Source organism: Globicephala melas, chromosome 17 (genome assembly GCF_963455315.2).
Source record: "Globicephala melas chromosome 17, mGloMel1.2, whole genome shotgun sequence".
NCBI classification, from domain to species: Eukaryota; Metazoa; Chordata; class Mammalia; order Artiodactyla; family Delphinidae; genus Globicephala; species Globicephala melas.
The window spans coordinates 46,329,731-46,473,909 of NC_083330.1; the positions used below are offsets into that span (position 1 = coordinate 46,329,731).

Genomic DNA, 144,179 nt, shown 5'->3' on the forward strand with positions numbered 1-144,179 from the left:
GGAGGTTCCTTAAAAAACTAAAAATAGAACTACCATATGACCCAGCAATCCCACTACTGGGCATATACCCTGAGGAAACCATAATTCAAAAAGAGTCATGTACCACAATGTTCATTGCAGCACTATTTACAATAGCCAGGACATGGAAGCAACCGAAGCGTCCATCGACAGATGAATGGATAAAGAAGATGTGGCACATATATACAATGGAATATTACTCAGCCATAAAAAGAAACGAAACTGAGTTATTTGTAGTGAGGTGGATGGACCTAGAGTCGGTCATAAAGAGTGAATGAAGTAAGTTAGAAAGAGAAAAACGAATACCGTATGCTAACACATGTATATGGAATCTAAAAAACAAAAAGTGGTTCTGATGAACCTAGGGGCAGGACAGGAATAAAGACACAGATGTAGAGAATGAACTTGAGGATATGGGGAGGGGGAAGGGTAAGCTGGGACGAAGTGGGACTTATATATACTACCAAATGTAAAATAGCTAGTGGGAAGCAGCTGCATAGCCCAGGGAGATCAGCTCAGTGCTTTGTGACCACCTAGAGCGTGGGAAGGGGAGGGTGGGAGGGAGGCGCAAGAGGGAGGGGATATGAGGATATATGTATATGTATTGCTGATTCACTTCGTTATAAAGCAGAAACTAACACACCATTGTAAAGCAATTATACTCCAATAAAGATGTTAAAGGAAAAAGGAAAGAAAAAAACTTTCGTATATCACATACAGCAGTATTAATTGTTTGTCGTGTTGCACATCTGTAGTACTTCTTTATCTTATAATTGGAAGTTTGTACCTTAGGGGTTTTAGTTGTTGTTTGTTCTCTGAACTCCTATTTTATTTGCATTCTGGGTTTTTTTTTTTTTTTTTTGAGGTTGCAATATCCCTCTGATATCTGGAGGATATTAATAACTTGGGGGGGAGTTTTCTTCCTCTTGTATAGTCTCAGTTCTCTGCAAGTAGCTCTTTCATATTAAAGGTTCTCTTCAGATATTTTGTAATACTTGCTGTCTGCTTATACTTGACAGTGAGGACCAAATAGCTGATTTGAAGCTTTGTTCACATGAGTGGAGCTTACCAATTGTGAGCTTCATAGGAGGGCAGTCTGGCTAGGCTGTTTCCTTGGGTGACCCTGATGTAAGTATCTTTCCTCTGGACTGGTTCATTTCCCCAGAGAATCCTCCCTGTCTGTGTTCTGGAAGATGAGGAGGGGAAGATTCCTGAGGAGTCTTGGCACCAGTAATCTCACTGTCTCTCAGTCTTCCCGCTTGGAACCGCAGTCTAGGGACTCAGTGTTTCATCTTCCTAGAGAATAAACCCAGTCTTCTGCCAGGAGGGGAAAGAGCAGTTCAAAGACTGTTCAGGGTATGGTGGGGATCCTGCAGATGTACTTAACTTTTTAAACTGCTTTCAACCAATTCTCCTTGTTTTAATGCCAATTCCCAGCCCCCTTGCCTTACCTCCACGGTTAAAATTTCCTGGTGCCACCAATTACTGAGACTTTGAAGGTGTAAATTGTGCTGGTTTTACATTTCCTCACTGCTGACTTCAAATTCAGCTTTCTTCAGTCTGCTCGATCAGTTAAAACTAATCTAGTTGATTTCCAGCTCTCAAAATTTTGTGGTTTTGTCCTCTCCCCTTCTCACCATCCTTACAGGTTCATGTTAAATACAATTGCTTCATTGTTGTTTTTTGGGTTTCCAGGAGTAAAATGAGATGTCTGTGTTCTCTCTCTCATTAACCGTCTACTCTGGCTCTGACTCCACCCCTCCACTTGATGTCACTCGTACCAAGTTCACCAGGGACCTCTCCTTCTCAAATGTGGTGGGCTGTCTTTCACCCTCGACCTAGCCTCTCAGCAGCCTTAGTCAAAACTGAATACTTTCGGGCTTCCCTGGTGGTGCAGTGGTTGAGAGTCCGCCTGCTAATGCAGGGGACACGGGTTCGTGCCCCGGTGCGGGAAGATCCCACATGCTGCGGAGCGGCTGGGCCCGTGAGCCATGGCCACTGAGCCTGCGCGTCCGGAGCCTGTGCTCCGCAACGGGAGAGGCCTCAGCAGTGAGAGGCCCGCGTACCGCAAAAAACAAACAAACAAAAAACAACAAAAAACCCTGAATACTCTCTTACTTCCTGCACACGCAGACTGGAGTTAGCACACGGCACGACCCCAGGATACCCAGAGACTTCAACAGCGTGAACTGTGATGAACTTGGACCACTGCCACCCGGTTGGGAAGTCCAGAGTACAGTTTCCGGGAGAATATATCTTGTAGATCATGATAACCAAACAACTCAGTTTACAGAGCCACGGTTACACCGCATCATGAACCACCACTGCCAACTAAAGGAGCCCAGCCAGCTGCCGCCACTGCCCAGTGAGGGCTCCATGGAAGATGAGGCGCTTCCCGCCCAGAGAGATGAGAGAGATTTAGTCCAGAAACTGAAGGTCCTCAGACATGAACTTTCACTTCAGCAACCCCAAGCTGGTCATTGCCACATGGAGATATCCAGAGAAGAAATATTTGAGTATCACTTGCCGTGTGCTGCAGGTTCTCTTCTCTCGGCTTCTGGGACACCACACCTGTTTGGTTTCCCTCCCACTCTCTGCTCTCCTCTCCTCAACTTTCTTCTCAAGTTCCTTTTCCCCTACCCATCCTCTACAGAGTGGTTTCTTCAAGGTTTGATCCCAGGGCATCCTCTCTTCTCCCCTCTACACTCAGGGAATCTCTCACTTTTGTTCTTGGCTCCGACACCCACCTTCCTTTGACTTGCCATCTTCTCTATCCAGTTGCCTATTTATCTCCCAAGCATGTTTAAGTTCAAAGGAGCCAAAACGGAACTCTTTCACTGGGAGATTTTTGATTACTGATTCAATCTATTTACTAGTAATTGGTCTATTCAGATTTTCTATTTCTTCCTGACTCAGTCTTGGTAGGTTGTATAGTTCTAAGAATTTTTCCAATTCTTCTAGGTCATCCAGTTTGTTGATATATAGTTATTCATATGATCCTTTGTTTTTCTGTGATGTCAGTTGTCATGTCTCCTTTTATTTTTATTTATTTATTTTTAAATATTTATTTATTTGGCTGCTCGGGTCTTAGTTGCGGCATGCGGGATCTTTAGTTGCAGCATGTGGGATATTTTAGTTGCAGCATGTAGGATCTAGTTCCCCGACCAGGGATCGAACCCAGGTCCCCTGCATTGGGAGCATGGAGCCCTAACCACTGGACCACCAGGGAAGTCCCTAATGTCTCCTTTTACATTGATAATTTTGTTGATTTGCAAAGCAGAATTCCTGATATTTTTCTCTAAATTTATTCCTCATCAAGTCTTGTTACCAAGTTCAAGCTCATACTGCTCATTGCACGACAGGCCAATAAATTAAGAGATGAGCTGTTGGGGCAAGGAATAGCGACTTTATTTGGAAAGCCAGCAGACCAAAAAGATGGTAGACTAATATCCCAAAGAACCATCTTCCCCGAGTTAGAATTCAGGCTTCTTTCACACTAAAAGGGGAGGGAGTAAAGTCCTGGTTCCAGCCAAACTCCGGAGGGGATGTATTAATTTCTTCCTTCATGCAGCCATTCCTGGTAGGACTGGCCAGAGTGTTTCCTGTGAGCTAAACAAAGGTATTTTAGCTTAATGCTCATTATCTGGGAGGCAGGGTTCCTAGAGATGGGCTATTAAGTATAATTTAAGTTCATAGGCAACATCCCTTTAGCGATTAACTTGTAATAGAATACAAAGTTTCTTTCCTGTTATAGTCTCCCACATCTACCCAAATATGCAAGCAGAAATCAGAGTCGTTCTTGTTTTCTCCCTCTTCCTTACCCCAACATCCAAAGCATCAGCCAGCTTTCTTGACTCTTCCTCCGTCTCAAATTGATCCATTTTCTCCATCCTCATTGCTACCACGTTAGTCTATAAGCGACTGTCATCTCTTGCCTTGACTCTTGCAAAAATGTCCAAACTGGTCTCCCTACTTTTTCTCTTGGCTCTCTAAAATCTGTCCTCCACACAGGTGATCTTTTAAAAACCAAAGGTTATTCTCTCTTCTGATAAAAATACTTTGCATTGCTCTTAAAACAAAATCCAAACTTCTTACCATGGTCTACAGCAGACACCATGGTTTTTCTACTGGGCACCTGTTATTTCTCTGGGTGCATATACTTCTTCTGGGTACCAAGTCTCCTGCCAGGACATTGGAGCCCTAGAGGTGCCAAAGCACATATCTCTCTTATTTTTGTGTATGTTTCATCTGGTTGGTTGAGTGCAAGGGAGGGAACTCTATGCCCTAACAGCAAACATCTTTTGAGTGAAACTGTTGTCTAGTTTTGCTTACATCCTCCTCCTTTCTATAGGATTTGGACACAAGTTCACAGAGGAGGGGAGTTTGGGAGACCAGGGGCATGAGGAGGGCAAGAGGTGACTTTTAATAACAGGACTGGGACGCACTAGGAACCATCCCTCTTTCTGATAGCAAAGACCTTGCTCTTTGAGCTAGCTTGCTTTCCCCAAATCATCCTCCCAAGAGGCTTCTCAGCCTCTCAAGCAAATAGAGCCACCCAAGCCTATGTCTAGATAGATTTAGATATATTTGAACAATTTAGCTTTACACTGTTCCCCACCACAATCACCTGCTTTTCAAAAACTCTGTAATCACTCCAGGCCCTGCCTTTCGCCCCTAAAATATCTGCATACATGCTCGAGGGACCAAAAGAAATACACTGTTCTTTCTGTATGGGGCTTCTTAGTAAATGCACCTAAAAAAATCCTGAAGTTCTATTCTTATTTGAGAGGCTTTGTTGAGAGTGAAAACACCTGCTCTCTGGCCTGTGTGATAGCAGCAATTCTCTGAGATTCGGAAGTGAGTTGCTTGCTGGTTAGCTGAGAACCTGAAATTCACATCAATTCATTCAGCCTTATGAAAGAATCTAACAGGAGGTAAAATCAATTAATGCAGATAATTCAAACATTCTACCAGCCCACACGTAATGTTTTGCTAGCTCATTTCTCCCCAGCGCTGCCAGGATCACACCCTATGCAACACAGATAATAAACAAAATCAAATCATCGCTCTCATATTTGTGGCTTGTTCCTGGATTTGGTCTCATGGTTGTTTATGAGGGAGTTCTAAACTGTGGAAGGAGTATTTTTCACCCTATTTCCAGTAACTGTTCTATTTTTCTCAATCCTAGATAGGATTACTCACAGCATAGACGCTGCTTGGAACTGGTAAATTTCTCCCACGGCCTTTTTAATCTTCATTTTTCTCCTGTGAACAGTAGGAGAACACACATAGCTTTCCCGCAGTGGGGTTGCCCTTGGAGAAGACCTTGCAGGCTCTCCACCCTGGAGCCATGACATACGCAGCTACTTAGATGTTTGCAGGTCGCCAGCCCAGGTGAACAGCTCTCAAGTGGGAGATCAGCATTGTGATCAGTGAGTGCATGGACTTTGGTCATAAAGACCTGGGTTTAACTCTTGGCTTTGGTGTTATGGTTGACATTGGATAAGACACTTAGCCCCCCTAGGTCTCAGTGTTCTCATCATGACAATGGGGCTTTTAATGGCACCTACCTCTTAACGTTGCTGTGAAGAGTAAATGAGCTAATCCATGTTCAAAGTGCTTATTATACAGAGACTGGGACATATAAGTTCTCTGTAAGTGTTGGCTATCATTAGTCACAGGAGCTGTTCCCCCAAGTATACCCGTTCCAGCCTGGAAGCCATCCGTGTGCAGCCAAGGGCCATCTGATCCACCGTCTATCAGAAAGGTGTTCTTGCGGGGATGGACACCAGCCAGTAGGCCCGGTCAGTTTCCATGGTCACCTCTGGGTGCAAAAGGCAGCTGCCTCGGGGCAGAAACTTGTACCTGTCTATGAGCTCTCTGCCTGTCTGGCCAGAAGTGGAGACACCAAGAAAGGGAGAGGGGCCTCTGTACTTTCGGAGTCCCATTGGGGGTTAACTTAGCTTGTCCCCACTCTTTGTCTTGCTCTGAGGATGCCAGGGCTTTAAGGACACTGTGAGAGAGCAGGTCCAGGCAGCCCAGCAATGTCAAAAACTGGACAGAAAGAAGACCCGGCTGTCCCAGTCAGTCAAGGAACAACAGTGACAAGAATAAAACATTTTTAAGGATTAAAATCATAGCTGCCATCTCTTGAAGACTTGCTGTGTTAGGACTTGTGTTCAGAACTTTCCAAGCACCGTGCCCTCTTTCCAACAACACTGTAAGGCCGGTACCATGCTTATTTCCATGTCATAAATGAGACCAAGGCACAGAAACATGCTTGTGGTCTCACAGTTAGTAAGTGTCAGAGCCAAAATTTGAACACAGGTTTGTTTGAAGGGGAAAATGCACAGAACATTCTAAATCCTTGGTTTACCTACCCCCCAGCACAGGCAGAGTCGGGTGAACCTCCCTAATGGACAGTGCACCGGGAGCTTCAAGCATCTGGACAAATTCCGCCTTCAAAATGCCCCATGGGCTCTCTCGGCTTCTTTTCATCAGCTCCTGAGCTGCCAGCTCTCTGCCGAGGCAGCGCTTTCACTGGATTATTACAAATGAAAGACCTGATTGTCTGTCCTGCTCTTTTTTTCCCTTCCCCTATTTACTATAATCAGGAAGTCATGTTTTTCATTTAGGGTAAGGCAATTACTTTTCTGCTGACTGAAGACTAGCAGAAAGCAAACTGAGCCTCCTTTCTACATTAATTTTATGGGGACAGGATTGAGAGATGGCCTGACTTTCCAGGGTCTCACCCCCTCTCTTCTAGGTCTATTCCTTATCTGATGAAGGCATCAACCACAACAGCCACCACCGAAATGGCATTGACAGTGTAAATGACTGTGGTCCTTTTCCCCTCACCTGGGAAATGATGAATAAAAGTTGCCATCTGCTGCCCTGAGCTCTGCTGGGGTGTGATCTAACTTTATACTTAGGTCTAGTTAACGGTCTGCCTCGCCTGAAGGAGAAGTGTAATAAATATGAAAATCAATTTGTATTTTTTCACTTGCCTGGGACTCATTTTTATTTGCTCTGCCTGCAGAGGCAAGCAACTCTTTGCAAAGGGAAATGAACAAGACACACCGCCTCTCTTTAGTGATCAGAAGTCCAGGTTAACTGTGATATGATTAAGCAAACAGCAAACAAAAATGGTCTGAAAGTGCTTTCTTTTCTTTCAGAGAAAGAATCTCAATTATCTAGCCTACTCTGTGCTACGTGAACATTTCTGAGAACCTTCAAGAGCCCCAAGAAACAAGTTGCCTCCATTTTCCAGGCCACGGTCAGAGGTGAGGAGAACTTTCTGTTCCACATCTTTGAGCTTTGCCTCAGAAACGCAAGCCCCGGAAGTGCAGAGGATGATATTATTAATTCAGCCAGTACCATGTTAGAAGACATAGATCATGATGACTCTAAAGGCTCTTAAGAATATGTAATGCTATGTGGATATTTTATCAAGACCTTCTCTGGGTTTTCAGAATTCTCTTTGGAAGTAGTACTATGTGAGTATGCCTTTCTGGATCTATTCTCACCTCTAATTCAGTACCCCTCTTTTCCAACTATCACAATCTACAATTTGAAGTTGTTCTGACAATTAAAAAACTCACCCGTCCACCTCATCATCACCAGATTTTCCTCTCCAGGCCATTTCCAGTAGACTGTGGCTCATATTCCTTTGTGAGAGAACAAATTGGTTATTCCTTACATCTTACTAATGAGCAGTGCTACACAGGAAGGAAGCATAATGAAATCAGAAACTCGGAAATACCCGCAACTGCTTTGTCCCGGGTTTTTATTCGGGGTATGATAAAGTGCCACGGGACATTGATTCAGGCACTGAGACAGATTTTGAAGTTATTGAAAGAACTTGCTGAATTTCTTTAGAATTAACCCAACGGAGCAGACCTCTCTTCTCATGAGAATTATTTGGTTTAAAGATTAGTGGAGGGAGAATTTAGTGTTTCATTTCACATTTAAATTTCATTTCCTATATAAATGTTTTGTGGTATCATATTTAATTACTTTTATTTTCCAAAATTCCCTTTTTCACATTTTCTAACCTCCTCAACCAAGTCAAAAACCCATTTCCCCTTTTGCCATTTTAATAATGATATTTCAGTTTCCCTTTCTTGTTTCCACCGTGGTTGTCACGTTTACCCCATCTGTCTGCATCACCTGAAGTCCAGGTGCATCGTACATTTCCCCCAGGGCATGGAGTCATTCTTCAAAGGCGAGAGATGCATGAATGGGCCCACGTCAACTGGCACTGGCTGACTTTTTTTACCCAGATGCAGAGAATGGTATCAGATTTTGTCGTTTGGGGCGCTAACCTCAAGCTCTTCCTTCACGACAAAAATTACAGTTTGTAGAATAATGAGGACCTGTCAGCTAGCCAAGACTGGGGACTGGGAGGGGTGCTCAGTGGAAGCTGCTTTAATATCCTCCAGAGGGAGGGTAGGGGCTACAGTTCTGGTTTGCTCTGCTGAATCTGGAGCAGTGGAGTCCTTGCTGAGGGCTGGCATTCTGGCCTAAAGAGACTTACCTGGGGTCTGCCCTGGAGGCCAGAACTATTGCTGCTATTGCTCTTCCTCTGTATTACTTTTTTTCACTTGGAAAATTGAAACTTATAAGGCAGTGAATCTATCTTTACTCATTTTCAGATGACTGATCCTGATGGCAGGTTTGGGGTCCTGTGGAGCTTCTGTTCTGAACCCTGACCGCCTCACCCAAGGTCTCCTTTCCCTGGCTCACCAAAGTTTGGGCAGAGCCAAGCCCAGTGCTCCAGTTTCCATAGAAATGAGTCAGTGGTGGTGCCCACCACAAGGGGTGTTAAAGTCTCAGATATGTTATTTTGAGAATCCCATCACGTAACAAATACTACTCAGCAATAGTTTTTTTTTTTTTTTTAAGGTGTGTAAGCTTTATTTTGTACTGTCTCCTCCTTAAAAAAAAAAAAAAAAAAAAAAAAGCCTGTACGCCATACAATGTTTTTTGCCACATACTCAGGTATTTTTAAAATTTTAATATATTGACCATTATCTATCTGGCATATCGTGGCTAATACTTATTTTTAAAAAAACTTTCTGTATCACCTGGCATTAGTGAGTATTTCATAAAAGTATGTAGTCCAATATTATTTGTTTGTTAATCCAATCTGAAAAGCCTTCTCTTTAAATGAAGGACTTAAATACATTATTAATTATTATTATATATTTTTCCCATCTTCCTACTATAATCTAAGTCTACATTTATATTTTTAATATTAGCTTGTATCCCTGTTTTATTTTTTTTAACGTCTTTATTGGAGTATAATTGCTTTACAATGGTGTGTTAGTTTCTGCTTTATAACAAAGTGAATCAGTTATACATATACATATATCCCCATATCTCTTCCCTCTTGCGTCTCCCTCCCTCCCACCCTCCCTATCCCACCCTTCTAACTGGTCACAAAGCACCGAGCTGATCTCCCTGTGCTATGTGACAGCTTCCCACTAGCTATCTATTTTACATTTGGTAGTGTATATATGTCCACGCCACTCTCTCACTTCGTCCCAGCTTCCCCTTCCCCGTCCCTGTGTCCTCAAGTTCATTCTCTAGTAGGTCTGCGTCTTTATTCCTGTCCTGCCCCTAGGTTCTTCATGACAATTATTTTAGATTCCATATATATGTGTTAGCGTACGGTATTTGTTTTTCTCTTTCTGACTTACTTCACTCTGTATGACAGATTCTAGGTCCATCTACCTCACTACAAATAACTCAATTTCGTTTCTTTTTATGGCTGAGTAATATTCCATTGTATATATGTGCCACATCGTCTTTATCCATTCATCTGTCAATGGACACTTAGGTTGCTTCCAAGTCCTGGCTATTGTAAATAGAGCTGCAATGAACATTATGGTACATGACTCTTTTTGAATTATGGTTTTCTCAAGGTATATGCCCAGTAGTGGGATTGCTGGGTCGTATGGTAGTTCTACTTTTAGTTTTTTAAGGAACCTCCATACTGTTCTCCATAGTGGCTGTATCAATTTACATTCTCACCAACAGTGTATGAGGGTTCCCTTTTCTCCACACCCTCTCCAGCATTTATTGTTTGTAGATTTTTTGATGATGGCCATTCTGACAGATGTGAGATACTGCATTCAGCCATAGTTTTGAAAGGCATAATCGACTTCATTGCTCTGGATAACTTTGGCTAAGGCTTTCCAAAGTTGCAACCATCCCCACTTTAAAATAATTCATTCTTTTGTTTGTTTTTCAGCTTGATGGAAAAAGATGCCTAATCCATGCCAGTCGAGTTCTAGATTCTGAACAGACGGTTTAACACAATTTATTACACTTTATATATTACATTTAATTTATTACACTTATTCTGAAAGTTTTGGGAGAAAATTCAGTACCAGCTAGAGAGTCGTAATTAAAGGAGCACAGAGCCAAGCAGAGGCTCCAAGCCCCTATTGAAACTTCAGCTCTACCAGAGACAGCACCTTCTTCTGTGACTCTGGGTGATTCCACAAACCTCTCTGAGCTATGATTTCCTAGTTGGTAAAATCGAAGGACTGGATCAGCTGATCTCTAGGTTTTTCTGGGTTCAAAATTTCTCTGAATTTATGGCACTACATAATAGCCAGAAGAGATTCCATGAAAAAAATAGACTGTTCCTCTGCGATAATGATTTGGTAGGGATGGTGGTAAGAAATTTTGTTTTCAGGAAGGTTGATAGTAGTAACATCATAAAGGGAAGGAAGGAAAAGAAAAAAAGGCTACCATTTACCAAACTTTTGCTGTGTGCTAAGCGAATTCACAGACATTATCTCATGTGAAAACACATAATTTCGGAGATTTCCTCTGTAAGGGAGAGAGATGCCATTGTTTCTCCTTTCCCCCAAAGTGCAGTGATAGGTAACAATGATGAGTGCTTTCTATGTGCCAGGCACTCTTCCAAGCCTTTACACCTACTCACACAATTCATTATCCCCATTTACAGATGAGAAAACTGAGGCATGGGTGATAGTAACTTGTCCAAGGCTATCCACTTGGTAAGTGGCAGTGTCAAGCTCCACACTCAGACAGTTGGGCTCTAGAATCTATATTCTTAACCACATCCCCATACTGCCTCTTGTCATTCATTCATTAAGCAAATATTTGATGAGCATTGACTACATGAAGGCATTGAATTAATCTTTCTTAAGGATTCCAAGCTAAATGAGACAATATCCTTGTCCTTGAGAAGCTTAAAATATACATGGTAGATGTTCAGAAATGTGTGTGCAATCAGTGACCACACTTAATCCGAGAACTTTACAACTATCCCCTGTTTTCTGGAAGTGTTTGCAATTCCATTCACATAAGTGAACAGTACCTGGCAAGAGGGAGCCCTGCTCCAGGCCCCTGTTCTAGAGGCCCTACTCTGGTTTTCTCTAGGGGCCAGGAATCCAGGGGCCATGGGCTGCATCCACCTGGAGTCTGGGCCTCAGCTCCTTCTAACTTCCCTTCTGGGTATCCAGGACCTTGCAATTCCCTGCCCCAAAGGCCCTGACCCTACTTCCAGAGCCTGCATTGGAAGCAAGCCCCTTGAGGGCACATTGCATCCCCCAGCCACAGGCTCCTCAGCCAGCGGGGTGGCCAAAGGCAGCGACTTGTAGGAGGAGAGCGTAGATGGAACGTGGACTTGTGGGTTTACAGCGACGTGTGTCCACAAGGACTCTTGCAGAGCAGGACTGACTTGGGGGCAGGGAGAGGAGTCACAGACTGGGTCACCTTGGCCTGCTCTGCCATGTTCAGCGCAGAACTTCAAAGACTCCGAAAATTCTACTTTAGAACCTGGCCTTTCAGGTCGTTATGAAGATAACTTGTCGAGATAAGAGGATACAACATATTTTTCCTAAGTGTGCTAACTTGGTTTATAAACCTTTAAAAAGTAGGTATGTGGTATGAGGGTTTCCATTTATACTTTTACTCGGGCCCCTTAGCCTGTCCACAGGTTTTGAATGGGCAGTTGTCTGATCTCAGCACTTTTTAGGGGTCCTTCTACATGGGGTTTCAAAGTCCTGCTGCTGCTGTGTCTACCGTCAACCCCCTCTTCTCCCAACCGGCTACCTAAGGGCCCTACAGTAGAAGCTTCTTGGCCGCCGTGGAGCCTCACCTCGTCCTCCTCCCCCATCAGCTCCCTCCCACACAGTGGGTTCCACGTGCCACTATTTCAGTCACTTCCTGGTCCCTCTGTCCTTGCACATTACCTCTTCCCAGGCTTGGCTGAACCCTCACTCATCTGGAACTTGCCCCCGGGTAGCTGAACTCTGCTGAGGAATCTCCACAATCAGCAGCCTCAACTGGGCTGAGGACTGACCCCCAAAACTTACAGCTCAGTCTTCCAGTCTCTGTAATAATGATGAAATCCTTCTCTATTTTTCTCAGTCTCTGAAATCCTCCTCCACCCACTCTCAGTGGCTAACCTTGCTTCTTACTTCACAGAGAAGATAAACCCCATCCCTTTGGAGAACGCTCAACATCCTAGTTCCAAATTTGAAATCCTCCCAGCCCTCCTCCTGCACTCCTGTTACAATAGTGCAGATAGGGGTGCCCTCCTCCCACGGGGGCAATCCCATCACACTTCTGTGGCTCTCCCCCTCCTACCCCCAGGTTTCAGTATCCTCACCTCCTCCTCTAGCCCTAAACATGCTCTAGTTTCTTCAATTAAAAAAAGAATTCTAATGCGGACTTTCCCTCCAGCTGCTACATTGCTGTCTCGTCCCTCGCCACTCCTTTACTCTTGAAGCCACTTCAATTTGGCCTCCACTGCCAACATTCCACTGAACTTGACCTCCCTGATGTTAGATCCCACGGTCCGCTTCTCGGTCTCCGTGTGATGCAATCTGCCTTTTGTAGATGCACAGTCAGAACTCTCTCCTCTCTCAAGATCGTTGACGTGCCACGCTCCTCTACGATTTCCCCTCTATGGCCTTTGCTGGCTCTTTCCCTCCACTCACCCTCCAAATGTTGAACATCCTCCGTGCTCACTACCAGACTTCTCTTCCCATGCTACCTCCCTAGGATCTCACTGACTCCTATGGTCCCAGCCTGGACCTCTCTTCTGGACTCCAGCTTTGTATTTATCTAACTGCCAACTTGACATCTTCCTACACATGTCACCTGGGCAGCTCAAAGTCAACGAGATCACAATTTCACTGCACCTGCTCCCTAATCTGACTCTGATGATCCCCATTCCTGCCTCTTTTCACACTCACCACTCCAGCTTAGCCTCCTCCCAGAGCCTCAGAAAGCTGGGTTGGCAGAGTACCTTCCTGAGGTGTTAATCCACATGGGCACTGAAACATTGCTGGAATCGATCAGAAACATGATGCCGGTTCACGCAGTTTTCCATTCCTGTCTCCGGTCACTGGCAAAATGTCAATTGGCCCTATTCCCAATTGGTACCTATGTTAGATACCTTATTTAGAAGCTGAATATGTGACAAGAAAAAATGATTGTTATTTATGATCCTCCACTGCCTGGTAATGGAGGATCTTTCAAAGCTGAGTGTGGACAACATCTTCGTCCTTCAAGTCTTTGATACGCCTGAAGAAAGCGTTAAGCTGTGGTTGAAATATCAAACGAGGAGTCAGATGCTGGGACAGAGGTAAGTTGCTTCTCATAAGAAAGGGAGCAAGACGGGGGACAGGAGAGATTGAGCTGCAAGGGGTTGGGGGCGGGAGGCAGGGGCTGGGGAGGTTGAACACTAGAAAACAAGAACAGGGAAGGCCAAGCTATTTGGGGCGAGAGACATTTCTTCAGGTAGATTTCATATGCTGATGCCTCCTAAATTAATTTTCTAGCTGAGACCTCTCTCCTGAGTTCTAGACTTAGAGCCATGTGATAAGGAGAACTAGCGCTTATAAAGCCACTTGTACTATTCTGGCAACTGAGCTAAGTGCTTTACCTATGTGAACTCATGTCTCAGAGGCATTGCAAATTCAACCAAAACAGTATTCCTCATCTACCTGCCATTTCCAGACCTCTCCATGCAGATAACAATACTAGTTTGCCTCTAGGATTCCTCTTCTCAGTAACTGGCAATCCTATCCACCCAACTCCTCGCATCCTCCCACATCATCGTCTCTCCCTGCGAGCCTCCTAATGCTCTCCCAGGACCCAGTCTGGCCTCTCTGCCGCCCGTTCTCCACCCACCTCCAGAGTGGCAGTTCACTAAAGCAGATCTGATGCTGGCAGTGCGTGGCTTCAAGCTTACCAGTGTTTCCCATTGCTTTTAGGATGAAGTCTAAATCCCTTCCTATACTCCTTTCCATGCCTGGGCTGGCCCAGACTACTCCTGCAACTCCTCTCATGCTCATCTCATTTCCGTTGCTCACAATGCTCTGGCAGCTGAAACAAGGTGGAGAAGACCTGCTGGGGCGTCTTAAAAGGAGAAGCAAAGCCTGCAGAGGAATGGCCAGCCTGGGCCCTGGGGTTTGGCAGGCTCTGGGCTCAGCGTGAGGAGGAGGAGCCCCTGATCTTGGCTCAGTGAGTCTTTGCTCACTTCTGCATTATGGATCCTGATTAGTACCTGCCGGAGGGACGTCTAGCAGCTCTGTGCTAAACTAGATCTTCTTTAGTCCACATTACTCATTCCTACTATGTGCCAGGAATGCCCTGGACTTAGCCTACCTACTAGATGCTACATACTGAGTGCTATAGACCCTGTAACCTAGTCTACATTCTATCCATTATATAGGATATAATGAATACTATACCTATATTCTGTATACTTTATAAGATATAATAACAGTACACATTACAGTATATATACAATTGGTAATAAACAAAATGTATTAGATGGGTATTATATGTACTAGCAGTGTTTTGCCATAATAGGTATTTAGTAAATATATGTTGAATGAGGGAACATACCTCAACATAATAAAGGCCATATATGACAAACCCACAGCTAGTATCATACTCAGTGGTGAAAAGCTGAAAGCGTTTCCTCTAAGATCAGGAACAAGACAAGGATGCCCATTCTCACCACTTTTATTCAACACAGCAGTGGAAGTCCTAGCCACAGCAATCAGATAAGAAAAAGAAATAAAAGGAATCCAAATTGGAAAGGAAGAAGTAAAATTGTCACTGTTTGCAGATGGTATGATAATATATATAGAAAATCCTAAAGACCCCACCAAAAAACTATTAGAACTAATAAATGAATTCAGTAAAGTTGCAGGATACAAAATTAATATACAGAAATCTGTTGTACTTCTATTCACTAAAAATGAACTTTCAGAAAGAGAAATAAGGAAAATAATCCCATTTACAATTGTATCAAAAAGAACAAAATACTTAGGAATGATTCTAATCAAAGAGGTAAAAGACTTGGAAAACTAGACATTGATGAAAGAAATTGAAGATGACACAAATAAATGGAAAGATATACTGCACTCATGGTTTGGAAGAATTAATATTGTTAAAATGACCGTACTCTGCAAGGCAATCTACAGATTCAATGCAATCCCTATCAAAATACCAATGGCATTTTTCACAGAGCTAGAACAAATAATTCTAAAATTTGTATGGAAACACAAAAGACCCCAATAGCCAAAACAATCTTGAGAAAGAACAAAGCTGGAAGTATCATGCTCCCTGATTTCAAACTATACTACAAAGCTACAGTAATCAAAACCGTATGGTACTGACACAAAGCAGACCCATAGATCAGTGGAACAGACTAGAGAGCCCAGAAATAAACCCATGCTTATATGGTCAATTAATCTATGACAAAGAAGCCAGGAACAGAAAATGGGGAAAAGACAGTTTCTTCAATAAATAGTGTTGGGAAAACTGGACAGCTGGATGCAAAAGAATGAAACTGGACTACTTTCTCAAACCATATACAAAACTAAACTCGAAATGAATTAAAGACTTAAATGTAAGACCTGAAACCATAAAACTCCTAGAAGAAAACATAGGCAGTATGCTCTTTGACATTGGTCTTAGCAATATTTTTTTGGATCTGTCTCCTCAGCAAGGGAAAAAAAAGCAAAAATAAACAAATGGGACTACATAAAATTAAAAAGCTTTTGCACAGCAAAGGAAACTACCAACAAAATACAAAGGCAGTCTACTGAACAGGAGAAGATATTTGCAAACAATTCCAATATCCAAGATATGCAGACGACTCATACAACTTAACATCAAAAAAAATTGAAAAATTTAAAAATGGGCAGAGGATCTGAATAGACATTTTTCCAAAGAAGACAAATAGATGGCCAACAGGCATATGAAAAGATGCGCAATGTCACTAATCATCAGGGAAATGCAAATCAAACCCACAATGATACCACCTCATATCTGCCAGAATAGCTATCATCAGAAAGACAACAAAAAACAAGTGTTGGTGAGGATGTGGAGAAAAGGGAACCCTCAGGAACTGTTGGTGGGAATGTAAGTTGGTATAGCCACGATGGAAAACAGTATGGAGTTTCCTCAAAAAATTAAAAGTAGAACTACTATATAATCCAGCAATTTTACTTCTGGGTATTTACCAGAAGAAAACAAAACTACTCATTTGAAAAGATATATGCACCCCAGTGTTCATTGCAGCATTATTTACAATACCCAAGATATGGAAGCAACATAAGTGTCCATCAACAGATAAATGGATAAAGAAGATGTGGTATATAGACAATGGAATATTAGCCATTATAAAATAAATGAAACCTTGCCATTTGCAACAACCTGGATGGATCTAGAGAGTATTGTGGTAAGTGAAATAAGTCAGACAGAGAAAGACAAATACTGTATGATATCACTTACATGTGGAATCTAAAAACCAAACCAAACAAACAAAACAAGCTGAAAACAGACTCATAGGTACAGAGAACAAAAGAATGGTTGCCAGAGGGGAGGAAGGTGGGAAGGTGGGTGAGATAGGTGAAGGGGATTAAGAGGTACAAACTTTCAGTTATATAATAAATAAGCCACGAGGATGTAATATACAGAATAAGGAATATGTTCAATAATATTGTAATAACTTTACAGGGACAGATGTTACTAGAATTATCATGGTGATCATTTCATAATGGATACTAATGTCAAATACTATGTAGTACACCTGAAACTAACACAGTATTGTACATCAAATATATTTCAATTAAAAGTGTATATATAGTCTTGAATGAATGAAAACAATACTTACTCAACACTATGGCATTCTGACAGAGCCTCGTCATTGAGGATTTATTCTTTCAACCCTTCTTTCTTAGCTGTCTCTTTAAGGCAGTTTCCTTCTTTTACCACATGTCCTGGCTCCTTTGGGACAGGCAAATTCTTTGGCTTACCCAAGTCTGAGCTCTAAGTGTGCGCACATGGAGCACGCAGAGCTGAGTGTGCACCTGGAATATCAAGGCCCTCAGTGGGTTTGGAGGGAAGCCTGCCACACCTCCCAGCCCCATCCAGAGAGAGTGTTCCGGCTGCCCTGCGATTCCTGAGAACAAAGTTCGAAGTCACAGAACTGGAAAGGGTGTTAGTGACAGAGAGTCCAGCCCAGCTCTCTCAGAAATTATAGGCCCTACTCTCTGCTCCTCAGACCAACTAGGACAGGCAGGGGGTCTGACTGCTCCTTAATTCTTCGTAGCAATAGTTTCTCCCCTGTTTCTGGGCTGTCATCAGCTCCACTGGTTTTGAACAAGTGGCCAGAAAGCTTGGGGTACCTTCCAAAGCCCCCAGGATGGATGAATGGAACGAAGGTGGAAGGAAGAAAGGAAGGAAGGGAGGGAGGGAGGTTGGGAGAGACGGATAAATAAAGGGGTAACCCTAGCCGGCGAGGCTGAACCCCTCGCGGAATCCACCCACTCCCATACCGCCCTCCTCCTATTCTCAGGCCGCCGCTCTTGCGTCCCACGTCCGGCTGGGGCGCACCGAGGGAGCATGCGGGGAAGCGTTTGACTTGGCACGGGGTTGGGGGTAGGGCAGCAAGGGCGAGGGGAGGTGGGGGAGGAGAGGTGGGGAAGGGGAGGGCCTGGGAGGAGGAGGAGAGGAGGGGCGCGCTGGGAGCCGGCGCGGCGGAGGGGGCGGCTGGCGCCGCGGGAGCTGGGCGCCTGGCTGCGGCGCGGGCGGGCAGGCGGGTCGAGGGACGCGATGCCGCCGCCGCCGCCGCCTCCTCGCCGGCCCGGGCTGCGCCGCCGGGGCTGAGCCGCCCTAGAACCGCGAACCGAGCGGCCGCTGGGCGCGCCAGCAGCGCAGGAGGATGGGCTGCGGCGGGAGCCGGGCGGATGCCATCGAGCCCCGCTACTACGAGAGCTGGACTCGCGAGACGGAGTCCACATGGCTCACCTACACCGACTCGGACGCGTCGCCCAGCAACGCCACCCCGGAAAGCGGCCCCGAGGCGGGCGGCCTGCACGCAGGTGAGTGCGCCTGGCTCCCGCAGACCCCCAGCGCTGGGAGGCTGGGCACGGGAGGGGGAAGCGGGAGGGACGCGGGGCGCCGGGGCAGCCCAGTCCCCCAGAGAATTCTGTGCGGAATGGTGTTGGTGGTGTTGGGGCCGGGGGAGGAGCGGGGAGGCGGGAAACAGACAGCACCTGTCTGCTGACAGACTGACCGACCCAGGCCCAGGGAGCAGGGCCAACCAGAGACCCCTACAAAAGGCTGAGCTAATCCCCTGGGCCTCGCGGAAACCCCGCACCTCTTGGCCTCCGCCCGTGCCTGCTCATTGGCCGGGGCCGGGTCGGGTGGGAGGACAGCCCGCGCGGCTCGCACACCTGTCCCGCCGCCCACCCAGGCTTCTCGCCCGCTTGGACTCGCCTCCGCTGGATTTTGGCCCGTTTCCTCCTCTGGCCGCCTGGACACTCTCTCCCTTGATTTATAGACTGGTCCAGATTACCTGGGTGGTTTCTTCCTCGTGGCTTCCGCCTTTTCTCCCGTGTCTCGGGTTTTGAAAACCAGAATCCTAGTTCAGGGCAAAATAAACAACGGCCTCCCCATCACTAGTTCTGCACTTCAGCTTACTTTTCAGGCAGTTGTTTCATAGCAAGGACTTCCTCTCTACCCCACGGTGCCTCGATGCTTTATACGAGGCAGGGCATGAAAGCGGATTACGACTATAAATTAAATACTCTTACCATTCTGGCAGAAATCTGATAGAAGGATATGCAAAGAACTTTCTGGACCTGTCGCAAATCACATTTTGTTTTTTCTTTTAAAGCAGACAGTAATAATTGTAACGTAGAGATGAAAACAGACTGTTGCCACAGACTGACCTTTAATCATAAACTTGTTAGTGACGTTAAACGGAAAAAACCTCACTGCTTATTACATGGATGTTGTCAGAAGCCAGATCAATATTTGTATAAGGATGTTTTAACTATTTCCCTTTATGTTGCTGGCATTTTTTAATATTGAAATCTAAGATAGAAAATGAGGTTAATTTGAAGAATAGCATATATTATAAGGAGGAGGAGAGAAATGTCAACTACTCCGAACACATCAGTAGCCCTAAATTCCTGCCTCCTAAATAAGAGCTGTCACTTTAATCCTGAGACTCTGTCTCCATCTTTTAGGACCAAGCTGGGTCCTTTTTCACATGAACTTTGTGATTTTTTTTTTTTAAGCGAGAACCGTCAGTGAAAATTGTGCAAGGCGTAATACTTCATTTGTCTCTAATTTTTCTGACTCACAGTAGCAATCATAATGGTTATTTCGTATTGCTGACGCTTTCAGTGGGCTTTCAGATGGTGTTGGCTGAATTCAGTGTCAGAATGAGGATAAGACACGCGCCTTCAAAATAGACCTGGTAAATGTTAGATGTAACAACATTTCCTGAGGAGGTAAGGTACCTCTCAGGAGACACTCAAAAAGACCAGAGCTGCACTCCAAGGAAATAAGGTTAAAAACATCTAACGTGGAAAAGAACAAAGTACAGCTTCAGGGAATGGTTGCCTTGGTGACTGGAACTATATAGTGTGTGTGTGTACATGTGTATGAGTGTGAGAGAGTTATTATGGGATGACTAAATATGTACATATTTATTTGTTTCCAATGCTTATTCATTTATTACTCTGCCATCCTGAGTCATGTCCCATCGTGCATCATGAGATCTGGTTCCCGCAACAGGTGGGGTCCGGGACAAGCATGCTCATTCGTGGTACCCTACCAAACATGGGACAGCCCTGACAGGCAAGTGGTGCTGAAGACCTGAATCATTCACAGGAAGGGCTCGGCTCCAGTCTCAGAACAGCGCCCTGAAATTGGCAAGACACTTAGATGGGCAGGATCATTTCAATTCCCTAGAAATTTCCATCAGCCTCAGAGGAGAGGAACGTTTCTGAAGATCAAGATGGACTCAAGCTGTCCCTGGAAATCCACTGGCATTCCCTTTAGAACCTTTAGAAAAAATGCCTTCTTGATTCTTGTGGATTTTCCAGACTAGCAACTTGTCATCTTTGGTCAGAGTGGGTCATTGGAGAAAGCGACAGTTCTCCTGGCTTTCAGCCACCCTGCGAGATTAGCCAGCATCCTTTATTTTATTCTTCCCTCCTGCTCCCCCAGCCTCACCCACCTGCTGCCAGTGCACCACCTGTGAATTCAGTTCCAGCCTTCAGGGGGGCACCCACTGGCCCGCAGTGACTGTGTGGTGATGAGAAGCCAGAATGACACTTTTTCCTGTTTCCATCAACTCTTTTCTGCTGGGGGGACAAAAGGAAAAGCTGGATTTAGGGGAATTCAGGTTGTAAAGTCATCACTAAGGCCTTCATGACTAGAGCTCTAGAGCTGGAGAGGCTCTCTGAAGGTCATCTGTTGAAGGCAGATGGGATTCAGTTAAGTTGCCCCAGTCTGCACTGCACAGCCTCCCAGTCCTTTCGCAGTTCTTACCCCTAGCTCCCTCAGTCCTCAAGAGTCCTTTCTTTCTGGGCCCCTGGTCACTCTCCTTTAGTAGCAAATTGAAGCCCCTTTTCTTCTAGCCCTCCCAACCTCAGGAGCTCTGAGGGCAGGGAGTGGACTAATGCATCTTTCTATCTTGTGCTTAGCCAGTTACACTGTGGAGCCCCCAGCTGGGATTTTCTTGAATGCGTAGGCTCTCCGTTTAACCCTCCCCTCCCCTGTCAGCTCTTCCTAGATTCCCTCCCCCTTTGCTCTGCCTTGCATCCCTTGCTGCCGATGTTTTCCCACTTGAATGAGTTTAACCTAGATTCCTCCAAGTGTCTTTCTGAGCCCACAGCTTTTCTTTAACAAGTGCCCCCAGCTTTGCCCTACCCCATTGAAACCCCTGGCCCAGCTCAAAGATGCCATTTCTTCTGTAGCGCCACCACCCCTCAACCTCAACTCCACACCCATATCTACCAAAAGGCCCTATTTAAGCACATCTGCTTGTAAACCTCATTTCTATTTCTCTTAATCCAGTCCAGATTGAGGTCACATCACGTGACAGGTGTTCAGTATTTGTTGAATGAATTCTGCATTTCACCGCAGGAAGGAGGCATGTTTTTCTGCCAGTTCCACAAAGGAGAGAGTTTCTTTCCTTCTTCTCCTTACTTACAGGATCCTTACATGATCCTGAGCCTTTGATCTCTGTGTTTGGGGATCACCTCCACTTGCCAGCAGAATTCGATTTTTAGATTTAGCTATTATGTAGGCTGGAATTAAAGACCTAACTGAAGCCGCAGTATCTGATATCCATTGCTTCTCTGTGTCATCGAAGCCTGTCTCTCTGTCACAGGAGGAAATTAAATTGGTCTGGTGTGATTTAGTTCTCATAAAATCAGTTTACTGGATTGATTTTTACTTCTGTGGTCTGATGGAGGTCTCCTATGGAGAAAGGGGGTCTCTGAGGTTGCTCTGCCCCAGCCTAGCTCAGCCATTCCATACATGAATAACTTCCTAGCTTCACCTCAATTTAATCACGAGTCCCTTAAATTACATCCTTAAAGATCCCCTTTTCTTTCTTTTTTTTTTTAAACCTAGTATAGGACATAGACTATTTTAGATAGTCTATAGATTTTTTCTTTTTGGCTTCATTGGGTTGGGTCTTCGTTGATGCGCGCGGGCTTTCTCTAGTTGCAAGCGGGGGCTACTCTTCGTTGTGGTGCGTGGGCTTCTCCTTGCGGTGGCTTCTCTTGTTGTGGAGCACGGGCTCTAGGTGCGTGGGCTTCAGTAGTTGTGGCACGTGGGCTCAGTAGTTGTGGCGTACAGGCTTAGTTGCTCCACGGCATGTGGGATCTTCCCGGACCAGGGATCAAACCTGTGTCCCCTGCATTGGCAGGTCCCTCCCCTTTTCTACTGTTAGTATTTTTCTAATGTCTCTAGAGAATAAAACATTTCAAATTTCTCTAAAATGCTTCTACTTTATAGTTTTAAATTGTTATAATAAGTGCTTTAGTGAATGCAAGATGGAAGATTGCAGAATTAGACTCACAGCAAAATGATTTATCTAAATCAATTGAAATATGTCAGGTGAAATGAAGGGCACTTAATATTACCATTAGCTAACATTTATTGATATCTTACCAAGGGCCAGGCGCTATGCTTAGTGGCACTTTATGTAAATCATCTCTCTTAATCCTCACGAGGGGGGATGAGGTAGAACTATTGCTATCCTCCTTTTGCAAGTGAGGGAATGAGGCTTAGAGTGTGCAGTAGCTTTTCCCGATCCAAGACTCGAATCCAGCTTTTTCTGAATCCAAAGCCTGCACTCCTAAATCCTGCCCTCCTGATGAATGGGGGGATCAACTATAGAATTCTTGATTTGACAGTGGATGGAACTCAAAGTCTAGTGTGGTCTCTTGGCAGTCTAGTCTGGTCTCAGCACAGTTTTCTTCCGCAGCATCTCTGAGGAAGTGATATCTCTTCCCTAGGGATGGAGGTCTACCCATACCTTTGTGGAGCAGTTTCCCTTGCAAGAAACTCTTCCTGCTGCCTTGTAATTTCCACCTGGAAATTACATAGATCGATCTCACATAGATCGTTCCTTCAACATTTGAAGATTGCTGTTGTATTTTCTCTCACTGTTGGTCCGCCAGGCCAAACACATGCAATTCCTTCAGTCATTTCTCAGACTTCTGTGGGACTGACCATATTCCTACAAATGCACCGTTTGGTTTGTCAAAGTCCCTCTTGATACAAGGGACCTATGCTGCTGACGTCAGCTGAAGAGCCCAAGGAAATATGAGGTCTGTTATGATGTGGACACTGACCCTTTCCCGATGCAGGTAAAACCAGGTTAGGATTTGTTTGTTTTCCTGCTGTTGTTGTTGCCATATTACCTTGATGACTCACATGAAGCTTGCAATTAGTTAAAACCCTTAGATCTTTCTTTCTAGTCACATTTAAGTTCTGTGACATCAGTGACATTGTCTGGATTTCACTCTACATACCCAGCACCTGGAACAGTGTCTAGAATATAGGTGACACTCAATAAATGTTTGTGGAATGAGTGAATTTTTTTCCCTAATGAATCCTACATTTGTACTATTGATTTCCATATCCCAAATTTGGGATTTTTACATTTCTTCTTGTTAAAACTAATCTTGTTGGTTTCAGTTTCATGTTTAAACTTACTGACCTTGACTCATTTGGGTAGTGCCATGAAGACAGTAGTCTAGGTCTTTGTTGCCCTATGTTGGAAGTCTAAAGATAAAGGACATTTATTTGCTCGTTTGTTTATTCAATATACCGCTGGCACAAAGATGAGTGAGATATGTTCCTCGACCTGAAGAACTTAATAGTACAGGGGACACAGGTGGACACACTTCAGGTCAGCATGGTGCACACTGGAACAGCATGAAGGAAGGGTGCTGGGGGAGTGCAGAGGACTGAGTAGTTCATTTTGCCTGGGGAGGGGCTGGTGTGTACAGACCCCTGCAGGAGGCTTCCCTGCAGAAGGAAGCAGGACTGCTCCTGCAGACGTGCACAGCCGGTTACCCTGATTCCCTCCTTGAGTGAGGGCACCTGTGCAGAACCCTCCAGGGGCTTCCTGGTGGATAAGCCTCCCTGCTTCCCCCAGCTCTCTCTATATACATGTTACCACTTGGTTATATTTTCAAACAATTTTTTAAATTGAAGTATAGTTAATTTATTAATTTACAATGTTGTGTTAGTTTTACGTGTACAGCAAAGTGATTATATGTATATATATATATATAATTTTTCAGATTCTTTTCCATTATAGGTTATGACAAGATATTCAAACAATTACTGACTAAGGTCTTCCCCCGTGGGAATGACTTGCTCCGTTAGTTAGGTAAGGTGTCTTTCCACTGGCCATTGTAGTCCTGTGCCTAACGCTGGGCCTGGCTATAGTAGGACCTCAAGCAATCTCTCTTCAATGAATACATCTCCTAAAACTTCTCTGTGTCCATTTCGTTCTTCCTGCAGTGCCCAGAGATAATGTTTTCTTTCCTCAAAAGTTCCATCTGCTCGTCCTTTTCAGGTTCTTGTCTACCTGATGGGTTGTATAGTAAGAAAACATCCCCACCTCTCTACACCCCCTTTGCCAAACACAAGCCCCTTTATTATAAGGGTGGTTTTGCAAAAATCACTTCAAGAAACAGGTGGCAGCAAACCCGGGCAGTTCATCAACATCTAGGAAGTCTCACCTCTCATGGCCCTGGTCTCTTGAGCAGTCACCCGTCCTGCCCCAGGCTCTCCAGGTGCTTTGTCCAGCCCAGTGAGAGCAGCGGTCACACTGCACTGCCGGGCTTGTTCCCGTCTGTGTCTCGGGGTAGCCTGTGAGCTCTGCCAGGTTGCAGACTGCATGATTGGCATTTGCATGCCTGACATCTACCACATCTGTGTTGAATGACTGTAAAAGTACCTAGGTGGATGAATGATCCAGCTAGGCAAGTGAGTTTTGTCTGTCTGTCTTGTACCCTCTTTCCTGAGTCCTATCTTAGATGATTTTGTCTTGGACATTAGTCCAGTGAACCGTGTCTTCATTGGACACTAGATAAAGCTATTCTGGCTCTGATCAGAAATGAATTTAAGGCTCCAGGCTTGGGCCCCAATGCGAGGAAGAGAGTCCCCTCTCAATCAGCAGGGAGTCTTTTCGTGCACTCAGCAATCCCCCAACCCCTGGAGGTCCTGCCTTCACCCTGGGATCTGTGCACCTGTGACCCTCAGCCCCTTCCCGCAGATAAGACCATTCTGTCCTTGAGTGAAGCTGGGAGTCTGAGCCTGTTGTTCCTTACCCATGGTGTCTGGGCTTTCATCCCAGGAGCCCTTCTGTGTCAGGCCCATGGCCTCTAGCCCCTCTCAGAAGACTATTTGACCCTGCCAGGACTCTTACAGAGGCTCTCTGGCTGGTCCCAATGCCACCTTTGCTTCCATCTGTAGAGGAGACTTGGTGGGTGAACCCTGAGCCACATTGTGGTCCAGCCCCTTCCAGCTCAGCCACCAGCAGAGTTCACGTCCTCACGTGCTCCCCTCCCACTCTGCCCCCCGCCCAACTGCCTCCTTCTCTCCGGAGATAAAGCTCTTTTACATTGTTGCTGTGGGCTGAACTGTGTCCCACCAAGTGTATATGTCGAAGTCCTAACCTCCAGAATGTGATATTTTTTGGTTTTTGTTTTTATTTTATTTTTGTTGAATTCAATTTACAATGTTGTATTAGTTTCTGGTATATAGCAAAGTGATTCAGTTATACATATATATGCATATTATTTTTCATATTCTTTTCCATTGTGGTTTATTACAGGATATTGAATATAGTTCCCTGTGCTATACAGTAGGACCTTGTTGTTTATTTTATATATAGTAGTTTGTATCTGCTAATTTCAAACTCCTAATTTATCCTTCTCCCACCCTCTTTCCCCTTTGGTAACCATAAGTTTCTTTTCTATGTCTATGAGTCTGTTTCAGTTTTGTAAATAAGTTCATTTGTGTAACATTTTAGATTCCACATATAAGTGATATCATATGGTATTCTCCTTTCTCCTTCTAACTTACTTCACTTGGTATGATAATCTCTAGGTTCATCCATGTTGCTGCAAGTGGCATTATTTCATTCTTTTTTACGGCTGAGTAGTATTCCACTGTATATATGTGCCACATTTTCTCTCTTTATTCATCTGTTGATGGACATTTAGGTTGTTTCCATGTCTTGGCTATTGTAAATAGTGCTGCTATGAACATGGGGGTGCATGTATCTTTTCAAATTAGAGTTTTCTTTGAATATATGCCCAGGAGTGAGATTGCTGGATCATATGGCGACTCTATTTTTAGTTTTTTAAGGAACCTCCATACTGTTCTCCATAGTGGCTGCACCAATTTACATTCCCACCAACAGTGCAAGAGGGTTCCCTTTTCTCCATAACCCCTCCAGCGTTTGTTCTTTGTAGACTTTTTAATGATGGCCGTTCTGACGGGTGTGTGGTGGTACCTCGCTGTGGTTTTGATTTGCATTTCTCTAATAATTAGCGATGATGAGCACCTTTTCACGTGTCTATTGGCCATCTGTATGTCTTCGTTGGAGAAATGTCTATTTAGGTCTTTTGCCCATTTTTTTTATTGGGTTGTTTGCTTTTTTGTTATTGAGTTGTATGAGCTCTTTGTATATTTTGGAAATTACGCCCTTGTCGGTCTCATTGTTTGCAAATATTTTTTCCCAGTCCATAGGTTGTTTTTTCATTTTGTTTATGCAAAACGTTTCATTTTATATAAGCAAAAGCTTATAAGTTTGATAAGGACCATTTGTTTATTTTTGTTTTTATTTCTATTGCCTTGGGAGACTGACCTAAGAAAGCACTGGTATGATTTATGTCAGAGAACATTTTGCCTATGTTCTTTTCTAGAATGTGACGTTTTTTGGAGATAGGGTACTTACAGAGGTAATCAAGTTAAAATGAGGTCATTACAGTGGGCTCTAATCTAGTGTGACTGGTGTCCATATGAAAAGGGAAATGTGAACACACAGACAGACACTCAGGGACAATGCCATGTGAAGGTGAACACAGAGATTGAACGGCCAAGGAAGGCCAAAGATGGCCAGCCAAGCAGCAGAAGCTACAGGAGAGACATGAAACAGATTCTCCCTCACAGCCCTCAAAAGGAACCAACCCCACCAGCACCTTGATCTCAGACTTCTAGCCTCCGGAACTGTGAGACGATACATTTCTGTTAAGCCAACTGGTTTGTGGTACTTTGTTACAGCAGCTACAGAAGACTAATAAACATTTATTTATGAGCACAGACACTGAACATTTGGAAATAATAAGAGAGAGGATTTCTGTGGTCACTACCTCACACTTCCTTCAGAGATTGGGTCTCTTTCCTTGTCATTTATATTCAAATAGCATTTATTGAGCATCTACTATAGGTGAGAATTTTTCTCTTGGGATGTTACCTTACATAACTCTCTAAAATAACCTCAGAAATCATTGCTATCACCATCTACCAGATGAGGAAACGAGGTTCAGTGAGATTAAGAGATTGAGCGGTTTAAACACAACACTGTAAATCAACGACGAAAAAATTTAAAAAATAACAGTACTAATAATAAAAGAGATTGAGCGGGGGTCACCCATCCAGGAAGTGGAAGCACCCAGCTCAGAATCCAGTTCTCTAGTTTCTAAATGCAGGGCAGTACTAACGACTAAGCACAAATTTAGGGCCCTCCTCCACCCCATCTGGTTTGGCTTTTTTGAAAATATGAGCCACTTGGAGTGGGAGCCTCCTGCCAGCGTTCTCAAGGATGAGGACAGGAGTCTTTGAAGAGACACGTGCAGCTCTGTGACACTAATGCCACCCCCTGCCTGTGCTGAGTGTCCCCAAGCAGGGCTGCCGGGGCTGCTCAGAAAATCACCTGCATCCCACTCACCTGATGGGCTCGTTAAAGATGGAATAGTCTTTGGGCAGAATAAGATTATTTTCTGGTTTCAATGAAATGGGTGCTCCTCAAGAAAATCTAGAAAGTGCAGAGAAGCACACAGAAGGAAATAACGCCTCTGTAACGTTTAGGTTTTGTCCTTAAGGTCCTGCATCTAGGTGTATATGATGCACGTTGTATCTTCTGTAGGGTTTATGTTTAGAGTTTGAGGGGGCATGGGAAAAATATCCCTCAAATTGCTTGGAAGCTCAAAGGCCAAGAAAAATAACTTTTTTGTTTCTTTGTGTTGAGGAAAATATTTAGAGGTCGTGGCAGCCAAAGTCTAGTTTGAATGGGGGAAGAGCAGGGGCCAAAGACCGTGGATCAGCGAAGGGATTTTTCTCCCTGTTTTCTTTCAGTACTAAGCAAACGTAGTTGAATTCAGGTAAGTTATATACCAGGCTAATGCGTAGTGTGAGTCCACTGTGTGTAACCCCTCCACCTCCCCCTTTCACCTCCCTTCCGTCCCCCACAGTTGGCTCGGGCTGAGGATGCTGTTTTATATTCTGCCTAGCTGTTTGCTGGGGTTTAGAGTTGCTTTATGGGTGTAGAAACATGCTGTGTGTGTGTGTGTGTGTGTACGTGTACCAGCTCTCTGTCTGAGTCACAAATACCCATGAGGTCGTGCAGGTTGGCTGCCCAGCGTTGGGGTTGCTACAGCCCCATACACTGCAGCTCTGGGTCTCTGTGTCAGAAAGAATAGATATGGAGTGTCTGCCTACATCTTGCCATGTGGCTTCTGTGTTATGAAGCAAAGCCAGAAGCCTGAGTAGATTTTCCTTAATCTAGCTCTATCTGCTTTACGAATAGTGCCAATTTTCCCCAGATTCCAGGATTAGGTTGTCCATTAGTCCTTACTTTGGGTAATGTTGTGAGTCTTGGTCTTTTTCTGTCTTCATAGGCATTTTAATGGGCATTTGGGCAAGGCTGAGTCAGAGGCTCCTAGCTAGATGCCCTTCAGCCTGGAAGTCCAACCCAGAGCTGCTAGACCTTTTCCTCCAAGCCACTGCACCCACAGCTGTCAAACAGCCACACCTACGGGAGGGACCACTCAGCCAGATCTGATCTCTCTGTTTACAATCTCCTTCTCATGTGACCATGTCCTAACTTTTCTCTTCATCATCATCATCATCATCATCAACTTCCTTGTTATTTTGCTTGGAGATAGTATAGTTCAGTGGTTAAGGAATTAGACTTTAACAACAGACATTTACCAGCTGTGTGACCTTGAGCAAGTTTCTTAGCTTCTCTGGGTTTCAGTTTCCACACTGTAAGATGGGAGTCATTGCAGAATTCATGTACTCACAAATATGAAGGGCATAGTGTTTCTTTCTTCTTTTTATACAAAAGGATTTATTAAAAAAACAGTGAGACCCTACTACATCATGACACTGTCACACTGGGCTTTTAACACAAGACTTGCTCTACAATACTGGGGAGGGCGGGGCATAAAACACAAATTGATTCTGAAGCATCGCAATTAAGAAATACAGCAATGAAAGCAAATTTCTTTCCATGAGAACTCAGAGTTAAACTCCAGAGGGACCCAACATCATACTTCCAGTTCGGGGACTTGATACAAAAAATTTAGTTTGAACTGCTATCAGCAGGTGGCAGGGGCCACCTTTAAGTGAATCTTCAATTTGGAAAATACTGCTTCTCCACCTGTTGGGGCTAAGTTGCAAATGGAATAATTTAGTATGGTTTGCAGCTGTTTTGATGACCACCTCACCTGGATACTTTCCCATAACCACTGTGCTGGTCCCCACCTCTTGCGCGAGCTCTTCCTGCAAATCCTCCTCTGGATCCCCACTGTTGCTGGCGCTGATGATGTTCCTTCGACATAGCTACTTATGTCTCACATTTACTAAGACCAGCATTGCGGTATTTCTTTTCCATTATCTTCTTCACTCGTTCCTCTTCCTTAAAGGTAATAAAGCAGAATAAGGGCATAGAGTTTCAGTGCTGCCCATCCTGGCACCTAGGATCCCCCGCCTCTTCAATCTCGCCCTGGACTCATCTCGCCAGTCGCAAACCCGGGGTCACCCCTCCTCTGTTTCTGAGTTGCTTGGCATTGCTGTTGAAAGTCATGAGTGTTGGCCATTGCATCCAGTAGTGATTCATGCCTAGAACCTCAGTGTCCTTACCAGTTCTTGGCAGTTCTGTTAGTTCCTTATTAATGTGCTGTTTTAGTCCCCATGTAATACTCCCAATGATATTATTCTGTTCTTGCCCTCTGAATGCCAAAAAAATGGAAGACTTTCTGTGAATTCTCCCATCTCTTCCTCCAATCGCCTATTGTATATCCTTCTTGCCACCTCAGCATTTTTAAACATCGTTAGCCATCCTCTCTCCTCAGATCTGCCTGTTTGGATTCTAGGCCCACTGATGAGGTTGTTCCTTGTTGTAACAATAGATGAGGCCATCACAGGTGGTTCCATATTTTTTCTGCACTTACCAAAGGTCTGGAGATTGGTAGCCACGCTGCTCAAGGCCGCTATCAAGGACCCAGGCTCTTTGAGCTTATTGTTTTGCCATCCTTGTTGTGTGGATTTCATCCTCATAGTTGCAAGTTGCTGTGGCATCTTATTTTAGATAGGAAGAAGGGGGAAGGGTAGAAAGAAGCATTCCACCTAAGTTTTCTTTTTAATCTGTAAAACAATAGCTTTCCCAGAATCCAGTAAACTTTGCTTGCATGTCACACTGGCCAGAACCGTGTTACATGGCTATCACAGGCCTCAAGAGCCTAGGAAATCAAGACTTTTAGCTGCGCTCATGACCCCCTAAAAGTAATGGGTCCTTTTGCAAAGAAAAAACGGGGAGAACAGATATTGCGTAGGCTGCAGGCAGGTGCATGTACCTTTCATCCGAAGACCATGTCAGAGGAGAGAAGAGTAGCAGGAGTCAGGGGAAAGGAGAAAAGGAAGTAGAGAGGGGAGAGGCGTAGGTCTGCCAGAAACCAAGACAACATAATTACTAGTATTAAGATTTTGCTGTAATAATAATATATAATAATAATAATTGTGTGTTTTTAGCTTTCCCATGTGTCAAGCGAATTCATAAAGGTGAATATTTGCTGAAAAAGTTACATGTGCCAATATTGAACTAATCTCAGAAATACTGCAGTAATAGCCCAAACTGAAATCTTTTAAAATGGTCTTTCGACATCAGACTCTGTGCTGTGTACACGCGACGCGTGGTGGACATTTCCTTGTTTTCCGCTTCATTTTCTTGCAAAGTTAATGCTAGCCAGAAACTGATGTGCCAGCTGATCCTCTGTGGTACCTATTTCCAATTAGTGGGAACATTTGTGCAGGTTCACTGTGCAGGGTCGCTCTGATGCCCGGGCTGGGGACTTCTGCTGGAGAAGCAGCAGACAGCCAATTGTCTAATTTAAAGAGTTACAGTATTTCCTGTGAAAGTTTTAAAAAAATCACCCTGCTATTGTCTTTAGGTCTGGTGGACTTTAGGGCACAGGGAAACCAAAAGGATTTGTAGAAAATAGCAAGGCTGTTTGGGAAACTGGTCGCCATAACAACAGGGCACAGCACAGCAGCAGTTACAAGGGAGGTGGCGATGGCCAGCGCCCTTCACAGGAGGGTCGATTCAGGTTTAAACACCTCCATAAACAACAGTTGTGTTTGACAACGAGGCGTCCACAAATTATTACGTCCAAGAGTCACTTTTCAAGGACTGTCCTCATAGCAGTCAGGTTCAGATTTGCTTGCTGGGGAGATAAGTGATGTGTGTGCCAACGCTAAGGAACATAGCCACTGCTTCGTGAGCGTGGCTTCTGTTAACTGAGTGCCCAGCACGTGCCAGGACTTGCGTATTCAGTATCTAATTCTGTTACCCCCATTTTACAGATTGGGGGAAGTCAGGGAGGTGAGGTACCTTGCCCATGGGCTGCACATCAGGTTCTCTTGGGGAACCTAAAATAAAGCCTGCATTCCAAACCTGGGACTTCAAATATGGTAGAGGGGTGGGGCCGGAACTCCTGCATCTTTAACAGCTTCTTTAGGTCAACACAGAGAGGCATTCCCTCTGTCTGTGGTGGAGCAAGATTCTGCATTTCTAACAAGCTCTCAAGTGATGCTTGGACCTCTCTTAGAGAAGGGAGGTCCTAGATCAGAGCCTGGCAAACCTTTTCTGTAAAGACCTGGATGGTAAATATTTCAGGCTACGTGGGCCACTGACCTCTGTTGCAACTACTCAACTTTGCTGTTTTTAGCACCAAAGCAGCCATAGGAAGAGATACATAAATGAGTGGCTGTTTGTTTTTTTGATATTGAGCTTCGTGAGTTGCTTGTATGTTTTGGAGATTAATCCTTTGTCAGTTGCTTCATTTGCAAATACTTTCTCCCATTCTGAGGGTTGTCTTTTCGTCTTGTTTATGGTTTCCTTTGCTGTGCAAAAGCTTTTAAGTTTCATTAGGTCCTATTTGTTTATTTTTGTTTTGATTTCCATTTCTCTAGGAGGTGGGTCAAAAAGGATCTTGCTGTGATTTATGTCATAGAGTGTTCTGCCTATGTTTTCCTCTAAGAGTTTGATGGTGTCTGGCCTTACGTTTAGGTCTTTAATCCATTTTGAGTTTATTTTTGTGTATGGTGTTAGGGAGTGTTCTAAGTTCATTCTTTTACATGTAGCTGTCCAGTTTTCCCAGCACCACTTATTGAAGAGGCTGTCCTTTCTCCACTGTATGTTCTTGCCTCCTTTATCAGAGATAAGGTGACCATATGTGTGTGGGTTTATCCCTGGGCTTTCTATCCTGTTCCATTGATCTATATTTCTGTTTTTGTGCCAATACCATACTGTCTTGATTACTGTAGCTTTGTAGTATAGTCTGAAGTCAGGGAGCCTGATTCCTCCAGCTCCGTTTTTTGTTCTCAAGATTGCTTTGGCTCTTCAGGGTCTTTTATGTTACCATACAAATTGTGAAATTTTTTGTTCTAGTTCTGTGAAAAATGCCAGTGGTAGTTTGATAGGGATTGCATTGAATCTGTAGATTGCTTTGGGTAGTAGAGTCATTTTCACAATGTAGATTCTTCCAATCCAAGAACATGGTATATCTCTCCATCTATTTGTATCATCTGTAATTTCTTTCATCAGTGTCTTATAATTTTCTGCATACAGGTCTTTTGTCTCCTTAGGTAGGTTTATTCCTAGATATTTTGTGCTTTTTGTTGCAGTGGTAAATGGGAGTGTTTTCTTAATTTCACTTCCAGAATTTTCATCATTAGTGTATACGAATACAAGAGATTTCTGTGCATTAATTTTGTATCCTGCTACTTTACCAAATTCATTGATTAGCTCTAGTAGTTTTCTGGTAGCATCTTTAGGATTCTCTATGTATAGTATCATGTCATCTGCAAACAGTGACAGCTTTACGTCTTCTTTTCCAATTTGGATTCCTTTTATTTCTATTCTTCTCTGATTGCTGTGGCTAAAACTTCCAAAACTATGTTGAATAAGAGTGGTAGGAGTGGGCAACCTTGTCTTCTTCCTGATCTTAGTGGAAATGCTTTCAGTTTTTCACCATTGAGGACAATGTTGGCTGTGGGTTTGTCATATATGGCCTTTATTATGTTGAGGGAAGTTCCCTCTATGCCTACTTTCTGCAGGGTTTTTATCAAAAATCGGTGTTGAATTTTGTCAAAAGCTTTCTCTGCATCTATTGAGGTGATCATATGGTTTTTCTCCTTCAATTTGTTAATATGGTGTATCACGTTGATTGATTTGCATATATTGAAGAATCCTTGCATTCCTGGGATAAACCCTACTTGATCATAGTGTATGATGCTTTTAATGTGCTGTTGGATTCTGTTTGCTAGTATTTTGTTGAGGATTTTTGCATCTATGTTCATCAGTGATATTGGCCTGTAGTTTTCTCTCTTTGTGACATCTTTGTCTGGTTTTGGTATCAGAGTGATGGTGGTCTCGTAGAATGAGTTTGGGAGTGTTCCTCCCTCTGCTATATTTTGGAAGAGTTTGAGAAGGCTAGGTGTTAGCTCTTCTCTAAATGTTTGATAGAATTCACCTGTGAAGCCATCTGGTCCTGGGCTTTTGTTTGTTGGAAGATTTTTTTTTTTTTTTTTTTGCAGTACGCAGGCCTCTCACTGCTGTGGCCTCTCCCGTTGCGGAGCAGAGGCTCTGGATGCGCAGGCTCAGTGGCCATGGCTCACGGGCCCAGCCACTCTGTGGCACGTGGGATCTTCCCGGACTGGGGCACAAACCCATGTCCCCTGCATTGGCAGGTGGACTCTCAACCACTGTGCCACCAGGGAAGCCCTGTTGGAAGATTTTTAATCACAGTTTCAATTTCAGTGCTTGTAATTGGTCTGTTTATATTTTCTATTTCTTCCGGGTTCAGTCTTGGAAGGTTGTGCTTTTCTAAGAATTTGTCCATTTCTTCCAGGTCGCCCATTTTATTGGCATATAGTTGCTTGTAGTAATCCCTCATGATTCTTTGTATTTCTCCAGTGTCACTTGTTACTTCTCCTTTTTCATTTCTAATTCTGTTGATTTGAGTCTTCTCCCTTTTTTTCTTGATGAGTCTGGCTAGTGGTTTATCAGTTTTTTACCTTCTCAAAGAACCAGCTTTTAGTTTTATTGATCTTTGCTATTGTCTTCTTCATTTCTTTTTCAGTTATTTCTGATCTGATCTTTATGATTTCTTTCCTTCTGCTAACTTTTGTGTATTTTTTTTTGTTCTTCCTTCTCTAATTGCTTTAGGTGTAAAGTTAGGTTGTTTATTTGAGATGTTTCTTGAGGTAGGATTGTATTGCTATAAACTTCCCTCTTAGAACTGCTTTTGCTGTGTCCCATAGGTTTTGGGCCATTGTGTTTTCATTGTCATTTGTCTCTAGGTATATTTTGATTTCCTCTTTGATTTCTTCAGTGATCTCTTGGTTATTTAATACTGTATTGTTTAGCCTCCATGTGTTTGTATTTTTTAGAGATTTTTTCCTGTAATTGATACCTAGTCTCATAGCATTGTGGTCGGAAAAGATACCTGATATGATTTAAAGTTTCTTAAATTTACCAGGGCTTGATTTGTGACCCAAGATATGATCTGTCCTGGAGAATGTTCCATGAGCACTTGAGAAGAAAGTGTATTCTGTTGTGTTTGGATGGGATGGCCTATAAATATCAATTAGTCCATCTTGTTTAATGTATCATTTAAAGCTTGTGTTTCCTTATTCATTTTCATTCTGGTTGATCTGTCCATTGGTGAAAGTGGGGTGTTAAAGTCCCCTACTATTATTGTGTTACTGTCGATTTCCCCTTTCATGGCTGTTAGCATTTGCCTTATGTTTTGAGGTGCTCCTATGTTGGGTGCATAAATATTTACAAGTGTTACATCTTCTTCTTGGATTGATCCCTTGAACATTATGCAGTGTCCTTCTTTGTCTCTTGTAACAGTCTTTATTTTAAAGCCTATTTTGTCTGATATGAGTATCGCTTCTCCAGCTTTCTTTTGGTTTCCATTTGCATGGAATATCTTTTTCCATCCCCTCACTTTCAGTCTGTATGTGTCCCTAGGTCTGAAGTGGGTCTCTTGTAGACAGCATATATATGGGTCTTCTTTTTGTATCCATTCAGCCAGTCTATGTCTTTTGGTTGGAGCATTTAATCCATTTACATTTAAGGTAATTATCTGTATATATCTTCCTATTACCATTTTCTTAATTGTTTTGGGTTTGTTTTTGTAGGTCCTTTCCTTCTCTTGTGTTTCCCACTTAGAGAAATTCCTTTAGCATTTGTTGTAAAGCTGGTTTGCTGGTGCTGAATTCTCTTAACTTTTGCTTGTCTGTAAAGGTTTTAATTTCTCTGTTGAATCTGAATGAGATCCTTACTGGGTAAAGTAATCTTGGTTGTAGGTTCTTCCCTTTCATCACTTTAAATATGTCGCGCCACTCCCTTCTGGCTTGTAGAGTTTCTGGTGAAAGATCAGCTGTTAACCCTTTGGGGATTCCTTTGTATGTTATTTGTTGCTTTTCCCTTGCTGCTTTTGATATTTTTTCTTTGTTTTTAATTTTTGATAGTTTGATTAATATGTGTCTTAATGTGTTTCTCCTTGGATTTATCCTGTATGGGACTCTGTGCGCTTCCTGGTCTTGATTGACTATTTCCTTTCCCGTGTTAGGGAAGTTTTCAACTATAATCTCTTCAAATATTTTCTCAGTCCCTTTCTTTTTCTCTTCTTCTTCTAGGACCCCTATAATTCGAATGTTGGTGCGTTTAGTGTTGTCCCAGAGGTCTCTGAGACTGTCCTCAATTCTTTTCATTCTTTTTTCTTTATTCTGCTCTGCAGTAGTTATTTCCACTATTTTACCTTCCAGGTCACTTACCCATTCTTCTGCCTCAGTTATTCTGCTATTGATTCCCACTAGAGAATTTTTAATTTCATTTATCGTGTTGTTCATCATTGTTTGCTCTTTAGTTCTTCTAGGTCCTTGTTAAACGTTTCTTGTATTTTTCTCCATTCTGTTTCCAAGATTTTGGATCATCTTTGCTATCATTACTCTGAATTCTTTCAGGTGGACTGCCTGTTTCCTCTTCATTTGTTTGGTCTGGTGGGTTTTTACCTTGCTCCTTCATCTGCTGCATATCTCTCTGTCTTCCCATTTTTCTTAATTTACTGTGTTTGGGGTCTCCTTTTCACAGGCTGCAGGTTTGTAGTTCCCTTTGTTTTTGGTGTCTGCTTGTGTAGGCTTCCTGGTGGAGGGGACTTGTGCCTGTGTTCTGGTGGGTGGGGCTGGATCTTGTCCTTCTAGTGGACAGGGCTGTGTCCGGTGGTGTGTTTTGGGGTGTCTGTGAACTTATTATGATTTTAGGCAGCCTCTCTGCTAACAGGTGGGGTTGTGTTCATGTCTTGCTAGTTGTTTGGCATGGAGCTTCCAGCACTGAAGCTTGGTGACTGTTGGGTGAAGCTGGGTCTTAGTGTTGAGACGGAGATCTCTGGAAGAGCTCTCGCTGATTGATGTTGCCTGGGGCCGGGAGGTCTCTGGTGGTCCAGTGTCCTGAACTCAGCTCTCCCACCTCAGAGGCTCAGGCCTGACACCAACCAGAGCACCAAGACCCTGTCAGTCACATGGCTCAGAAGAAAAGGGAGAAAAAAAATTTATAAAATAAAATAATTAAAATTAAAAAATTATTAAAATAAAAAATGTAAAAGAAAAAGAGAGCAACTAAACCAATAAACGAATCCACCAATGATAACAAGCACTAAAAACTATACTAAGATAAACATAAAAATCAGAAACAAGTCAGTCGCAGACAACAAACCCCAAGTTCACAGTTGCTCCCAAAGTCCACCGCCTCAATTTTGGGATGATTCGTTGTCTATTCAGGTATTCCACAGATGCAGCGTACATCAAGTTGATTGTGGGCATTTAATCCACTGTTCCTAATGCTGCACAGAGAGATTTCCCTTCCTCTTCTTTGTTCACACAGCTCCTGGGGCTCAGTTTTGGTTTTGGCCCCGCCTCTGCATGTAGGTTGCCCTCAGGCTTCTGTTCTCGCCCAGACAGGACAGGGTGAAAGCAGCGGCTGACTAGGGGGCTGTGGCTTATTTAGGCTGGGGGGAGGGAGGGGTATGGAATGTGGGGGGAGCCTGCGGTGGCAGAGGCCAGTGTGATGTGCAACAACCTTAGGTGTGCCGTGTGTTCTGTTGGGGGAGTTGTCCCTGGATCATGGGACCCTGGCAGTGGCGGGCTTCACAGGCTCCCAGGATGGGGGCAGGGGGAGCAGTGTGTGGATAAGTGACCTGTGCTTGCACACAGGATTCTTGGTGGCTGCAGCAGCAGTGTTAGCGTTTCATGCCCGTCTCTGGTGTCCGAGCTGATAGCCATGGCTCGCGCCCATCTCTGGAGCTCGTTTAGGCGGTGCTCTGCCTTCTGTGGGCAGACAGGGAAGGAATCCCCTCTCCTCGAGCACCCCGAAGTAATGGTCTCTTGCCTCTTAGGCAGGTCCAGAGCTTTTCCCGTACTCCCTCCTGGCTAGCTGTGGCGCACTAGTCCCCTTCAGGCTGTGTTCACGCAGCCAACCCCACTCCTCTCCCTGGGATCTGACCTCTGAAACCTGAGCCTCAGCTCCCAGCCCCCACCTGCCCTGGCAGGTGAGCAGACAAGCCTCTCAGACTGGTGAGTGCTGGTTGGCACCGATCCTCCGTGCGGGAATCTCTCCACTTTGCCCTCTGCACCCCTGTTGTTGTGCTCTCCTCTGTGGCTCCAAAGCTTCCCCACTCCCCCCCCCGCCAATCTCCGCCAGTAAAGGAGCTTCCTAGTGTGTGGAAACTTTTCCTCCTTTACAGCTCCCTCTCAGAGGTGCAGGTCCCGTCCCTATTCCTTTGTCTCTGTTTTTTCTTTTTCTTTTGCCCTACCCAGGTACGTGGGGATTTTCTTTCCTTTTGGATAGTCTGAGGTCTTCTGCCAGTGTTCAGTAGGTGTTCTGTAGGAGTTGTTCCACATGTAGATGTATTTTTGATGTATTTGTGGGGAGGAAGGTGATCTCCACGTCTTACTCCTCTGCCATCTTGAAGGTCTCCCCTCTATTTGATGAGTTTCAATTAGTTGCACTTATTATTATTTGTGTGTGCCTAAACTGTTCCATTTTTGACTAATGGGAGCCCCTTGGTTTGATTCCTTTTTACACAACTCCAGTAGTCTTTGATAGTCCTTGCTTTCTGGTATGATGTTTTTTCTAGACTTATATTGTATTTTTCCTGTGCTAGACTTGGAATTAACCATTTCTCTAAGGAGTCCTGATTCCTTTCATTGAAATATGATATTTAGAGACTACAGCCTGGGCACCTGGGGTGCTCATTGCTATTGGGTTGGTTGTTATTTATAGACCTTTTCAGAGGACAGAGCTAGGAGTTATTTTCTTTTTTAAAGAGATGATATATTTGTATTGATATAATCAATTCAAAATGTTCAATTGTAGGGCTTTTCTTATTTAATTATTATTTTTTGCGGTATGCGGGCCTCTCACTGCTGTGCCCCCTCCTGCCGCGGAGCACAGGCCCCGGACCACAGGCCCCGGACATGCAGGATCAGCAGCCATGGCTCACGGGCCCAGCTGCTCTGCAGCATGTGGGATCTTCCCGGACCGGGGCACGAACCCATGTCCCCTGCATCGGCAGGCGGATTCTCAACCACTGCACCACCAGGGAAGCCCTTTTCTTATTTTTTTTATTTTTGTATTTGTCCTTTTTTTTTAGGTGCTGAAAATCTTGGTTCCTAACAACATTAGAAGTACATATTTACTTTTTATATATCTAACAATATGTTACTGAAAATATTTTTAGATTTTTATGGGATTTTGTCCTTAAGGTGTAGTACAATAGAAATATACAGTTAGATTGCTATGTTTTACAGTTACTTGAAATAATTTCTTGCTGTATCGTTACGCTATCAACTTGCCATAGAGATAGGTTATTTGTTTCATTTTGTGGCCAAATTGTTGCTTTTTAAAACTTCAGTTTAATTTTGTTTTATATTTAGGTAAAAAATTTACATGGGTCCAATGACAAATCTACAAAACAAGCTACATTTAAGAAGTCTAACTTTTATTTCTGCCCCATCTACTCTGTTCCCTTTGTCCTCCTCTAGTTTTGGTTATCTTTTCATATATTTATACAATATATACATACACACGCACACACACACACACAACACACATACACATACATTCACATGCTCCCTTTTAAAGATAAAAAATAGCATACTATACCCTCTGTTTTTTCTGTATGTTGGCCTTTTCACTTAGTATATTCCAGAGATCACTTCAGAGCAGTATATAGATAAATTTCTCATTTCTTTTCATAACTACATATTGCTTAATTGTGTGGATATGTCATAGTTCATCGGGGTTGTTTCTAGACTTTTGTCCATGTGTTTTCTCACTTTTGCCAGTGTATCTTTAGGTAGATTCTTAAAAGCGGGATGACTAGGCCAAAGGCTGAATGCAGACAGGTACTGCCAAATTCCCCTCCACAGCACTTGTACTATGTTGCATTCCCATCAGCAGTGTCTGAGAGTGCCTGTTGTCCCATAGCCTTGCCAACAGAGTATACTGTCCAATTTAGGGGGTTTTTGTCACTTTAATGGGTAAGAAATTGTCACTTAGTTTTAATGTGCATCACTGTGAGTGAGGTCACTGTCTTTTCATATGATTATGGGCAAATTGCCTTTTTCCTAGGTGTATACAGTCTGTTTACATCTCTAGGCCTTTTCTTTTGACCATATTCAGTAGTTGGGAATCTTCATCCTTTGAGGATGACTGAGATATTTTGAAGAGCAAAAAGTCCCTAAAGTTATTTGGTGAATGAAATTGTTGGGTTTTTGCTCTCAGGCGGAGCAGCTGGGGCTGGCTGGGCATCTTTCCTTATGAGTACAGTCCCAGGGCTTCTCCATATGGTCTTTCTGCATGAGCTAGTTTAGGCTTCCTCACAGCATGGTGACCTCGGAGCAGTCAGACTGTTTACATAACTACTCCGAGCTCCAGCACATGTCCCAGCTGAAAAGGCAGAAGCTGTATTACCTCTCGTGACCTAGCCTTGGAAGTCACGCGGTGTCATTTCTCCTGCCTTCAGTTGCTTACAGGTGAGTCACAAACCTGCCCAGACACAAAGGGAGGGAATTAGACACCATCCCTTGATGAAAGAACAGCAGGGTTCTAGAAGAGCATGGCAGTGTTAAGAACTGTTAAGGGTCTGAGATTTTACCTGACAAGTTGGCCTGTGACAGTGTCTTGGAAGCTGGTAAGACATGAGACTCCTGGATCAGAAACAAAGGACTTGATCACTATGGCGCAGCAAGCCTCGTGTGAGTTAGCATTTTCATCAGTTCCCTTTTTCCCCAAGTCTCACAGGGGTGACGCAGATGGGCCCAGGTTCCTGCACCCACAGTAGATGGCGTTACAGGAGATTTCTGTGCCTACGAATCCACTGAAGCTCTTCTCCCAAAGAGCGATATTGTAAATGCAGAGTCAGCGCTCATTGCCCTTGGCCTCTCTGCAGCTTTCAGCACTGTCTTGGTCTGGCTAATCTCCTCTGCCCACACCCTCCTCCCCACTTTGGAAATCAACCTTCTCCCTGAGTTTTCCACCCCCGCCACTGGTGAGTTTCCCTTCTACCTCTGATTGCATCTTCTCTGCCTCATTCTCCTTTTTGGGCTCCTCTTTCCTGGTTTCCCCTCACCCCCCTCCCATAGGTATGTGGCTCTTCATGCCCTGTCCTGGCTCCCTTTCCTCATTCAGCATGCTCACTGCTGGGGAATCATCACATTTCCAACTGCTCGAGTGCCTTAGCTCAGGGCCTCCTTAATGCTCACCTTTGAACAGCCTCCCATCGACCTTCCTGCATGTGGGGCATCCTGATGGTGAGGCAGGCATCCCCCTCCTCTCTCGTTGCCCCATACTCGTCTCTCCCTTAACCACAGGCTCAGCTGAAGTTTTTAGATTTCTCAGCCAGTGAACAGCCTTCTTTTCTCCCTTCCTTCCTTCCTTTCCACGAATATTCTTCAGCACCCACTGTGGGCGGTAGGAGGCACTGTTTTAGATATTGTAGCAGTGAACGAGGCAGACAAGGCTCTGCTTTTGGAGCTTACATTCAGGTTGGGTGTAATGGTGATGGGCAGAGAAGTAAATCACCAAAGTAATTTCAGATATTTGTAAGCACCATGAAAAAAACCAAGGTAATGAAATAGATGGAGCTTGGGATAGGGTGAAGGCTAACAGATTGTGTGGTCGGGGTAGGCCTCTTTGAGGAAGTGGTATGTGAGTTTGAGGAAGTGGTATGTGAGTTAAACTGTGAGTGAAAAGCAGGGCTGGCCTTGTGAACATTAGGGGCCAGCGTGCTCCTGGACAGCCACCAGCAAGTGCAAAGGCCCTGAGGCTGGAATGAGCTTGATGTGATGGAGGCACAGAATGAGGCCACAGTGATTGGAGGGAACTGAGAGAGGGGGATAGTAGGAGAGGATATGTGTAGGGATGGAATATGTAGTAGCACCTTGTGGGTGACGGGCAGGAGTGTGGACTTCGTTCCCGGGGCAGTGGGAAGCAGGGCTGGGATTACCCCCATGGAGCGTCTGAGCCTCTTGTTTACTTCTGACCTTTCCTTTCTTCAGTCATTCCTCACACTCCTGCCAGGATCTTTCTGGAGCATGGATGTGATCCTGTCACTCAGACCCCCAAATGTTTCATGAACCCTGTTTCCCACTGGACAAATGATGAAAGTTTTCAGCATGGCCTTCTAGGCCCTTGGGCCTCTGGCTTGAACCTTCTATCCCTACCAGCTCCACACTCCTGACCCTCACTGCTTCCTAGACCTGCCCTTTCCTTTCTTTTTTATGTCTTTAGTCTAGCTTGCTCAGATGGAACATTTTACCGTCACATTTGCTCATCACACAAATCCAACTCCAAAGCTACACTCTCTGCAAAACCTCCTAACCGCCCTAGGTTCTCCCCAGGTAGAACCAATCTCTGTTTCCCTACTTCCCTATTTTTCTTCTAATCATTATTTCCACTGCTCTCTGGTCAGCCTTGGGTGCATGTACACAGGTCCATCCTTCTGCAGGAATGAGGGCTTCCTGGGGACAGAAATTTTGTCCTGCTCATTGTCTGAGATATAGGAGCTCCATTAATGTTTTCTGAGATTGACAAGATAGGCAAACACCAGTTTGTTATTCTCTCTTGCATTTGAAGAAGATGTTGGGCTGTTGCTTGGCTGTAACACAGTGGGGTTTCGGGCACAGCTCTACGGGCATTTAGCTGTGTGGTTGCACGGTCACATAACTGTGTGCTGCAGTGACCTCATGACTGCTTTGCTACATGACCACATAACTGCATGATCACATGGCTGTGCAGTTGTTTAGCTGCATGAGTATATGGAAGCATAGCTAGCCGGCCACAATTTGGACAGCTGCATGGCTGGCCAGCCACTTTGCCATATGGCTGTGTGGCTGCATGGCCATGTGGTTCCATTGCTTTGACAGAAAAACTTCCCTTTGCTTTTCTATGAATTGCATCAAGATTTCTACCAACATTCTGAGGTTGGTTGGGTTTTCCATAGGGAAGCCATCGGCATTTGGGGTGGGGCTGCTGCATGCAGTCATAACCATTAAGCATCCCTTGACCCTGCCACCAAATTGCAGTATGGTTCTCATCATCAAGACAACCCAAAACGTCCCCATGCCTTTCCATACTCCCCATCTCCGCACCTGTTAGGACCGCTAGATCATGAGGACAGGGGAGTAAGGTGAAGGAAAAGTTACAAAGAAATTGTACTCATCAGAAAAAGCTTAGAGCTGAAAGGATCCACATGATCGTTAAGCACAAGTCCTGAAGTCTTTATGAGATAATCAAGACCTGCGAGCTTAAGGGCCTTGCCTGAAGTCCCACAGCTTGTCAGCCACAGGACCCAAACTAGAAAGCATTTTTAAAATCTGTGATCTGTAAAATAGGGATTTACTTTTTTTTGTTTTGGCCGTGCTGTGCGGTTTGCGGGATCTTAGTTCCCCAACCAGGGATCGAACTCGGGCTCCCATCAGTGGACGCACAGAGTCCTAACCGCTGGTCTGCCAGGGAAGTCCCTGCTTGTTTTTATATAACAAATACTTGTGTATTTTACTTACTTTGGGCCAGATACTGTTCTAACCACATAACAAAACTCACTGAATATTTGTAGCAACCCTATGAGGTCAGATTACACCCACTTTGCAGATGAGGCCACACAGCACTTACTTTCTTTATGTCACTTTAAAAAAATAATACAACGCACCCCCAGAATGTCATGGGGAGGATCGAGTGGTGTAATATATGTCAAAGACTCAGCCCTCAGTAGTGCTCAGTAAACGCCAGCCATCGTTCATGACGGCTGTGACTTTGTCCCCCTGTGCTCCTCCCCGTGCCCTTGCGTCCTCTAGGTTATACAATTTCAACTTCGGAGGTGCTAGATCTAACTGTTGTCCGAGTAGGGCCGCCATTGTTTTTTCCCTGAAACGACACACGTTGTGGGTACAGGACACAGATATATCTTGGGAGAGGAGGTCATCTTTTCACAAGTGCCTTTAGGGACCCAGAATTTAAACTTCTGCCACTCCGTGTCATGCTTGGTTCTTAGAATCCACTTGCTTCTGTAATTACAGAAGCACTTGTTTCCACCAGTCTCTGCTCCTGAAACGCTCAGGGCTACCCCGTGGTTGTTTTTGTTCAGAGAGTGAGAGAACAAGAGGCGAGGGAGGCAGATAAAAAAGGAGGTAGAAACTACATATTCATCACTGAAGAGAGAGCCCTGCTTTCCCAGACTGCTTTTTTCAGGCCTCAGGAATACTTTCTTTGTTGCCAGGGACCTCCTTGAATCAGGGCTTGAAATGAAGATGTTGTCGCAGGGGAGCACCTGAAAACAGATTCCATGTTTTGGAATATGGGCAGGACACTGGCAAGCAGGTTCTCCCATAGCCAGCAGGTTGGGGAGAGGGAGCTAGTGATTTATTGTTATCCAGAAAGATCCAATTTTAGTTTTTAAATCTCCAGAGTGGTTTATTCAGATAAATATATTTGAATGTGTCTCTGGTTTGTTGAATTTGTTCAAACCCAATGAACACATTAACCATTAATGAGGTGCTTGGGCATCTTTGAAAGCCTGGTAATAATCCTCTTAAGAGAAAATCATACCTATTTAATCTCTTTCTCTGTGTGTAATGCTGAATACAGCATCTAAAGTGGATTTATACTCCACAATGCCCAAAGTGACTTAGCTTACTCCAGTCACAGATACATTAGGATGCTTACCTCCAAATGGACTCTGAAAATACATGTCTTACAGGTTAATTCGAATGGTTGGTTCATAAGACAAATTGAGAATCTAGTTCTGGATGAAATGTAATCCTTTTGCCCTTATGAATCCCTTGACTCCACAGTTATGCCTCAAATGATGTCATGAATATTTATTTATTTTGTTACCTAAGTTTTAATTTTCTTTGGTGCAGGTTTTGCTATTGGGATGATATAGAAATAGACATTACTGAAGGGCTTGAGACTAAGGCGAACCAAATATTGACATCCTCCTAGTCATCGAAGTGTCCCTACTTTTTACCCTAAAAAATGAATGAATTAATTTATTCAGCAGTTATTTAGGCAGCCCTGACAAAGTGCAAGACATGGTCCTAAGCACTCAGGATAGATCTATGAAGAGCCCTTGTGGAGTTTACAGTCAGAGCAACTCTGTCCAATAGAACTTCCTGTGATGATGGAAGGTTCTATGTCTGCATTGTCCAATACATTAGCGACAGCTATGGGTCTTTTGGAATGGGGCTAGTGCAGCTGAATTTTTTATATTCTTTAACGTCAATTTAAATTTACATAGCTCATTGTAGCTAGTGGCTGTTGTATTGGAAAACACAGGTAGAAGAAGAGGTAGATTAACTGATTCACACAGCTAATGAATTACAATCATTGTAAGTGCTACAGGAGAAGCCAGGTACTATGGGAAAATAAAACTCAGAAATGTAACCTAATCTAAGGGTCGGCTAAGACTCCTCTGAGATATCGATGTTTGTGTTAAAAACTGAAAAGGGGGCTTCCCTGGTGGGGCAGTGGTTGAGAGTCTGCCTGCTAGTGCAGGGGACACGGGTTCGAGCCCTGGTCTGGGAGAATGCCACATGCCGCGGAGCAACTGGGCCCGTGGGCCACAACTACTGAGCCTGCGCGTCTGGAGCCTGTGCTCTGCAACAAGAGAGGCCTCGATAGTGAGGGGCCCGCGCACCGCGATGAAGAGTGGCCCCCGCTTGCCACAACTGGAGAAAGCCCTCGCACAGAAACGAAGACCCAACACAGCAAAAATAAATAAATTAATTAATAAACTCCTACCCCCAACATCTTCTTTAAAAACAAAAACACATACGCCCTTTAAAAAAAAACAAAAACAAAAACTGAAGAGGGCTTGGGATTCACCAGGTTTGGGTTGACATGGGAACATTTTTAGCGAAAGGAACAGCACGTGCAAAGGCCTGGGGCAGGCCTCCAGCCAGTGCAGCGCAGTTGGAGCATCTTCAGAGCAGTGAGTGAGAGGAGTAGGCAGGGCTGGATCACACAGAACCCTGTCCGCTGTAATAAGGATCTGAGATGTCACCCGAACAGCAGTGAGAAGCCTTGGAATTGTTATGACCAGGAGAGTAACTTGATCCAATTACGTTTTAAAATTTAAAAAATATTTTTCAGTTATCCATGCGCATACTTTAGAGTCAATCATTTCTGTAAGGCTTGTTATGAAAATCAACAACCCCCTGTTACAACTTCCTAGTTTTTCAATTCCCAAGGGAACATTATTTTCACCTCTTTCAACTGATTCTCTTGGTATTTACTTGTCTCTAAATAATATGCAGATCTTGTCTTGATGTTTCAGTTTAAGGCCTGATCTGTTAATTATCCACATGGAAGGTGAGGATTTCTCTCTTTCACCCCCACCTGCACCACTCCCAATATAGTTGTACATAGTTTGGTTAGATCAGTGTTCACTGTTTCTACTGGTACATTTTGTTAACACTGTTTACAGCTGAACCATGTAATATACTGTGATTACTTTTCCTTTCACAGAATTTTTTTTTTTTTGCTGCACTAAGAATTTTTTTTTTTTTTAATTTGAACTCATCACTAATTCACATTAAACTGTCCTCCGGTTGTGCAAATCTCCTTTCAACATGTTCAAGCACATTAAGAATTCTTTCAGTTTTTTTCTTTTTGAAGAAATTGCCCTTGGAGCTTTCTGACCTGCTGCAGTCCTGGGCTAGCTGCTCTCCAGGTGAGTGGCACAGCTCTTGGTTCAGAATCTGCCTTCACCATTAATCTGAGGATCCCCTTGGCCTCTCTTTTGTGTTGAATTCCTGGATCCTGTGTCTTCTTTCTTGGTTGGTTCTTTTATTTTGGCCCAAAACATCTTCAAGTACCTTCCTATGTGAGAGGTAACTTTTTGTTTTTTAATTAATTGATTTATTTTTATTGAAGTATAGTTGATTTACAGGGAGGTAATGTTTTTTGAGACCTTGCATTTCAAACATCTCTTTATGCCTTCTCTATTTAATTGATAGCTTGGCTGGATATAAAAGTCTAGGATGGAAATCACATTCCTTAGGTTCCGAAGTTGCTGTTGAGAAATCTGATGTCATTCTGATTTGTGATCATTTGTATGAAATTTGGCGTCCTCCCCCATCCCTACGCTCCCCACCCTGCCCACATCCCCCTGCATACTCTTTCCTCCCTCCTGCAAGACTTTAAAAAAAATCTGGAACCTAAGAGCTTTCAATTATGGAAACATTTTCTCAAGTTATTTTTTCTCGTAGACTGGTCCTCTATTTTTCTTATCTTTTCATTCCTAGTTTACATCTCTTTGGGGTTTTTCTGTTTTGTTTTATTTTTCCATTGGGTTTTTAAAATTTCTTATACAATTTTTAAAGGATACAGTCATTTATACATTCATTTATATACATTTATATACATTATATACATTTATACATTCATTACAAAATATTGACTAAATTACCCATGTTGCACAATACATCCTTGCAGCCTATCTTACATCCAATAGTTTGTACCTCCCATTCCCCCAACCTGATATTCCACCCCCAGTGGTAACCACTAGTTTGTTCTCTATATCTGTGAGTCTGTTTCTTTTTTGTTATATTTACTAGCTAGTTGTAATTTTTAGATTCCACTTATAAGTGATATCATACAATATTTGTCTTTCTCTGTCTGACTTATTTCACTCAGCATGATGCCCTCCAAGTCTATTCCTGTTGCTGCAAATGGCAAAATTTCATTATTTTTTATGGCTGAGTAGCATTCCATTGTATATATATATATACCACAGCTTCTTTATCCATTCATCCGTCGATGGACACTTAGGTTGCTTCCATGTCTTAGCTATTGTAAATAGTGCTGCTATGAAAGTTGGGGTGTATGTATCTTTTTGAATTAGTGTTTTTGTTTTTTTCAGATATATACCCAGGAGTGGAATTGCTGGGTCATATGGTAGTTCTATTTTTAGTTTTTTGAGAAACCTCCATACAGTTTTCCACAGTGGCCGCACCAACTGACATTCCCACCAACAGTGTACGGTGGTTTCCTTTTCCCCAGATCGTTGCCAACATTTGTCATTTGTGTTATTTTTGATAATAGGCATTCTGACAGGTGTAGAAGAGATATCTCATTGTGGTTTTAATTTATATTTCCCTGATGATTAATGATGCTGAGAATCTTTTCATATGCCTGTTTGCCATCACATTTCCTCTTTGGAAAAATGTCCATTCAGGTCTTCTGCCCATTTTTAACCGGGTGTTTTTTATATTGAGCTGTATGAGCTGTTTGTATATTTTGGAAAGTAATCCCTCTCAGTCATATCATATGCAAAAATTTTCTCCCCTTTAGTAGGCTGTCTTTTCTTTTTGTCAGTGGTTTCCTTTGCTGTGCAAAAGCGTTTAAGTTTAATTAGGTCCCGTTTGTTTACTTTTGCTTTTATTTCCTTTACTTTAGGAGACGGACCCCAAAAAACATTGCTGCGATTTATGTCAAAGAATGTTCTGCCTATGTTTTTCTCTAGGAGTTTTATAATATCCGGTCTTACATTTAGGTCTTTAATCCATTTTGAGTCTATTTTGTTTATGGTGTTAGAGGACAAAAACAGATGCATAGATCAATGGAACCAGGATAGGAAGCCCAGAAATAAACCCACGCACTTATGGTCAATTAATTTATGACAAAGGAGGTAAGAATATACAGTGGAGAAAAGACAGTCTCTTCAATAAGTGGTGCTGGGAAAACTGGACAGCTACATGTAAAAGAATGAAATTATTATAGAACATTCCCTAACACCATATACAAAAACAGTCTCAAAATGGATTAAAGACCTAAATATAAGACCAGAAACCATAAAACTCCTAGAGAAAAACATAGGCAGAACACTGACATAAATCATAGCAATATTTTTCTGGATCTGTCTCCTAAAGCAAAGGAAATAAAAGCAAAATGAACAAATGGGACCTAGTTAACCTTAAAAGCTTTTGCAAAGCAAAGGAAATCATCGACAGAATGGAAAGACAACCTATTGAATGGGAGAAAATATTTGCAAATGATATGACCCATAAGGGGTTAATATCCAAAATATATAAACAGTTTACACAATTCAACATCAAAAAACCAAAATCCTCAACTGAAAAATTAGAAGATTCTCTTTGGTTTTTTCTCTACTTTTTGGGAGACTTCCTCAACGTTATTTTCCTACTTTTCTGTGGAATTTTCATTTTTCCTACCTTACTTTTAATTTCTAAAACCTCTCGGTTTTCTGAATGTTCCTGTTTTGTCGCATCCATTCTCATTTTTTACATGCAGTAGCTTTTTGGTGATGATTTTAATTAGGTTGTTTCCCCTACAGTCTTCGTTTCTTCCTGTTTATTTTTCCCTTGCTTGTTTCTCTGCCTGTTGTTCATTTGGAAGTTTTCAGCCCTTGGCTGTTTGCTCATATATAAGGAGAGACCACTAAGATTTTGGAAGCTCCATGCACGAAGTTGGGGCTTGAAGTCTGTCCTTTTCACTGTGGAGTATCTGGCTGGGTCATTCCACTGAGGAACTCTTGATGTTTGTATTTTTAGGCCTTTTTGAAAGGAGGGGATGATCAGATTCCACTGGGCAGATTCTCCCATTTTCCTGCATGGAGGGTATCTGCCTGTTTGAGTTGGGGAAGAAGTCTGGTGTCTCATGTGCCCTATTTTCAGTTTAATGGCCCTGACCACCATTGTTCTAAGTGATCCTCAGTCCAGAAATTTTCACCAGAAAATAACACTACAACCTCCTTCAGGGTGGAGGAGGGTCAGTCATTCAGATCTACTATGTTGGGGAGAGCACCTGGGATTCTAACTGCTTCTTAACCTGATTTCCCACAAATTCCTTCTCTCCCACTTCCAAAAGTCTCCATTGTCTCTAATTCATGTCTCTAATTGAAGGATATGAACCATGTTCATGCTTCTCAGCTTTCCCATCTTCTGCTTAGGATTCATCTTTCTTAGACGGCTAAGCCAGTAACCACATGCTCATGTCCTTTCCAGCTTCCAAAATTTTGTATTATGTCGTTCTCTCCTCTTCTCTTCGGCCTTGTGGGTTTATTCCATTAAAAAAATCCCTTACATTTGTTTTAGTGGGACTTGGGAGTAGAATAGAGCTAACTACAATTGCAATTATAAAATTTTCCATTTAAAAATTGGAGTTCAATGAGCCTGCTTAAAAAAAAAAAGAAAACCTTGGTTACAATAGAGAAAAGGGATTTGATGGTTCTGGCGGTTTTGTATCGGATGAGGTAGTGGATAGAATTGTGTCTCCCGGAAAGATATGTTCAAGTCCTAACCGCTGCCCGCCCCCCTCCCCGCCCAGTGACCCTAACCTCTGAATTTGATCTTATGTGGTAATAGAGTCTTTGCAGGTGTCGTCAAGTTAGGATGATGTTATACTGGATTAAGGTAAACCCTAATCCAATGACTAATGTCTTTATAAGAAGGATATTTGGACACAGACACAAAGAGAACACCATGTGAAGACAGAGGCAGAGGTTGGAGTGGTGCATTTATCAACCAAGGAACACCAAGGATTGCCAGCAGCCACCAGAAGCCGGAGAAGGGCATAGAACAGACTCTCTCTCAGCGCCTCCAGAAAGAACCAACTCTGCCAACATCTTCATTTCAGACTTCCAGCCTCCAGAACTGTGAGAAAATAAATTTCTGTTATTTTAAGCCACCCAGTTTGTGGTACTTTGTTAACGGCAGCCCCCAGAAACTAACACAGATGAATACTGTTATGTAACTTAGTGTTCTTAGAAATGAAATGTGCTTTGAGAAACGGAAGGTGATTTTCCCTGAAACAGGAATTTGTTCTCTACACCATTTGTTATCTGGAAGTTTCATTTAGTACATGTCTTAACTTTTTTTGAACGTTGTAAAATTGTCATTATGTAGCGCCCCAGTTTGGGCTCTGCCTCAACTTTGCTGCAGCTGCTTTATCTTGGAATTGTCACTCCAGGATTCGTTTAAGTGTGAACGACTAGGCTTTCCTTTAAATCCATTTTTGCTGCCCTTACTCTCTCTTTGGACTTCTGCTCTGCTTCTGCCCCTGTTCTAACCCCTGCCCCTGTCCTTGTCTGCTTCTGCATCTGCATGGGACAGTGTATAGCTCCAGCAGACTTTTCTAGACTGCCTTTAAAATAATTGTCTGGGGACTTCCCTGGGGGTGCTGTGGTTAAGAATCCGCCAGCCAATGCAGGGGACACAGGTTCGAGCCCTGGTCTGGGAAGATCCCACATGCCGCGGAGCAACTAAGCCCATGTGGCACAACCACTGAGCCTGTGCTCTAGAGCCCACGAGCCACAACTGTTGAGCCTGTGTGCCACAACTACTGAAGCCCGCACACCTAGAGCCCATGCTCTGCAACAAGAGAAGCCACCACAATGAGAAGCCCGTGCACCGCAACGAAGAGTAGCCCCTGCTCACCACAACTAGAGAAAGCCTGCGTGCAGCAACGAAGACCCAATGCGGCCAAAAATAATAAAAATAAATAAATAAAATTAATTAATTAATTTTTTAAAAATTGAGAAAAATTGCCCCCCCAATTGACAAAAAGCTATTATGAATTCAGTAATGCTTTTAAATGAATTTCCTTTTTTGAGTTCACCTACATTTGGAAAACAGTAGTTAACATGTGAGACATAGCATTTTTTCAGGCTATAGGCAATGCTTAATATGTACTTGAATTTTCAGACTTTACCATAACCCACCTGGGCAGTGGTTCCCAAATATGGCGTATGGACCAGTATCAGTCCTGACCAAGTTATCATTGGCTTGCAGCAAAACGAGAAACAGAGCCAGTTTAGTGAGATCTTCACGGTGTCACTGAAGTGTTAGCCCTACAAGGGTAGGGGCCATGTCTTCTTCATATGGTCACTGCTGTATCCTTAGCCCCTAGTACAGTGTCTGCCACAGAGTAAATGTTTACTGTTTATTGAGCGAATGAGAAAATTAGTCAATTGAAAAGACAGTTCTTTATCCTGATATTTCTTAGTGTGATGGTATATAGTAGTTTGATTTTTTCAAGCTTTATTTAGCAAAATAAAACCCTGTTTTGTTTCCTGTATCAATTAGGCTTAGGTTTAATTGTGAAGAAGAAACCTGAAAAGTAGTGATTTAAAACAAGATGAATGTTTATTTCCCTCCAGGGCCTGTATGGCAGCTCTTAAGTCCTCAGGAACCCAGGCTTCCTCTAGCTCACTGCTCTGCCATGAGCTTACTGCCTTGCCATGCTCAGGTGGCCTTTAAACTTACGGTCCAGGCATAACATTCACATTCCAGATATCAAGATAGGGGAAGAGAAAGGAGAAGGAACTGCCTCCTTCCTTTAAGGAAACTTCCTGGTAGTATCCTATATCACTTATATCTTATTGGCCAGAACTTAGTCACATGACCACATCTAGCTGCAAGGGAAGCTGGGAAAAGTCTTTTAGCTGAGTGGCAACATGCCAAGCTAAAAACCAAGATTCTGTTACTACGGCAAAAGCAAAGGATTAACATTAGATGGCAGCTAGCGGTCTGGCCATGATTCCCCCAGTTTTTTCAGATCATTTTAAAAATATGGGAACCACTGCTGAAGGAGGCTTCCCCACTTCCATCTCCATGCATGCAATTATACAGGACAGAGCCAGTCAGAATGTGGCAGACTGTTTTACCCTCTTCAGTTACTCATTTTTCTCATCGTGCAGCACACTGGGGGTCTCATCCCTGTGACCCAGCATTGGGAACCTCTGCCCTGTGTTGTCTCAGCTCCAAAGGAGTTGAGATGGGAGGGACTGGTGAGGATGGTTCAATCTCTACTTGTGATTGGTTTCCTTCCAGTCTTTTCCAACTGTGGACTTTCAATTCCTAGGCTATGAATTGGCTGGGGTTTTATCTTGCTTAAGTCATGATCCAGGAAGTTTTTCATTATGCCTCAGTGTAAATCAGTATTTCAAAGGAAGAATTGTGGATCAAAAACTTTTGTGTTTGAGGGTGGAGGCTCTGGGACCCTGTCCTCCCTTTCTACTGACTACTGACCCTTTGCTAGGCTTGAATGAGTTTGAGCTGATGAGTACTGGTTTCTTTTCCCCATGTGTTTCCAAGCCTTGTGTGGGAAGAAAGTTTAGACAAAATATTCTTTTACTCATTTTACAAAGGTTTTCCTTTGGGTTTCTGTTGTTCAGATGGATAGTCCTCAAACTCTAGAAATAAGATGGTGGGGATATTTGGATCTGAGAATTTCAGTTTCTTTTGATAGCCACCTATCCCATGCAAAATTCCCCACCTCCTCAACAACCTGTGTTCCTCTGGAACTTGAGTTTCTGGTTTTTACTCTGCGTACAGCTGCCTAATATCCCCACAAAGTGAGTAGGGCAAAGGTGACACTTGGAGTCATGGAGTCCAGAGTTCTAATCCTGACTTTGTCTCTTACTAGATTAAGACTCTGGGAAAGTTACTTGAACTTTCTGAGCCCTGGTTTTCTTATCTGTTGTCCTGGGATAATAAGAGCACTTACCTAGTAGGGTAGTTGTGGGTATTAAATGAGAGAACATACCGTAACTGAAATTTATTGGGAATTTATTATGTGCCACACAATATTCCAAGTGCTTTGTATGTATTAACTTGTTGAATTCTCCATGAACTTTTTGAAATAGGAGCTATTATTGTTCCCATTTTTCAGAAGAAGAAACTGAATCACAGAGAAGAGAAGTAGCTTTCTTATGGTCATTCTGTGTTTCTGGCACATAGAGTGATGGTTTTCATTAGTATACTCAATGGTGGAGAAATTAGGAACCATCTGGTCTACCACTGTCATCAGAGCTCAGCCTGGAGCTGCTACTTAGTAGGGTAATTTTGCAATGGCAAAGGAATATGTCAAAGTGTATTTCTCAAAATGTTAAAACCTTAGTTCTCATACAAGTAGTGAGCAGGTGTCACTCTTTAACTCATTAATAAGGGTCACAGCAGGATGATAAAGCCAGGTCAAAAGAGAATATGCAGGTGTGGTTATTAAAAGGGCAACAGGGATCCTTGTGGTGATGAAACTGTTCTGTATCTTGACTGTGGTGATGGCTACATGAACCTGCATATGTGTGAAACTGGATGGGACTAAATACAGATGCACAAATGAATACAAGCACAGCTGGGGAGATCTGAGTAAGATGGATGGATTGTACCCATGTCAGCACCCTGGATGGGATCTTGTGTATAGTTCTGTGTGAAACTGGTAAAGGACACACAGAGCTCTCTGCATTATTTCTTACAACTGTATGTGAATTTACACAAATAAAAAGTTTAATTTAAAAAAAAATATAGCTCAGAAAAAAATATGAGACACTTTTTTTTTTTGTCTTCTTTATGGTACGTGGGCCTCCCACTGTTGTGGCCTCTCCCGTTGTGGAGCACAGGCTCCAGACACGCAGGCTCAGCGGCCATGGCTCACGGGCCCAGCCGCTCTGCGGCACGTGGGATCCTCCCCAGACCGGGGCACAAACCCATGTCCCCTGCATTGGCAGGCGGATTCTCAACCACTGCGCCACCAGGGAAGCCCACTTTTTTTCTTTTTAATAGGCGGTGGAAAGAAGGACGCTGAAGTAAAGTTACTAAATTAAATATAAAACTCGTTATATCCTATAGGGCAAAAAAGAAAAGAAAAACATAGTCTTTGGGGTTATCCTCTCTAGCAAGTGAAAAGACACACATTATCAGTTCCCAGAATTATAAAATATTTGGGTCATGACCAAATGTGCGAACAAAGTTGCATATTCTAGAACAGGGTTTCTCAACCTCAACAATATTGACATCTTGGGCCTGGAAAATTCTTTCTCGTGGGAGGCTGTCCGGTGCATTGTAGGATGTTTAGCAGCATCCCTGACCTCTACCCACTAGATGCCAGTAGCTGCCCCCCAGTTGACAACCAAAACGTCTCCAGATGTCTTTAGCGGGTAACGTCATCTTGGCTAAGAACCACGGTATTAGACTCCCAGGGTCCATGGAGCCTGAAGACCTTTAGGTGAGCTTGTTAGGAAGTGTTCCTAGCAGAGATGACATTTATCATCTCTTCCAGCTTTTGGGTAATTGTTCTTCACAAATAAAACTACCAATTACAGGGTCACTGTGCTGGACAGAAGCACAATGAGCTCTACCAAGAGTCACAGACTTTTAGCAGAACAGGCACCTCAGACATTCCCTAGGTCTGGTCCAACCTCCTCATTTTCCAGCTGTGAGTGGAGATGGCTTCTCTAAAGGCAGACAGCTAGTTCCTGGCAGAGTGCATTCAGTTAAGCTCTCTCTTGTTCCAGAATGGATTTGAGCCAGTCACTGTGGAGTCATTACAACTCTGTGAGCATCAGTTATGGGCTGATGTGCTGGAAATGGTACTGAGGTGGGTGGGGGTAGTCGAGGGTCCTGGTGGCCTTAGGGTCTCAGGGCTTAGGGATGTGTAATGAGGACTAGAATTCACAGTTCCTGATCAAGGAGGGGTGGCTGTACCCACTGCTGGAGCCCTGAGTTGTTGCTCCCGGCCAGAGAGAACGCGAGGCCCAGGCCAGGTCCTGGGATTCCTGGCAGCCCAGGAGAGAATGATAAGAGAGGGGGATGTGGAATTGGGGAGCTGTGAAGAACAAGGGAGAGAAAGGAGCAGATTTATAGCTAAGAGATAAGGCAAAGGTAGGACAGAGTGGGCTAGTGGGAGGAACACAGTTCCAAGATGGAGAACAGAGGACAGTGGAGCCCAAGGCAGAGGAAGCAACCGCACCGTGTTCAGAACCCAGAAGTGCCAGTGGCTCGTTGTTACTAGTCGTCATCGGTCCTTAGGGAGCTGATTGCATGGGAACCTGAATCCGGGTCTTCCAGGCTGCCTGCACCAGGGCTCATGCGCTTGGCCACGGGGAAGATACGGCCTCTGGAACGGGGGTTTGAATGCTAACCTCCAAAAAATCTTGGCAGAATCCAGGCCTGGCTGGCACAGGGTCTGCTTCCAAGATATTTTAGATGCAGGGCGTCAACCTCACCACAGTAGCAGTTCAAGGAAGAGGCTACCAACGTCAGCATCCTTCAAGATCTTCTGTCCTTCCTCGTGACTCACTACAGGGTCCAGAGAGAAGTAAACTAGAAAATAGGGACCAGTGGGAGAGCCACCCTGCCGCAGGTGGCAGGAGGTCCCTGCAGTAGGTGGACCATTTAGGCTTCAGTACAGCTGCCACAGAATCACTAGCAGTGGTCAGTACTTTTCCAACACAGAGCTTGGGGTGAGTATTGCACCTACCAAGCCCCATCACCCCTGCTGCATACTGCCCCACTAACCTAGGTGTATAATTACTCAAGTTGGTCCCAGGCATAGAAGTCATGGTTGTGTCGTTGGAATACCTAAGTTTGCAGAGCACTGTTAGGCACTAACCGAATTCCAATGTGTGGTCCCTGCAAGCAGGAGGGGAAAACTTCCATGATGCCAGGTATATTAGTTTCCTGTTGCTGTTGTAACAAATTACCACAAATGTAGTGGCTTAACCAACACAATTTATTACCTTCCAGTCTGTAGGCTAGAAGCCTGATGCGGTCTCACTGGGCTAAGGTGTCAGCAGGGCTGCTTTCCTTTCTGGATGCTCTAGGGGAGAATTCATTTCCTTGCTCTGTCTGGCTTCTAGAGGCTGCTCACACTTCTTGGTTTATGGCGTCTTCCTCCACAAAGCCAACGAGTGAAATTGCATCTCTCCATGCCTTCCTTTTGTAGCCAGGTCACCCTTTGAGTCTTATTCTTCTGCCTCCCTCTTCTACTTTTAAGGACTCTTGTGATTACACTGGATAATCCAGGATAATCTATTTTAAAGTCAGCTTAAAATAGCAACCTTAATTGGAATTAGCAACCTTAATTACATCTGCAACCTTAATTCCCCTTTGCCATGTAACCTAATACAGTCACAGGTTCTGGGGGTTAGGAGCAGACATTTGTGCTGTGTGTGGAGGGGCATTATTTCTGCCTCCACACCATGTCCCCAGTCAGAGTTGTGCTCGAAACCTTGAGATCTGCCATTCATTGAGTGTCTTTTGTGTGTCAGACAGTAAAGTAGGTGCTTTATAAAGTATCTCATTTAACCTGTCAACATTCAAGCCCTAATTTACAAGTGAGAAAATGCTGGCTCACAGAGGTTTAGTCACGCAGCTGGTGACTGTGGAATTCAGTCTGTATGTCCTCCAGTCCATGCTGCCTTCTGCTACCCTTTGCTCCTCCCAAACAGGCCCAGAGACTTCAAAATGTAAGTATATGTGGGATTGATGGACAGAAACACAGTAAGAAGTCACCTCTGAACTTGAAGCCAAGGAGAATCAACTTAACGTAGATGAGAGGGGCAACCAGAAGCGGTGACTCATCCAAAGAGAATTGGTGACTATTCGACTGCAGACAACAGAAGGCCATGGCGGGGGCAGGCTCGGGAGACCTATCTGGACTAGAGCACAGAGGGCTGTCGTTTACTTTGCTGATTTATAACTTGCCTGACGTAGGGCTACCTTTGGAGTCTGATCAGAGCAGGATCTGTGTCATAAGAATGTCTCAGTTTTTTATCCAGCCCTCTGTAAAGGGAGGGCACAAGTGTCATGACAGAGAGTAGAGCAATCTTCCTGTCCTAGGCTTCACCACTCCAAAGCCTGGCTGGAATAGCCTCAAAAGCTTCTCATTCTTTGTGCTCTGTTCTGTACTCACCAAGCAACTTTCTGCCTGATTTGGTCTTTTATAGCTAATTGGCTGTCCTGCAAAACCGTGATTTTAATCCTCAGCCAGGCGCTGATTACTGCAAGTCGACCATTTGACTCAATCTAGATTGGCCTCGTCTCTCATTCCTTTCATTGACCCTCCAAACCTTCACCGCCCTGCAGACCCCCGTTCCCATCACTGGCCCCTTCCTCTCAGGGGAGCATAGTGCCTCCTACTTCTGCTGAGAAATGGACCAAGGAAATTCTTCAGATTTTCTTCTCCCAACTTTTCTATTTTTTTCCCTCTGTTTTCAGCTTCTGGATTGTTGTTGTTTTTCTCCTTTCTGATGTTTTCCGCCATTCTGGTTTGGGATTTTCTCAAGCTCTTTTCTATTCTAGTGGTTATCCTAAAATTGTAACATGTACACTTAATTTATCAAAATCTGAAGTTTATAAATACCTTTCCTTGTTCCTGTGTGAGCTTAATTCCTTCCTAGGGAAAAAAAAAAAAAAAAGACACTGGTGCTTGAGAGTAACACGTGGGGCTCTATCCTGGGCCTCAAAGTTAAATGATGAAACTTGTGACCAAAGACACCTCAGTGAGTGATCTGGGGAGTTTGTAAACTGGAGTCTGTTGATACCGTGTATCTTTCCTCCCCCAAGCAGGGCCATTCGAGAAAGGATTCAGTCACCTGTCACCAGCTCTGATTTCTGCTAGTCCTGTCTCTTTGATACTAAGTGTGTTAGTTTTCTAGGGCTGCTGCAACCACGTACCACAGGTGGGATGGCTTAAAACAACAGGAATGTATTCTCTCCCTATTCTGGGGGCTAGGAGTCCAAGATCACGGTGTCGGCAGGGTGGTTCCTTCTATGGGCTGCGAGGGGGAACCTGTTCCATGCCTCTCTCAGCTCCTGGTAGTTTGCTGGCAATCTTTAGGGTCCCTTGGCTTGTAGAAGCATCAGCTTCACTTCTACCTTTATATGGTTTCTCCCTATGTGTGTTTGTGTCCAAATTTCTCCTTTTTATAAGGACATCAGTTATCATGGATTAGGACAATTACCTCATCTTAACTAACTAAGTTAACTAATTACATCTACAACAACCTCCAAATAAGGTCACATACTGAGGTCCTGGGGATTAGGACTTGAATATATGAATTTTGGGGGGGAACACAATTCAACTCATTGTACTAATAGAGTAAGTATACTAATAAATGTAATAAGTTTAACTATAATAAGTATACTAATCCTTTCTAATGCATTTGTGAAAAAATCCATATCCGAAGGGTACTTTTGAACATAGGGGTTTAACCTCCATGGTACTAATGAAGCATACTTTATTTTTTTCCAGCTTTATTGAGATATAAGTGACATATAACATAAACTTTACATATAGCATGTAAGTTTAAGGTGTACAACATGCTGATTTTATATATGAATATTGCAAAGTGATTACCACAATAAGGTAAGTTAAAACATCCATCACCTCATATAGTTGCCTTTTTTTTGTGTGGTGAGAACGTTTATTGTCTGCTCTGTTAGCAATCTCAAGTATATAATCCAGTATTGTTAACTATAGTCATTAAGATGTGTCAATACATTAAATCCCCAGAACTTGCTCATCTTAAAACTGGAAGTTTGACCACATTCACTCCCCACGCCCACCCATGACAACCACCCATCTACTCTCTGTTTCTATGAGTTCAGTTTTTTTAAGATTCCACATGTAAATGAGATCATACAGTATTTGTCTTTCTCTGTCTGACTTATTTCCTTTAGCATAATGCCCTCAAGACTCATACATGTTGTCACAAATGGTAGGAATATTTTCTTTCTATGGCTGGATAATATTCCATTATGGATGTATATGTACGTACTATATTTTCTTTATCCGTTCATCCACCAATGGACATTTAGGCTGTTTCCATATCTTGGCTATTGTGAATAATGCTTCAATGAACAGGGGGTGCAGATATCTCTTCAAGATAGTGATATAATTTCCTTCAAATATACCCATAAGTGGAATTGTTAGATAATATGGAAGTTCTAGTTTTAATTTTTTTGAGGAACCTCCATACTGTTTTCCATAATGGCTGTACCAATTTATATTCCCACCAACAGTGCACATGTGTTCCCTTTTTCTCCATCCTCGCCAACACTTATTTCTCTCTTTTTCTTAAATAATGGCCGTTCTAACAGGTATGAGGTGATATCTCATTGTGGTTTTGATTTGCATTTCCCTGATAATTAGTGACGTTGAGCACCTTTTCATTTACCTGTTGGCCACTTGTATATCTTTTTTGGAAAAATGTCTATTTAGATCTTCTGCCCATTTTCAAATTGGGTTGTTTGTTTTTTCTATTGAGTTATGTGAATTCCTTACATATTTTAGATATTAACCCCTTGTCAGATACATGATTTGCAAATATCTTCTCTCATTCTGTAGGTTGCCTTTTCACTTTGCTGATGGTTTCCTTCACTGTGCAGAAGAATTTTAGCTTGATGTAGTCTCACTTCTTTATTTTTGCTTTGACCGCTTGTGCTTTTGCTGTCAAATGCAAAAAATCCTCACTAAGATGCGTGTCAGGGAGCTTTCCTTCTGTATTTTCTTCTAGGAGTTTTACAATTTTAGGTCTTACACTGAAGGCTTTAATCCATTTCGAATTTTTGTGAGTGGTATAAGACAGGGGTCCAGTTTCATTCTTTTGCATGTGGATATCCAGTTTTCCCAGCATCATTTACTTAAGAGACTATCTTTTCCCCCAATAAAGCATTATACTTTAGTTTATGCCAGGGCTTCTCGACCCAGCTGGCCTGCATTATTGCCTCATACATGGTCTGGGAAAACAGAAACCAGTGTCCCTTTTACCAAGAGCCAGGTGTGCATCCTTCCAGTGCGGGGACTCTGTTCTTGAAGGTCAGCTGCGTTTCCATGGAGCACATCTTAACCTCCAAGCAATAGCTTGGTATTGCAATTCCAAAGGTACCATATGTGCTTACCTAGAGGTCTATTTTATTAGGTGCACCTGGCTTAAATTTGTGTGTGTTTGTTTCTCCTTCCCAAATACACCTGTGGGAAACAATGTCTTTCTTAGAAATGGTTGAATGGTGGAGCATCTGAATCGCTGAATTTTGCGGGGCACTAGAACTGGAATGGAAACCCATCCCTCACCTCTGAAGGGAGGAGAGGAGATGGGAGCAGTTTACCGCTCCCTGCTTGCATTGTTCAGTTAGCTAGGAAACACCTTTCTGCAATTCTAAGAACTCTGCAGGTTGTGAGATCAGCTTAACAGCTTTTAAGAGGGGAAAACACTGAGAGGATAAAATATGGCATCAATTTAAAAATATACTCTAATATCAGAAACAAAAATGTGCTGTTTGGAATTCAAGATGTACACTATTTCCTTTTGGTTTTAATTGAAGTATAGTTGATGTACAATATTATATGTTCCAGGTATACAACGTAGTGATTCACAACTTTTAAAGGTTACACTCCATTTATAGTTATTATAAAATATTGGCTATATTCCCTGTATTGAACAATATGTCTTTGTAGCTTATTTTATATATAACAGTACCTCTTAATCCCCTATATTTATTACCTCTCCCCACTTTCTTCTCCCCACTGGTAACCGCTAGTTTGTTTTCTATATCTCTGTGTCTGTTTCTTTTTTGTTATATTTACTAGCTTGTTGTATTCTTTAGATTCCACATATAAGTGATATCATATGGTATTTGTCTTTCTCTCTCCTCTGATTTATTTCACTTAGCATGATGCCCTCCAAGTCCATTCATGTTGCTGCAAATGGCAAGATTTCATTCTTTTTTGTGGCTGAGTAGTATTCCACTGTGGATATATACCACATCTTTATCCATTCATCTGTTGATGGACACTTAGGTTGCTTTCATATCTTGGCAGTTGTAAATGCAGCTATGAACATTGGGGTGCATGTATTTTTTCAAATTAGTGTTTTTGTTTTTCTCAGATATATACCCAGGAGTGGAATTGCTGGGTCATATTGTAGTTCTATTTTTAATTTTTTTTTGGTGGTTTAAAAAAATTATTTATTTTATTTTTGGCTGCATTGGGTCGTTGTTGCTGCACGTGGGCTTTTCTCTAGTTGCCGTGAGCGGGGGCTGCTCTTCGTTGTGGTGTGCAGGCTTCTCATTGCGGTGGCTTCTCTTGTTGCAGAGCACGGGCTCTAGGCGTGCGGGCTCAGTAGTTGTGGCTCACGGGGTTCGTTCCTCCGTGGCACGTGGGATATTCCCAGACCAGGGCTTGAACTCGTGTTCCCTGCATTGGCAGGCGGATTCTTAACCACTGCGCCACCAGGGAAGTCCTATTTTTAGTTTTTTGAGAAACCTCCATACTGTTTTCTACAGTGGCTACACCAATTTACATTCCCACTAGCAGTGTACGATGGTTTCCTTTTCTCCACCTCCTTGCCAACATTTGTTATTTGTGTTCTTTTTGGTGATAGCCATTCTGACAAGTGTGAAGTGATACCTCTTTGTGGTTTGGATTTGCATTTCCCTGTCGATTAGTGATGTTGACCATCTTTTCATATGCCTGTTGACCATCTGCATTTCCTCTTTGGAAAAATGTTCAGGTCTTCTGTCCATTTTTCAGTTGAGGACGTTAGTTTTTTGATGTTGAATTGTATAAGCTGTTTATATATTTTGGATATTAACCCCTATGGGTCATATCATTTGCAAATATTTTCTCCCATTCAATAGGTTGTCTTTCCATTCTGTCGATGATTTCCTTTGCTTTGCAAAAGCTTTTAAGGTTAACTAGGTCCCATTTGTTCATTTTGCTTTTATTTCCTTTGCTTTAGGAGACAGATCCAGAAAAATATTGCTATGATTTATGTCAGTGTTCTGCCTATGTTTTTCTCTAGGAGTTTTATGGTTTCTGGTCTTATATTTAGGTCTTTAATCCATTTTGAGACTGTTTTTGTATATGGTGTTAGGGAATGTTCTATAATAATTTCATTCTTTTACATGTAGCTGTCCAGTTTTCCCAGCACCACTTATTGAAGAGGCTGTCTTTTCTCCATTGTATATTCTTGCCTCCTTTGTCAGAGATTAATTGACTGTAAGTGTGTGGGTTTATTTCTGGGCTCTCTATCCTGTTCCATTGATCTGTGTGACTGTTTTTGTGCCAGTACCATACTTCTTAAAAAAATTTTTATTGGACTATAGTTGATTTACAATGTTGTGTTAATTTCTGCTGTACAGCAAAGTGATTCAGTTTTTTATATATATATATATATATATATATATTCTTTTTCATAGTCTTTTCCATTATTTTTTGTCACAGGATATTGAATATAGTTCCCTGTGCTATACAGTAGGACCTTGTTGTTTATCCATCCTATACATATTAGTTTGCATCTATCTGCTAGTCCCAAACTCCCAGTTCTTCCCTTCCCCACCACCCCTCCCCCTTGGCAAGCACAAGTTTGTCCTCTATGTCTTTGAGTCTGTTTCTGTTTCATAGATATGTTCATTTGTGTTGTATTTTAGATTCCACATATAGGTGATATCATATGGTATTTGCCTTTCTCTTTCTGACTTACTTCACTAAGTATGATAATCTCTATGTCCATCCATATTACTGCAAATGGCATTATTTCATTTTTTATGGCGAATGTTCCATTGTGTGTGTGTGTGTGTGTGTGTGTGTGTATATATATATATATGCATGCCCCATCTTCTTCTTTTTTTTTTTCTGGCTGCACTATGTGGCTTGTGGGATCTTAGGTCCCTAACCAGGGATCGAACCTGTGTCCCCTGCAGTGGAAGCGTGGAGCCCTAACCACTGGACCTCCAGGGGATTACCATACTGCATCTTTTTTAGCCATTCATCTGTCAGTGAACATTTAGGTTGTTTCCATGTCTTGGCTATTGTAAATAGTGCTGCTATGAACATAGGGGTGAATGTATCTTTTCAAATTATAGTTTTGTCTGGGTATATGCCCAGGACCAGGATTGCTGGATCATCTGGCAACTCTATTTTTAATTTTTTGAGGAACCTCCATACTGTTTTCCATCATAGATGCACTAATTTACATTCCCACCAAAGTGTAAGAGGCTTCCCTTTTCTCCATACCCTCTCCAACATTTGTTATTTGTAGACTTTTTAATGATGGCCATTCTGACCTACGTGAGGTGGTACCTCATTGTAGTTTTGATTTGCATTTCTCTAATAATTACCAATGATGAGCATATTTTCATGTGCCAATTGGCCATCTTTATGTCTTCTTTGGAGAAATGTCTATTTAGGTCTTCTTCCCATTTTTCTTTTCTTTTTTTCCCCCGTTATTTATTTATTTATTTTTGGCTGCATTGGGTCTTTGTTGCTGCCCGTGGGCTTTCTCTAGTTGCAGTGAGCAGGGGCTACTCTTTGTTGCGGTGCGCAGGCTTCTCATTGTGGTGGCTTCTCTTGTTGTGGAGCACAGCCTCTAGGCGCATGGGCTCAGTAGTTGTGGCTCGCGGGCTCTAGAGTGCAGGCTCAGTAGTTTGGCACCTGGGCTTAGTTGCTCCGGGGCATGTGGGATCTTCCCGGACCAAGGGTCAAACCCGTGTCCCCTGCATTGGCAGGCGGATTCTTAACCACTGCACCATGAGGGAAGCCCCTCTGCCCATTTTTCGATTGGGTTATTTGGGTTCTTTTGTTATTGAGTTGTATGAATTGTTTGTATGTTTTGGAAATTAAGCCCTTGTTGGTCGCATTGTTTGCAAATATTTTCTCCCAGTCCATAGGTTGTCTTTTCCTTTTGTTTTTGGTTTCCTTTGCTGTGCAAAAGCTTATAAGTTTGATTAGGTCCCATTTGTTTTTTTTTTTTGCTTTTATTTCTATTGCTTTGGGAAACTGACCTAAGAAAACATTGGTATGATTTATGTCAAAGAATTTTTTTTTAATTTTTTTTAACATCTTTATTGGGGTATAATTGCTTTAAATGGTGTGTTAGTTTCTGCTTTATAACAAAGTGAATCAGTTATACATATACATATGTTCCCATATGTCTTCCCTCTTGCGTCTCCCTCCCTCCCACCCTATCCCACCCCTCCAGGCTGTCACAAAGCACCGAGCCAATATCCCTGTGCCATGCGGCTGCTTCCCACTAGCTATCTACCTTACTACGTTTGTTAGTGTGTATATGTCCATGACTCTCTCTCGCCCTGTCACAGCTCACCCTTCCCCCTCCCCATATCCTCAAGTCCATTCTCCAGTAGGTCTGCGTCTTTATTCCTGTCTTACCCCTAGGTTCTTCATGACATTTTTTTTCTTAAATTCCATATATATGTGTTAGCATACGGTATTTGTCTTTTTCTTTCTGACTTACTTCACTCTGTATGACAGACTCTAGGTCTATCCACCTCATTACAAATAGCTCAATTTCGTTTCTTTTTATGGCTGGGTAATATTCCATTGTATATATGTGCCACATCTTCTTTATCCATTCATCCGATGATGGGCACTTAGGTTGTTTCCATCTCCGGGCTATTGTAAATAGAGCTGCAATGAACATTTTGGTACATGACTCTTTTTGAATTTTGGTTTTCTCAGGGTATATGCCCAGTAGTGGGATTGCTGGGTCATATGGTAGTTCTATTTGTAGTTTTTTAAGGAACCTCCATACTGTTCTCCATAGTGGCTGAACCAATTCACATTCCCACCAGCAGTGCAAGAGTGTTCCCTTTTCTCCACACCCTCTCCAGCATTCATTGTTTCTAGATTTTTTGATGATGGCCATTCTGACTGGTGTGAGATGATATCTCATTGTAGTTTTGATTTGCATTTCTCTAATGATTAATGATGTTGAGCATTCTTTCATGTGTTTGTTGGCAGTCTGTATATCTTCTTTGGAGAAATGTCTATTTAGGTCTTCTGCCCATTTTTGGATTGGGTTGTTTGTTTTTTTGTTATTGAGCTGCTTGAGCTGCTTGTAAATTTTGGAGATTAATCCTTTGTCAGTTGCTTCATTTGCAAATATTTTCTCCCATTCTGAGGGTTGTATTTTGGTCTTGTTTATGGTTTCCTTTGCTGTGCAAAAGCTTTGAAGTTTCATTAGGTCCCATTTGTTTATTTTTGTTTTTATTTCCATTACTCTAGGAGGTGGGTCAGAAAGGATCTTGCTGTGATTTATGTCATAGAGTGTTCTGCCTATGTTTTCCTCTAAGAGTTTGATAGTTTCTGGCCTTACATTTACGTCTTTAATCCATTTTGAGCTTATTTTTGTGTATGGTGTTAGGGAGTGATCTAATCTCATACTTTTACATGTACCTGTCCAGTTTTCCCAGCACCACTTATTGAAGAGGCTGTCCTTTCTCCGCTGTACATTCCTGCCACCTTTATCAAAGATAAGGTGTCCATATGTGCGTGGGTTTATCTCTGGGCTTTCTATCCTGTTCTATTGAGCTATCTTTCTGTTTTTGTGCCAATACCATACGGTCTTGATTACTGTAGCTTTGTAGTATAGTCTGAAGTCAGGGAGCCTGATTCCTCCAGCTCCTTTTTTTCATTCTCAAGATTGCTTTGGCTATTTGGGGTCTTTTGTGTTTCCATACAAATTGCGAAATTTTTTGTTCTGGTTCTGTGAAAAATGCCAGTGGTAGTTTGATAGGGATTGCATTGAATCTATAGATTGCTTTGGGTAGTAGAGTCATTTTCACAATGTTGATTCTTCCAATCCAAGAACATGGTATATCTCTCCATCTATTTGTATCATCTGTAATTTCTTTCATCAGTGTCTTATAATTTTCTGCAAACAGGTCTTTTGTCTCCTTAGGTAGGTTTATTCCTAGATATTTTATTCTTTTTGTTGCAATGGTAAATGGGAGTGTTTTCTTAATTTCACTTTCAGATTTTTCATCATTAGTATATAGGAATGCCAGAAATTTCTGTGCATTAATTTTGTATCCTGCTACTTTACCAAATTCATTGATTAGCTCTAGTAGTTTTCTGGTAGCATCTTTAGGATTCTCTATGTATAGTATCATGTCATCTGCAAACAGTGACAGCTTTACTTCTTCTTTTCCAATTTGGATTCCTTTTATTTCCTTTTCTTCTCTGACTGCTGTGGCTAAAACTTCCAAAACTATGTTGAATAAGAGTGGTGAGAGTGGGCAACCTTGTCTTGTTCCTGATCTTAGTGGAAATGCTTTCAGTTTTTCACGATTGAGGATGATGTTTGCTGTGGGCTTGTCATATATAGCCTTTATTTTGTTGAGGAAAGTTCCCTCTATGCCTACTTTCTGGATAGTTTTTATCATAAATGGGTGTTGAATTTAGTCAAGCTTTTTCTTCATCTTTTGAGATGATCATATGGTTTTTCTCCTTCAGTTTGTTAATATGGTGTATCACATTGATAGATTTGCGTATATTGAAGAATCCTTGCATTCCTGGGATAAACCCTACTTGATCATAGTGTATGATGCTTTTAATGTGCTGTTGGATTCTGTTTGCTAGTATTTTGTTGAGGATTTTTGCATCTGTGTTCATCAGTGATATTGGCCTGTAGTTTTCTTTCTTTGTGACATCCTTGTCTGGTTTTGGTATCAAGGTGATGGTGACCTCGTAGAAGGAATTTGGGAGTGTTCCTCCCTCTGCTATATTTTGGAAGAGTTTGAGAAGGATAGGTGTTAGCTCTTCTCTAAATGTTTGATAGAATTCGCCTGTGAACCCATCTGGTCCTGAGCTTTTGTTTGTTGGAAGATTTTGAATCACAGTTTCAATTTCACTGCTTGTGATTGGTCTGTTCATATTTTCTATTTCTTCCTGATTCAGTCTTGGCAGGTTGTGCATTTCTAAGAATTTGTCCATTTCTTCCAGGTTGTCCATTTTTTTGGCATATAGTTGCTTGTAGTAATCGCTCATGATCTTTTGTATTTCTGCAGTGTCAGTTGTTACCTCTCCTTTTTCATTTCTAATTCTATTGATTTGAGTCTTCTCCCTCTTTTTCTTGATGAGTCTGGCTAGTGGTTTATCTATTTTGTTTATCTTCTCAAAGAACCAGCTTTTAGTTTTATTGATCTTTGCTGTTGTTTCCTTCATTTCTTTTTCATTTATTTCTGATCTGATTTTTATGATTTCTTTCCTTCTGCTAGCTTTGGGGTTTTTTTGTTCTTCTGTCTCTAATTGCTTGAGGTGCAAGGTTAGGTTGTTTATTCTAGATGTTTCCTGCTTCTTAAGGTGGGCTTGTATTGCTATAAACTTCCCCCTTAGAACTGCTTTTGCTGCATCCCATAGGTTTTGGGTCGTTGTGTCTCCATTGTCATTTGTTTCTAGGTATTTTTTTATTTCCTCTTTGATTTCTTCAGTGATCACTTCATTATTAAGTAGTGTATTGTTTAGCCTCCATGTGTTTGTACTTTTTACAGATCTTTTCCTGTAATTGATATCTAGTTTCATGGTGGTGTGGTCAGAAAAGATAACTGATACAATTTCAATTTTCTTAAATTTACCAAGGCTTGATTTGTGACCCAAGATATGATCTATCCTGGAGAATGTTCCATGAGCACTTGAGAAAAATGTGTATTCTGTTGTTTTTGGATGGAGTGTCCTGTAAACATCAATTAAGTCCATCTTCTTTAATGTATCATTTAAAGCTTGTGTTTCCTTATTGATTTTCATTTTGGATGATCTGTCCATGGGTGAAAGTGGGGTGTTAAAGTCCCCTACTATGAATGTGTTACTGTCGATTTCCCCTTTTATGGCTGTTAGTATTTGCCTTATATATTGAGGTGCTCCTATGTTGGGTGCATAAATATTTACAATTGTTATATCTTCTTCTTGGATCGATCCCTTGACCATTATGTAGTGTCCTTCTTTGTCTCTTTTAAAAGTCCTTATTTTAAAGTCTATTTTGTCTGATATGAGAATTGCTACTCCAGCTTTCTTTTGGTTTCCATTTGCATGGAATATCTTTTTCCATCCCTTTACTTTCAGTCTGTATGTGTCTCTAGGTCTGAAGTGGGTCTCTTGTAGACAGCATATATAAGGGTCTTGTTTTTGTATCCATTCAGCCAATCTGTGTCTTTTGGTGGGAGCATTTAGTCCATTTACATTTAAGGTAATTATCGATATGTATGTTCCTATTCCCATTTTCTAAATTGTTTTGGGTTCGTTATTATAGGTCTTTTCCTTCTCTTGTGTTTCTTGTCTAGAGAAGTTCCTTTAGCATTTGTTGTAAAGCTGGTTTGGTGGTGCTGAACTCTCTCAGCTTTTGCTTGTCTGTAAAGGTTTTAATTTCTCCATCAAATCTGAATGAGATCCTTGCTGGGTAGAGTAATCTTGGTTGCAGGTTTTTCTCCTTCATCACTTTCAGTATGTCCTGCCACTCCCTTCTGGCTTGTAGGGTTTCTGCTGAGAGATCAGCTGTTAACCTTATGGGGATTCCCTTGTGTGTTATTTGTTGTTTTTCCCTTGCTGCTTTTAATATGCTTTCTTTGTATTTAATTTTTGACAGTTTGATTAATATGTGTCTTGGCGTATTTCTCCTTGTATTTATCCTGTATGGGACTCTCTGTGCTTCCTGGACTTAACTATTTCCTTTCCCATATTAGGGAAGTTTTCAACTATAATCTCTTCAAATATTTTCTCAGTCCCTTTCTTTTTCTCTTCTTCTTCTGGAACCCCTATAATTCGAATGTTGGTGCGTTTAATGTTGTCCCAGAGGTCTCTGGGACTGTCCTCAGTTCTTTCCATTGTTTTTCCATTGTTTTTCAACATTCACAGTGAGCTGTAGAAAATGGCTTGTGACGCTTAATCCTGTCCATTCTGGCTGTGTCCTTTTGAAATTGTTACTGAAAACCTTTTCATCTAGACTGTGGTTACAGTTGATTATCCTAATTAATTTTCTATTGTTTTCCTTTCCTGCCCCTTTCTTTCTAAATGTTCAGTTGCACTTGTCAGGTGTGCATTTCGGCAAAAGGCATCTTTCTGAAGTGGCATAATTACCAGTCGCGGCCTTCTGAGAGTGGTTTCCAATTTGGTGACTCCAGCGGGGCAGAGAATCACCTTAAAAATGCATTCAGAGGGCTAAGGGAGCCTCCAGAAGGGGGCAGAGCCCCAAAGGCAAGGCTCTCCTTGTTGGACTCCCTGCCTCCAGGCTCAAGCCCTTCAAGTGGATCCACCACACTGTTCTCAGGCTGCCATTGCCCACAGGACACTGTCCAAACTCCTTGACAAGGTACCTATGACCACCCATGATTTGGCCTCTGCCTCCCTTTGGCCTATTTTTGTACTTTGCCACCAACAGTACCTCTTGGACATCTTTCTTGCCTGCATCCTGAATATCTCCACCAAAGGGCAAGGACTGAATCTCTCCCTCCTTCACTGCTGCGTCCCAGCCCTAGAGCAGAGCCTGGCATGTCGGAAAAGTGCACTAAATATTCATGAACCGCTGGTCCATGGCCTGTTTTCTCTGGCTCTGTGCATTTCTCTTCAGCACAACAAAGGCCCATAGCTGGCCACGCACCAAATGATCTGTCCTTCTAAAGAAGGTGAGGCCCAGTGAGGGCTTGTGGATACTGTGTTTTATCTTTTTTGTGTGTGTGTGTGTGTGTGTGTGTGTTTTATCTTTTATCCCTGTCACATGTGTCACATATCAGCCCTCTGATAACATATAGTAAAGAGACCCTAATGTACCAGCCAGCTCTGTAATCTGGGGCTCCTGCATTAGCTCAACCTTCTGACCTCTTGATGGGCTCCCTGGGGCCCTGTAGTCTCTGGGTCCTACACCCTTTAGGAGTTGCTGTACCCTGACTGGTTCTGGGACAAAGTTGTAGAATTGCCACAGTTGATCTTTGATAATACTCTTTTTCCCCATCTCTTTTCTCCATTTTCTTTCACCCACGTAGTACCCCCGCATCCCTTTATTCTTAAGAAAAGATCTGATATCAGCTCTTGTTGTGCCTGGGGGTGGGAAGTTGAGAAATCAACCCTGATTGTGTGCCAGGCCCAGAGCCAGGCTCGCCTACCCTTTTCCCCTTTGATCACCAATCTTTGATGCAGATATCATAATTCTCATCCTTTACCCAAGGAAATTGAGGCTTAGTGATGCTAAGTAGTGGGACAATGACAGAGACAGAAGATGGGAACAAGATGTCTTTGGAGTCACACAGATCTGAGTATTGAGTCTTGGTTCCGCCATTGGCAGGCTGTTTGTCTTTGAGCAAGTTTCGTGGCTTCTCCGAGGCAGTGTCCTAGTCTGTAAAATGGAAATAGTTATAGCAGAGAGTTTGATACTTGGTAGGCCAAAAAAGGAAAAAGAGGTGAATGTTATTATTAAGTCACTTTGGAAAGGTCACACAGCTTGTAAGGGGCAGAGCTGGGATTTGAACCCAGGCCTGCCTGGCTCCAGTGCTGCCCCACTGTAGCACGCGTGTCCTGGACGTACAGCCAGCAGGCCACCAGTGACGTTTGCTGAATGACTATGAACTTAAGTCATTCAGCTCACAGGCACTTAGGGCCCCAAGAAGTTCAGTCTCAAAATGGAGGCAGATTCAGAGATATGGAATGAAGGGGAAAAAAGCAATTCAAGTCCTGCTCTATCTTACAAGAAAAGTATCCCAAAAGAAGGAGTTTTTAAAATTTTTTTCAGCTTTGCCGAGGTTTAATTGACAAATAACTCTGTAAGATATTAAAAGTGTACAACATGACTTGATACATGCGTACATTGTGAAAGAATTTTCCCCCATCGAATTAATTAACACATACTCATCACTTTAGTTCTACTCTCAGCAAATTTCAATTATACAATATGGTATTATCACCCACTATAATGCTATCACCCACCCATATAGTATTATATGGTGATTATAACAGTCACCATGTTATACATTAGATCCTCAGACCTTATTCATCTTATAGCTGAAAGTTTGTACCCTTTTACCAACCTCTCCCTATTTCCCCCATCTTCAGCCCCTGGTAACCACTTTTCTACTCTCTATTTCCATGAGTTTAACTTTTCGTTATTACTGTTAAGATTCCACATATAAGTGATACCATGCAGTATTTGTCTTTCTCCGTCTGGCTTATTTCACTAAGCAAAATGCCCTCCAGGTTCATCCATGTTGTCACAAATGGCAGGATTTTGGAAGGAATTTACTTTTGATGCACAACAAAACCTCTTTTTTTTGGTGGGGGGGGGTATGCGGGCCTCTTACTGTTGTGGCCTCTCCCGTTGCGAAGCACAGGCTCCGGACGCGCAGGCTCAGCGGCCATGGCTCACGGGCCCAGCCGCTCTGCCGCATGTGGGATCTTCTCGGACCGGGGCATGAACCCGTGTCCCCTGCATCGGCAGGCGGACTCTCAACCACTACGCCACCAGGGAAGCCCAACAAAACCTCTTTGAAATCCTCTGACTCAGACATTTTTTACAAACCAGGCAGTGGCTCCCTTCTCCGTAAATCTCTCTCCTTCCTCTTTCTGTCCCTGACATGGCTTTTCTGTTTCTTGCTCCTTCTCCACCTAGACCCTAATAAGTACAACTTAATGTCTCCTTGTTCTTTGATTTCCTTTCTACCTGTTAATTACCTGGATTCTTCAACTCAGAAGCAAGCCATGAGATCATTCTAGCATGCAAGAGTCCTCTCTGCTTTTAAATGATTGGGAGAGGTAGAGAGAGGTGAATTTAAGTTACCATGCTGTCTCTCCTGGAACTAAAATTTAAACCTTAGCACTAATCATAGTATAAAAGATACTGTCCCCTGGGTAAGAAATTTCAAGCATTGGTGGAAAAGAGGGAGCAGTTTGGAGGCTGGGGGGTTCTTCTGTACAAAGCTGGTCCTGTAGACCTTCCTGCCTGGACTCAAAAGGCCCAGGGGTCAGGCCCTTGGCACCTTTCCCAGGCCCCACCATCAAAACTCCCCTTCCCAGCAGTGAGGCAGCGATCTGTAGAGAGGGGAAAGGAAGGGCCCGTGTGACTCACCTCTCGCCTGTACCGTCACCAGCCCTCAGGCAGCATTGCCCAGTCTGGTCACCAGCCCTTCCTGTAGGTGGGTGCAGGGTGACCTTACTGGGCTGACGTTGTGGGAGAACTGCTTTTGCCAGAGGGCTGTGACATTCATGATAAGGGGAAGCCATCCCTCCTTCCTGCAGCACGAGCCCCCAAAGGCAAATGGAATCTGAGGAGACCTACAGTACTGCCTTCAGGTTTGCACGCAGCCCCAAATCCTGGAAAGACGGCAGCCTTGGGAGCCCCTGGGAGTCACAGTAACCTGAAGAGGAGTGTGGGGGGAGTGGCTGGCAGCATCTGACACGTCTCTCCTGGGGGCTGATGATACTGTTTATGTGAGCTCTCTCCTCTACTCCCTGACACCTCCACAGTCATTGGAACTGCTGGCATGTTGCACGTTTGCACTTGCTTCCTTTGGAATTCCGGCTATTCGGTACATCAAGGGAGAAAACACTGAATACACAGAGGTCTCTATGGCAGCCTCTTCCTGAGTGACGATACGAGCTCTGGCAACCTGCTCAGTGGTTCACCACTCTTCCAGCAGACGTTTCTCGAATGCCTAATGCATGCCAGACCTGGCCATGAGCAAGGCAGGCATGGTCCTTGGCTTGGTGGAACACCCACACTAGTGGGGCAGGCAGGTCTGGAGCAAAAAGTCCCAACAGTGATGAATGCTTCAAAGACGTACAGGGTGCTTTGGGAGGGAAACGGGGGAACCCAAGTCAGTGTGAGGGAGGAGTCTGGGAAGGCCCCCCGAGGAGGTGATGCTCAGGTTGAGACAGAATCAGCCAGACCGAGGGAAGAGCATTGTGAGTAGAAGGGAGAGCATGTATAGGGGGTGAGGCACCTTCTGCACACAACAGGGCAGGAGCGTAGCAGACATGAACCCGTGAAGCCCAAGGAGGCGGGAGAACCCACCAAGAGGCTTGTGGGCGTGTCGGGATTGGGGTCTTTCGCCTGAAGGCGGTGAGAAGTCAGTGGAGGGGTCGGCCAGGATTAGCTTCGTGGTTCTAAGAGATTGTTCTGGCTGCCTGGGAGGAATGGAGCCCACAGGCCACCAGCCCTTCTCCTCCTCGTTTGGCTGCTTCTCTCTGTCCTCTTGCTTGGATCACCAGATGCCGGAAACCCCCTGGCTTTGTGAGCGTCCCTGGAATTATTTTCCATCCCCAAGCAAGTAGTCATGTTCCCACCTGGAATAGATATTGTCCAAGGCCAACTGGCTGCATCCCTGAAACGGGAGGTGCTGAGTGTAGAAAATGAGTGTTAGGGGATAGACGCTGAATTTTCCAGGGGGGACCGGCGGGCTGAGCACCTGGCGGGAGGACAGTATCAGGGGTCCGACGGGTAGAAAATGCACAAAGGTAGTTTAATTAAATGTACTCATCTCCCGGCTGTCTGTGCTTCAGTGTGACCTTGATGCTGCTGGCAAGTTACTTGGATTCTGAAGTATTCCAAAGACCTGCTCCACCCTGGAGGAGTAAGACCTCTCTGAGCTGTGGATTATCTATAAAACAACAAACCAAAAGCCTTTCATTTATTTCGATGGCACCATACATCTCCTTGTTATTGCCTAGCCCTGAAAAGGGAGAATATGATTCGTTGTAGATTTTTTTAAATGATGTGAGTAAACACAAATGCATGTGAAAGCAAATGTTCTAGAGTCTGACTGACATTGGGTAGAAGCCTGGTATTGACCTCAAGCAGGTTACTTAACCTCCTTGAACTTCGGTTTCCTCTTCTGGGAAAAAAAAAGGATGGGGGGAGGATCATAACACCTCCTCTGAAGCTTGGTGTGATAGTAGAGTTGGGAATCAAATTCCAGACCTATGCTCTTAGCTATCAATTATTTCAGGAGTCTTTCCATCTTTATATCTTTTTTTTGTTTGTTTTGCGGTACGCGGGCCTGTCACTGTTGTTGTGGCCTCTCCCGTTGTGGAGCACAGGCTCCGGGCGCGCAGGCTCAGCGGCCATGGCTCACGGGCCCAGCTGCTCCGTGGCATGTGTGATCTTCCCGGACCGGGGCACGAACCCGCGTCCCCTGCATCGGCAGGCGGACTCCCAACCACTGTGCCACCAGGGAAGCCCTTCTTTATATCTTTAGCTCTGAGCATGGGGCTGGCACTTATCGGGAGCCCACAAATGTGAATTTCGTTTCATTTCTTCTATTACCCTTCATGCCCAAACCGCCCAGTCTTTCCTTTTAAACACTGCTCAAGAATCCTCTCTCCTGTGAGGACTAACCACATCTGAACTCAGTCACATGAGTAATCCCCAGGTTCTTACCAACAACTATAATTTGCTCTATCCACATTTACTGTTAGGGTGCCTCAGTGAACTGTCTGACTGCCCCACAGAGAGTCAGACATCTCATCCCTTGATTTTATTTTATTTATTTATTTATTTAATATTTTTAAAAACTTATTTATTTGGCTGCGTCAGGTCTTAGTTGCGGCACGTGGGAACTTTGTTGCCGCTTGCCGGCTTTAGAGCGCGGGCTTAATTGCCCCGCAGCATGTGGGATCTTAGTTCCCCAACCAGGGACTGAACCCGCATCCCCTGCATTGGAAGGTGGATTCTTAAACACTGGACCGCCAGGGAAGTCCCTCACCCCTTGATTTTAAAGTGGTTGAACTGCCTTTATAGAATAGGCTAATAGCAATGCAGTAATTCTTGTGTATTGTCCTTGTTCTTGGGCGTCGTTATATTTGATTACCATTTTTGATAGCATATTTGATGATTAAATGTAATCTAACAACTAAAAATTAAATAGCCAAATATTCTGGGAGCTCCCTGGTGGTCTAGTGGTTAGGATTCGGTGCTTTCACTGCCGTGGCCCAGGTTCAGGCCCTGGTGGGGGAACTGAGATCCTGCAAGCTGAGCAGCACAGCCAATAAATAAACAGATAGCCAAATAGCCAAATATTCTGGGTGGGTCCAAAGCCGTTACCAAGGAGAAAAGACAGAATATGACCTAGCTCTATTTTTTTAAAAATCATTTTTATTTCACAAGTAATATATTTAAAAAGTAGAACTGTAATAGATAAGTCCCCATAACCACCCTCTGATCTTGGTCCCCTGTCTTTTCCCTAGAGACAAATATTGTTATCAGTTTGTTGGGTGTATACACACCACACACACACATGCACATGCACACACACACACACACATATATATATATACACACATATAGATAGATATATTTATACACATCTATATGTGTGTATGTATCATGCAAAAAAATAACAATAATAACATAGTATGTAATATAGTTTTTTCTTTCCTATGCAAAAGCTGTCATTTGTACATATTTATCCTCTACTTGCTTTATTCCATTCATCATTATATACTGGACTTCTATCTACATAAATCTGTATACTTTTAAATTATTGTATAGAATTCCACAGTATAGATAAAATACAGTTAATTTAGTAATTATCCAACTGATGAATGGCTACGTTGATTCCATTTTTCACTGTTATGGGGGTGTAAAGAACATCCTTGACAGGCCTCTGGTAAGTGGTTTTCTACAGTAGATACTGACGACTGAAATTGCTGAGTCATGATGTGCACACATTTTACACTTGCGTAGATTCTACCAGTTGTCCTCCAACATATATAGTTCTGTTTGCCCTCCCACCAGTAATAAATATATGAGAGAACTCATTCACTGACACCCTTTCAACATTTAATATTATCAGACTTCTTAACTTTTGCCACTCTGATGGGTAAGAAATGATACCTTGTTATTTAAAGTTTGCATGGCTCTATTTTCCAGTAATTCTTAAATAAGCTATTAAATTTCCAATTAAATTACAGAAGCAGCAAGGATCCAGGCAGGCAAGTCTTTTATATCCCCTAAGGACAGCCCAGTGCTAGTAGGCACAGGGGAGGCACTCAGAGATGCTAGAGGACTGATAGATTTCTTTGGATGATTTTAAATGTTCAAGATTAAAATTTCAATTCAATTGACCTAAATCTCCTAATTCTGATTGACCCAAATATACTTCTTACATCTAATAAGGCTTTACCACGAAATTTCTAATGTCCACCTCAGAGAACAATTTAGTACCAGCTACAGCTGGCCTGGAAAGAGCCTGCTGAAGAAGCTGGTTGTACTAAACTTAGAAAATGTCAAGGAGTTTAAAACAAAAAACAGGAAACCAGCTGCCACTTCCTTAAAGGGCTAACCACCCCAAAAGTGATTGAACCCAGGCAAAAAGAGAATTGCACTGGAAGACTTTTTCCCTGAGGACAAGTTCCACTGACTAAGCAAGAGTCTAGGGCAGGCCATGAAGACTCGCCTGGAGCCAGCCACTTTTGGAGCAGTGTGAGGTGTAAGCCCCCCAGGTGTTTTTAAATCCCTGACTGATTAGATCTGCAGACTTTGTGGAAAGAAGCCAGGCCACAAGCAGGATGCCTGTCTGGACACATAAGGAAATGAGCTAAGAAAAAAAGATCAAAGTAAGCCTCCCCATTCAAGCTTACTTACCAAGAAATGGAATCACGAGGGGCAGGGCCGGGGCCAAGGACTGCCCCAGCCACTGGAGGAGTGTCCTCCTCCCACCCGAGTCGTGGGACCTTATCCTGAGGCATCGGTGCATCTCCCTGAGAGAGTGTTCCATGGGAAGGACACCGCTTGTCAAGGTGCCTGCGGTTGCTCAGGTGATCAGTTCCTTGGAGAGGCAGTTTCAGCCTGAGTAAGAAGGTGGGCTGCAGACTGGGCCACGTGGATGAGGAAGGCAGAGTCAGATACGTGATGAATCTGATTTATTGTCTTCTAAGTGTCCTCTGCCTTGCCTCGCCCTCCATCTCTCACAGAGAATTGTGTCAACACCAGTTCAAATTCTTGTCTTCCTTCTCCCATCAATGAGAATTCAGTCTTTCCCTCCATCCTCGGGATCCTTTCTGGTGTGGAACTCGGGGACTTAGAAGAGACCGGGAGAGGCAGGAGGAAAAGGAAGGCGGGTAGGGGGAGGATTGAGCGGAGAGACTGCAGCCCTACTGGACTATCAGTCGCAGGTATAAGCCCAGCACCCAGCATAGCGCCTGGCACATAGTAGGCACTGAATAAATATTTTTCAAATGTTGGGATAATTGAAAGACGGATGATAGAAGAATAAGTGATCTGTGAAGAGGAAGAAGCAGATGAAGGAGGAATGAGCCTGAGTAGAAATGGTGTGATAGATAAGGGGGAAAATGGAACAGGCTTAGGGTATAATCTCATTTCTTAAAAACGATGTGTGTCAATGCAGTGAAAAATGTTTGAGGACATAGTAGGGAAAACGTCAACTAACAGCTATCCCTGGTTGGTGGGATTATGAATAATTTTCATTTTCTTATATTTTTCTTACCAATATAGTTAAGTTTTCTACATGAAACATCTATTTCTTATATCAGCAAAATAGAAACATTATTTTATAAAAGGAAAAGCAAGGTGTTACAGGCTGAACTGTGTCCCCTCAAAATTGGGATATTGATGTAACAACCAGTACCCTCAGAATGTGATTAGATTTGGAGATAGACCCTTTAAAGAAGTAATTAAGTTAAAATTAGGTCATTTGGATGGGTCCTAATCCAGTATGACTGGTGTCCTTCTAAGAATAGGTGATTAGGATACAGATAGACAAAGGGGTGACACAGGGAGAAGACAGCCATCTACAAGCCGAGGAGAGAGAGCTAAGAAGAAACCAGCCCTTAAAAAGGAACGAAATTGAGTTATTTGTAGTGAGGTGGATGGACCTAGCGTCTGTCATACGGAGTAAGTCAGAAAAAGAAAAACAAATACCGTATGCTAACACATATATATGGAATCTGAAAAAAAGAAAAAAAAAGGTTCTGAAGAACCTAGGGGCAGGATAGGAATAAAGACGCAGACGTAGAAAATGGAATTGAGGACGTGAGGGGGGGAAGGGGAAGCTGGGACAAAGTGAGAGAGTGGCACGGACATATATACACTACCAAATGTAAAATAGATAGCTAGTGGGAAGCAGCCGCATAGCACAGGGAGATCAGCTCAGTGCTTTGTGACCACCTAGAGGGGTAGGATAGGAAGGGTGGGAGGCAGACACAAGAGGGAGGGGATATGGGTATATATGTATATGTATAGCTGATTCACTTTGTTATAAAGCAGAAACTGACACAACATTGAGAAGCATATACTCCAATAAAGATGTTAAAAAAAAAAGAAGAAACCAGCCTTGTTGACACCTTGATCTAGGACTTCTAGCCTCCAGAGCTGTGAGAAAATAAATTTCTGTTGTTTAAACCACCCAGCCTGTGGTACTTTGTTGTGGCAGCCCTAGCAAACTGAAACACAAGGTAGACATTTTTAAAGTCTAAGATAATTATTCAATATACCTGTAACTTTTATAATATTGTACCTCAACTATACTTCAATTAAAAAATATTTCTTTAATACAAACAAAAATAACCTGTAAACTTATAGCCACCAAAAAAAAAAAAAAAAGAATTATTCAAGGAAAGACAAAGAGGACAGGGAAGGACATAAGAGACATGTTTTGAGCAATTTGGGAGGAAGGCTTCAGAAAAGCATAAGGTATTGTTATGGACATAGCAGTATTGCCTACCTTAGAAACAAGATCTTTTTTTTTTTAACATCTTTATTGGAGTATAATTGCTTTACAATGGTGTGTTAGTTTCTGCTTTATAACAAAGTGAATCAGCTATACATACACGGACCTAGAGTCTGTCATACAGAGTGAAGTAAGTCAGAAGAGAAAAGTAATATCTTTGATGGGCGGGAGAGCTGAATTTTCATTACATAGTTGAGACAGCTGCACGGTAATTAACGCAGAGATATGGCCCTCACCCACCCTGGAGAATCTGCTCTGTAATGATCTCAGAGCAGAGGTGGAAGCCGCAAGGAAGGGAGGTGCCACTGAGGGATCAAAGAGAGAGGGAAGGGTAAGACTGACAGGTTGTAAGGGCATCAGTAGGAAGAAGAAAAGTGAGGTTTTGAGTTTTCCTTTTGGGCTGCCTCCCAGTTCTCTAGCTTGTTTGCTGTCTCCTGGGTGTCTCTTTGGGGAGAGAAGAATTCAGGCCTGATTTCACCAAGGACAGATGGGACTTTCCTTCCTTCTCGTGGTCCTTTCCGTTCCAGCTGTTGCTGTCAGCAGGTGTCTTTCTTGCACGCTGCTGGGTACCACGGTGGCGGAACCATTTCCACCACCAAGCCCCACGGCCAGGGGCAGATGTGACAGGCTGGTGATTCATCTCCAGTGCCCTCCTAGTCAGGACCCCATGACCTTTGGGGACTGTGAGGCTAGTGCTGCAGGTGTCCGTATAGACTTGAAATCACTGGTCAATCCCTCTCCCTGACTTTTTTTTTTTGCGGTATGTGGGCCTCTCACTGTTGTGGCCTCTCCCGTTGTGGAGCACAGGTTCCGGACGCGCAGGCTCAGCGGCCATGGCTCACGGACCCAGCCGCTCCGCGGCATGTGGGATCTTCCCGGACCGGGGCACGAACCCGTGTCCCCTGCATCGGCAGGCGGACTCTCAACCACTGCGCCACCAGGGAAGCCCTCTCCCTGACTATTGCTGTTCAAATCCAAATGTGCTTCATTCTCTCTAGACAGTATAACATTCCAAGATGTGTTGCTCACCATTTTTTAAATTACAGCTTCATTGAGCTGTAATTCATATACCATACAATTGACCTATTTCAAGTGTACAATTATGTGGTTTTTCGTATAGTCTTGGAGCTCTGAAACCATCCCCACAATTTTAGGACATTTTCATCACCTTAAAAAGAAATCCTGTGTCTATTAACAGTCACTCCTCATCCCCCCCACCCAACCACCCCAGCTCAGGCAACCACTAATTTACGTTTCTGTCTATAGATTTGCCTCTTTCTGAACGTTTCATGTAAATGGAATCATACCATATGTGGCCTTCTGTAACTGGCTTCTTTCACTTAGCATAATGTTTTCAAGGTTTACCAATGTTGCAGCATGTATCAGTATTTCATTTTGTCTGCTGCCAGATAATAGTCGACTGTAGGTATATACCTATTTTATTTATCCATCCATCAATTGGTGGATATTTAGGGTATTTCAACTCTTTGTCTATTATGAATAATGCTGCTATGAACATTCATGTGCACGTCTTTGTGTGGACATAGGTTTTCATTTCTATTGGGCATATACTTAGGAGTGGAATTTCAGGGTCGTATGGTATCTATGTCTAATCCTTGAAGGATCTGCCAGGCTGATTTCTAAAGGGACTGCACCATTTTACATTCCCACCAGCAGTGCATGAGGGTTCCAACTTCTCCACGTCTTCGTGAACACTTATTGTCTGTCTTTTTTGTAGCCATTCCAGTGGTTGTGAAGTGATACCTCATTGTGATTTTGATTTGTATCTTCCTGATAGCTAGTGCTGTTGAACATATTTTCATGTGCTTATTAACTATTTGCATATCTTTTTTGGAGAAATGTCTCTTCACCTCCTTTGCCTATGTTTTAATTGGGTTATTTGTCTTTTTATTGTTGAGTTGTATGGGTTTTGGGGAGTAAGAATCCCTTACCAGATACATAATTTCAAAAATTGTCCTGTTCTGTGAACTGTCGCCTCACTTTACTCATGGTGTCCTCTGGAGTACAAAAGTTTAACATTTTGATGATCTGCAATTTATCTACTTTTTGTTCTTGTTGCTTGTGCTTTTGGGGTCATTTTTAAGCAACCATTGTCTAATCCAAGGCCGTGAAAATTTATGCCTATGTTTTCTTTTAAGTGTTTGATAGTTTAAGCAATTACATTTGGCAATTCTTTGATCCACTTTGGGTTAACTTTTGTATATATTGCGAGGTGGGGTTCCAATTTCAATCTTTTGCGTGTAGATATTCAGTTATCCTACACACTTGAAAAAAACAGTTCTTTCTCCATTGAATTGCTTTGGCACCCTTGCCCAAAATCAATTGACAGTAAATGTAAGGGTTGCTCACCATTTTTAAGGATTTTCTTACACTAGCCATACAAAAAGTTTCATATAAGCCTCTTACACATTATGTATGTTCAAAAATTACCCATCAGATTGAAGAAATGACAGGCACCTTCCTATTCTAGTTCATTTTGAAAAATGAGGAAACGGATTCTCGGTAAGTGGCTGGGTAGGTGCAGTTTATTTAATTTATAACTCGGTTCACACAGCATTACCATCACCTATGTGTTCTGAGCCTGAGCCCAGATAGTGTTTGATGAGCCAGAATTTTATCTGATGTGACAGTAGGAGATTCTTCCCGAACAGACTGCTAATGACTTATACTTTGGATTTTGATCATTGAGGGAATGACCTGCAGGTGGTTTCAGTGACTTTGAAATCTGTGATCGCCTTCACTGAGGGCTAAGGAGGAATTGCCCCTTGTCCTGCTCCCCACATGGCTTCTGGCTATCATCTTTAACTTCTATGCTCTGCCCCTCTCCCAGCTCCATTTCCAAAATAGCAAGAAACTGGCAAGAAGTCCTTAGCTGCAATTTGTCATCAAGCTTTGGACACAGCTGTTTGCCATCTTTTGGCAAAGTCAGTGATTTGGCTTGTCTTCTGGGTGGAATGAACATTTTGTGAAGGGTGTCCAAAAAAGACATACCCTAGGGGCACACAAATGTCCCTCAATTTACTACCACTGTGGAGAGAAATAGAGATGGACATTTTTCAGGCAACCTTCAAAACCAGTAGGAGGGTTGATCTCTATGTCAGGAGCCTAAAAGTGTAGTCTTTAGAATTCCCTGCTTCAGAATCACTGGAGGTGAGGAAGGATGGGAAGAACTTGTTTAAATGCATGTTCCTGGGCCCCTACTGAATCAGGAGTTCTGGGGATTAGATGTAAGGATCTGTATTTTAAAAGACACTTCAGGTGGCTCTCATGCACACTAAAATTTGAGAACTGCCTGCTTGGGAGTATTTCCTCAAAGGAAATGTGAATACTTACTAAGACCACAAACTTTGGAAATATACGTAACCTGAGTTAAACTTCGGTTTTTCTCTCCTATAAAAAAAGGGTCGCTCCTCCAGGCACTAGGCATGAGAGGGGTGGCATGGAGTAGAGATGTAGATGGAGATCGGTGTCTAGTACAATGCAACTTTCACAACAATGTCCCCCCAGTCTGGGGCACTTGGCACCCAGTAGAGTTGCCAGATAAAATTCAGGACACCCAATTAAACTTGAATTTCAGAAAAGCAACAACAGTGTTTCAGTATTAAGTGTGGCAGCAATGCTGAGGTGAGTTGCCAGGGTCCAGGGGTTGGTGGGACAAGGTCCACAGAAGGATTTGGGACATTGTTCCTTGATTGATAGCCTCTGTGTCTCAACCTCTAGCCCTTCCAGATGTTCTCTGAGCACCTCAGATCATTCAAATGAGTCACTTTTCTACTTTACTTCACCGGTGTCAACTTTTGTTGCTTGCAGCTACGCACTCTGACTGATACAGCATCTGTACCCCCCTACTCAGCAACTTACCATCTGTTCTCTCTTCCCACCACTCCTCTGAGCTCTCCTTGAAGTCTTCAGGAACCTCCTAATGGCACAACCTCCCTGGATTTTCTTGGTTCTCTGCCCTTTTCTGGTGGAGGAGTGTATAGAGGACACGGTGCACCGGTGGAAACCCTGCCGGGAGGGAGCTACAAAAATAAAGGCCCGACCTCAGAATGCTGCTGAAGAGCCTCCACCTCAGTAGCTAGCGATGCCCATTGGCAAACCCAACTAGAAGCCAGTGGGCAAGGGAGCCTGTTAATATGGTGCTTTCAAGTCAGTGTTCTGGGACCTGGAGCAGGGTGAAGAGGAGGGGAGGGTGAGTGTGGAGGGGCAGACAGAACGTATCCAGCACGCAGGGTATACATGCTGTCTTAGGTTTGGTTCTCTAGAAGCAGAGCCCGACATGGGGATTTTATGTGAGTGACTCCTAGAGATGCTCCTTGGAGGAGAACCGTGTGAGGGAGGGAACAAGGGAAGCAGGATGGGCCAGGGGCGGGAGCTGGGCAAAGATGCAGTTTCAGGATCAGTCTAGCCCTGGCCTGATCCCCTGAGTTTCTCTGGAGAAAAGTTGCTTTGTAGAAATTGTCCTGCTCAGGGGCAAGGGGACTGGGCTGTTGTACACACACCTCTCCCCCACCTATCCCACCTACACACTTTTAGACACTTATCGGCCATGGGCTGTACCTGACATAGTCAGCCAAGCCTCTGCCCGTGAGGGGGTCTCCTTTGGCCAAGGAAAAGCCTTAGGAGAAGAGGGCAGGCATGAGCTATCAGCCACCAGCATCCACCACAGCCGAGGGATGCGTGCAGGGGTCGGGTGAGTGAACCTTGGCGGGGGCGCCAGTAGCATCTGTCAGAAGGACATCGCCTCCTTGTTATCTCTGCATGGTGAGGTAAAAATTATTTTTCCTTTGTGCGCTTTTGTAGTTTACAGGTTTTCTAATATTGAGTTTATTATTTTTGGAACTAGAAAATACAAGTCAAATTAAATCCATGCAGCAAAACCACCTGATTTATTGCAGGCAGAAGTAACAGTAAATGACCCCATATTCCTGACCCCCTGCAGCGAACCCTTGACCACACTGAGCAGATGAGCCTGCTCGCTGGCAATGCCAGCCCCAAGCCTGGCCCTGTCTCCCTGCTTATGGTCAGAGCTTTCCTGCTTGTGTAGCAGCCTCAGTGGGCCAGTCTTTTAGCACTTCACAGGGCCTGATTGTGTGACTCATAAATCAAGAATGGAACTAATATGGCTAATGGAGCGAGATGCCATGAGGAGACAAGGCAGCTGGTGTTGGACCATAAGTAATAATAAGTACAATGTATGTGCCAAACACGTTAGAACCTTAATATATATTGTCTTGTTTAATGCTTAAAACAGCCCGTGAAGTAGGCATTGTTCTTCCCATTTAATCAATGAGGAAAGTCCCTAGATTGGGGATTAAGAAACCAGAGTTCTTTATTTGCCAAGCAGAAATAGAGACACAGGCGTAGAGGACAAATGTATGGATACCAAGGTGGAGAGGGAGGGTGGGATGAATTGGGAGATGGGGATTGACATATATACACTACTATGTATAAAACAGGTAACTAATGAGAACCTACTGTACAGCACAGGGAACTCTACTCAGTGCTCTGTGGTGACCTAAATGGGAAGGAAGTCCAAAAAAGGGGATATATGTATACGTGTGGTTGATTCACTTTGCTGTACAGCAGAAACTAACACAACATTGTTAAACAGCTATACTCCAATAAAAATTAATATTAAAAACAAAATGAAACAGAGTTCTAACTTTTGTTCAGTTACCAATGAAAACTGAAAACGCTAGACCAAATGAGTGACTTTCCAGCGGTGTTTCTAGAAACCCTGGGGCTCAGTAGAGATGCCCAGGGAATAACTGGGCTGCTTAGAGGGAAGGACTGCCTATTTGTACTTCAGCCGCAGCAGCTCTGCCTTGATCTCTTTTAAGTGTTGTCAGGACTGGCTTCGTGGGTGTGCAACCAGTGCAGCCCCACAGGGCCTGCCGGGCTCAGAAGGGGCCTGTGCTTAGGGTTTAATGCTCTGCAGTCGCCATCTTGAAATTCTTAATAATTTTGTCTTTGAATTTGTGTTTTGTATGTGAAATACTATGGAACGATGGCACGTGTGCCAGGGGCTTGGAGCTCTAAATCATGCCTGGTCCCACTTCCTGTCGCCTCTCTGCTTCCCTCGATGTGTTCTCCACTGTCTGCTCTTGGCCCCTGGTGCCCTCAGCCTCCCCTTCCTGCCTTGCCACCTTCCTCCTGGGTCAACAACTGGGTTACCTTGTGGGGGAAGGGGGAAGGGATCTGTGTTCCATGTCCTGTAACCCCCTTAGGGGCCTGGCCATGGGCAAGGGGAGGACCGGGGTCAGGTTTGCATCTTGAAGTGTCTTAGGGTGGGACAAAGTGGGGGTCATCTGGACACAAACTGGAAGCACCATGGTGCATTCAGTGGATGGCTCAGGAGGGCCTCTTACCTGCCCTCAACCCAGGTACCAAGTTATGACCCACTGAGAAAATGGTAACATCCATATGGCCCCCTTGTGGTAAACAGTCAAGGCAATACTGGCCAATGTTGAATCCCACTCAGCAGCCCCAAGGGCAGGAAGCACCCTACACTTAGGTAAGCAAGGTATCTGCCTTGGTCTTGTGCTTTAGAGACCCCCCTTTCTGCCCACCACCCCCTTCCGTACAGGGCAGGTTATCCAGGGGCCAAGGGATCATACCTACAAAAGCCTCCATCCCTCCTTCAGGACCAGTTGCCTTTTTTCCCCCAGTCCATCGCAGACAAATATGTGATCCTATGTGCGTGATTAATACACAGCTCACAGCACTCGTGACTCACCTTGTGAGTTTGACAGCACTGGTACTGGTCTTATACCCTCTTCGATCAGACAAGTTCAATCTTGGGTGTTCCAGCAATGTCAGATTGCCATAGATATTTCCAAATGCTTGTGTTCAGTTTTTATACTTATCCCACAGCAGACCAGTAACAACAGTTTGCCTGGACCAAAATGAGAAGCTCTATTTTATTTATATTTATCTATCTATCTATCTATCTATCTATCTATCTATCTATCTATCTATGCATGCCATGCTGCATGGCTTGCGGGGTCTTAGTTCCCAGAGCAGTGACTGAACCGGAGCCCACAGCAGTGAAAGCGCTGAGTCCTAACCACTGGACCACTAGGGAAGTCCCAAAGCTCTGTTTTAGACTCTTCTGTGGGTGCCAGGACCCTGGAATTACCAGCCCAAATCACACCAAACCTGCTTCCAAGGTCTTCATGGGCCTCTTCACCTGATTCGTTCTCTGGGTTTGCACTCCCCTAGGCCAAGGGACAGCTGCTTGCAGGAGCAGTGGGGATGGAGATTGAGTATGTGTACTGGGGCGTCTATACACATGCATCTGAGGCACTGTTGATACAGGATGGTGGGAGGATGGGAAGAGAAGGGGGGCAGCCTGCCAGCTGGTGGAGGAAGAGGGACACAAAGATTTGGGGTGAGCCCAGCTGAAGGCATCCATTTCTCTGCACGTCTGGAACTTAATCACAGTGCATGCCAGTCAGGAAACTTTGGACCAGGCATCTTCTATTGTGACTTACAATGCTCTGAATTCTGATTTCATTCCCATGGCCATGGTCGAGAGCCTGCACTTTGCAGAGCAGGTGGGTGACACGTGGACATGTGTGTCCTTTGGATCATTACCCCCTCAGCTGCATTGGGACTGCAGCCTCATCAGTTCTGCTCCTTCCTCCCTTAGTATATCAGATACACTGTGCCTGCCTCATGGCAAATAATTTCTCAACACTCTGGGAAAGGATTTTGTTTGTTTTCCTCAAGTTTCATTGAAAGCAAACCTAGGCTATCACCCCAAAAGTAAGATAGGCAAATGACTTGACAATTAAAAAACACATACATTCAATTAGCCAACAGGAACATAAATAATATCTCTAGTAAATAAAGAAATATAAACCAAAGCGATGAGATAATTTATTTTGCCTCTTAAATTGGTGAAGATAAGAAGCAAGAAAATGTTCAGTGTTTGTGAGGGTTTTGGGAACATTGCCATTTCATATACTGTTAGCAGAAGGGCAATAGGGTGATTGGAGAAAGACTTATAGAGATAAATCTGGCAATGAATTGCAAAAGACTTTAAAATGTGTATATCTTTTGAAATCTTGAAGACATTGCATAGTTTCCTTACATCTGTTAGTTGCTGATGAAAAGCCTGATGTCAATCTCATTCTTGACTTTTTTCCCTCTTCTGAAACTTTTGTTATCAATGACATTCTGAAATTTCACTAAGATCTCTCTGGGTTGCGTTTTTCTTTTTATTTGTCCTGCCAAGTGCGTGGTAGGCTATTTCATATACATTTTAAAAATTTTATTGAGGTATAGTTGATTTACAATGTTGTGTTAATTTCTGCTGTACAGCAAAATGACTCAGTTATACATATATATTCTTTTTCATATTCTTTTCCATTATGGCTTATCACAGGATGTTTAATATAGTTCCCTGTGCTATAGAGTAGGACCTTGTTGTTTATCCATTCTATATATACTAGTTTGCATCTGCTAATCCCAAACTCCCAATCCTTCCCTCCCCCACCTCTCCTCCCCTTTGGCAACCACACGACTGTTCTCTATGTCTGTGAGTCGGTTTCTGTTTCATAGATATGTTCACTTGTGGGGTATTTTAGATTCCACATATAAGTGATATCGTACGATATTTGTCTTTCTCTTTCTGACTTCACTAAGTATGATAATCTCTAGGTCCATCCATGTTGCCATTATTTCATTCATTTTTTATGGCTGAGTGACATCCCACTGTCTATATATATGTCACATCTTCTTTATTCATCTGTCGATGGACGTTTAGGTTGTTTCCATGTCTTGGCTATTATAAATAGTGCCACTGTGAACATAAGAGTGCATGTATCTTTTTGAATTATAGTTTTGTCTGGGTATATGCCCAAGATTGGGATTGCTGGATCACATGGCAACTCTATTTTTAGTTTTTTGAGGAACCGCCATACGATTTTTCATAATGGCCGCACCAATTTACATTCCCTTGGTAGGCTATTTCAATTTGGGCTTTCATGTCTTTTGTCAGTTCTGAGAAATACTTAGTATTATTTCTGTGAGTATTGCTTCTGCTCAATTTTTTTCTGTTCCTTCTTTCTGGAACTCCTCTTAGATTAAGGTTGTAATTTCTGGATTTCTATTCTGTGTCTCTTTCTTTTCTTTCTTTTTTTTTTTTTGAGGTACGCAGGCCTCTCACTGTTGTGGCCTTTCCTGTCGCGGAGCACAGGCTCTGGACGTGCAGGCTCAGAGGCCATGGCTCACGAGCCCAGCCGCTCTGCGGCATGTGGGATCCTCCCAGACCGGGGCACAAACCCGTGTCCCCTGCATCGGCAGGCAGACTCTCAACCACTGTGCCACCAGGGAAGCCCTATTCTGTGTTTCTTAATGTGTTTTTCATACGTTCACTTACCCCTTCCAGGAGAGTTCCTTGGCTTGCTCTTCCAGTTCACCAAATTGCTCTTTAACTGTGCCTGTCCTGCTATTCAGCTTCTCTATTGAGTTTTTAAACTTCATTTCAACAGTTAAAACTATTGTTTCAGGGGCTTCCCTGGTGGCGCAGTGGTTAAGAATCCGCCTGCCGATGCAGGGGACACGGGTTCAATCCCTGGTCCAGGAAGATCCCACATGCTGCGGAGCAACTAAGCCCGTGCGCCACAACTACTGAGCCTGTGCTCTAGAGCCCGCGAGCCACAACTACTGAAGCCTGCGCACCTAGAGCCCGTGCTCTGCAACAAGAGAAGCCACCGCAATGAAGCCCACACACCACAATGAAGAGTAGCCCCCACTCCCCGCAGCTAGAGAAAGCCCACGCGCAGCAACGAAGACCCAACACAGCCAAAAATAAATAAATTTTTAAAAAGCCGAAACTATTATTCCAAATATTTCTAATTGAACCTTTTTGGTCACTCTTGTCCTCCTATTATCTTCCCTTACTTTTCTGAGCAGATTAAATACACTTATTTAAAATTCTGTGCTACATCCTGTATTAATTCCATTTCCTTTGAGGTCTCCATTATAGAGTCTGTTGTCTCTCTTTTTTGGTGTTGACCTTCTCTAACTGTTTGTATATTCTTATTTTTGTACTAATTTCTGTCACTGAAATTTCCTGTTACAACATCAGCTACATCTCTTTAAGAAGCCAGCTTGGAAGGCAAGGATGGAAACAACTATTGGCTTACTCTACTGGTACTGTTTTCAGATAGCAAGCCTTCTTGGCATGACTTTTCTCTTTCTCTCAGGTGTCATTAGCCCCTGAGAGCACTGCCCTTCTCTCTGAGCCAAGGCCCTCTCTGTGCTGTTTCTACTCAACTATACTTCTGACACTAAATGTGTGGGTTTTTATCCCCTAAATCAACCAATTCTCCAACTCTCCAGACACCAACTGGGTGTCCTACTACTCAATTCAATTCTGACACTAACTAACTGTCTGGGGTTAGCACAGACCCACAGGTTAAGGGCCCAGTCCCCCAAGACTGTCTCTCCCCCACTTCAGACACCAGTTGCAAGTCCCAGGCTGCCACCTGTACTTCTGACCAGCTGGCTATAAATCAGGGTTCTCATACCCCCTCCTCAGGTTCAGTAATATGCTAGAATGACTCACAGAACTCAGGAACACTTTACTTATGTATACCAGATTATTGTAAAAGATATTATAAATGAAACAAATGAACAGCCAGATAAAGAGGTACAAGAACTCCAAAAGAGTTCCAAGTGCAGGAGCTTCTGACAAGCTTCTGACTTTGTGGAGTTGGCGTGTGCCACCCTCCCAGCACATATATGCTTTCACCAACCTGGAAGCTCCCCCAAACGTTGTCACTTAGGGATTTTTATGGAGGTTTCATCATGAGGCATCATCAATTACTAACTCAATCTCCAGCCCCTCTCCCCTCCCCAGAGGTTAGAAGGTGGGGCTGAAAGTTCCAAGCTCCTAATCAAGGTTAGGTCTTCCTGGCAACCAGCCCCCATCTGAAGCTATCTAGGGGCCACCAGGAGCTGCCTTGTTATAACAAATAGGGCTCCTCTGTGTCCTATCACTCATGGAATTCCAAGGAATTTGGGAGCTCTGTGTCATGAAGTGCGAGCAAATACCAAATGTTGTAACAAAAGATGCTGCTATCACCCCTGTTAACTCAGGAAATGGCAAGAGTTTTAGGAACTCTATGCCAGGAACTGGGGACAAAGACCAAATATATATTTCTTTTTATATCACAATGTCTTACCCTCATAGACTGCTCCGTCATTGCCATCTGGCCTCAGCTGGTGGAGGAATAGAATGACTGACCTACCTGGCTGCCCTTGGCCTCCCTGTGGCCATGACAGAGCCTCTGCTGGCTTCTCGTCTCCCACTTGGCACTCGCCCTCACGCTCCCTGGACTGCATTTTATCTTTTCAATCAGATACTCTTTATCCATGAATTTCTCTCTGTAGTCCTCCTCTTGCTTGTTTTTTTTTTTTTTTGGCCATGCCACGTGGCTTGTGGGATCTCAGTTCCTTGATCAGACCAGGGGTTGAACCCATGCCCTTGGCATTGTAAATGCAGAGTCCTAACCACGGGACTGCCAGGGAATTCCCTTCTCTTGCTTTTCAATTAGGCTATATTTAAACTTCATTCTATCATTTCTTGGCATTTCATGGAAGGAACACATGCTCAGTCCAATACCTTGAGGTGGAATTATGTAAAAAACGATATATAAACTTCAAACCAGTAACCCACTTCTAGGAATTTATCCTAAGGAAGTAATTAAGAATAAAGCTTTAACCCCAAGGAGTTTCATCATAGTAACATTTGATATGAAAAAGTGAAAACAGATATCCAATTAGAGGGGTTTAGTTAAATGTGACACATCCATACAATGACAGAGGAAGTATGTGAAAAATAATATGGCAGAACATTTAAGGGTATAGAAAAATGTCATTGATGTATTATTAAGTAGAAATTTCAGGTTACAAAATTATTTTAAAGTCTCATTTTTGTAAAAAAAAAAAAACGACACATGTTCTTATAGAAAATGGTAGCTCTGCATGGTGGGATTTCGGCTTGACTTTTTTTTCTTGTTTTTGGCTGTCTTTTTTTCCACACTCTTGGAGATTGTTTTCAGTAACTGCTATGTGCAAGACTCTAGTCGCATCCTCTGCTTCCCTCCCCCAGGTGGGCTGGAAGATGGCATGTCCTCCAACAGTGTGCCCCGATCGACAGCCCCAAGTGGAATATCCAACCCAGAGAAGAAGATGAGCTGTGGGACCCAGTGCCCAAATCCCCAGGGCCTCAGCTCAGGCCCCCTGACCCAGAAACAGAATGGCCTCCGGACCACAGAGGTAGGTCGCAGCCACAGAACAGACTTGGGACCGGAGACAGGGGGAGAAGGTTGCTTCAGAGCAGAGCCAAGCTGAGACAGCACCCAGGGAAGGAGCAGTGACAGCTCACCTTGCCAAAGGAAATTCTCCACCCACCCGTGTGAAAACTGTTGCAAAGAAAATAGCAAGGCTCCCCCTCCCACCCCCTGCCTTGAGGGTTGCTGTGTTATGTTGAATCAGCGGAAATGGGTCCTTGATATTAGCGCTCTAAAGGAAGTGTGTGTTTGTTTAAATACAGCTTTGTTCAAGGACCTCCTTTGCTGTCGCAGCTCTCAGCATCTTGATAGTGAGGTCTGTACTGGCTACGGGAACTAGTCTCAGGCCAGGCAGTCGGCCATCGCAGGGGCTGGCAGGGAAGAAGACCAGCGTGGTGGGAGACAAGCCTGGTGTTCTACCTCACACCCTCCAACCAGGTGGGCAGTGGGAGGGTCTGCAAGGGGGGTTCTTGTTGCAGAATGTGGTGACAGCATCACCCCACACTGTTGCTGTTGGAGATGAGGCAGGGCTGCGGAGTCCCTGGACCTACCTGGCATCCTGTCTGATTCTTTTCTCTCCTGCTGCCCTGACCGCTCCTTAGCAGACCAGCGCAGCCGTCTGCCATTCCTCCCTCATCTTCCCCATCCCCTCTAGCTCCCACCTTCAAAGTCCACTACTTACCCAATACTCCAAATCCATTTTTCCCCTCTCCCCTGTCAAAACTTACTGGTCCTGTCCCTCAGGCCAGCGCCGTCTGTTTTCTGAGGATCCAACTGGGTTATCTAACGATGGAATTCTTGCCCACATCAGTGAGTTCCCTTTCTAATCTTTGGTCAGAAAACCTGTTGCAAATCCAATTAAGTAAGTAGCTTTGCAGGAATCACTCAGTCTCCCACAGTCTCAGGTTCTTTATCCACACAATGGAAATAGTACCAAGATGAGAGAACAGATGGGCCTGTTCTTTGTGAACTGAGAGGTGCTGTGAGAAAGGCAGTAAGGCACCCAGCACCACAGGCCAATTAAAGGAAACACTGATGGTGGCTCTTCAGACATGTAGAAGGTCATGGGTCGGGGGTAGATCTGAGGGCAGCAGTGGCCTTCCTGGTGTCCTGTATTGCCTGCTTTGTCTGTGTATAAGCTGGCCTTCTAGAGGCCCCAGCATCATCACCATCTCCCAAGGCAGTCTGGGCCCCACAGAACTATGCTCAGAAGCTTGGTCATTGCTCTAGGGCAGGCCCTGACTTTTGTACCCTAACCTCCTCCCCACACTGTGCCCTCACCTTTTGAGCCAAGATGTTCCATGAATGGGAGGAAGTGGCTTTGCCTGTCACATGCTTGCTTTCCAACCTCACTTCCGTCATCCATCACTTTCAAGTTGTGTTCTGCAATTTACAAAGTGCTTTTAGTTCTACTGGCTCATTGAATCCTCCCAAGAGCATGTAAAGTAAGCGTCATCCCACTTCAGAGACAAGGAAACTGAGATGCACTTGATTGATGACATGAATAGGTCATATAAGTGCTAGAGATGGGTGTTGGTAACTTTAAATTGAAACAGGTGACTATTAGAAAAGTGGAGCGTAGAGATCTTAAAGTACTTTTTTGTCAAAGAATAATGTATCAGTCAGCTAATGCCACAATAATGCTGCATGACAAAGCAAATCAACATTCAGTGGCTTAAAACAACCATCTTTTTCTCCTCACAATCAGCCACAATTTGAATGGCTAGGCCTGACTTCAGGCTCCAGGCTCCAGGTCTAGCTCAGTCTGTTCTGTGTATTTTATTCTGTGAATCAGGCTAAAAGAGCAGCAGCTCTCTGAGGTATATTATCATGGCTATGGCAGAAACCCAAGAGGGCAAACGCATTTCATGTCTCTGCTCACACCATACCATCTAACCTCCTATTGGCCAAACCCAACATCAGTAGGACAAGGCAGTGTACTCTGTCCCCCGTAGAGAGACAGCAAAGGATTAGGGGCAATAGTGCAATCTACCACATATAACATATATATAGAAAAATGTACAAATCTGTCATAAGTGCAATGAATTTTAATAAGGTGACACACCCGTGTAACCATCTTCCATATGGAGACACAGAACAGTATCACTACTCCAAAAATCCCCTGTGTGCCCCTCACCACGGTGACTGGGATATGCCAGTCACTGTCCACACCCCAACAATATAACCACTGTTCTGACATCTAGCATCATAGACCACTTTTGTTTATTTTTGACTTTTATAGATGGCATCATACAGTATTTGCTCTTTTGTGTCCGGCTTCTTTTGTTCAACATTATGCTAGTGAGAATCATCTATGTTGTTGTGAGTTGCAAAAATTTCCTCATTTTCATTGCTATGTATATTTCATTAAATGAATATATCACAATTTAACCCTTCTACTTGAAGGACATTTGGGTTGTTTCCAGTTTGGGGCTATTGTGAACAATATAGCTGTTAACTTTCTTGTACCCTTAGGTGGACATTCGCTTCTCTGGGGTATATAGATATACCCAGGAGTAGAATTCCTGGCTCATAGGATGGGGATATATTTGACTTTAATAGATACTGACACAGTTTTCCAAAGTGGTTATACCACTTTACATGCTGACCGGCAGCAGATAAGTTCCAGTTACGGACCATAAGAACTTAAGGCCAGTAAGTCGTGCTTAGTCCTGTCTTTCTTAGGCCCGTGAGAGCAGCCTTCTAGGTGCCGCCTGGGGTGCTGAGCACTTCCTTGTGTTATCTCACTTGATCCTCACAGTGACTCTACAGTGTGATATTGTTGTCTCCAGTTCACAGACAAGAATGGAGACTCAGGCGGCTCAGGAAAGCTCTCCGCACACCACACAGGCGTGCACTCTGGGAGCTTGCGTGGTAGTTAAAATGGGGCCGTGTGGAGCCAGCCCGCCTCGGACTCCAGCCACAGTGAAAACTGTGTCGCAGGGGAGTGAGGACCACGCACCTCACCAACACAGCACCAGGGGGCAGATGCCACACACTGATAAGCTGGTCACAAAACCAAATGTGAGATTTTGTTGTCACGATTCAGTGAACAATGCTGTGTTGTAAGTATTTCCAAAATAAGATCAGGGAGCAGATAGCTTCAGTTTTAAGCATTCAGACAATTGCTGAAATGCATCAGGGGTCTTCCTGTCCTGAGACCTCACCAGCCACCAGGCATCCTGACTTCCTCAAAGGCAAAGGTTTCTATTTAAGGTGTCAGCTTACAAGACAAGTCAACCTCTGATTGAAGCTTCTGTCAGCAGAGCTATCTCGTACCAACACAGATCTCAGCTGCCTAGAATCTGCCTAAGGAAAATAATTTTCTTCCTATTCCGTCCAGGGCCTTTGACATACTGTCTCTTCCTAGCTTGTTTCATACTCCAGGCTAGAGGTTCCTGCGTTTTCTGTGCCTGGCTCAGGCAGTGTCTGGCTCACCTCTTCTGGTCCGCCTTTGCTCCCCCCAGGATGAACTATTAGCACCTCACCGCGTTCCCCTGGACGTTATTGGGCCACCGGCTGATGGTTCTTGGGCACTTTTTTAAAAGCTTTCCTTCTCCAGAAGAACCCGTTCATAAAGCATGCATCCTCATGCACGTGTCTACACAGTGTTCCCGTTCCGGTTTTTTTTTTTTTTTTTTTTTTTTTTTTTTTTTGCTGTATGCGGGCCTCTCACCGTTGTGGCCTCTCCCGTTGCGGAGCACAGGCTCCGGACGCGCAGGCTCAGCGGCCATGGCTTACGGGCCCAGCTGGTCCGCGGCATGTGGGATCCTCCCGGACCGGGTCACAAACCCGTGTCCCCTGCATCGGCAGGCGGACTCTCAACCACTGCACCACCAGGGAAGCCCCCGTTCAGATTTATAGACCAAGTTTGTCCAGTCACTGGGCATGGAAGATTTCCTCATCAGGTCCTATAAGCACTCTTCGGATTCCTTCATCTAATGTTCGTCCACTGAGTGCCATCTGGGTGCCAGGCACTGTTCTGACGCCAAGGATCCAAGAGGGGAACAGGCACACATGCCCTTTGCTCTGAAGCAGTTGCCAATTTCTTTTTTCTTTTTTGATGTTCTAGAAAGGCACGATTTAATAAAATAGAGTCCTTGGTCTCAAGGAGTTCACAGTCTAGTAGAAGAGACATAGCAGTGAATACACTATTATAACACAGTGTGGTAAGTGCTATTATACAGGGGGTCATGTGATGCTGAGGGAACCCCCAGGAGGGGCACCTCTTGTGTGCTCAGTACAGCGCCTGGCACTTAGCAGGGGAGCAACAAAAGCCTGTCAAGGGATTGAATGAATAAACCCAACCTGGGTGTCAGAGAAAGCTTTCTGGGGGAAGAGAAGCCATATCTGAGAGCAGGAGAAGGAAGGGGGAGGGCTAGCCAGGTGAAAGTGGTGGACTAGGGTTGGGACGAAGGGGCACGTGATATAGCAGCGGAATGTGCCTTGAACTCTCCCAGGTTCTGGAACATGTGCCCAGCTCAGGATATTGTGCATAGTAGGTGCTCAGTGAAACCACGGGGACCCTGTAGGGTCTTCTATTCAGGCCTCTGTTGTGCAACTTCAGGAAGCAGCTTCTACCACTCCCTTGCACTGTGTGCACAGGGCAGTCACAGCCTGCAATGCAGGTGCTGCCTTTGGAGTTGAGCAATGTGGTGCTACTTCCTCGGAATCCAGATGTCTCTGTCTGTCCTTTTTGATGCTGTCTGTCATCTGCTTAGTGCTTAGTCTCCCTGTTTTCTGCAGTCTTCTCAGTACACACCCTTTGCTCCTGCAAAGCCAGCAGCTGCGCATTTTAATGGCGCTGAGCCTGGGGAGGCAGATAATACAGAATAAATGAAGACAGATTTGAAATGGTGCTGCGAAGGAAAGAGAAGGCCCCTGGAAGGGGAGAGCAACTACTCGATTTAACATAGATGTGGTCCACAGTTCAGAGCACTTTCCAAAGGGCCACGAGGGGCGGCTGGCTTTGCTGATGCCTGGGAGCAGCTGGGAGCAGCAGCGTTCGGAGCCCTTCTCCACTCTCTGTCTCATCAAACAAACCACATCTTCTTTCAATTCCCTCTGGCCCCTGTCTCATGCCCAGCGTTAATAGGTGCTAACTGGCAGAAAGATTGTGGCAAAAATGATGTCTCACAAATTGGAACTGTCTCAGTGGGGCGCTCTTTCTCTAGTAAACCTTGATTTGCTCCAGTCACTTGGGACCTTTCTGACTGTGCAGCATCTGATAAATCATCGACTGTCTCCTCCCCCGGCCTTCCCTGAGCTCAACAAACAAGCAAGGGGAAGCTCTGTAGCTGCTTGTTCTCTGCTGCTAATTAATTACTCAGGAACTCTGGGCTGCCTCCAGACATTTACTCTCCAACGTGAATGTGCCGTTTCTTCAGGCTTAGGACTCTTGTATTTCTCCTCCAGAGGTATAGCCTCAAGTGTTCAGCTAAGGTAGAAAAGTGGATGGTGGATGTAGCTCGGGGCAGATGAAGCTCTGAGTCTGTGGCTGGCCTCCCAGTGAGCCTTCATGTCTTCAGAAGTTGCATCTCTTTTAGTTGCTTTATTATTCTTGGCAAAGTGCCCAGACCTTGCCAAAGAAATTAGCTGATTCCTGGACTGATTCTCAGCTAAGTAGCCTCATCCTTCTGCGCTTCCTGCCCACCCCTCCTCCGCCCCCCCTCCAGTGTCTGACTGTCAGCAAGGCTTGGTGCGGTCCAGGAAAGGTAGGTGAAGCCTCAGAGACGTGGATGTGACCAAAGAGGGAGGCCTAATCCAGAAAGGAGGATGGGACCAGCCCAGAATTTCTCCTGGTTGGTGGTAATACGAGATCCGTGAGGGGAGTTTGGAAAGTAAATATGAGTCTCTCCTAGAGAAACAAAAACATGACATTAAAAGGAGAGCGAAAAAAAGAAACCATTGAGGACAACCAGAGAGGGAAACCTCTTAGAAGGACACTTTGGTGCATATTCTAGTTTAAGCCTGGGAAAAGGAAGCAATGTAACAGCATAGGGATGTGTGTGTGCGTGTGTGTGTGTGTGGGGGGGTGATTTCCACAATGCATCTATATATCAGCTGTTACCTTATGTAGACGAAGAATTGCAAAACTCAGTATTCACCTGAGGGTCTGCAGAAAAACCAATTCGATTAGAAGACTCTCAGGGCAGAGACCTTCTTCTTTGTATTCTTCCCTTGCCCCCTGAGCCTGCTTTAGGGGTATGTACCTAGTATGTACTCACTGATTGTTGCTTGAATGAGGTCGGCCTAGGACTTCATTAAGATTAGAAAAATTGGAACTTCCCTGGTGGTCCAGTGGTTAAGAATCCACCTGCGGGTTCGATCCCTGGTCAGGGAACTAAGATCCCACATGCCCCGGGGCAACTAAGCCCGCACGCCACAACTACTGAGCTCGCACCTCAACTAGAGTGCCTGAGTGCCACAAACTATTGAGCCCACGCACCCTGGAGCCCGGGCGCCACAACTAGAGAGAAGCCCGCGCGCTGCAGCGAAGAGTCCATGTGTCGCAGCGAAAGATCCTACAGGCCTCAACGAAGATTCCTGCGTGCCACAACTAAGACTGGACGCAGCCAAAAAAAAAGGATTAGAAAAATTTCCCACGGCTCCACTCCCCACTCACCCCCTTCCCACGTCCAGCCTCCCACCATCTTTAGTTCAACTCAGTACCTCTGTTGACATTGGCCTCAAGCAAATTGCTTTAGCCTGAGTGACTTCAGTTGCCTCCTCGGGAAAAGTGAACACAGCTACATTCCTGGCCATGTCTCAGGGATGGTGCAAGGAACAATCAATCACGAGCATGATTGAAATCCTAGGAAAGTTCTAGAATGTTTAAGCAGGGCAATGCAGATTGATGACTGTTCTGTTGGAGCCCAACTGCTCTTCTAAAGCAGGTTCTACTGCCCTCCTAGTGTTTGATCTATCTGAGGTTTAAGTTGGAAAGCAACAACTCCCTTTGGCATCCGATACCTGATAAATAAAAACCCCTAGACTGAGTTAGCCTGAATTAGTACAAGTGGCTGCGGTCTGCACAGGATTTGCTTGAGGTATGGGGAGTTCTTGAGAGTTTTGCCTGAGACATAGTCTGATCCCTGCCTCTGGAGGCTAGCATCCTGGCCCTTGGTGGAGTTGCTAAGATCAAATGTTTCCTGAATGACCTCTCATTAATGCCAATAAAGCAGCAGCAAATAAATTCATGGAATTTGGGAACAGCTCGAAGTCTGTTATTGTGTGTCTCCTTTTAATGGGACTTGACTGAAAAGAAGAAAAGTGTCTTGAGTTGCAGCTGACAAGGCTCAGGCTTTAATCTTTTAGGAAGGCAGAGAGGAAGGAACTCACATTGTCAGAGTGTCTGCTGTGAGCCAGACACCCTATATAGATGGCATCCTCTTTAACCCTCACAGCTCTGAGTGGTAAGTAGCATCATTCCCCAGCTGGGACAGCCGGCTCAGGAAGGTTAAGTATTTGGCCAGCGTGGCAGAGGGAGTAGTGACTTGACTGTGCTGGAGTTCAAACCCAGGTCTGTCTGCCTCTAAACCTCATGATCTTCCTTCTCATTTCCTGAAGCAAAATGGTGGAGAATGTAGTGTGAGCACTGGCAGTTGTGGGAGGCTGGGTGTGAGGCCCACAGCCCACGTCCAGCCTCCCACCATCTTTAGTTCAACTCACCACCTCTGTTGACATTGGCCTCAAGCAAATTGCTTTAGTCTGAGTGACTTCAGTTGCCTCCTCGGGAAAAGTGAACACAACTACATTCCTGGCTGTGTCTCAGGGATGGTGCAAGGAACAATCAATCACGAGCATGATTGAAATCCTAGGAAAGTTCTAGAATGTTTAGGCAGGGCAATGCAGACAGGTTCTGTTCCCCAGGATTTTTTTCTCTTTCTTTCTGAAGATGAATCTTCACACACATGTTTTTCATCAAATTATTTGTCAGAGATCTATTATGTGATGAGCACTAAGTTAGATGCTGAGAACACTGTGGTGAACGCAACAGACTGGGTCCCTCCCTCCTTGAAGTTTTAATCTGATGAAGATATAGAAATAAGCAAGTAAACAAGCAAATAAATATATAATCCAAAGTCTGGTTAAAGGCCAAGAAGAAAGTACAGAATACTGGGACAGAGAATAAGGCGGCCCCGTACTGTGTCTGCTTAGAAAATCCCTGCAACACTCCCTAGGAAATGACTGGCCGTGATTACCTCTGGTGAAAACACAGCGTGGCCAGAGCATGGGAACAAGTGTTACTTCTCACTGTGCTTTTTCTCTACTCTTTGGATTTCTTTTACCATAATTATGTATCATTTCTATAATTAAAAAATACTAGTTATGCAGAAAATTGGTGTCTGATAAATCATGAACTCAGTAAGCCTTCTTTCTTCATTGTCTAAAAGGAACTATGAAAAGGTTGGTGCAGCCCTGTGTTAGGTATATTTGTGCAGTCAAATTAAAGCAGAGAACATCGCTCTTTCCATTTGGGAGAAAATGAGAAAAGGTGAGCTGACTTAGCTGCCCTCTTGGGTCCGGCCCTCCTTCCACGAGAATGAGCTGGGTCGTTGACTTCTAAACCCCAAGAGAAACACGTCCATCTGCCAGGAAGTTATCACAGTCAATCTGGTTACCTTTGAGAAATGGCAGCTAATAAATGACTTTTAATTAAAGAGGCAATATCAAGAGGACTAAAATCTATGATTCTAAACCTGTGGAAGTTAAAATGAGGCAAGGGAAGAATAGAAAAGCTGTAAAACCAGGTGAGAAACAAGAGTGTGGCACATTAACAAAAATCAATGGTGATAAAACAAGAATTTTAGAAGTGACATTAGCAGACAGCTGCAAAAAGAAAAGGTACCAAATAGGCTTCTCTCAGCATTGAGTTGGGAAGTATAAGATTTTTTTTTAAGCCAGTAATTGCAATAGGGACACGTTTTCTTTTCCTGTCATTGAATAAAGAGGGTTGGCTGTTAAATTAAAAGGTTTGGCTGGCTAAAAACCACATCAGAGGGGAAAATATCTATGTCATACAAAATGTCATAATCCCAGAGGTACAAATGGTGTAATTGTTCCGCGTATCTATATAGCTCTTTTCTCAGAGGAGGGCAAAGCAACTTCTCTCTTGGAACTTCTAGAGAAACTCTCTGGCATTGTGGTTCTCTTTCTCATTCATCTTTGTCCCTCTCATTTGGGCTTCAAATCTGAGGTTTCCAAGCTGTGACTAGATTTCAGCAACTACCAACCTCCTAGATGATCATGCTGCTTTAAAAAGGGTGGGCGCCTCTCTGAGGTCTCAGACTTGGAAGTTTCTCTTTTATAAAACACTTTCAAGTCAGTGCATTGTTGTTCTGATTGTTTAATTTGCCAAATAAGTACAGTGTAATTATTTGAAAGTGGATTTGTTTATGGCTTGAAACCTTCTGTGCCCATCATTAGAATACAGAACTCCAGTTTGTTCTTTATCCAAATGTGGATCTTGTAGAGTTATTACTATTATTGGTATTTAGAAGTAGTCGTAGCAATAGTCATGGTTTCAGTAGAACAAGCAAGTTTTTGATTTAAATTTGGTATGTTTGACTGACGTTATTTTGCGAACAGAATTGATGTCAAAAGCTATATAATTGGGGCAACTAACTGTCCTGGTTTGCAGGGGCCTGAGGTGGTTCCTGGAATGTGGGACTTCCCGTTTGAAAACGGGACAGTCTTGGGCAAGCCAGAAGAAGTTGATCACCCTATTAATGCTAAGTGACATGCTTAATTTTCTCCCCCCCCCCCCCCCGCAAAAACAAACAAACAAAAAAACCCACTAAGAAGTAGGCATTATCCCCGCTTTTGGATAAGGAAACTGAGATTCAGAGGTTAAAGCAATGTCTCGTGCAGCTAACTAATGGCAAAGCCTCGTGCCAAATCCGGGTCTGCCTGGCCCCGAAGCTTGTCCTCTGAACATCTCCATTGTCAGGCTTTTGCTACACAGATTTAAGAGATTGCCCCACTATACTTGAGATGCAAACCATACATATTCTGTGGCTGTTCTGGGAATGACTATTTTGTAGCCTTTGATTCTTAAACAGGCTGAAAAATTAAGAATCATCCAACTATTGAATGTTTGCTTGAATTCTTAAGCTTATGAAGGCAGACTGAAACTTAGAGCAGAGCACTTTCTGTGTAGAATCTTTAATAACTTTTTGTGAAATCTTGCCAATAACTCTAAAGAAAAGCAGTTATGCAGTTCAGAAAGTTTACATTTCCATTCTGGAAAGCTCTCTTACTGCCCACTGGTTTGAGGGGAATGCTGCCCTCAACTTGGCTCATTTCAAATAAGGCCTCTGTGTCTCTATTCCATGTCCCAGTCCTCAAAGCTTTTATGCAATAACGCCCGAAATGGAAATCAGGTGGAATTAGCCTCATAATTGCCACCGTTTTCTTTCGGAAACAAAATTGGTTGTGGGACTTTGTGAGTTCTCTGCTTTTAGGAGGAAATAAACCCATAAAAGTCACTGCTAGGCCCTAGTGCCGGTTCAGGCCTGGAGGAGCTGAGCGTTAAGACTAAGTCCTTAGACAGCATTGACTTCTGATTTTTTTTTTTTTTTTCAGTACGCGGGCCTCTCACTGTTGTGGCCTCTCCCGTTGCGGAGCACAGGCTCCGGACGCGCAGGGTCAGCGGCCATGGCTTACAGGCCCAGCTGCTCCGCGGCATGTGGGATCTTCCCAGACCAGGGCACGAACCCATGTCCCCTGCATCGGCAGGCAGACTCTCAACCACTGCGCCACCAGGGAAGCCCTGGTTTTGTTTTTAGTGGCTTCACTACCTTCCATCTGGTCATCTTTAATATTTAATATTTTGTCCCTTTTTCTAGCCAATCAGCTATATTAAGTCAAATACTAGAAACTGTATTTCCCTAAATCTTTTTGCACCTAGAAAAGGGCTTCTGCCTCAAATGTAATGATACAGATAATAACTAATGTCCTTTGATATGCAAAGCCAACTTTATACCTAATTGTGCATCATGGGCTGCTCAGGACTATATGTCATTTTCTAAAATGGACTTAAAACAAATGGGATAAGTATGTGTTGTAGGGTGATAAGTGGAGGAAAATATGGAATTAAATTTTAGAGAAACTGGAATTAAAGAAATATCACTGTTTCTGCTGTTCAGTAGAAAAGATTTTATAGAGGAGGTGGGCTTTCGGAAGCAATGGAATGTAAAATTTTTGAGAGATTTGGTGTTCCAGACATGGTATGTGGACTGGGAAACAGGATAGTTTAAAACAATAGGCCTTGTGTGTTTTCACTGGAAGGTAGAGGCAGATTTACCATGAAGCTAATGACGCTCAAGCCTCAGAGCTCCATTTAATTTTACATTTGAAATCTGACCTTCTCTTAAAAAGAGTCCCTAGGGCTTCCCTGGTGGCGCAGCGGTTGGGGGTCCACCTGCTGATGCAGGGGACGCGGGTTCATGCCCCGGTCAGGGAAGATCCCACATGCTGCGGAGCGGCTGGGCCCATGAGCCATGGCCGCCGAGCCTGCGCGTCCGGAGCCTGTGCTCTGCAACGGGAGAGGCCACAACAGTGAGAGGCCCGCGTACCGCAAAAAAAAAAAAAAAAAAGAAAAAAGTAAATGCATGATGTTTATTCGTTCATTCACCCATTTATTCAACCAAAGTTAAATGGAGGGCCTCTTAGGTCTCAGACTGTTCTAGGCACTGGGAACTTGAAGAGGAAAGCAATGAAATCCTATCTCATGAAATCAATGGATAAGGCTAAAGTTGCATATAGTCAAAATGATCCTTAAACATCCCTCAAATGACCCATAGAGTATTATCTTAGGTCAGGGTCCCTGGAAGCAGAGCCTGAGATGAGGATTCTTGTGCAAGTAAGTGAGTGAAAGCATAGTCTCAGGTGAAAGAAACCCTTAAGGTAGTGGGAAACAGGGTAGGGCAGAGTTCAGCAAATATGTGAGCTCAACTGAACAGCTGTAGTGTAGCCTCAGCCTGATCCCAAAGGGAACTCCAGAGCACGAATGGCATCATAAATTTATACCCCCTTGAGGCCAAAGGACCAGCTTTTATATTCCCAATAGTCAGGCATTGGCTTTAGGCTGTCTCTGGAAATTAGGGTATAACCTCTTTGGTATTTCTGGATGAGGTGACTCTGATCAGATGAGGGCAAGTCTCAAAAGAAGGGTGCAGCTCTGAGTGATTAGCGGCCAAAACACAAAGCAGCTGAGGGTTGGATGCACCAGCCAAGAAAATGGAATCTGAAAGGGGCATCAGCAGCGGCTACTACACAGGATACATGTGCCCTGTTATCATTTGCTAATAAATACAACAGCGCAATTTATTTATGTTTCTCCAGTGGTGTGATAGACCACCATTTCTTGGGATGCACTGCAGATGAAGTATCGATACTTGGCTTATGTGCAGGGACCATGTTGTATGAAAAATCTGCATCTATCAGCACTAGACTCATATCCAGAATGGGGAGATGCTCACGCTGTGGGAGATGCTCCCACAGATCTGAGACTGACTGCTTTCCAGGAGGCTGACTCTGAGATGTCATTATATGAGATGTTCTTTGGGAAGTGCCCTGTCAGCACTGCGGGAGGGAGGGCCGGAAGCAGGAGCGGGCAGAGGGAGAAGTGGAGCCACAATGCAGGACTGCCCACAGCCGCGGCTGACCCCACCCCACGGGAAGCTCTGAAGCTAAATGGCAGGTCAGAGCTGTCCTGCTTTGGGTCAGATGGCCAGGCGTTTATACCCCTGCATTGGGCCACCTAGGAAGGGAAGGCCCTCGGTGAGGGGTTTTTCTGCAGCTGAGGCTGCCCTGAAGGGACAGCTGGAGGCTATTTGCCTGCTGCACCCCCTGCAGCTGGGCAGAGGGCCTTCCTGGAGTGGGGTTGGGGGCACACATCTCTGTCCATCCCTGACGGAGACAACTCGTGAGGCCAGTCTCGGGCTCACTCCGAGCACATATCACTGAGTGGAACGGGCACAGAATGACCCCCCAGTGGTCCAGCTGTCTTCTCTTGAGGGGGAATGGGAGGATTGGCACAAATGCTTGAAGAACCTGCAATTTAGTCAATGCTTTAGTATTTAATATAGATCCTGGACTCTCCTCACTTATAAGTGGATAATCTACAGATTTAGAGAACAAACTAGCGGTTACCAGTGGGGAGAGGTAAGGAGGGAGGGGCACTATAAGGTCGGGGGAGAAAAGGGTTATTATGGGATTACATGAAATCATGTATGTGAAACTTCTGAAAATTGCAAGGCACCATGGAATTTAAAGAATCTTTCATTCAATAAAAAAATTGAAAAAAGAAATGGATAATATATCCTACTTTTTACTTATTATACTTGTCAAGTCTTTTTTTCCCCTTAATGACAGGCATTGTGCTAAGTACCTTACATTCATTACCTTAGGTAATCCTTATAATAACATTATGCGTTAGGTACTATTATTATCCTCCATCTTACGGATGAGGAAACTCATCTAAGGGTTAGAGAGGTTAGAAAAAACTTGCCCACAGTGAAATTATATAGTCAGTGTTCAAACCAAAGTCTGTCTGACTCCAAAGCTCAAACCCTTAGCTGCTCTACCAAAGCCAGCTGGGAAACCTCTCACATTGCCCTTTTTTTAAATAGATTTTTATTGGAGTATAATTGCTTCACAATACTGTGTTAGTTTCTGTTGCGCAACAAAGCAAACCAACCGTATGCATACACATGTCCCCATATACCCTCCCTCTTGAACCTCCCTCCCACCCTCCCTCTCCCACTCCTCTAGGTGGTCACAAAGCACCGAGCTGATCTCCCTGTGCTATGCTGCTACTTCCCACTAGCTATCTATTTTACATTCCATAGTGTATATATGTCGATGCTACTCTCACTTCACCCCAGCTTCGCCCTCCCACCCCATGTCCTCAAGTCCATTTTCTATGTCTACCTCTTTATTCCTGATAAAGAAGATGTGGCACATATATACAATAGAATATTACTCAGCCATAAAAAGAAACGAAATTGAGTTATTTGTAGTGAGGTGGATGGACCTAGAGTCTGTCATACAGAGTTAAGTACGTCAGAAAGAGAAAAACAAATACCGTATGCTGACTCATATATATGGAATCACATTGCCCTTTGATGGACCTTTGCCAATTCATTCATCCATTCATTCAACGGTGCTTTACCGAGCATTTCTATGCCAAGCTCTGCTCTAGGTTGGTATTAGAGATTCAACAGAGCAGCCTATGAAAAGGAGTATATGTGCATGTGTCCTTGTGGGTCATTCTTCCTGCATCTGTGTGTGTGTGTGTGTGTGTGTGTGTGTGTGTGTAACAACTTCAAGAGATTTATGCAAATATCAGGACCTTTGGATATTTCCTAGTAACTCAATTCACTGTGTTTAAACTTTTTAACAGGCTAAAAGAGACACTAAGCGGACGTCTGGAAAAGAAGTCACCATTAACGTCGCAGACAGCATCCGACAGGTGGACAGAAGTCGAAGAATCACAAAGAAATGCGTCAACTAGCAGAGTGTTCAGCCAGTTGAAGGGCAGAGGGACTTCTCTGGTGCCCTTCACATCCTGGACCCCATCACGGAACCTTGAAGACGTGGGTAGCCCTTGCTGTGTGGGAACGCTGCTGAGTGCCTCGGGAGACTGTCTTAGCCTGTTGGGACATTCTCAGCCTCCTATTTATCTCGTAAATGCATTGGCAGAGTACTCCCATAGGGTAATAAACTGCAAATGTATGTTCAGTCTGCCCCTTGCAACTGCTGCAGTGTGGTCTGATGGAAAAGTGGCGAGCAAAAGCACGGGCCAGTTTAGGAGACAGAAAAGTAGAAGGGGTAGGTTCCTGGCCGAAAGAGGCACAGTCGGTTCTGAGCTCTCCTGGCCATGGCCGTGCGCACTGTTTCAGGCAAGCTTATTCTTTCATTCTTCCTTTTTGAAATACCACCATCTCAAAACTTACTGTGTTCACTTAAACGTTGGCTTTCACCCAACTCTAAACCCACATGTATGAGGAATCAAGAAACAGGAAAACTCTCTGTTACCCTTGTTTCCTTAGCTCAGGATGAGGTGGATTCAGATCCAATTTTACACAAACTAACCCCACCAACACCCATGGTATGTCCCCAGGGAGGGCCTCTGTGATACAGTCACACCCATTTCTCTCTCATCTGCTTTCAGCATCCCTCCGGGCCAGGGTCCACGTCAGCCTCTGAACCATAGTATCACGGTAGTGGTCACTTCGGAGCCCTCAGGGTTCAGCAGACATTGCATTTTTCCAGCTTTCCACTTCCCTTTGCTTGTGTTCTTGAGTGTTTTTTCTCTCCAATAAGGCCATTTGCAGTTGTTAATCAAAGACCAGGCTCACAAGAGGGAGAAAATCTGGCAGATGTTGGCTTCCCTTTGGCCTCTCTGCACAGCCTGGGACTGTGTCATTTGGTATCTGCAAAGGAATTGCTTTAAAATGTCAGTAACTAGTTGGTGTGCGTTCACATGGACATTAGATCCACATGCACTGTGTTAGAAATCTGTAGCTGAGGCAGTAAAAAAAACAAAATTGGTAGGAATAAAATTTTCTAGCATTTCTTTAAACATGTTAAGGTGGAAGTATTTTCCTCCGAAGTAATGTAGCATGATTTTTAAAGGACTGTCAACATGCCTGGAATTAGGAAAGGTAGGACTAAAGTTGTACCGAATGATACCAATAAACTCCATGTTTAGCAGAAATAGGTAGTCGATGGTGTGTATTTATCTATCATAGTCCGGAGAAGGTTAAAAATTCAGATACTTGGCCTCTTTACCTGCCAACTCTGTTATTCCTCAAACACAAGTGGGCAATGTCCGTCCCTTCCTTCCTTCCTTCCTTCCTTCCTTCCTTCCTTCCTTCCTTCCTTCCTTCCTTCCTTCCTTCCTTCCTTCCTTCCATGGATTGTATATTTATTCAGTAAACATTAAATGCCAACCCTGTGTCAGGCACCGTGCAGATGCTGAGAGATCTGGAGTCTGGCCAGTCACGGTTGTATATCCTGAATTTGACAGTGAACTTAATCACTAGGGGCCTGGCTTAGACGCTGGGGTATAGTGTATGGTGTGAATTGCTCTGCAGTGTAATCTTAATTTTATAGCCAGCATAGGTTTCTGTCCTAAACTCCAGATATGGGCATTCTCCTAATCACTGTCCAGGCCTTTACTGTGCACAAAACTACACTGTCCCAAACCTTTGTCATTTTGTGATTCTTTGAGAAAGGGCTTTTAGGGAACTTCATGTTCCGAAACTTCTAAATATAATAATAAAGCAAAACCTGTGACTTCCATGACCCCTCTGGTATGATTCAGCAGGAGCCACCCACTGCCAAAGTTTGGCATTGATCCTGCAAGTTCAAGGGCTTGCTGTCCCAGGGCACCTGCACTGTGTTTTTGTGCAGTGTTTCTTCACCAGTCACTAGCTAACCTCGTTCCTCTTTGCAACTTTGTTTTTGCATCACTTAACTGCAGCTCCTTGTTTGGAATTTATCAACTTGAGAGGGTGTCTCTGTCTTACATAGAAACAGTTTCTCACTTCTGGAGGAGAGGAGAATGAAGGGCATACATGATCTTCCCCTCTCCAGAACAATCTGGATTTCACCAAGACCAGAAGTTAAACCATGTTACTGGAAATTCATCTGGCAACTTCTTCATGTGTGTATGATACAGGAACTGATTCTTACCGTCCTATTAGCATAACACTTTCTATTGCAAAGTTTGTGTCAGTAAAGTCATCCATTTCAAACACATGGACAGTTACAGAGAATCTTTACTGGAATGTTAAATGTGTGTGTAGAGCTGGTTAGATTTTTTGTTTCTTTCAAACAAAGGGCTTTTAAGTTAAGTGATACCTGTGAATCCTCCAAAAAGCCTTGTGAAATAGGTAAGGGGAACACAATTAGCCCCCATTTACAGTTTAAAAAGTATGTATGGTCCACGCATCCAGTAAGGGCGGAGGAGGGATTCAAGTGAGGGAAGTTTGCTGGCACATCCAGTGCTTTTTCTACTGTACAATATGAGGCCTTTCCCAGCAGGAAGGTCTGGCGTGGCTGGGAGATTCATTTGGAGGGGAATTGCCACGGAGGTGAGATTAAGCTGGGCACAAATCTAAGAGGGTGACAACAGTGACAAGAGAGGGCTGGTGAGCTCCTGGGGCATTTGGGTTTGGCCAGGCTCCCTTCTCCCTCCAGAGAGGGTGACCCTGACCTGGTGTGAGAGGCATCTTCGGTGAAGGTCAGAAAGAGGAGAGACATTAGGATTCAGAGGAGATTGAAATTGACCCCCTCAGAAGAGCTGCTAAGAGATGGAAGCCAGGGCAGCCACTTCTGCCAACACCCGAGCCCTCTGGGTGCCCAGGTGAAGGGCTGGACCTCCTCATCCTTTCCCGGCTGTCACCCCACCCCAGTGATCCCACCCGACCCCCACCTCCCAGGCCACCTGAACACGCTGCTGCTTCCACTCCCTGTCTAAGCCCTGCTGTTTACGACCCTCACCAGCCCTGCTCACTGGCTGCCCCACATGCCACAGAAATGTATCCCATCCTTATTTGCTCCCCTACATAGGGTTCACAAAACTGTCAGCTCTGCTGAACCAGATGGCAGGCGTGCTTTGTTTGGCTGTTATGGTGTTAAAGCTTGAGAATGTCACAGAAAAGTCAGCTCTGGCAGAGACGCCTGGTTTAGAACTCCAGTATCCATTCTCCTCTTCCTCCTGCCCATTTAGAATAAAGATTATACTTTCTAGCTTCCTTTAAAGTTAGGAGTGGCTACATTATTAAGTTCTGGCCAATGAAATGAGTGATGCTTGGAAGATTCCAGGAAGTCTCCTTATAAAAGAATGATCAGGCCCTTTCTTCCCTTTTTTCCCTCCTGCTTCCTGGAATGAGGAGGTAATGGCTGGAGTCACAGCAGTCCCCAGGATCATGAGGTAACCTTGGGAATGGAAGACATGCCACACTGAGCAACAAGTTAGAAGAAGCCCGGATCCCTGATTCCACTGAGTCTCCATGAGCCCAGGACCATACACCCCAGACCTCTTTTTGTGAGAGAGAAATATACTTCTACCTCATTTAAGCTGCTTTTTCAGGTCATTACTCACAGCCAAACCTAATTCGAATTAATATACAAACTTTATCTTCTTTTGAAAACTTGGAAGATCTTTCATCCTTGGGCCCTTGTCGTCACTCACATACAGTAAGCCAGAGCTGATAAGGTTGTGTTAGCTGAAGTTGGGGGTCTCCAGCTCATGAGGGCCCCCACCACTCACTGTGGCCGGCACACGGCAGCCTTCCCATTTGTTACCTGCTGGAGCCCTGAGACATTTGTGTTTGCAACCCCTGCTCCAAACTGTGTTCCCAATATATTGTTTTCATGTTCTTTTTAGGAGTCATCAAAATATAGAAGGTCCTTTTACCCCATTCCACATTCTGGAAAGTCAATCTCAGGAGAATTTTATGTGCAGGCAAACTACAAACATGATTTAATGGTTAACATTCTATATTCACTTCCCCTTTCACTTACTCCATACGTATTTACCAAGAAGTTTAATGTGTCAGAACGTGGGATGTGGTGAGGAATAAAATAGACTTGTACCCTGCCCTCGTGGAGCTGGTGTTCTAGTGGAGAAAACAGACAATAACGACATAAGGAAAGAAATTATTACGATAATTTAAGGTGGTGATGAATGCTGAAAAATAATGTTAACAGGAGAATGGATTGGAGGGAGGCAGGAATGGAAGCAGGGACCATTTAGGAGGCCACTGCAGCAGCCCTGGGGAGATATAAGGAACAGAATAATGGTTGTGAAGATGGGTAGAAGTGGATGGATGCTGAGTACATTTTGGAAATAGAAACATTAAGATTTGCTCATGGTTGTAGGAAATGAAGAGAAGGGACAAACCAATGTGATTCCTAAGTTTTTTTTTTTTTTGATCTTCAGGGTTCTTGGTAAGATAGTATAAGACGAAGTGAAAAAACTTGTTTAGGTTTTTTGACAGGGTGGGTGGCTCTCTCAGCTGGGCCATGTTTACCAGCCTGCCTTGCTGTAAGTTCCTAAACTACTTCAGCAATATTTAATTTTCCTTAAATTACTTCAAATTGTTCCTTAAAACCATCCCTGTTGGAAGACCATAAAAGCCAGCATCAGAAGGGATGTATACTTAATTCTCTTGGGAATATGGAACAGTGAAACGGTCCTGACACTATCAGACAATGGATCACCCAGATTGCAACCCAGCAGAGAGCTAAGTCTGGGCACGTATTGCCAGAGCGAGTGTCGCAGTTTTAATTTCTTAACTAGACCTTCTCCAGGTAGGACTTCATGTTAAAAGGAAAAGGGGTAAATAATATTGCCCTTTCTGATCCAAATAGCCGTTTTCATAACATCGCCGTGTGCCAGGGAGCTGGCTGAATCTGTTCGCTTTTTAAATTTTATTATCCAGAGAAAGTCTCCCTCTGTTCTAATAGATAAATCAACCATGGGATGGCCTCTGAAACAAGGGGCTGCAGCCAGCCAGCCAGGAAAAGCAGAGAAGACAGGCTTCAGGTGCAGGAGACAAATCCTAACCTGGCATCCAACAGCTTTGTGCCCTGGGGCAAATGGTGGAGCCTCTCAGGGGAAATAATCGCATCTTTCTGAGAGTGTGTTGTGAGGATTAAGTGAGATAACACATGTAGATAACATACTGTGCCACATAATAATAATCACCGCCCTGTGCCAGGTACAGTGCTTGGTGTGTCACACACACGACTTGTAATCAATAAAGCTGTCCCGCCACATGAGCCTTGTTAGCTCCCCTTTACAGATAAAAGGAATGGAGACTAGAAGGTCAAAGGCTATGCAGCTACTAAACGGCAGAGCTGGGATGTGAACCTATGTCTGCCTGTCTGGGAAAACCCCTGCTCTGGCCACTGCACCATGAGTAAGTACCTAGAATGTGTTAATCTTCTTCCTGTCATGATGGATGGCAAGTGACTTCACAGCTCTTTTTATAGCATTGGTGTCTCAGCACCACCAAGTTGTCCTTGTTAATGCCAGGATCAATGACAGCACCCTGGATACAAATCTGTGAAATTTCATCATTGTTTCTTTTAAACTTTTTTCTTAACAGCAGCAAAGGCAGTAGCCATCTTTTGGTTGTGCCACAATATTAAAATTCCTCTGAAGGTAATACTAGTAATACTAGTAATACTTTGGGGGTCTTTCTAAAACGTATTGCAAACCTAAGTATTATAGATCTATCATAGTAATCACTCCTTCCTCTTTGTTCTAGAATAGGAAGATGAAGCCCTGGGCTAGCTGGGTCCCCCAGGAGAAAGGGCAGCACTGTGTCTTATAGAAAGGGATGAAATGGAATAGAATTAGTTTCTAGTGGAAAAAAAAATTTAGCAGGTGGAAAGAATGATGATTGCTTAGCACTGACGGTTTGCAATATGGCTGCACATTGGAATCACCTGGGAAGCTTTAACGACTATTCAGGCCTGTTCCCTCCCCCCAGAGATTCTGATTTAATTGGTCTAGGGTGTAACCTGTATATTAAGACGTTTCAAAACTCCCAAGAAGGTTCAAATGCGCATTTAGGATTTAGAACCAGTGCCTTAGCAGATCACAGAATTAGTGTCTCCAAAACTCTCTGAGAGGGTCTTAAATCAGACTCCCCGGGTTTGGATCCTGGTTTCACCGCTGACTAGGTTTATGACCTTGGGTAAGTCATTTAAGCTCTTCATGTTCCTGTTTGCCTGTTTATAAAATGAAGCTAAGAGTATCTCATGGTGTTACTGACCAGGGTTCTTGGCCTCCTTAAACAATAGAAATTGATAAGAGACCAGACAAGAAATTCAGGCAAGGCTTTACTGCTTCAGCAGGGTGGAGCCAGAACAAGTAACAGGTTCCCCTGCTTCCTCCCTGAAGTGGTGGTGGGGGGGGGGGAGCTGGTCTCTTAAATGGGGTGAGGATGGGGGCTGGTTGGTTGGTCGGCAGGGCAGCTTAGGTGGTCTGCCCACCCCCTCCTTGGTGGTGCTGTGTGCAGGGTGCATACACAGTCCCCTGCTTTTGCTCCCAGCTCCTCAGAAGTGGTAGTCAAGTCTTTGGTCTTTTTGTATCTTGTTGTTCATAATTTGTCCCAACTGAGCATGCACACAGTTATTTTTAGTCCTTTATAGTTTCTCTGTATTTTGTTGCTCCAGCAGATGTTTGTTCAGGTGCAAGCACTGCAGCAAATGGTCCCAGGTCCCATGTTTCAGGTCCCAGCCTGTCTCAGTGATAGCAGGAGGATTTAGTAAGGATGTATTGATACATGTAAAGCTCTTAGCACAGTGCCCAGCATATGAGGATAAACACAAGGTTGTTTATTATTGTTGAACTGTTATCCAGCCCTGAAAATTCCAGGACATGGGCAAGGCCTGACATATAAAATTCAGCTCTTAAAGGTAAATGTACCAGAGAGCTGGCTCCTTACTTAAGTACTTTGTTTCTTCTCATGCACCATAAATGTACCTTTTTCCCAAGTAAATACTTTTTTATTTTTTTTATTTTTGGCTGTGTTGGGTCTTCGTTTCTGTGCGGGGGCTTTCTCTAGTTGTGGCAAGCGGGGGCCACTCTTCATGATGCGCGGTGCACGGGCCTCTCACTGTCGTGGCCTCTCGTTGCGGAGCACAGGCTCCAGACGCGCAGGCTCAGTAGTTGTGGCTCACGGACCTAGTTGCGCCGCGGCATGTGGGATCTTCCCCGACCAGGGCTCGAACCCATGTCCCCTGCATTGGCAGGCAGATTCTCAACCACTGCGCCACCAGGGAAGCCCAAGATAAGTACTTCTTATCCAATACAAAATGTACCTTGGGCATCATGAGATGAAGAGAGCAACCGTCTTCAAGAAATCTTTCCAAGGAGCCTGTGCTTTACTCTGGGCAGAAGAACTGACCCAGGATAATGCAGAGGAAGAAAGCTTGCTTAGTTTTGGGTTCTGGAAACTTTATGCTGTCCCTTTAAACTTGTCTGAGCTTTCATTGGTAAGTTCTCCGGAGGGTAGTCGTCCCCAGATTGGTAACTAGCAAGTGAGACATGATTTTAGATGTAAAGGAATACCGTGTGAGGAGTGGTACAGCCATGGATTTGGGGTTTCCACAGTTTTCCTTGGCACTAATAATGTCCAGCCGCTGGCATCAAATATGCGATGCTGTTCTCTAGGAAGACAGAATGCCCCATTCCAGCATATTGGACAAAGCTGGCAACACCCCTGCAGATCCTGTGCAGACCTGTTTGGTTCTGTCCTTAAGACATCCCAGCTTTCTCCCTGGCTGTCACAACCAGGAAAGATTCAACTAAATATGTATATTCAAATATATCACTTGAACGAGCACAGAAAATTAATCCTTTAAAAGAAAAGATCCTTCTAAAACAGCTTTGAGAACTCTAAAAGAAGAATAGGGACAGTTCACCTACTACTTCTTGAGCAAAATCAAGGCTAACTTTTTTTTTTGGACTTTTATTTTTTTATACAGCAGGTTCTTATTAGTTATCGATTTTATACATATTAGCGAATATATGTCAATCCCAATCTCCCAGTTCATCACACCACCACCACCACCACCACCACCACTGCTTTTCCCCCTTGGTGTCCATACATTTGTTCTCTACATCTGGGTCTCTATTTCTGCCCTGCCAACCGGTTCATCTGTACCATTTTTCTAGATTCCACATATATGCGTTAATATACATAGTTGTTTTTCTCTTTCTGACTTACTTCACTCTGTATGACAGTCTCTAGGTCCATCCACGTCTCTACAAATGACCCAATTTCGTTCCTTTTTATGGCTAATATTCCATTCTATATATGTACCAAATCTTTTTTATACATTTGTCTGTCGATGGGCATTTAGGTTGCTTCCACAACCTGGCTATTGTAAATAGTGCTGCAATTAATATTGGGGTGCATGTGTCTTTTGGAATTATGGTTTTCTCTGGGTATATGCCCAGTAGTGGGATTGCTGGGTCATATGGTAATTCTATTTTTAGTTTTTTAAGGAACCTCCACACTGTTCTCCATAGCAGCTGTATCAATTTACATTCCCACCAACAGTGCAAGAGGGTTCCCTTTTCTCTACACCCTCTCCAGCATTTATTGTTTGTAGATTTTCTGATGATGCCCATTCTAACCAGTGTGAGGTGATACTTCACTGCAGTTTTGATTTGATTTTCTCTAATAATTAGTGATGTTGAGAAGCTTTTCATGTGCCTCTTGGCCATCTGTGTGTCTTCTTTGCAGAAATGTCTATTTAGATCTGCCCATTTTTGGATTGGGTTGTTTGTTTTTTTAATATTGAGCTACATGGGCTGTTTATATATTTTGGAGATTAATTCTTTGTCCATTGATTCGTTTGCAAATATTTTCTCCCATTCTGAGGGTTGTCTTTTCGTCTGGTTTATGGTTTCCTTTGCCGTGCAAAGGCTTTTAAGTTTCATTAGTTCCCATTTGTTTATTTTTGTTTTTATTTCCATTACTCTAGGAGGTGGGTCAAAAAAGATCTTGCTGTGGTTTATGTCAAATAGTGTTCTTCCTATGTTTTCCTCAAAGAGTTTTATAGTGTTTGGCGTTACATTTAGGTCTTTAATCCATTTTGAGTTTATTTTTGTGTATGGTGTTAGGGAGTGTTCTAATTTCATTCTTTTACATGTAGCTGTCCAGTTTTCCCAGCACCACTTATTGAAGAGACTGTCTTTTCTCCATTGTATATCCTTGCCTCCTTTGTCATAGATTAGTTGACCATAGGTGCGTGGGTTTATCTCTGGGCTTTCTATCTTATTCCATTGATCTATGTTTCTGTTTTTTGTGCCAGTATCATATTGTCTTGATTACTGTAGCTTTGTAGTATAGTCTGAAGTCAGGGAGTCTGATTCCTCCAGCTCCATTGTTTTCCCTCAAGATTGCTTTGGCTATTCGGGGTCTTTTGTGTCTCCATACAAATTTTAAGACATTTTGTTCTAGTTCTGTAAAAAATGCCATTGGTAATTTGATAGGGATTGCACTGGATCTGTAGATTGCTTTGGGTAGTATACTCATTTTCACAATATTGATTCTTCCAAACCAACAACATGGTATATCTCTCAATCTGTTTGTGTCAGCTTTGATTTCTTTCATCAGTGTCTTATAGTTTTCTGAATACAGGTCTTTTACCTCCTTTGGTTGGTTTATTCCTAGGTATTCTTTTTGTTCCAGTGGTGAATGGGATTGTTTCCTTAATATCTCTTTCTGATCTTTTGTTGTTAGTGTATAGGAATGCAAGAGATTTCTGTACATTAATTTTGTATCCTGTAGCTTTACCAGATTCACTGCTTAGCTTTAGTAGTTTTCTGGTGCTATTTTTAGGATTATCTATTGTATAGTATCATGTCATCTGCAATCAGTGACAGTATTACTTCTTCTTTTCCAATTTGTATTCCTTTTATTTCTTTTTCTTGTCTGATTGCTGTGGCTAGGACTTCCAAAACTATGTTGAATAATAGTGGCAAGAGTGGACATCCTTGTTTCATTGCTGATCTTAGAGGAAATGGTTTCAGTTTTTCACCATTGAGAATGATGTTTTCTGTGGGTTTGTCATATATGGCCTGTATTATGTTGAGGTAGGTTCCCTCTATGCCCACTTTCTGGAGAGTCTTTATCATAACTGGGTGTTGGATTTTGTCAAAAGCTTTTTCTGCATCTATTGAGACGATTATATGGTTTTTATCCTTCAGTTAATATGGTGTATCCCGTTGATTGATTTACATATACTGAAGAATCCTTGCATCCCTGGGATAAATCCCACTTGATCATGGTGTATGATCCTTTTAATGTGTTGTTGGATTCTGCTTGCTAGTATTTTGTTGAGGATTTTTGCATCTATATTCATCAGTGATATTGGTCTGTAATTTTCTATTTTTGTAGTATCTTTGTCTGGTTTTGGTATCAGGGTGATGGTAGCCTCGTAGAATGTATTTGGGAGTGTTCCTTCCTCTGCAGTTTTTTTGGAAGAGTTTGAGAAGGATGGGTGTTAGTTCTTCTCTAAATCTTTGATAGCATTCACCTGTGAAGCCATCTGGTCCCGGACTTTTGTTTGTTGGAAGATTTTTAATCACAGTTTCAATTTCATTCCTTGTGATTGCTCTGTTCATGTTTTCTATTTCTTCCTGGTTCAGTCTTGGAAGGTTATACCTTTGTAAGAATTTTTCCATTTCTTCCAGGTTGTACATTTTGTTGGCATAGAGCTGCTTGTAGTAGTCTCTTATGATGCTTTGTATGTCTGCAGTGTCCATTGTAACTTCTCCTTTTTCATTTCTAATTTTATTGACTTGAGTCCTCTCCCTCTTTTTCTTGATGAGTCTGGCTAAAGGTTTATAAATTTTGTTTATCTTCTCAAAGAACCCGCTTTTAGTTTTATCGATCTTTGCTATTATTTTCTTTGTTTCTATTTCATTTATTTCTGCTCTGATCGTTACGATTTCTTTCCTTCTACTAACTTTAGGTTTTGTTTGTTCTTCTTTCTCAAGTTCCTTTAGGTGTAAGGTTAGATTGTTTATTTGAGATTTTTCTTGTTTCTTGAGGTAGGATTGTATTGCTATAAACTTCCCTCTGAGAACTGTTTTGCTGCAACCCATAGGTTTTGGATCATCGTATTTTCATTGTCATTTGTCTCTAGGTATGTTTTTATTTCCTCTTTGATTTCTTCAGTGATCTCTTGGTTATTCAGTAACGTATTGTTTAGCCTCCACGTGTTTGTGTTTTTTACGTTTTTTTCCCTGTAATTCATTTCTAATCTCATAGCACTGTGGTCAGAAAAGATGCCTGATATGATTTCAGTTTTCTTAAATTTACTGAGGATTGATTTGTGACCCAAGATGTGATCTATCCTGGAAAATGTTCCATGTGCACTCGGGAAGAAAGTGTAATCTGCTGTTTTCGGATGGAATGTCCTATAAATATCAATTAAATCTATCTGGTCTATTGGGTCATTTGAGCTTATATTTCCTTATTAATTTTCTGTCTGGATAATCTGTCCATTGGTGTATGTGGGGAGTTAAAGTCCCCCACTATTACTGTGTTACTGTCGATTTCCTCTTTTATACCTGTTAGCATTTGCCTTATGTATTGAGGTGCTCCTATGTTGCATGCGTATATATTTATAATTGTTATGTCTTCTTCTTGGATTGATCCCTTGATCATTATGTAGTGTCCTTCCTTGTGTCTTGTAACATTCTTTATTTTAAAGTCTATTTTATCTGAAATGAGTATTGCTACTCCAGGTTTCTTTTGATTTCCATTTGCATGGAATATCTTTTTCCATCCCCTCACTTTCAGTCTGTATGTGTCCCTAGGTCTGAAGTGGGTCTCTTGTAGACAGCATATATACGGGTCTTATTTTTGTATCCGTTCAGCGAGCCTGTGTCTTTTGGTTGGAGCATTTAATCCATTAACATTTAAGGTGATTATTGATATGTATGTTCCTATTACCATTTTCTTAATTGTTTGGGGTTTGCTTTTGTAGGTCCTTTTCTTCTCTTGTGTTTCCCACTTAGAGAAGTTCCTTTAGCATTTGTTGTAGAGCTGGTTTGGTGATGCTGAATTCCCTTAGATTTTGTTTGTCTGTAAAGCTTTTGATTTCTCCATCGAATCTGAATGAGATCCTTTCTGGGTTGAGTAATCTTGGTTGTAGGTTCTTCCCTTTCATCACTTTAAATATATCGTGCCACTCCCTTCTGGCTTGTAGAGTTTCTGCTGAGAAATCAGCAGAAATCTGCTGTTAACCTTATGGGAGTTCCCTTGTATGTTATTTGTCATTTTTTCCTTGTTGCTTTTAATAATTTGTCTTTGTCTTTAATTATTGTCAATTTGATTACTATGTGTCTTGGCATGTTTATCCTTGGGTTTGTCCTGCCTGAACTCTCTGCACTTCCTGGACTTGGGTGGCTATTTCCTTTCGCATGTTAGGGAAGTTTTCAGCTCTAGTCTCTTCAAATATTTTCTCCGGTCCTTTCTCTCTCTCTTCTCCTTCTGGGACTCCTGTAATGCGAATTTTGGTGTGTTTAATGTTTAACCCAGAGGTCTCTTAGGCTGTCTTCATTTCTTCTCATTCTTTTTTCTTTAGTCTGTTCTGTGGCAGTGAATTCCACCATTCTGTCTTCCAGCTCACTTATCCATTCTTCTGCCTCAGTTATTCTGCTATTGATTCCTTCTAGTGTATTTTTCATTTCAGTTATTGTATTGTTCATCTCTGTTTGTTCTTTAATTCTTCTAGGTGTTTGTTCTTTAATTCTTCTAGGTCTTTATTAAACATTTCTTGCATCTTCTCGATCTTTGCCTCCATTCTTTTTCTGAGGTCCTGGATCATCTTCACTCCCATTATTCTGAATTCTTTTTATGGAAGGTTGCCTATCTCCACTTCATTTAGTTGTTTTTCTGGGATTTTTATCTTGTTCCTTCACCGGGTACATAGTCCTCTGCCTTTCATTTTGTCTCAAGGTTAAAACATGGGAATGCCTCTGGACAAAGCAGATAGAGTGGGTGAAACTCTGGTAACCCTACATTTACTATTCAAGCCTTGATCACATTTAACAGCCTCAGGTCAAGGGCCTGGGAGACAGACAGACCCAGGCTGAGCTCCAGGCTGGGCTGCTTGTCGTTGTAAGCAGCACAGTGGGTAGCACAGCTCCTGGGACATGATTACAATATGGCGTTCCTTTAAAATGTATCCTAAATGGGAAGGTTTTCTCCTGCCACTTCCAGCAGTCCCAAGACTTTTGTGAGCACTCTTAGGTAAGAGAAAACCCTATAGTCACTGAAGATTGTAAAGTTGGTCTCAATTCAGAAATCAGAATGGCAAGTCCTACAAAGGTATCAACAAGTCAGTCTGCACTCAGAGATTTCTCCTCACATTCCCCCTTGCTAGGGCCTGCAGGAAGTGGCCAACCTGCTGTAGGGGAGGGGTTCTGATCAGCTCACATGACTTCCCTGCTCACTCCCCTATTTCAGAATTTGCCAAATAATAAGGGGAAAGGAATCGAGAGTTCTTGACAGTTAAAAGCTTGCTTTAGTTGTCAGGGTCTTCTGACACTGTAAATTCTTATTTGTTTCCTTGTTGTTGTTCTTGCCTGAAAACTTTTCTGTGTCCTCATAAACTCCCTTGCTGGGCCTCTCTAACTGCCACTCCTGTGCTGGGGGCTGTGTGGCTGCTGTTCCCCACTCTGCCTCTGGTTCCAGGGGTCCACTCCATAGACTCCCTCTGTTGCAGCCCATCACCCTCCCAAGCTGTCCTCTTGAGCAGGAGTCCAAAGGGCTCCAGCCCAGCTCTCGCTCCCCAGGCAGAATCTGTCCCGGTACAGGATGCGTGGTCAGAGCGGGCCTCTCTACTGACGGAACGTTTGAGCTGATGTCAGAGTGACAAGAGGGAGCCAGCTGCATGGAGATCAGGGCAGAGAGGAGTCCAGGCAAAGTCAAGGACAAGTGCAAAGGCTCTGAGTGTGGTTGAGGATTGGGAAAGGCCAGGGTGGCTTGAGCTGAGGGAGGGAGGTGAGATGGGACAGCAAGGCCGAGGCTGGGTTGGCAAAGCCTCATGGGCTGTAGCAAGGAGTTGGTGGGGGGTGTGTGTGTTATTTTTTAAAGGTCCCTCTGGTTACTGATTTGAGAAGTAGATGGATTTGGATATACTTTAGAGGTTAAGCCCTCAAATTTTGATTTTGGGCCTAGAATTGGGCCAGAGAACAAGTGAGGAAATCAAAGATGATTCTTAGATTTGGGGTTAGAGCAATTGACTGGTTGATGGTATCATTTATTGAGAAAGAAAAGATAGAGGGAAGAACAGGCTTGGGAGAGAAATGAAGAGTTTGTTTGGGTACTGAAGTGTTCAATGCTTATTAGACATCGAGTTGATATTGTCAGAAAGGCAGCTGGATGTTCAAGTCTGTGGCTTGAGGGTAGGAGAGCATGGTCAGGCCTGGAGATACAAATTTTGGAGTAATCGGCTCCAACGTGTGGGGTTTTTTTTTCACACCACCAAACAGTTCTCCCATGCCAGCTGGGTGTCCTACAATTCAACTCAATTCTGACACTATCTACTTGGAGATAGTGTCTTCACCACTTCCGAGGCCAACCGGAAGTCCAGGTTGTCACCTGTGCTTCTAACAGATCTGCTGTAGATCAGAGGTTACACCCCCTCCTTGGGTTCAATTAATTTGCTAGAACAGCTCACAGAACTCAGAGAAACATTTTACTTACTGGATTACTGGTTTATTATAAAAGGATATAATTCAGGAACAGCCAGATTGAAGAGATGCATAGGGCAAGGTAAGGGGAAAGGGTTTGGAGTTTCCACGCCCTCTACAAGCTTGCTGCTCCCCCCAAACCTCCATGTGTTCACCTACCCAGAAGCTCTCTGTAACCCCATCCTTTGGGTTTTTATGGAAGCTTCATCACACAGGCATGATTGATTAAAATCATTGGCCATTGGTGATTGAACTCAATCTCCAGCCCCTCTCTCTTCACAGTAGATCTAGGGGTGAGACTGAAAGCCCCTCCCTCTAATCACATGGTTGTTTCCTCTGGCAACCAGCTCCCATCCTTAGGAGTGGTCCATGTCATCTCATTATCATAAAAAAAGACAGCTTCATTGCTCTCATCACTTAGGAAATTTTGAGGGTTTTATGGAGCTCTGGGCCAGGAATGGGGATGAAGATCAAATATGTATTTATTGTTATAGATCACAATATTGTGTTGGCAATACATGGCATTTAAACTGGATAAGCTCACCTTGGGAGATAATCTGCAAAGATAAGCCCTTCCCCTTATTTTTTTTTTTAATATTTATTCACTTAACCAAAGTGACAGTAAACGATTTCAAAGGCAAGTGCAGAAAGTCACTGGTAAAGAAACTTCACAATCTGTTATTAAAAGCAAATTAACATTTCAAAGAAAACTTAGAGAAAAAAATCAAATTCTAGTTTTATACCTTTTCACACTTAATGTTAAAATTCACTTATTTAATCAAATTCAATCTAATCTGACAGTCTTTTTTTTCTTTTTTTTTTGGCTGCATTGGTTCTTCGTTTCACGCTGGCTTTCTCTAGTTGTGGCGAGTGGGGGATACTCTTCATTGCGGTGTGTGGGCTTCTCATTGCGGTGGCTTCTCGTTGCAGAGCATGGACTTCAGTAGTTGTGGCATGCGGGCTCAGTAGTTGTGGCTCGCAGGCTCTAGAGCGCAGGCTCTAGAGCACAGCCTCAGTAGTTGTGGTGCACGGGCTTAGTTGCTCTGCAGGATGTGGGATCTTCCCAGACCAAGGATTGAACCTGTGTCCCCTGCATTGGCAGGCGGATTCTTAACCACTGCGCCACCAGGGAAGTCCCTTCCCCTCATTTTAGTTTCATAGAAAACTATGCTCAGCAAAGCTTTGTTCCAAATTTTCACAGCTAATCAACAACAGAATCAGGATTAGAATCCAATTGTAATTCCTGGATTGGGTGACACTGAAGGATTCCAGGATGTGGGACTTTCAATGCTAGAACCATGATAGTCCCAGGCAGCCCAGGACAAGTTGATCACCTTATTCCTAGACCAATGATCTTCTAGACATTTTCTTCTTTGGTGACAGGAGCTGAGGGAAGTGATTACAGTCGGTGATTTGTTTATTATTGTCTTCAAAGGAAGATTGTTTTCATCCTGCTCAATTTTTTTTATGTTAATGAAGTATTATGTTCATTTTGAAGGAGATTTAGCTTCTCCTGAGAGGAAATTAGGGAGCAGGAATGATCAGAGCAGGAAAGAGAATCTTTCTGATGGTACCACCTGATAAACCCTCCAGACAATGTTGAAATCTAAGCTGGTGAGAGAGGGCAGGAGAGAATAAAGTTCGCCAAACAGAGCTCAGCCTCTCCCCCAACTAAGTTTCTCCTCCTGACCAGCTACTCCTTTTGACTCTTCTGCTTATATTGCTGTCACATCTTTCCTCTCCCATCCTTTTTTTTTTTTTTTTTTTTTTATCTGAGAGTCAAACATGTTGGTGATTCTGGGTCAGATCTTTTTCCTCTCAGCACCGAAGAATGAGGAGCCAGCCTAGCACAGGGGATGACTCATCGTTGCATTGCTTTCCCTCCCCCTTTTTAAAGGATATAGTCATTAGGTACTACGATGAAGAAAAATCACGTAGATGAAGGGAACATGGGTTATTGAGTCCAGACTGTGTCTCTCAGAGGAGCAATGTTCATTTCATGAGAAATAAATCCCTGATTTGTATTTTTTAAGACAAAGAGGTTAAAATTGTCTTATGAAAGCTGTGCACATAAAAGTATATATGTTATGTCATAGAGTACGGTCTAAGGGCTTGGGCTCAGGAGGAGGATGGAGGTCTATTCAAATCTCAGCTCCCCAGTTACCAGTTACGTTGCTATCATGCTAAGCCTGTTTCTGCCTCCATGGGATGAGAATAATAATAGTGCAAATCCACATCATACATTTGATGTGAAGATGAAATGCTGGTGCTGGAAACTCCAAGTGAGCCATTGATGTTAAAAATATGAGAAAATTGCATATTTAGAATTGATGACATATGGTCTGCCAAGCACTTAGCATAGTGTCTGGCACATAATAGGTGCTGATTAAGCCTCAGCTATGATCAATGTCATCACCCTCTTCCTCTTCATCACCATACTAGCCTGAATTTCATTACCTATGACAATGTTTAGCCCCAAGTTAAGCTATTTTTGGAATACTTTTCTTTCTTTTCCCTCTAATTGCCAATGAATTTCTCCTAATATGTACTATATTTATCCCAATATTTCCCAAAATGGCTCAAAAAAGTGTTAATCAGTTCCCCATGACCATGAGACAATATTGGATTCACGGTAAATGCTCAATACGTATTTGTTAGTTAATATTTCAAAATATTATCTCTATACATAGTTACTTTATTTTGTGACCCAAAAGTCAGGATTCATCATTATATCCATGGTCTGACAATGGGACAGAACATTTAGAACTGAGACGTCCCCAAATCATCCTGACTACGTACTGTGCTATAGATATTTATTGGACTTGACCAAGCTTTGTCATCAAAATTGCTTCCTAATCAAATTCTGACCTAGGAACCCCATAGCGTGCCTCTATTTAAAGATGGATGGGTCTCCTCTCAAGGAGAGTCCTGGTAGGTTCCTTGTTTGTACAATAGGATGCCAGCTTTCCTCCTGCTTGTCTAGTTCCTAGAGTACCTGCTCTCAGACAGCATCTCTACCTGCCAGTATTCCAGAGCCTTATAAGAAGAGATAGTGTCAGTCTGATCTTTTGCTTCTAATTAAGCCCCAGTGAGAAAAGAGATGGTCCCTGGTTACTGGCTGAAGAATGTGTTCTTCAGTCTTCTCAGAACTCTAATTGCTAGAGTTGTATCACACTGAATCCAAAGCTATATATGAGTATTAATAACTGATGTTTTTTGAGCACTAACTAGTTCCAGGCACTATGTAAGCACTCTATACTCATTATCTCACTTAATTCTCAAAATAATTCTTTGAGGGAGAGTCTCTTATTATTTCCCTATGGCTGACCCTGTGGAATGGCTACTTAAAAGTAATTTACATCCCTTTCCTCTTTCGTGACTGAAATGCTGGTTTGAGAATGAGGGTACAGCAGCCATTTTGCAACCATGAGGCAATAGGCATGAAGACAGAGGCCTTCATGCTAAGGATGTCAAAGCAGAAAGACAGAGTGAACCTGGAGCAAGACAACATTCATTAATAGCTTCATTGGCTCTTGGATGGACCAATCCTGGACTTTTTATATCAGAAAAATAAATCCCCAGTAACTCTGACAGATTTTTTGTTCCTGTAGCCAAACATATCTCTAATTAATACACTTCATTTTATAAATGGGAAACTAAAACTCAGTGAGTTTGGGTAACTTTTTCAAAGTCATGCAACCAGTAGGTGTCAGAGACAGGATCTGTACCCAAATCTACCCAACACCAATGCACATGCTCTTAATCACAAAAGCAGCTGCCCTACCCTCGCATCATTGTATTTCTATCAGTTTACCATGGCTCATCCTTTCCAAACTATGTGTCACAGAACTTGGGGATTATTCTTAGGTGAATCTCAGAAGAAAAGCTTCCGTGGTAAAATAAGAGCCACTGCACTGTGTAGTCCTTTTTTTTTTTTTTTTTTTTTGAGAACCACAATGCACATCTACACCTCAAAGCTTGTGAGAAATCCTGCAACAAAGAAATCTGCTTGACTTTGATTAACTCAGTGGTTCCTAAACTTATTTGAGCGTGGAACACATTTTTTTTTAAGTTACACTCATACTGATATTCTCAGAACATTGTTCCCTAGAATATCAATTTGAGAGGTCATTCACAGAATTTTAATTGTTATTTTCTCAGCTTCGTTTTAAAGTAAAACAAAATGAGTCACAATTTGCTACTTTGTGAATATTGTTGAGGATTTTGTCCACCATGCAACTTGGGGCCCCTTATAAAGTCCCAGAAGATAAATTTCTCAGGGCTTCCCTGGTGGCGCAGTGGTTAAGAATCCACCTGCCGATGCAGGGGACACGGGTTAGAGCCCTGGTCCGGGAAGATCCCACATGCCGCAGAGCAACTAAGCCCGTGCACCACAACTACTGAGCCTGCGCTCTAGAGCCCTCAAGCCACAACTACTGAAGCCTGCATGCCACAACTACTGAAGCCTGAATGCCTAGAGCCTGTGCTCCGCAACAAGAGAAGCCACCAAAATGAGAAGCCCTCGTGCTGCAATGAAGAGTAACCCCTGCTCACCACAACTAGAGAAAGCCCGCGTGCAGCAATGAAGACCCAGTGCAGTCAATAAATAAATAAATAAATAAAAAGATAAATTTCTCTGAGAATTTGGTTCCAGGACAAAATATGCGCCTCGTGAGGAAGTTATCTGCTACCTTTTCTCTAATAATGAGAATTATGTGACTTACTGTGCCTTCTCTTTTGCTTTGGCTTTCCGGAAGCTCAAAGACAAATGGGACAATTGCTGGCTCAGATTCCTGGGTTTTATGTGTTTAAGTTTTCTTTGTTCTGATCTTGATTTTCCTTGGTCCCGATTCTGTATTTGAATTTTATTGGTAGTATTGTGTATGCTCTTGTGAGTGGTGTCGTATTCTTTGTGGAATGAGGTGGAGTATAAAATGATTAAACAAAAATCAAGACTGTCCTGAAAAAATGTCACACGGCCTCCTTGTCTACGTGGTCGTGCTGCTGGTGCATGATCAAAGAATCAAGTTAATTCATGTAAATTGATACTGTAAAACTTGAAGTTAGGTCGTATAAATATCTAAAAAAGGAAGGGGAGTAGACCTTCAAAGGGGGAGTATAATCTTGGAGATGAAACATAAATATCTTTACTTTTATTTTACTATGTTCTAATACAAACTGAATATTTATTGGAATTAATTCTATTTCTCTAGATTCCAGAGCTATATCAACATCCATTCCATCAACTTAGGTAACCAAATTCATCACAACCTTGCAGAAAAATAAAATTAAGAATGATAGACATGCCCTTTGATACATATCTATTTCAGGAAACTGAATTTAGTTAACCATGGTTGAATAACCATTACTTCCTTAAGAAGGAATAGAATATTTGCTACATTCGTCAACACAGAGGAGCTGCAGTCATTCATGAGGTTGATGATCTGTGCCACTCATCGAAGGGGCAAACTGACAAGCCCCAGATCAACTGTTAGAGTTAGTTAAGCTACATGAAACAGAAAACAGAAAAATAAAAACAAAAATGGAAAAGTCATAAATATAGTAAATATAGAAGTGTATTTCTTTCTTATGAAAACAGTCTGGTAGTGTAAAGCTGGTATTGTCATCAGATCCTCAGACTTTCTGTATATTTCAGTTCCCTCCTAGTCCTTGTTCTTTGCAGTTGCAAGATTACCTCCTGGTACAAGATGGTTGCTAGAGCTCCAACCATTATATCCACATCTGAAGAAATAGGAACTAGCGAAAGGCAAAGAGTATCCCTTCCCATTGGGTCAACTCACTTACATGGCCATTTTAGAAGTCCCACACAACACTTAGACTTACATTTCATTTGCCATAATTTAGTCACATGGCCATGCTTAGCTGCAAGGGAGCCTAGAAAATATAATCTTTTGTAGGGCACAAAACTGATCTAAATAAAATCAATACTGTGTTAGGGAAGTAGAAAGGGAGAATGAATATAACGTTGCAAATAGCAATCTCTGCCACATTCCTGAAGAACTCAGGGTGTAAAGTTGAAACCATAAGTATCGAGAATAGGGTTATACAAGAGCAAATTTTCTCACCCCAGATGAGATAAGCATCCTTTGGACTGGGTGATGAGGGGAGGAACAGCCGAGAGAGGCCCACAGGCCTGAAGATGCTTTGAGATTGAGATGAGAGGGATGCAGGGTGAACTTCCTGGACCAACCACCAGAGACCACATGGAGAAGCCAGATGTCCTAGAAATTTCCTGCAGGGATGAGGTACATCTTTATAGATGCCGGCAGGGACAGATGCCTCCCCCTCCTTCAACACTGTGGCTCTGTGAATGCTCCCCGTAATTTATACCTAATCCAGAGAATGGGGGGCGGGGTGGGGAAAACAATGAAGTGACTGCAAAAAAACCACCTGCTTTGAATGAGAAAACTCTGATTTGACGAAGTTTTCTTCAGAAAGGCGAGGATTACAGTCTGCCATCAGGCAGAATGGGGACCTGAGATGAAAATTAAGCTCAGTTATAGGAAAAGGAATGTATATAGCTGAGTGTATGACTTGAGAAAACTTATCTGCAACACACACGTTCTCAGTTTGTCAGATCTCACCCTCGGAAGTCATTCAGCTCAGAATTTTGACACCTTCTTTCTTCAATTGTGTCTGAAAAGGAGTGACAAATGAACGTTTTGCTGTTTCAACTGAAGTTATTTTGAGAGAGCAGAATTTCGCTGTCACGTTGCTTCAGTAATATTGTGCCTCATATCTATGACTCACAAACACCCTCCCCATTCCCTGCCTACAGGCGGCTCCATAGATGGCCTAAGATGTAGTTCCCAAATCTGAGCTGCATCTGAGGTGACCAGTTTGTCCTGGCTTGCCCAGGGCTCTTCAAGTTTTAGCAATACAAGTCCTGTGTCCCAAAAATCCTTCCAGTAGTCCCAGGGAACCAGGACAGTGGGTCACCCTTGCATCAGAATCACCTGGAGGACTTATTAAGCAAGATTCTTGGGCTACCCCAGAGCTTCTAACTCAGTAGGGATGGGGGTGGAGGCCCAAGATTTTGCATTTGTGGCAAGCTCCCAGGGATCTGATGCTACAGGTCTATGGACCATGTTGTACTACCTAAGAGGTCAGTTTTTTCCCCAACGTTACCATAATAAAGCAATGATGTTGATCCATATATTTAATCAATGACAAATTCATGGGAAAAGCTTTGACCAAGAGCTTAACTTTTTCTCCTCTTGCTTTACAGCAATTCCTTGGCCAAGTCAGCTCTGAACTAGAGCTCATCCCTGGGGGGCTTAGCCTAGACCCTGCCCCTCCAACCCTTCCAGAAGTTCTATAAGAACCTAATTTTTTATGGTAGATCCCTTTCTGCTAAAACCAGTGAAAGAGTGTTCTGTTATCTGTAACTAAATCCTGACTGATAAATCCCAGGACATTGGATCACAGGGCTTAAGAAATGGTAAAGGAAGGGGGAAAGGAGTTTGTGCACAACTCAGGGACCAGGAGAGAAAGAAAAGCAGAGATTTCCCATGGGTGCAAAGGCCTGTCTAGGCAAAGATGCCCTCCTTGTACACCTCTGCCATTTACAAGCAAAACACTTATAAATTCAGCTAGAGAAAACCATATCAATACATTCCTGAACAATTACTGCAGTCAGCAGAGAAATGACATCCTCCTCCTCTCAGAACAATAAGCCTAGCTCTAACTCTATATACAACAAAAGCAAAATCTGATTCTCTAACAGATGGAAATAAACAGGCTTTAAACTCATGGTGATCTTTCTGTGGTCTACCTAGTCTCCCCCAGTACTATATCTCACCGTAAAAGATTACAAATCGAAACACTAGACACAGTAAAATCACCTGAGCCTTGTGAAGATTGCTAGAACCAGAGACCCAGGTCCTGCTGTACTAAGAGGTTTAAACACAATCTAGAAGAAAGCAGGCTTCAAATTCTCACATATCTTCAAAGAAATCAACTTCAAAACCATTCCTTTTGAACTTTTATTTAAGCCTTAAAAAATTAATTCACTATGTAAGGTAGAAAAGAGATGGCAGACATACTCTCAATTCTAAGGTCACTAATTTGCTAAATCAAGCATGGAGGGAGGAAAGTAAGCCATGAAATCTCAATGTAGTCAGTCCTTGATTTTAACTCAGACATGCCCATTAAATTCTTTAAATTGGATTATGCATGTGTAAGGAACCAGTGTTAGATATTAAAATCAATATTTCTCCTGATGAAGCGGCACTTCTGCTAAGACTCAGCAAGTTGGTCAGCACCCCGATAGCCCCATCCATCAGCGGTGGCATTGACACACTTGGGGAAGTACCACACTTTTTTTTTTTCTTTTTATTATATTATTTATCTATTTAAAAAATTTATTTTCCAGCTTTATTGAGATATAATTGACATATAACATTGTGTAAATTTAAGGTGTACAACAGTGATAATTTGATACACGTATATATATTGCAAAATGATTACCACAGTAAGGTTAGTTAACACCTCCATCACTTCACATAATTACCATTTTGTGTGGGTGTGGTGAAAACATTTAAGATTTATCCTCATAGCAGCTTTCAAGTATATAATACAATATTGTCAACCATAGGCACCATGCTGTACATTAGATCCCGGAAGTACCGTACATTTCACTAGACTGATTCTCGTGCCATTGTAGGCACCTTATACGGCCAGATTTGACTCATTTAAAAAATTCTTTTCTGGGGCTTCCCTGGTGGCGCAGTGGTTGGGAGTCCACCTGCCGATGCAGGGGATGCGGGTTCGTGCCCCGGTCAGGGAAGATCCCACATGCCGCGGAGCGGCTGGGCCTGTGAGCCATGGCCGCTGGGCCTGTGCGTCCGGAGCCTGTGCTCCGCGACGGGAGAGGCCACAACGGGGAGAGGCCCGCGTACCACTAAAAAAAAAAACTTCTTTTCTGACTTGCAGAAGAAGTGCAATTGACTCTCTTTATGTAAACCTGATTACTATTCTGTAAGGTCCCATTCTTAGGAGACCAAAGAATCAGCATCATCCTTTTTTTACCCTCTCAAATCGTGACTTCTTATCTCAATAGAAACTTTTCACCCACAAGGCTGTATACAAGGTATAAAACAATCATGTTGCAGTTGCTACATTTTTACTTCTGCTTTTCTCTCCTGCTGCACTTGCAATAAACTTCCCATAATAAATTTATACATTCATTGGAAAGCACTTTATGTACAACAATTCGTCAAGTTATGGGGGAAGAGCAAAAGGGTGGCTGGATATGTAATGACTTGTTTCTACCCTTGCACATCTCTGATCCTTCCTCAACACAGCAGCAGGGGCTTTGCAAAATTTAAAACTGATCGTATCTCTCCTGCTTAAAATCTCTCAGTGGTTTCCCATTGCACTCAAAATAAAAACAAACTCCTTTCCATGGCCCATAATAGCAGACCTCCTGTCTACAGTTTTTTGTAAGATCATAAATGTAAAACTCTTGGAACTGTGCTGGCACATAGCAAGTGCCCAGTAAATCTCAGCTACCTTCCCTTCCCTCTTCACCCTCTTGTTCCTCACTCTTACATGACAAGGCTTTCCTGCTTCTGTCCCTGGCCTCACTCTTCACTCTCAGCCATCTCCTACCTCCTTCATATGCTGCATCCACCCTGCTCATCTTTCAGATACTTGAGCATGTCAAGCTTTTTCCCATTTCAGAACCTTCCCCCAGAATTCTCCCTCCCTTTCTTCCAGGTGGTTCCTCCTAGTCTTTTAGGCTTCACTGGCTCCTGCTCAGAAAAGCTTCTTTGTCTGCTTGATCTCAGTTGGCCTCTGTGCTCTTCTCCCAGGGCACCAGGTTCTTTTCTGTCAGCATCCTAATCACAATTTGTAATTGACACTTGTTTTACATCTTTAGTGTCTCTCTTTCCCATTAGCCTTTAAACTCTGTTGGGAAAGGGGACATCTGCTTTGTTCACCACTTATACTTGGCATATAATATCTGGGACATAGAGAAAACTCAATATTGAAGGAGAAAAAGGAAAATAGTGTAAAACAACTTGAAATATTTATTAAACCTCTGCTACCTGGCTAGGCGTTCTGCTGAACACTTGGCATGTGCTAGCTCATCTCATCTTTCGAATGTCCATAAGGTAGATAATTACCTCCATTTTACATTTGTAGAAAGTGAGACGCAAAGAGTTTATAAAAGCCACATAAGGACTAAGTTTCAGAGTTAGGAATTGAACCGAGGTCTGTCTGGCTCCAAATTGCTTTGAGCAACAAGGCGGAGAGGGTGTGTAAGATTACGCAACATGATAAACAGCTGGTTCTACCTCATTTATGGCACCGTAAAGTCTTCCTGAGTGAGCGGTTTAGTTCTCCTGGAATTTGAAACACCAGTGAGACAATTTGCTGAACGGTGATGAGCTTTGCCTTGAGTATGTGCTTTATACTTAAATCAATAAATACTCAGCAATACTCCAGATCTTGGGTATGCACTGTGTATTAATTGTGTGACTTCAAAGTACTGAACAGATAGTGCTCCCCTGAGGGCTGTGTTTTCTGTCAGGTGCCTTTAGGCTCTTGGCTTGTTATCGTGTGAAAGGGAAAATGGTCCATTTCCAAAACAATCAGAGGCATCCTCTGCAAAACTTGCTCACTGGGAAGAAAGCAACTGAGTATTAAAGGGACAAGGGGAAATAATGGGGAAATCTGTTGATTCCAAATCAGCAACTGTCAGTCTTAAAGTCAGTAACATCTTGTTATAGATTGAATGTTTGTATCAACCCCAAATTCATATGTTGAAACCCTAACCCCCAATGGGATGGTATTTGGAGATGTGGCCTTTGGGAAGTAAATAAGGTTAAGTGAGTTCACTAGGGTGGGGCCTTCATGATGAGATTAGTGCCCTTGTGACTTATAAAAGGAAACCTGAGAAAGCTCCCTCTCCCTCTCCCCCTCCCCTCCCTCTCCCTCTCCCCCTCCCCCTCCCCTCCCCCTCCCCTCCCCCTCCCTCTCCCTCTCCCTCTCCCCCTCCCTCTCCTTCTCCCTCTCCCTCTCCCTCTCCAAGCACATGGACTGAGAAAAGGCCATGTGAACACACAGTGAGAAGGTGGCTGTCTGCAAGCCGGGAAGACAGTTCTAACAAGAAGCTGAATCAGCCAGCACCTTGATATTGGACTTCCCAGCCTCCAGACTGTGAGATGTGAACTTTTGTTGTTTAAGCCACCTAGTCTATGGTATTTAGTTATGGCAGCCTGAGATAATACACATCTTAAGTTATGAGTGATTACCCATAGGCTAAAGGCTCTTTGGCTCCTGTTTTATTTCCTATTTTTTCCCAAATAGTGGCATATCCTTAAATATTGAGTTTTAACCTTTCTAAGTATTTCCTTGAAATTTTCTAAGTGAAGCTAATGTTAATTGCAATTCATGCGTCACTGGATTTATGACATATTAAGCCTGAGCTAGTCAAGCTGGGAAGGGCAACAGTGGGCCCCAGGAGGAGGCATGAGGAATGGGAAAGAAGGAGAGGAAGAGAACTACTGTCTCTTCACCCACAAAGTAATATTTGTTTGGTCCACATCATATGGCTGTTGCAAGAATCAGAGGATCTACATTTCAGCAAGTGCTTTGTATTCACAGTACACCATATAAATGAAAGGAATCATTACTGTTTAATAAGCCAGGGAAACAGTTCACTAAATTATTAGTGGTCTGAGTTACTGTTCAGTTCTCATGTATAGGATCATGCCTAAATGTTCCAAAGAAAATTTTGATCTTTAAAAGATTGGTGTGTATCATAAATATAAACTAATAATAGAGTCATTAACTGGCATAAATTGTCCTGCTACTGTGACTTAATGACATGTCAACAAAAATCTAAAGTACGTAATAAAATTTTCTCAATACGTTGACATAATTTGAGACAGAATTGAGACAAGGATATAAAAGCACTTTGTTAACTGGAAAATGCCAAACAGGTGCAAATTATTATTATCAGTTGAATTAAAGTTTTATTTATCTTCCTTTTTTTTTTTTAAGTTCATGTTGAAATATATCAACCAATTTCCAATTCAGTCCCATGACAGTATTTATTGGTGCCATCTGCTGGAAGTTCCTGAAAAATTGATGATGTTAAGATGAACCAAATGATAAACAGCACAGTACATAGCATTTTAAGTACATGCATTCCTCACATATTAAAATTCATGTAGGTAAAATTCCTGGCATTCATTTCTTGTATTAAAATTTGCTATGCAAAACATTTTGATGTTGAATAGATGAATATATTTCATAAATTGTAACATTCAGTCATTGCTTCATTCATTCAACCATTACTTTGAACTCTGGCTGTCTGCCAGGCCTTGTGATGAAAACTAGGGATGCAGGGAGGTGTAAGTAACTGTCTCTGCTCACAAGGGGTCAGGTCCTCCATTTAGTGGGGGGATGACAGTTCCACAAGCAACTAAATGTAACGCATTGGGCTAAGCAAAGACTTCATGGGGGGAACTGAGGAGGGAACCTCTCCAATACAGGAGGCGATGGCCTTTTTCACAAAATATGGAAATCCACTATCTTTGCACAGGTGGAGGAGAGAAGGAAGAATTACAGAAGAAAAATCAAACTTGAGAAAGTGAAGCCATCAGACAAGCAGAGGTAGGAATAAAAAAAAAACAAGCTTCCTCCAATTCTGTGAAACATCACAGGTGTCAAATGGTCTCCATGAACTTGAGTTCTATTTAAATTAATCTAGCCTTTTGTCTATTAAATGCACCATGGATTTCAGTATAGAGTGTATATATTCTGAAGACATATATTTATCATAAAACCCCAGCATAATTTGCTCTGCAGTGAATTCAGACAAAGCACAACTCTATGGGCTTTCATTCTCCTCAAAAACCCCATGCCAATCAGTTCATTAATCCCACAATAATGCAACCCTGCAATTTAAATGACTGAAATTTTTGGACCCCACTTATGGAACTCTAGGAGGATTTACAGGTATGGATAATAAAAGTTGTCTTTAGACCAGTGGTAATCAAACTTCAGTGTGTAGCAAAATTACCTGGAGGGCTTCTGAAAACACAGATCTACTGGGCTCCACCCTCAGAGCATCTCATTCAGGAGGTCCTGAGTGGATCTGATCATTTGAGTTTCTAAGGAGATACCCAGTGATGCTGATGCTGCTGGTCATTCTGACCAGTACGCAGTAGTACCTTGTTGTAGTTCTGATTTGCATTTCTCTAATAACTGAGGCTTAACTATTGTTGCCAGAACTACTGACACATCACTGAGGCCCAGTGCTGCCACAGCTGCCACCCACTGACCAGCAGCAGCTGTGGGCCACTAAAACTGCCTAATGGCACTGGAGTTTGTAGCCATTCTCCCCTTCTCCCACCTCCCATCAGTGTCTTCCATTGGCACTGGGAGTTTATTGAAAGGAAATGTAGTTTTCAGGATCTAGAATTCAGCACTGTCCAGTAGAACTTTCTGCAGTGATGGAAATGTTCTATCATCTTTGCTGTCTGATACAGTAACCACTAGCCACTTGGGGACTATTGAGTGCTTGAAATGTGGCTGCTATGACTAAGGAACTGAATTTTAAATTGTGTTTAATTTTAAATTAATGTAACTTGAAGAATCACATGTGGCTAGTGGTTTCTGTATTGGACAGTGCAGATTTAGCATCCTGCAATGCAGAGCAGATCATGGAAGGGCTAGATTGGAGCTGAGAGCAAAGAGGCAAATGACTGGTAGAGGGTCAAAGGTCAGAGAGACCTGGGTTCCATCTTGCTCTCTACTTACTAGTGTGTAACCCTGGGCAAGTTACCTGTTCTCTAGAAGCCATCTGTAAAAATGGCAATGATAATAGTACTTACCTCCTAGGATTAGAGAGTTATTAGTAGAACCAAACAAGATGACGCAACCATTCAGCAAATGCCTGACTCATGTTAAGTACCAAATAAATGTTCATTATAATTATCATCTAAAATAAATATTTCCAAAATTTTTATTGGGAGGGAGAGGGTAAGATACAGGAAGTCTTTAGAGAGATGGTAGTCTAATTCGTTTCCCAATGTTTCTTTTAGCTATAATTCTATGCATATATTTGCTGAACATTTTCCTTTCCTATGTTATTCTTTGTCTAGCAAGAGATTTTAGTCTTTCTATCCTTCTTATAATATATATAGACTGTTTGGTTGTTTTTTATTTTAACTTGACTGATAATTACCATACTATTAAAGCCATACTATTATGGAAAACTGACTTAATTATCATACGTTATAGAAGCTGACAATTATGCCAAAATAACGTTTGTTGGACTTGACACAGTGATAGAAGTTTTCTTGCTTTTTACTGTTTTGTTCCCAGGGGTGATTTCTCTGGCACCACTATGACATGCTATGAGGCTTTAGTCACACTTTATTACACTGTATGTTTATGTTTACCTTTTCCTTATCATATTCTGAAAGATTTGTAAATGTTTTATAATAGTTCTAATATGATACTTAATTTATTACCAAATATATTATTTTGTGCTCAAACTAGCCATCTTTCCCACAATCTTTTCTGCTTTTTTGATGGTTTGGACAAACAGACCATCATCTGGATACTTATTTTTTACACAAATAACATTGATATGGCCTATATGTTGTCAGCTGCTTAGAGAACACATATTCCAGTTGAAAATGACAGGAATTTCACAGGACATAGCCATCCTTGCAAGGGTGTTGGAGGAGCATCTTGTCTTGGTTCAAGTCAGAAACAGTGCTAACGAGACACACCCAGGAGTGAAATAATTCTCTCATGAGTGTAAAAAAAAAAAATATATATATATATATATATATATATATTTGCTCAACTACATTGTTAAACATGGTACATTTCTTAGATAACTTATGAGGGAGCCCCATGAGGAAAGGGTAAACATAAAAGGAATGTTGAGCTTTAAATGGAACCTAACACAACAGTAGCAAGATGAGGCTGCAAGCAGCCAGTGAGCTGTGACTAGTATTCCCTGATGACATGTCCATGGCACTTAAGCCAGTCAAAGTCGTGTATGCTCTGAATTTTTCCTGTGTATATGCTATTAGCACTAGTGGGAGAGCTTTACATTAAGAAAAAAAAAAAAAATCACAGGGTCCCAGTTCTGCCATCCTGTCCCTCTCATGTTAAATCTAGTCCTCACATCTGGGAGAGTGATCCTTAAGGCCGGCGTTTGCTAAGACTAGGATCAATTTTTTCTTTTTTTTTTTTAAAGCAGTCTAAGGCACTAGAACATAGAAGTCAGTAATTTGCTACAATCTTCCTTTCTAACTCTGAACAACATTTAAGCCAACAGCGGGAGATTAGCCGCAGGTCATCAGTTAGTGTTGTCTTTCAATTTTAAGTTATTTCCACATAGGTTATGCATACGAGACTGTCACTTGAAGAAAATCAGAAGAAATGCACGTGAGAAAATGCAGATGAGATGAGGAGGCAGTCAAACAGTTGTTTTCCTACACTTTAGAGGACACAGAAAGGAAAACATAAGAAAGCTTATTCCGCATTTACCTGTAACGTTTGACAGTGCTATTACCGCTTTCCAGAAGAGACTCTGTCTAGTTGCTGTCCCCTGAGTTACAGCTGCTGTTACGCCCTTTAGCACTGTGTGAAACTCCTGGAATGATGCCTGGATAAAAGGGGGTAATTTCTCTCTAACTTTCGCTTTCTAGACCACGATTCTTGATTATCAACAAGAGCGTGGCGTGGCATGTTCGTGGGGAGCTGAGACTCACAATATGAGATTATTTAATCTTGGAAGGGCTTTGAATTCCCATTTTCTGGCACTCTCTATGGTCATCCCAACACTCCTACATAACTCTACCTCTGATAAAAGGAGTAAGAGAACCTGGAGGAAGGGAATCTTGGGCTATTAGAGCTGTAAGCTATCCTGGGGACCACAGAATCCATCTCCTCCCTTACACATTAAGGTAAAGCTAGAGTGGCTTGACCCAAGTTTTCTTATGATTCTTTCCATGATGCCATGCTACGCATCATGAAAAAGCATCAAGTAAAATTCACAGCGTCCATCTAGTAGAGAGTGGGCAGTGGAGGGACTCACTAAGCATCAGGCAGCACGCTAAGGGTTTTATGTACATTCTCTCATATATTCCTCATACCAAATCTATAAATTATTAGTATTCTCATTCTGCAGATTTATAAACTGAGGCTTTGAGAATTTAAGTCACAAAATAGTAAATGGCTGAGCCAGGATTCATACCCAGTTATGTCTGACTGGAAAGGCCATTTATTCAAACTGCTACATCATACTATATTATCTGTGTACAGTATAACTCATTCTAAAGAAAGAAGAATTGCCAAGAAGTGGAGAGTAACTTGAGACCCCAGGAGACCGTGAGATCCCAGGAAACATATCCAGGGCTACAATCATCCCTTGATAATAATAATAATAGTGATAGTTGCCATTAACTGAGGGCCTACTAAATGCCAGGCACGTTATATTTGTTACTTCATTTAATTATCACAACAACCTTGTGAGGTAGAGATATTATATACCCAATTTTCACATGAGGAAACTGAGAATTAGAGAAATTAAATAAATTTTCCAAATCACTTAGTTGGCAAGTGGTAGAATGAAACTTTGCATTAAATATGAGTGCTTTGAAACACCGTGCTATTCGTACTAAGATGAGTGCCTGGCCCATGGAATCTGTTTCATAAATATTAAATGCATGAACAAGTGAACGAAAAAAAATGCACGAATGGGAACTAGAGTAGAGTATGTACCTGTTATGTAATGCCCAAGTAGGCCTTAATTAGAATCTTTTGAAAACAAATAAGTAATGCATACATAATGTACTGTTTTGCTCCAAAAGTTAGAACTGGGACAAATCAGTGGAAATTGCAGACTTCATGTGGCTTCCTGTACAGGAATCTGGCTTCAAAAAGTTCATTGCCTAGATGACCTTTAATTCTGTGATTCAAAGATTCTGTGAGAGTCAGTGTCTCTACTGAGGCATAATAAAGAAAAGCGTTTTAACAATGAGAGCTGCCTGGTAAAACAGTGACCTGCCCATTTTTGAGGGTGTTCCAGCTACATGACCACCTGCCGGAAAATCTGTAGAAGAAATTATTAAATTGGGCACTGTAGAAGATTGTTTGCAAAAAATGGCTGCAATTATTTTCTTCCCTTTTTCCACTCCCCTTTGCAAAATGACATTGGAGCTCTGCCCATTGAGAGATGGCATTTCCCCACCCCTTGAATCTGGGCTGGCCTTGTGGACTGCTTTACCAAACAGAACACAACAGAAGCAATACTATGCCAGTTCTGAGTCTAGATCTCAAAAGGCCTTGCAGAGTTTCACTCTCCTTCTAGACATTTCTGAGACCCATATGAACAAACCCTAGCTAGAGTAGTCTGCTGGAGAATGCCGGGCTATATGGAGAAGTATCACAGCCAATAGCCATCCTACCTCTGGAAGCAGAGTCGCCTAGCTGACCTGTAGCTGATCACAGATACATGAGAGAGCTTAACCTTTAAATTCATGGGCAATAGTGGTTGTTGTGTGTTTCTCAAAAGCACCTCCTGAGATGAAAGGAAGAGATAGGGAATGCCCGATGTCCCAATCAGAATAGGTCATGCCACCATCATCTACCTGTATTCCAGAAGGCCTCCAGGGACTTTCTTCAATGGACCTAGTGGTCAACATTAATTGGGCATCTTACTACTCTCCAGGCCATAGTTTTAATGCTTTATGTAAATTAATTCTTAAGCCTCAAAAGACCTAGTGAGAAATGTATTATTATTGAACTGATTTGACAGATATAGAAACCACGCCAGAGAACTGAAGGCACTTATCTAAGGTACAGAGTTAGTAAACGTCTAGCCTATGTTTTGAACTCAGGAAGTCCAAAGCTACAGCCCTAGCTGTTAGCCACACTACTGTGCCTCTTGCTATCTGACATAAAGGAGAAGATTGCCTGCAGGAACTATATATATCTTCACAAAACCTGGTAGTTGTAAATACTCCCCCAATGCCTTTCACTAGGCTCTCTTTACAGAGCCTGGGATATCACAGAATACCTCATTCATTTTCCAGGCCTCTCCCATCTCAAAGTTGTTTTTCTTACTTCCCGTTCCTAAGGAATTCCATTGTTATACTTAAAGTTTAGAACCATGATCAGGAGAAATGTTTTAAAAGACTCATTACCCAAAGCATGGGAGCAATTAGGAAAAAAAAACACAAAAACCTCCTTTTCCAAAAGAGAATCAATTTTCCAGTATAAGAGTTTCCATCCTACCCAGGAATGAAAATGTGCATAAATTAGGTTTAGAAAAATATATGAGATGGGCTTATGCAAAAAGGCTTAACCAGGGAATCAAATGCTAAATAAAATGACAAAAGCAGATCTAATAATCATGCTTAATGTCCAAGATGTATCGGGTTTTTTTCCTCCATGATACAGTTTCCCTGCAGCTCATATATTTACAAAATGTCTCAAATCACTGTTTTTCTTGTTGAATAAAATGGACTGCCAACACTTCAACCATAGGTAAACCAGTCCAACAGGAAAAAAGCCAAGGAATATATCCATTCTAACATTTTTTGCAGTCTGCTAGTGTATAGCTCTTTGGGAGAACTCCAATTGCCAAACTGGATGAAAAATGACCAAAACATACATACTTTTCCAAAAATTTCCTCTGCCTTATCTAATTTTTCCATTAGAGCAGGAGGTAGCACTCATTTCCCTCCCATTCTGTGTGTGTTTAGAGACCTCTCGTGGGAGAGTGGGTATCCTCTATCTCTTTCCACTCCCATCCCAGTGCTAGGGATTTGACCCTAGCAGAGTAGTGCGAATGCCTGTGTGTCTGCATGCAGACCTTCCTTTTATTTTACCCATTTGTCTAACTAATTATATTATTCTGTAATCTCAACTCCTTCTTGCCTGTGGCTTTTTAAGGCCCCGATAAGGACTCCTAACTTCACCTACCCCTTTAGACTAACCATCAAGCTCTCAAAAGCAAGATTCCAATCTTCTGGGAAGTTTTCCTGGAACGCTTTCTTTTTCTTTTCCTCTTCCTTTCTCTTTTTCTTTTCTTCTTTTTAATAGACTTTATATTTCAGACTGACTTTAGGCTCACAGCAAAGTAGAGGGGTAAGTACAGAGAGTTCCCATACACTCCCTGCCCTCACACACACAGCCGTCCCACTATCAACATCCCGGCCAGAGTGGTGGGATTTGTTGCAAATGATGAACCTACATCGACATCATCATCACTCAGGGATCATACTTTACATTAGGGATCACTCTTGGTGTTGTACCTTCAGTGAGTTTTAACAGATGTCTAATGCTATGTATCCACCAGTATAGTATCATGTAGAATAGGTTCACTGCCCTAAAAATCCTCTGTGCTCTTCCTATTCATCCCTCCTTCCCCACTAACCCCTGGCAACCACCCATCTTTTACTGTTTCCATAGTTTTGCCTTTTTCAGAATGTCATAGAGTTGGAATCATACTATAGTTCTGTAGCTTTTTCAGATTGTCTTCTCTCAGTAATATGTATTTAAGATTCCTCCATGTCTTCTCATGGCTTGATAGCTCATTTCTTTTTAGTACTGAATGCTATTCCATTGTCTGGATGTACCACAGTTTATTTATCCATCCACCCACTGTCTCAGTCAGCTTGGGCTGCTATGGCAAAACACCGTAAACTTGGAGGCTTAAACAACAAACATTTACTTCTCACAGTTCTGGAGCCTGGGAAGTGCAAGATCAAGGCATCAGTGGGTTCGGTGCGCTTCCTGGCTCACAGATGGCTGCCTTGTGGCTGTATCCTTACATGGTAGAAAAAGAAAGCACTGGTGCTCTTCTTCCTCTTGCAAGGAACTAATCCCATCATGGGGGCTCCACCCTCATGTCCTCCTCTAAATCTACTTACCTCCCAAAGACCCCACCTCCTAATAACATCACATTAGAGGTTAGGGCTTCAACTTATGAATTTGGGAGTGGGGAGGGGACACAGACATTCAGTCCCTAACACTACTGAAGGACATTTTGGTTGATTCCAAGCTTTGGCCATCACAACTAAAATTGCTGCAAACATCACAGAGCAGGTTTTTGCATGGGCATAATTTTTCGACTTATTTCGGTAAATACAAGGGGGTTTGATTGCTAGATCATATGGTTGTATGGAAAGTTACCGAACAGGGTCCCTGGATGCTTTAATCAATAGAAATTGATAAGAGGTCAGACAAGGAATTCAGGCAAGACTTTACTGGGACTCATGCTGCAGCACGAGGGAGCGAAAACAAGTATGAGGTGCCCTTGCTTGCTCCCCGAGGGGTGGCAGGGGGTGGGCTGGTTCCTTAAATGGGGGGAGGGTGGGAGTGGATTGGTGGGTCAGACTGGAGGGGCGGCTTAGGTGGTCCGCCCACCTCCTCGTGATGCCGTGTGTGCAGGGATCGTGCACAGTGTCCTGCTTTTGCTCCTGGCACCTCAGAAGTGGCAGCTGGGTTTGGCCTTTTTGTATCTTGTTGTTCATGATTTACCCCAACTGCACATGCACGCAGTTATTTTTAGTCCCTTGTAGTTTCTTTGTATTCTGTTGCTCGAGGAGATCTTTGTCCAGGTGCAAGCACTGCAGCAAAGGGTCCCAGGTCCCAGGTCGCATCCTATCTCAGTAAGAGTATGTGTAGTTTTGTAAGAAACTGCCACACAGTCTTCCAAAGTAGCTGTACAATTTTTCATTCCCACTGGCAACTGAATGAGAATTCCTGTTGTTCCACATCCTTGTCAGCATTTGGTGTTGTCAGTGTTCTGGATTTTGGCCATTCTAATAGATGTATAGTGGTATCTCATTGTTGGTTTTAGTAGTGTGTTTTTCTTTTCTGTTGTATATATACTACATTGTAAGATTTTCCTACAAAATGTTTTTATAAAAGTAACATATGCTCTATAATAGTACCCTTTGCACATCAACCTCTGCCTTAGACTCTAATATTCTAACCAGCCACGAGGGACCCAACATCAACAGTTTCTTATACCTCCTTAGAAGTATATCTTTTTATCTCTCCTCTGCATCTCTATCCCTCCCACCATGTCCTGGTCTCACCCAACTCAAGCCTAGACCTGTCAGTGTGTTTTTGTTTTTAAATAATTAAATTTATTTAGGAAAACTTTCTGTAACTTTCATATTTGTTTTATAATTACAGTAAGCCCAGAGAAACGATTTTACAGTCTCTGGTGTCTCTGGTTGTTGAACTACCCATGTGATTCTCTTACTGTCATTTTTGCTACAGTGGATTTATTCATCAAATTCAAATACAATATTTATTTTATCCAGAGTTTTTACTAAAATGGAAATATTTTATTCATAAAATTCCTGTTTAAATCACCTCTCTTTTTTAAATAAAACATTATCCTTAAGATTATAATCCATTCAATTTGAGCAAAAGTATAGTTATTTAAGTAAAAAGTTCATGTTCAAATTAAAAATGAAAGTGATTATATGAAATAATCCATAAAAAGAGACTGAAATTGACCCAAGTTTTTATTGTGGTTTTAGTTGTTCATTAGTAGGTTTATTTGGAAGCTGAATCCACCTTGAGTGTGGATTCTACTTTCCGATAAGGCAGTGTGGGAAAGAAAACCCACCCAATGGAAGCGGGTGATAAAGACCACTTCCCCATCCCCCATCCTCACCCTCCACCTCCACCCCAATGGGAAGAAATGCCTCATCATGAATGGAGAAGGTGAAGGGCCAGGCCAAGCAATGTGGGAGAAGGACTTCCTTTTCCCATGAACTCTCCCTTTGGCAGCAAGGGCCTCTAGATTGGAGGAAGGGGTGGAGGGCCAAAGACTGGCGCAGCTTTCCCTGGCTTGAAGATTTCTGCAACAAGAACGGGCATGTACATGTCCTGCTCAGCACTCCATTTCCCCTCAAATAAATTAATTAATTAAAGTTTTAAGCTTTGCCAAAGTTATACAAACAAAAGTTAACTAGTTCTACAAGGTTTATTATTAATAAGAACATAGGTCAGTAACCTCACCTCCCGTTATTTCCCCTTACCTAGAGGAAATCAGTTAGACTCTTTTAATTGTTATGAACTGCCTCAAAGTCCACCTGAATTACTCCATTTCTCCGGCCTCCACTATCTTGTTTTCTTCCTTTCAAGAGGAATGAATTCTGATTGTAAGTTTCTTACAAATTTTAGGGACTCTTTTTTTTTGCTGTACGCGGGCCTCTCACTGTTGTGGCCTCTCCCGTTGCGGAGCACAGCCTCCGGACGCGCAGGCTCAGCGGCCATGGCTCACGGGCCCAGTCGCTCCGCGGCATGTGGGATCTTCCCAGACCGGGGCACGAACCCGTGTCCCCTGTATCGGCAGGCAGACTCTCAACCACTGCGCCACCAGGGAAGCCCTAGGGACTCTTTTTAAGGGAAGGTCAGATTTCAAATGTAAAATTAAATGGAGCTCTGAGGCTTGAGCGTCATTAGCTTCATGGTAAATCTGCCTCTGCCTTCCAGTGAAAACACACAAGGCCTATTGTTTTAAACTATCCTGTTTCCCAATCCACATACCATGTCTGAAACACCAAATCTCTCAAAAATTTTACATTCCATTGCTTCCGAAAGCCCACCTCCTCTATAAAGTCTTTTCTACTGAACAGCAGAAACAGTGATATTTCTTTAATTCCAGTTTCTCTAAAATTTAATTCCATATTTTCCTCCACTTATCACCCTACAACACATACTTACCCCATTTGTTTTAAGTCCATTTTAGAAAATGACATATAGTCCTGAGCAGCCCATGATGCACAATTAGGTATAAAGTTGGCTTTGCATATCAAAGGACATTAGTTATTATCTGTATCATTACATTTGAGGCAGAAGCCCTTTTCTAGGTGCAAAAAGATTTAGGGAAATACAGTTTCTAGTATTTGACTTAATATAGCTGATTGGCTAGAAAAAGGGACAAAATATTAAAGATGACCAGATGGAAGGTAATGAAGCCACTAGAAACAAAACCAAGTAGGGTAAAAATCACAGGCACAAAATGCAACTCCAAGCATTAGTAGAGCTGAAGCTGTTTTTCGTTCGCATTATGAAACTCTTTACCTGCAAATGACAATACCAGAGCTCCAACAAGGCAATCTTATACATCAAACTGTCATGAAAATATGTGGCTCTTTCCTGCAGTGTCATGTTACTACCAAAATTTTTATTTTCCAGTAATACTGGAGGTAGTAATTAGAAGGTGTATTATTTCTGGCCAACCATAATGGATACAACCACAGCAAAAGGTTAATTGTTATGCCACAAACACTGCAGTAATTAGCTTTTTCTTTTTTTGAATAGATCTTCATTGGAGTATAATTGCTTCACAATACTGTGTTAGTTTC

The 144,179-nt window shown here is 43.0% G+C and overlaps 1 protein-coding gene across 2 annotated transcripts; it reads left to right on the plus strand.

Moving 5' to 3' along the window:
* Positions 1–18,119: 18,119 nt before the first annotated feature.
* BAALC (BAALC binder of MAP3K1 and KLF4) lies at positions 18,120–108,738 on the plus strand. 2 transcript variants are annotated; one of them, XM_030863125.2, is made up of 3 exons: positions 18,120–18,410; positions 91,346–91,512; positions 105,937–107,413. In XM_030863125.2, exons 1-3 carry the CDS (start codon positions 18,251–18,253, stop codon positions 106,045–106,047), a joined length of 438 nt encoding a protein of 145 aa, XP_030718985.1. In that variant the 5' UTR covers positions 18,120–18,250; the 3' UTR covers positions 106,048–107,413. The 2 variants fall into 2 exon arrangements, with proteins under 2 accessions (XP_030718985.1, XP_060143339.1); XM_060287356.2 differs by lacking the exon at positions 91,346–91,512 and having other exon boundaries at positions 105,937–108,738.
* Positions 108,739–144,179: the final 35,441 nt, after the last annotated feature.

Coding starts and splice junctions, on each gene's coding strand:
- BAALC (XM_030863125.2), top strand. CDS start 18,251: ATGGGCTGCGGCGGGAGCCGGGCGGATGCCATCGAGCCCCGCTACTAC. Junction 18,411..91,345: donor GGCGGGCGGCCTGCACGCAG/GTGAGTGCGCCT, acceptor TCCCTCCCCCAG/GTGGGCTGGAAGATGGCATG. Junction 91,513..105,936: donor ATGGCCTCCGGACCACAGAG/GTAGGTCGCAGC, acceptor ACTTTTTAACAG/GCTAAAAGAGACACTAAGCG.